The 141,673-nt window shown below is 46.4% G+C and overlaps 5 protein-coding genes across 13 annotated transcripts in view; 2 read left to right on the top strand and 3 right to left on the bottom strand.

The window, feature by feature from the left end:
• The window catches only part of LOC128333337 (uncharacterized), a 2,726-nt gene extending 668 nt beyond the window's left edge, over positions 1 to 2,058 (top strand). The window contains exons 3-7 of the mRNA XM_053268747.1: positions 45 to 164; positions 266 to 374; positions 698 to 760; positions 1,028 to 1,219; positions 1,514 to 2,058. Of these exons, the coding sequence (XP_053124722.1) occupies positions 45 to 164; positions 266 to 374; positions 698 to 760; positions 1,028 to 1,212 (477 nt within the window). The 3' untranslated portion in view covers positions 1,213 to 1,219; positions 1,514 to 2,058. The remainder of the gene's footprint in view (positions 1 to 44; positions 165 to 265; positions 375 to 697; positions 761 to 1,027; positions 1,220 to 1,513) is intronic.
• Positions 2,059 to 15,111: 13,053 nt separating this feature from the next.
• PNRC2 (proline rich nuclear receptor coactivator 2) lies at positions 15,112 to 22,290 on the top strand. The gene is made up of 3 exons (XM_053268395.1): positions 15,112 to 15,268; positions 18,417 to 18,625; positions 19,642 to 22,290. The coding sequence occupies exon 3, from the start codon at positions 19,660 to 19,662 to the stop codon at positions 20,074 to 20,076; it is 417 nt and encodes a 138-aa protein (XP_053124370.1). The 5' UTR covers positions 15,112 to 15,268; positions 18,417 to 18,625; positions 19,642 to 19,659; the 3' UTR covers positions 20,077 to 22,290.
• A 2,806-nt stretch (positions 22,291 to 25,096) lies between these two features.
• On the bottom strand, positions 25,097 to 36,571 carry SRSF10 (serine and arginine rich splicing factor 10). Of its 6 annotated transcripts, none has more exons than XM_053268220.1 (6): positions 36,314 to 36,571; positions 32,419 to 32,523; positions 30,773 to 30,876; positions 27,545 to 27,707; positions 27,206 to 27,256; positions 25,097 to 27,071 (listed from the first exon to the last, which is right to left on the bottom strand). In XM_053268220.1, the coding sequence occupies exons 1-6, from the start codon at positions 36,382 to 36,384 to the stop codon at positions 26,774 to 26,776; spliced, it is 792 nt and encodes a 263-aa protein (XP_053124195.1). In that variant the 5' UTR covers positions 36,385 to 36,571; the 3' UTR covers positions 25,097 to 26,773. The 6 variants fall into 6 exon arrangements, with proteins under 6 accessions (XP_053124195.1, XP_053124197.1, XP_053124194.1 ...); XM_053268222.1 differs by having other exon boundaries at positions 36,320 to 36,571; XM_053268219.1 differs by having other exon boundaries at positions 27,206 to 27,259; positions 36,314 to 36,569.
• A 4,414-nt stretch (positions 36,572 to 40,985) lies between these two features.
• Positions 40,986 to 48,097, bottom strand: LOC128332489 (fatty acid-binding protein, liver). Its single transcript, XM_053266803.1, has 4 exons — positions 47,939 to 48,097; positions 45,641 to 45,813; positions 43,375 to 43,464; positions 40,986 to 41,114 (listed from the first exon to the last, which is right to left on the bottom strand). The coding sequence occupies exons 1-4, from the start codon at positions 48,003 to 48,005 to the stop codon at positions 41,064 to 41,066; spliced, it is 381 nt and encodes a 126-aa protein (XP_053122778.1). The 5' UTR covers positions 48,006 to 48,097; the 3' UTR covers positions 40,986 to 41,063.
• Positions 48,098 to 52,961: 4,864 nt separating this feature from the next.
• MYOM3 (myomesin 3) lies at positions 52,962 to 140,021 on the bottom strand. Of its 4 annotated transcripts, XM_053268604.1 has the most exons (38): positions 139,884 to 140,021; positions 123,117 to 123,284; positions 120,261 to 120,335; positions 118,055 to 118,214; positions 114,738 to 114,895; positions 112,843 to 112,938; positions 111,556 to 111,644; positions 109,963 to 110,007; positions 107,062 to 107,202; positions 104,678 to 104,839; positions 103,258 to 103,399; positions 102,490 to 102,689; positions 101,883 to 101,939; positions 97,555 to 97,682; positions 96,339 to 96,522; positions 94,972 to 95,140; positions 94,459 to 94,580; positions 92,955 to 93,142; positions 92,071 to 92,197; positions 90,278 to 90,456; positions 86,700 to 86,814; positions 84,203 to 84,359; positions 82,548 to 82,657; positions 81,031 to 81,075; positions 78,266 to 78,402; positions 77,491 to 77,580; positions 76,929 to 77,073; positions 74,529 to 74,588; positions 71,087 to 71,154; positions 68,853 to 68,963; positions 67,635 to 67,722; positions 66,168 to 66,206; positions 65,683 to 65,788; positions 61,544 to 61,707; positions 59,890 to 59,926; positions 58,766 to 58,788; positions 57,901 to 57,956; positions 52,962 to 55,544 (listed from the first exon to the last, which is right to left on the bottom strand). In XM_053268604.1, the coding sequence occupies exons 2-38, from the start codon at positions 123,221 to 123,223 to the stop codon at positions 55,257 to 55,259; spliced, it is 4,368 nt and encodes a 1,455-aa protein (XP_053124579.1). In that variant the 5' UTR covers positions 123,224 to 123,284; positions 139,884 to 140,021; the 3' UTR covers positions 52,962 to 55,256. The 4 variants fall into 4 exon arrangements, with proteins under 4 accessions (XP_053124579.1, XP_053124580.1, XP_053124581.1 ...); XM_053268605.1 differs by lacking the exon at positions 77,491 to 77,580; XM_053268606.1 differs by lacking the exons at positions 118,055 to 118,214; positions 139,884 to 140,021 and having other exon boundaries at positions 123,117 to 123,174.
• Positions 140,022 to 141,673: the final 1,652 nt, after the last annotated feature.

Raw genomic sequence — 141,673 nt, 5'->3', positions numbered from 1 at the left:
CTTGGCAGCCTTTTTCACTCCCATTCCGGTCTTTCTTTTGGCAGGCTGCGAAGGACAATCTGAGCCTCCTGGCGGAAGCCCTCCTATGGCACCTGGAGGGCAAGCTGCTGGCGCGGGACTCTTACAGCCTGCAGGAGCTGCTCCACAAGATCGCCAAGCGTCTGGTAAGGGCAGCCCCTCCCTGTCCATCCCTCGGCTCAAATGGCTCAAGGACCTTTGGGCGATGCTTTGCTCACTCGGGATTTGTCTTTGCTCTTGATCCCAGATTCGGCAGCTCGGCACAGAGGACGCCGTGGAGATGGAGGCCACCAAGATCCTGGGCTTCTTCCGCAGCGAGCAGCCTTCAGTGAGGAGAATGGCTGCCCTGCTGATTGGTAAGCGAAACAAGACTTCTGGGTCTCCCTTAGTGGGTCGTCTTGGTGGGCAAAGGTTCATTCTCTTGGAAGGCACTGCCAGAAGGGTGTGGAGGGGCAGGAGCTGTTCCCTCCCCAGGAGGACTGGCCCAGTGAGCGTTAGCGAGGTCTCTTGGCTTAATTTCCTTCCAAGGTGACGTAAGAGTCCCTGGAGGAATGGCTCAATCTGTCAGTCCCAGAGGCAGCAGAGAGGGGAGGACTTCCTCTCCTGAATGATCGGAAGTGGGCTGTCCATGCGCAGGGTCCTGAACTGTGGTCCCATTTCCTTCCACCCTTGTTTTTAGGTCACCTGGTCCACAAAAAGGGCAGCATCCTCACTGAAGGGAACATAGAGACCTTCCATGCTGGTAAGTGCCGGTTTCTGGGTGGGAAGGGGAAGTTTCTGTGAGGGGAGAGGCCTAGATTTAGGGACCACAGAGCTGGAATGGGCCACCTGTCCCCTCAAATGGAAGGTCCCGCTTGCATCCTCAGGGATGCTCAGCAGTAGGGTTTCCCAGAGTGCAGGGGAGAAAGAGTCAGGACTTTTGCCCTCTTGGTGTGGAAATGGTGGGGCTTGGCCAAGGGTGGGGTGATCTCTTCATGCCATTTCTGAACCTTCTCCTTCATCCCTCCAGCGCTGGAGAGCTTGCTTGGCGACCATGACCCCGAGGTGGGGAGAGCTGCCTGCAAGACAGAGAAGATCGTGAAGAAGGCCTTTTCCCTCCACTCCCGGCACGGGCTGCGGGCTGCCGTTCGGCGCTTGTGGGAGGGCTGTAAGAAGAAGAGACACCCGCCAGAGTACGGTGATCTCTCCACCTGACCGACTGGTGAGCAGACCAAGGCAGGGCTTCACTTGAAGGGGCCCCGATGGTTAGGGAGGGGGCTGGGGCTGCAGGAAGGGTGGGCAGGAATCTGGGCAACCCTCCCTCGTGTTGGAATGCCAACTTCGGCCCTTGTGGCTGGTTGTACCAGTAGCCAAAGGGAAAGAGGAAATCTCTCTCTTCCCTCTGGGAAATGAGGACACGGATATTCTGCCAGGAGTCCCTGGTGCTGGGTGGTGTCATGGGGGAGAGTGTGAGAAGACCCCCCATCTCTGAACCAATGTCCTTCTCTCTTTCCAGGAACAACAGCCCCGTGCTCTCCCCTTGAAGATCAGCAGCTGAAGGGAGGTTCAGGAAAGACAGTGCAGCGCAGGGGCCTCCCAGAAGACCTCCTCCAACCGCGTGGACACAAGATCTGTCCACAAGAAGACATCCTGCAGGGAAGTGCAGTTCTGTCTGAGGAGTGAGGGGGAAGCAGGCTCCACTCCCCTGGCCCAAGGAAGCCCCGCCTCTGGGGTGCAGAAGCCCCTCCCCTTGCTTCTGCTGGCAGGCAGTGGGAGGAGGCTACAGGACCACCCTGCCCCCAAGTGGCCCTTTGGAACCATTCTTGGGCTTCCCTTGGGTCCGGAGAGGCTGTGTGGCCCCAGCAGGAGGGCAAGGTCACCGCCTCCCTCCATTACCACCAGCTGGCCAAGGAGCGCCCCCTCCTCCTTCCACCTTTCTCCCCTTCCCCAGCGGCCTGGCTTCCCCTGGCAGAGGAAGCCCCATCCAGGCATCCACCCCCTCCCCTGCCGAGGGTGTGCTCCTCCCCCCCTCCACTCCCGCAGCCACGCCTCACTCCCCCCTCCGCTCCCTCCTCCTTCCTCCTCAATCCGGTGCAGCAGCAGAGGAGCCTGGGAGACTCGGGGGGGGGGGCCCTGCAGCCCCAGTAGCGCCCCTAGTGCTACCCGGTGGCAGGCCAGAGAATCCTCCTCTTCCTCCTGCTCCATGCTGTGGCTGCACAGTGGGGAGCCCGAGGTCAAGCAGAATTCTCTGGCTTGCCCCCCCATCAGCCCCCAGCCCCCTGCCCGATCCCCGCTTGCTGGGCTGCCGGAGTGGAAAGGGAGGAGGAGCAGGGCAACTCCACTGACGCTGCTTTGTGCTTCTTGCAGGCATGTGCTGCTGCTGGGCGGCTGGAGGAGTCGATCCGCCCCAGAAGAGGAGACCAAGTGAACGTGCCTGCAAGGAGCGGGGGTGGGGTGGGGTTGGGGGCTGGCTGGGACTCCCCCCAATTTTGTTTGCCCTGCCATTCCCTTGTTCTGTGTGACCCTGGGCTTCCCTCCTTCCCTCCCTCCCTCCCCCTCCCTCCCAGGGGCAGAATGGGCTTTGCTGGTCGGCCTGTTGGGGGCCGAGTAGGAATTTTTGGCTTTCCAACAGATTGGCCGAGATGGAAAGTTTTTTTGCCTACTCCATTCTGTCCTGTTTTGTTTCCTTTAGTTAGAAAGTTAAGTGACGACTTGTAACCTATTTAGGTATATTAATAAAGTTGCCACTTTGTTAACAGCCAGTCATTTCTGAGTTCCTCTTTTCTTCTCATCTCCCTTGGAGCGTTTGTGCCCACAGACTCCCAAGCTCACCTCTTGGCTGAGGGAGACGCTGCTACACTGCTACAGGTCCATGCAAATGCCTCTTGCTTGGAAGCACTCACTCAGACAATTGGCTTGGATCACTCCAGAGGAGCCCCCTTGAGGTTTGCCGGCTATGAGGTTTGCTGAGCACAGGATCCTGGGAGCAAGCTGCACCTTCCAATCGAGTGCCCGGAAAGCACAGCCTTGGCAAGGCCTGGCAAGCTTACAAACCAACACTGACTGCCTCCAATACAGCCAAATATGAAATGTGATTCCATTCCAGTGATTAAAAAGTCCTGCCAAGTATGAAATGCCATTTGTGCAGGAACAAGGCCTTGACCTCCTCTTGTGCTCTTCAAATTTCTGTTTTGAATGCGTATTTGCTTCCTTCCTGTGCTCTGTAAGAAGAAGCTGGCAGGGATCAAGAGTTCAGTTTGGTCTGGTTGGGGAAAGTGTCCTGCTGTTTGGTTTTTGGAGGGAGGAGAGGGTTGGATTGGATTGGTTATTTTATTTTTTTAAATGGGGGGAACTCACATTTATTTTGATTGGTTGGTTTTTTGTTTTTCCCCAAATTCAATTTTTATTATTTTTAACAATATTAATATGTCATTGATTACGAATAGACAAAAGTGGACTTCCCGCACACATCTCTTCGTGAATCATCAGCTATAAAGTTTACCCTTGCTATAATAATAGTTCAGAACATAAATTTAAATCCTTACAAACACAGCTAATCTACCCAACCTCCAGTTTTTTACTAAATTTCGAACCCTGCTGTAAAGTCCATAGTAGGAAAATAGTTCTTTAGATACAACAAGAATGGTTTCCAATCTTCTTTGAAGCATTCCAAATTTTGGTCTCTTATTAGTGTTGTAAGTTTTGCCATCTCCGCATATTCCAAAAATTTTATCAGCCAATCTTCTTTTGAAGGCACTTCATTACTCTTCCATTTCTGTGCATATATAATTCTAGCCGCCGTCGAAGCGTACATAAAAAGCGTTGAATTAGTTGTTGAAATTGCACTTTCTATTATTCCCAGCAGGAAGGATTCTGGCCTCTTAGGAAATGTCATTTTAAATATTTTCTTTAACTCATTAAATATAATATCCCAAAATGCTTTAGCCTTCCCACAGGTCCACCACATATGAAATAAAGTGCCTTCAGACTGTCCACACTTCCAACATTTGTTTGATACATTTTTATACATCAATGCCAATTTTTTGGGTGTCAGATACCATCTATACATCATTTTGTAATAATTTTCTTTTAAAGCATAACATGCAGTAAATTTTAAATTGGTTGGTTTAGGAAAATTGGAGGGGGGGGGAAGAATAAAAGGAGGCTCGCCTGCAGCAGAAAGTTAGTGAAAGCTGGAGGAAGAGTTTAAAGTTGGCGCTAAAGCTGGAATTAGAGCTGACTAGGAGTAAGACCCTGAGGCTATTCACATGATAATCCTGGGATGCGGAGGGCAGGCAGGGGGGTAGGCAGAGTCCAACTCATCTTCCCCCCAGATGATTCCTGAGCTTTTCTTCAGGTATACTGCCATGCGCTCACATGATCCTCACTGCTCCCAGCAGTGTGGATCTCAGGAGGCTGGGATGACACATCCCAGCCTTTGGATATCCCACAATGCATAGTGTGTCGAGTGTGGTGCATTGGGGGATAGGAACATACGAAGCTGCCAGTCAGACCATTGGTCCATCTAGCTCAGTATTGCCTACACAGACTGGCAGCAGTTTCTCCAAGGTTGCAGGCAGGAATCTCTCTCAGTCCTATCTTGGAGATGCTGCCAGGGAGGGAACCTGGAACCTAGATGCTCTTCCCAGAGCGGCTCCATCCCCTGATAGGGAATCTCTTACAGTGCTCACACGTCTAATCTCCCATTCAAATGAAACCAAGGCAGACCCTGCTTAGCTAAGGGGGGAAGACATGCTTGCTACCACAAGACCAGCTCTCCTCTCCTCTGAGACGGGCACTCTAGGCACCCGTCTCTGTGTGCACTCAGGCAACAAGCAGCCTGAGCACCCATCTGATCCCAGTGCCAGGGTAAAGGGCACGCTCGCACCCTAAACTTTGTCTAAAGGCCGGGCTTCAAAGTGGGGTTAGGCGGGCCAGCAGCACCGTGATCCGTAGGGATGCCTGCGCTGCAGACGAGCAGCCTGGGTTAAACTGCTTCTTCTGGGAACTGTCTTCCTGAGAAACATAGCTAGAACAGTGAAGAGGGAAGCAGACACAGGAGAGATTTGACCCCCACCCCCACCCCGATCAGTTAAGAGCAGAGAGCTGGAAATTACTGAGCTGGAATTGCATCTGCTTTGCTCGCAGAAGGTCCCAGGTTCGATCCCTGTCATCTCCTAAATCTGCTTCCTTGCAATTTCAACCGATGGAATTTCTAATCCAATTTCTAATCCAGTCCTCGGGGGCAACAGAGAAAAGCTGCCTGTGACCTTGGAGAGCTGCTACCAGTCAGAATAGAAAATATTGTGCCAGAAAGTTCTGAGCTAGGCGGACCCAGGGTCTGACTTGGTATAAGGCAACTTCCTATGTTTCTACTGGGGGCAGGACCAGAGTTGTGAAGGCCTGGAAAGATGGTCTTCAAATACCCAGAAGATCATGGAAGGAGGAGGGAGGAGTTCAACAGATGCATCATGACATTTCACAACAGAAACGGAAGAGGATGTTATATCCATTGTGAAGCACTAAAAAGGACTGTAGAAATGATAAATTCTGAGTGTGTTTTCTCTTACGCAAACTACTTGCCATCCCTTGGCACATTATAGTTGCTGCACAAGGGTGTGGTCTGGTTTTGTTGCACATCTCGACTGTATGCTAGAAAGCTAACTCATCATTCTTAGGTCAGGGGTCCTCATATTTGGGTCTCCAGATGATACTGAACGACAACATCCCTGGCCACCATGGCCTTATAGAAGAAGGAACAGACTGGTTCTTTGTTGCTCCTGAGGGCTGGGCTACTAGAATCCATGGGTTGAAATGGCAAGGAAGCAGATTTAGGCTAGGCATTAGGAAGAATTTCTTAATTCTGCCTTTGTATGTAGTCCGGAAACTTCAGTTAGTTCAGAATGTGGCTGCCAGATTGGTCTCTGGGGCAACGCGGAGAGACCATATGATGCCTGTTTTGAAACAGTGACACTGGCTGCCAATATGTTTCCGGGCAAAATACAAAGTGCTGGTTATTACCTTTAAAGTCCTGAACGGCTTGGGTCCAAGATATCTTAGAGAGCACCTTCTTTTACATGATCCCCACTGCACGGTAAGGTCATCTGGGGAGGTCCGTCTCCAGTTGTCACCGGTTCGTTTGGTGACAACTCAGAGGCGGGCCTTCTCTGTAGCTGCTCCCGGACTATGGAATGCACTCCCAGAAGAAATTCGTAATCTTGATTCTTTGCTGACCTTCAAGAGAGCCCTTAAAACCCATCTGTTTGGCCTGGCCTTTCAGGGTTTTTAATCAGTTTTTAATTGTTTTAATGTTAACCTGGTTTTCAGGGTTTTAATTGTTTTGATAGTTTAATTGTTTTTTAAGTTGTTTTAAATTGGTATTTATATTTGTATCTCTGTTTTAATTGTTTTTAATGTTTTCTGTTTTAATTGTAAACCGCCCTGAGCCATTTCGGAAGGGCGGTATAAAAATCAAATCAAATCAAATAAATAAACAAATAATAAATTGTAAGAGCTGTTCGACAGTGAAGCAGTCTCCCTCATGCAGTGGTAGGCTTTCCTTTGCTGGAGGTTTTCAAACAGAGGCTGGACAGGCATCTGTCAGAGCTGCTGTAGCAGTTTCCTGCACGGAGTAGGGGACTGAAGAACTCTAAGGTACCTTCCAACTCTGACATTCTATGATCCTGTGATTCTATGGGAGTTGTACATAGGAACATAGGAAGCTGTCTTATACCAAGCCGGACCATTAGTCTGCTTAGCTCACTATTGTCTATACGTGTTGGAGATGGAGTTCCAGTGCATCGACCTTTTGCACCTAATGGCAACTAGGGGCATTGGGATCAGAGGGAGCTAGTCAGGGTCTCCTCACCTGTCCCTGCTTGCCTCTACTCTATGAACCCTGCTTTGACTCCTCAGGTACCTCCTGTGGTGAGTCAATCTTCTTTGTTTCCTCCTAGAGAGATGATGGAGACATATCCCCCTCTCTCTCCCTGATTGATTGATTGATTGATTGATTAAGTGCTGTCAAGTCTGTGTTGACTCTTAGCGACCACATAGATAGATTCTCGCCAGGATGATCTGTCTTCAACTTGGCCTTTAAGGTCTCTCAGTGGTGCATCCATTGCTGTTGTGATCAGGTCCATCCACCTTGCTGCTGGCCATTCTCTTCTCTTGCCTTCAGCTTTCCCCAGCATTATGGACTTCTCAAGGGAGCTGGGTTTTCGCATAATGTGTCCAAAGTATGATAGTTTGAGCCTGGTCATTTGTGCCTTGAGTGAAAATTCTGGATTGGTTTGTTCTGTGATCCATTTGTTTGTTTTCCTGGCTGTCCATGGTATCCTCAAAAGTCTTCTCCAGCATCAAAGTTCAAAAGTGTCAATGCTTTTTCTATCTTGCTTCTTAAAAATCCAGCTTTTGCATCCACAGAGTGTCATGGGGAAAACCATTGTCCAAACTATTCTAATCTCTGTAGGTATAGACATGTCATGGCATCTAAATATCTTTTCCAAGGCCTTCATTACAACTCTGCCAAGTGCTAGTTGAATAAATGATGATGATGATGATGATGATGATGATGATGATGATAATGATGATGATGCTTAGTACCGCAAGACCAGCTCTCCTTCTCAAACAACTTCTGGGAATCCAAATTTAAGAAGAATTTAAGAACGCGCCTGCCTTGGACGCTCTCTGTCCCGAAGCTTCCCACGTGGCCAGTTTGGTGCGTTAGCATCATTTTCGGAATTGTGGACCGCCTCCCCCTCTTCAGATTGCAGGTAAGATTTCAATCATCCATTCATTCATTCATTCATTTGATTTTTATATCCACCCTTCCAAAAATGGCTCAGGGCGGTTTACACAGAGGAATAATAAATAACTAAATAAGATGGATCCCTGTCCCCGAAGGGCTCACATTCTAAAAAGAAACATAAGACACACACCAGCAACAGTCACTGGAAGTACTGTGCTGGGAGTGGATAGGGCCAGTTACTCTCCCCCTGCTAAATAAAGAGAATCACCATGTTAAAAGGTGCCTCTTTGCCTAGTTAGCAGGGTATTGCTCATGCTCTTCCCCAGGGAAAAAACCCCACACATTTATTCTATGCAGAAACCACATGCTTTTTTAAAAACAAAAACAGGTTTTACCACAAGCAAGCATTGTGTAAGACTATATGTAAGACAAATCATGTGATATTTATTTAGACTGCCTTTCTGCCTTCCTACTGTCCACCACCCTCTTGCCATTTTAAGCAAATCCAGACTCACAGTTTCATCAACAATGTCCAGGTTTTCAGTTTTAAACATTTCCCCCCTCCGTTTCAAAACACTTAGGACTTCACTGTGAATATAGGAACTTAGGAACATCGGAAGCTGCTCTATATTGAGTCAGGCCCTTGGTCCATCTAGCTCAGTATTGTCTACACAGACTGGCAGCAGCTTTTCCAAGGTTACAGGCCAGGGTTTCGTATGCTTTGGTAGTTTGTTGGTTCAATAAAAAAATCTTGTCCTAAAAAATAAAATAAAAAATCTTGTCCTAAAATCTTGTCCTAAAATCTGGTGCCACGTGAGGTGGAGGAGGGTGGACAGGGTGGAGGAGGTGGGGGCAGAATGGGCTGCAGCTGCGTCTCTCTCTCTCTCCTTCTTCCTGTTCTGTTTCAGCTTTAACCTGAGCCCATTCTGAGGGTCATCGAAGGCACCCATAATTACGACTCTGTCTCTCTTGGATGCGTCTCTGATTTCCTTCTCCAGCTCCAGATCTCTCTCAAGATTTTGAGGAGGAGGGTGACAGCTTGTCCCTAATCGTAAAATTCTTTCCAGGCCTCGTTTTATCACCTGCAATGTTCCCATGGAGGAGTCTGACCCTCCCAGGAGGCTAGCTTTTCTAGGTCATAAGATTCTATCCCTTCTTTAACATGTAGTGCTACACCACCTCCAATGCACCCCTCTCTGTCCTTTCTGTAAAGTTTGCATCCAGGCACAACCATGTCCAATTGGTTCTTACTGTTCCACCAAGTTTCTATTTGCGTTATCTATGTTTTCTTTTGTGACCAAGCACTGCAGCTAACTCACTCATCTTGGCTTGATCCTGTAATTAGAGCTCGTTACAAAGTCAACTGGGTCTTTCTTTCTTTCTTTCTTTCTTTCTTTCTTTCTTTCTTTCTTTCTTTCTTTCTTTCTTTCCCTAACTCCACAGCACATGAGGACTGAAAGGTAGGTTATTTTTTAAGGGGAAAACATAAGGAATGCTGGCAAAAGCATATCAGCAAAAACACCCATTTGTCCACTTGGAACTTGGCAGAACGTGCTTTATTCAGACTTAGCTGGGGGAAGTCTAGGCACAAACATTGCTTGAAAAGAGCTGAGCTATTGAATTCTCACCTTTGGGTTTTAAGTATTTAAGTCTCCTGCCAACATTGCCAACTTACTTTCAGACTGGTTACTGCAGGAGGAGCTTCAGGAATAAAGTACTTCTGTACTGTCCTTGCTGCCAACTGGAGTGAATGACTGATGCTTGACAGTGAGATGGCAATGAGAACATTACAGACATTGTTTACTGCAGTAGTAAACTAATGTTGTTGATGAAGAGTACACACTCTCCAACATTGCTCCAATTAGAATTAGGGAGTCATTTGTATTCTTCTGTCCAAGGATCACTGTCTGAGTCCTGTCTTCTTCTTCTTCTTCTTCTTCTTCTTCTTCTTCTTCTTCTTCTTCTTCTTCTTCTTCTTCTTCTTCTTCTTCTTCTTCTTCTTCTTCTTCTTCTTCTTCTTCTTCTTCTTCTTCTTCTTCTTCTTCTTCTTCTTCTTCTTCTTCTTCACCACTACCACTACCACCAGCACCACCACACCACCACCACATGTATATACCACCACTTCTTAACAAAACTTCTCAAAGTGGTTTACATAGAAAAAGAAAAAAATAAGCAAAAAAGATGGGCCACACTGTTACACGTTGCTGAAGGTGATATGCCAGGCATTAGGAATGTACAGGGACATAGGAAGCTGGCTTACCGAGCTGGAACATTGGTCCATCTCGCTCAGTATTGTCCACCCAGACTGGCAATGGCTTCTCCAAGGATACAGGCAGGAATCTTTCTGAGCCCAATCTGGAGATGCCAGGGAGGGAACTTGAAATCTTCTGCTCTTCTCGGAGTGGCCCCATCCCCTAAGGGGAATGTCTTACAGTGCTCACAAATGTCTCCCGTTTAAATGCAAACCAGGGCAGATCCTGCTGAACAAAGGGAACAATTCATGCTTGCTACCACCAGACCATCTCTCCTCCCTCTCAACATCACACTGGCTTTCAACAACCAACCACACAGTTGCTATTAATGGCCATATTAGGTGTTGGGATGTTTTTGTGCTTAGATAGGTAGATCAGATATCACCTGATCTATCCAGATAGTCATTTATACTGCTGCTGCCAGCATTTGGATGGGAGACTATGAGGCTATTCCCATGATTGACAGAAAGCAAGCTAGAAGCTTAGCCTGCTTTCCATCAACCGTGAGAACCACTGGGCTCACGGGCAAGCAAGCGGTCCATTAACCTCATTATGTTTTTCGTGTGTCACCATGGTGCGTGGCGACACACGAGTAGACCCCTGACCAGGAGGCTGCAAGCAGCCTCCCGGCCTCGGGGGTCTCTCCAGGATACCCTATGCTCTCACGTGGGGCATCCTGGAACTTCCAGAGGCCAGCCGGCCCCCGATCCACACCACCCCTGCCAGTTCCATGATGAAGCCAGCAGTCATGTGGGCGGCCAATCCGGCCACCCAGGGCTCTGGGCAGGCTCGTCTGCGGGGAGGGTAGGCTAAGCCCACCCACCCCGCAGACTCGACAGAACAGAAGCTCTTCTCACGGATTGTGAGAAGAGCTTCTACAAGTGAGCACTGTAAGATATTTTAATGAGAGACTCACAATGCAAATAACAACAGCAATGATTGACTAGCCTGATTATTGAAGCCTATGGAGCAATTCTGTGAAGATCCGATGGCAAACTGATCTGGGAGATTTAATATCAGCAAAGTCCAACACTACACCATGCTGGCTCTGTGGGATGAGCTGAGTCTGGCCTGCACAATACAATGTTTCTCTTAATATAAATCTCTTAATATAAAGGTTGCAAATGAATGTATTATATATTTCAAATTATAATTTTAAACCAGACAGCGGAAGGAAGGGAGCTTTGGAGGAAATGTATGTTTGAAAGATGGTGGAACTACCAAGGGCTGGGGAACCCATAAGATCTTCATTTCTTTTTCCTCAGTAGGAGGAGATGTTTTCTTGGCTGTCGGCATATATTGTGGTTTATAGAGTGCTCACTGAGTGGGTTGGGGCACATTTTGCTGTTGTTGATGATGATGGTGTAGGAGAAAATAACTCAGCAGAAAATAACAGAAGTGCAAGTCAAGGCAGTCTATAATTTCCCTCTGGTAAGGCAGAAGTTGTCTGCCTGGTTTCCAATAAGCTTTCTTCAAAGATGCCGACTCACTATTTTCTTGCTTCATCCTTCAGTACCTTTGGAACTGGATGGCCTTTATCTACAGCCATTTTGTAAGACATATGTGCAATGACTAGAAATCGCATCTCTGATAACCCTGAGGGACTTTTCAAAAACGGAAGTGGAGATTCTATCAAGATTCCAGAGGCAGTAGTGCTTCTGGCAAAAGGGGCCTGTCTGTTGCCTGTAGTGAATGTGAAGCAGGTAATTAATAGGCTGGTTCACATGACCATTGAAATTGGTTAGGAGGAGGCGTGCAACCCTATTTTACATGATCGTCAAAACCCACACAAGTCCCTCCAGCTCAGGTTGCTCCTGGCAGGCCTACCCAGCTTTTTACTGAGGGTGGAGGAGAGAAGAGGTCTCCTCCTACCCTGTTTCCCTGGTCGTGTGAACACTCGCGCCTCTCCTACCCAGCTGTCGATACTCAGCAAGCCCTCCCCCCCACAGAAACCATAGAGAACTGTGCACACAATGGCCACTGTCAATGGATGTGCTAGCCTGCAAAGCACACTCTATGTTTCTGAAGCTGGAGCAACTCTAGCAGGGCTGTGTCCACCTCATGCTTCTTCATGGCCAATGGGAGGGCAGCCACGGAGGTCATGCTGTTTACATCTGCTGGCAGTGCAAAGCATGCTGGGAAGGCTGGGAAGCATGCTGAGAAGGATACCGGCCCTTGGAGGACTTCTATGGAACAATGGGGCTTGAAACTGCCTATTTCGCTGCCTGAGCCTTCGGCAGCCATGCACACGTGTTTGCTGGGTTTGCAGGCCTAAGCTGGGGTGCTGCTTATGTGCTACTGACAGGGTAGCAGGGTAGGAGTGGCGGATATATAAATCTAAGAATAACAGACTTTTCTCTTTCAAGAACTGGCAACCATGCTCACTGCCCAGAACACTGGAACCTGGGAACATCTTACCATTTGGGCAGAATATTGCCACCAGGTTTTTCCCAGATTTGTATGTCATCCTTGTATATAAGTCATGCTAATCTTTGTCTTGTTCCAGTTTTAATATGTGTCACCAAAGAAAGCACAAAACTCTGGTTTGCAATATCAGTATGCAATTATTTTAAATAAATAAAAAATTTACAATATTAGGCCTAAATCGTGTTACCGTAAAAAGCTGCCTGCAGCTGAGTCAGACCATTGAGCCATCTTGCTCAGTATCAGCTGCACTGGCTGGCAGCATCTTTCCAGTGTTTCAGTGGCCCCTGCTTGAAAAACAGTGGAGACCATTGATGTAGGAAATACATTATTTCAGTAGTTTTCAAATGTGGGTCCCCAGATGTTGTGGGATGACAACTCCCATCACCTCCAGCAGTGATGGAAGCTGTAATCCAACAACAACTGGGGACTAGAGATGTGTGAGCCGGCTCGCTTCGAGCCAGGCTTGACATCAAGCTGGCCTGGTTCGGGCGGATTCTTAGAACCCTGGTTGTAAGAATCTGGTTCAGATTTGAATCGAATTGGCCAAACCAGTTCCATGCACATCCCTTCTGGGGACCCAAGTTTGAGAACCCTTGCATTACTACATGCAACCTTCATGTTCCAAACCAACACTTTCCACTCTGCCCTACCTGGCCTCTACTGAAGAATTAAAGAGACACATAAGACTGCATGCTCCTTTGAAAACATGAATACAGTTTTCCCAGGGAGAATAAATCTTTTTGTCCTTGCTCTCCAAGCAAATAATGTGCTCTCAGCTGGTAACCAATCAAGCTCTGAACTGCAGCCATTTTTCATGGTAAGCCTTTTGAAAATGCCGATCTTCATGCCAAAGCTGAAATAAGGAGTACATGCACAAAGTATCAGGTTTCACCATGTTCTTCAAAACTATGCACATACCATGGAAAAACGTACACACACTTCACATAGCCTCAGGTGGATAACTGCTTACAAACATTCATATCAATCTTTTATATGCTTGTTGTTTTGGCTTACATTCAAAACAAAAATTAAGCCTAGCTGTTTCTCGTCTCCAAATGCCATTTATTTCCTTCAAACATTTATTCGGATATATTTATTATTAAGAAGTTTAGAATTCCTCAGTTCTGTGACACAGGGTAGAACAATAAAGATAAGAAACACTTCAATCATAGACATATTTTTTTAAAAGAAGAAACAGAAATTCATCAGCATTAAAAACAAAAACACCCCCTATGACATAGACATATTGAAACGGAATGTTAATATGTATTAAAATGAATGCATCATTCATAAATCATTGCAGTCTTGAGCAAAGAGAAACATTTTATTATGCTGCCGGAAATGTGATACTCAAACCTCTGCCCCATTCAGATCCGGTTTGGCATTATGTGCAAATGGGGCCTCTACTTACCCTCTTTAACTCAGGTTTGCTTCTTCGCTGCCTCCCCCAATTTTTTATTTCCCCGACATGCCCTTCTTCAGAAGAGGTGTTCAAATCAACAAGAGACAGGGTCTTTTCATTTGTGGCCCCTCAGCTCTGGAGTGCCCTCTCAGAACAACTTTGCCATGCTCCCTCCCTTAAGGCTTAAAAAAAGACATTAGCTGGGTCGTGTGCAGACCATCTGCACCTCTAGTTCTCTCCACTCCCTCCTTGGTTTCCCCTCAGTTCGCAGCCCCCCCCCGCCGCAGTTTTCATTCCCCGCCCGCCTGCTGCCACTTTCTTCCACCCCCACCCCACCGTTTTCTTCCTCCCCTCCCCTGCAAGCCTGTTCGCCGCTGACACCGCTTTCCTCTCCCCCTGCCAGCAGCTCGCTTGCGAACCCTTGCGAGATCTGCCACGCATGGGATTAGTGATGGGTACTATATATATATATATAGAGAGAGAGAGAGAGAGAGAGAGAGTACTAGCTGATCCGGTGCAGAGCATCTGCGCCCCTAGTTTGCCACGGCTGCTTTCTCTGCCCACCTCCCCGCCGCCGCTTTTTCGCCTGCCTGCCCCCACCACATTCATCCCCCATCTGCCATCTTCTTCTTTTGCGCTGCCCGCCTGTCCGCAAGCCGCCTCCCCCACCACCGTTTACTGGCTGCCCGCCTGCCTGCCGGTTGCCTTTCTTCAGCCGACCACCACCACCGCCATATTCTTTCTCTAGCCCGTCCCCTTTGCTATCGGCAGCTGCTCGCGAACTCTAGCGAGAGCTGCCACACATGTGATTAGCGAGGGGTATGCCTTAGAGAAATATATATAAAAATAGTTGATAATCTTAACACCCACCCACCTGTTTTTAAAAACTAGGCTTAAAAAAAAGAATCTTTCAACTATAGTCTGATGGCTTTTTGATTGGGTTTTTATTTTGAATTGGGCTTGTTTCAACTGATTTTACGCGTTGTTTTATTTGTTTTAAATGTTATCTTGCTTTTACGGGTTGCGAGCCACTCTCCGCAGTACTTTATAAATATAGGCACGGTACACATATATTTATAAATATTTACATACATATTAATATATAAATAAAGAGGCACAGCACACATACTTCAAACACAACAAAACCACGCAGGAACCAACTGCGCCAGCCTCGCCCCGCCCACCCCTCTCGCTCCTCACCCCTCGGTCTCCCCCTTCCCACCCTAGCAACAGGCGGACGCGCCTCCGATTGGCGGGCCTGTAGGATGCACCTCGCCCCCATTGGCTAGCCGGGCGAAAGGAGGCGGGGCTGTGCCGTGGTTGTTTTTGCCTCGCTGCTGCTGCTCTTTCGCTGGGGGAAAGTGGCCGCCATTTTGTGCGCGAGGCCGTCTGTGTGAGGAGGAGAGCGGAGCGGAGGAGCGGGCCAGGCTGCGCCTAGAGGTGAGGCGAAGGGGAGGCCTGGGCCTGTCCCTGGGAGGACAGCGCGTCGCTCCATTAAGAGAGCATAAGATAGCTTCCCCCGCGCCCTAGTTGTCCCCGTAAGGCCGTCTCCCTTTCCTCCATGTCGGCTTCGCTGAGGGCTTGCTGCTCCCAGGAAGGGGTGCCTAGGATGGGAGGGAGCCCCTTCCTGGAAGCAAAGATGGCGGCGTGGGGGGGGGAGGAGGAAGGGGGTCCGGGCTCTTGTTTCCTGGGGGGGGGGGGGTCAGTGTTCTTTCTAAACGGGTTCCCTGACGTTGTTGACTACAACTCCCAGAATCCCCGAGCAAAAGCCCCTTGTCGCTGGGGATTCTGGGAGTTGTAGTCCACAATAGCTGGGAATCCCTGTTAGAGGGAACACTGCTGGGGGGTGCGCGTGGGGGGGGGGGCAGGCGGCTCTCCTGATTAGGAGCAGGGCTGAGCGCCAGTGTGGCGTAGTGCTGACAGCAGGGGTGGGGACCCCAGCTGTTTTGGGACTACAGCTACCGTGACCCCTAGCCGCAGGGGTCCCTACTCGGGGCTGATGGGAGTTGGAGTTCAGCAACAGCGAGAGGGCAACGTCGGCCCAGCCCTGGGTTCGAGTCTTGGACCGGGGTGGAGAGTCCCCGGGTTCAATCTGCTCAGCCATGAAACTCACTGGGTGGCTCTGGGCCAGCCCCTTCTCTCTTAGCCTAACCTCCTAATAAACATTGACCATGGACGCTGATCGGGGCTCCATGTCTTCTATTTATATAGAATTGAATGGCTGTCTGTCTGTCCCCCTATACATTCCTGCACCCTTTGAGCTATGGGGACCAGACTTGGCAGAGTGGCTTCCTAGGACCCTACGAGTAACATCGGGTACTCGGGCACCCCGACAACTACCCCTCTAAGTTTTTACAAACTCTTATTATAAGCCCGAGCAATGCTGGGTACTTAAAACTAGTGTATGTATAAATAAGCAAGCACACAGTAGGGCTGGCTGAAGTCTTGAGCAACTCGGAGTAAAAGGGAGACTTGAAACCCAGCAGGGTGGGACAGTGAACAGGTCCGCCCTCCCTGAGTTTAGGAATTCTCGCCCCCAACCTCTTCCTTTCTCTCTGCTTAAGAACTGGGGAGGAGAAATCCCGGCCTGTAACGTTTGGCATTTGCAGATTTGTGAGTGGCTGGGAAGCGCAAGGGTGTAAAAAGTAAGTCTGCCCTTCGATAAGTAAGGGCATAGCTTTTTCCTCTCCCCCCTCCCATCCACAACCCACAGTGCGGCTTTAGTGATCCCATATATTAAAGGGAGGCCAAAATAATTCTGGAGAGAGAATTTTATTGTGACTTTTGGAGGTGTAGGAAGTGGCTGAAGAATACTCCCTAGTTTGGAACCCAGGAGTGATTACCCTCTGGTGATGTGGGGCAGAGAGAAGCACTCTTACCTCGAAGCGGCATCTAGTGGGCGACTGTGCGAAACAGGATGCTGGACTAGATGGGCCTTGGGCCTGATCCAGCAGAGTTGTTCTTATGAAGGGAAGAGAAGGGTGCAGCCTTCCTTTGGCTCAAGTGGTTTGTGTGTGTGGACTTTTTCTTCATTGAGGGCTATGGAAATTTGTACACCATGTTGTAAGTATGGGTTTTTTTCGTCTTAGCTTTGGAACGAGGAAGGAAAGTAGCACATCTGTGCCCTGGAAAGGATGGTACAATGACGGGGAAAGAGATCCTGAATTTCTATTGTTACTACACATTTATTCTGCCCTTTTCCCAAGGAACTCAGGGTGGGTCCCCTGAGCTCCCCCCTCCCATTTTGTAATTACAATAATCCTTTTAAAAAGATTAGGCTGAGAGACTCTGACTGGCCCAAGGTCCCCCTAAGTTTCATGGCTGAGTGGGAACTTGAACCTGGGTCTCTCCTCAAGTCCTAATCTTGATGCTTCAACCAGGGCGTTATGCAGGTTCTTGGTATGCTGTTAGTGTCCCAATGCTATATATAACTAGGTGCACATAAGCCCATTGATTTTGATGGGCTTGATCAGCCTAACATGAATAAAATTTGACTGTATGGGGATTTTAGTGGGGAGAGATCCTGTTGGGGATTTTTGGTGTGTTTTGTTTGAGGAAGTGGAAAATAATTATTTCCGTATAGTTTATGTTGGGAGGTGGAGAGAAGGGTGCACTATATCTGATGAGGAACTTCCCCGTTTGGGGTGGGGTCAGGGATGCTGATTTCTTGCTTATCTCTTGTGTGGTGTGTGTTTTTTTACTGTATCCTAAGAGCTTGGGGGATTCTCTTACTCATTAGCCTTTTAGGAATGAAATTGGTATAAACAGGTCAAATTGATTTGTGTTAATATGTGAGATTGAGTTGTCAGATACAGAATTTCTGTTGATTTCTGTTGGTGTTTTGAAGTATTGTAACAGACAGTGGGATGTTTAACATTTATCTGTTGGAATATTTTAAGTGAGATGTGAGATAAATATAAGAGAGGGAGGGTATCGTGTCAAGGCAGCAGCTCTTGCAAAATATTTTACATTAGCCCAATTCATTCTACTATTCTGGGTATTTTCTTTGTAACTCTCTGGTAATAGCTGCTTTTCCTTTCTGAAAATCTATAGAGAAAAGTACATTCTAGCCCCCAAAAGCTTATGTCACAACAAAGTGTAATTCTTAAAGTGCTGCAGACACTTTCTTGATTATGGCAGTTCAATGTGGCTATTTCTCTGGAATTTATGGAGATGGGCAGATTCACAAATTTAGGCTTTGCCCACTATTTGTGGTTGCCACCAATCACCTTTCTTCCTGCAGAGCCTTTTCTGGCACAGACTTAGGAGAGAAGCGGGTCTTGTCACTTGCACTGGGATGTGGAGATGGTAAAAAAACAGTGGGAGTCCTCTTCTACTTCTCAGAAAGGATTCTTGCTGTTTTTTACCTTCTCAGAAATGTTGGTGGAAATGAGAAAGCTTGTAAGAAGATATGTGTGCTGTGGGTGTCCTGCTTATCAGAGAGGGTGCCTGTATAAGTGTTTAACAGTACATATGTGTTTAAACTTGGGTGCCACTGTCGGTATACATATGTTAGAATAAAGGCATGAATGTGTCTGTTCATTACTTCTAAAAAGACAAACTGTTGTCTTTCAAACTTTTTTTTCAGAGCTGGGACTTCTATTCTTGAAGCCTGTGTGCCAAGAATCCGATGTTGGGCTCGGCTTCGTGGCTGAAAACAGCAAATCAGCCCATGAGAACTACCATTCCAAGCCAAAGGAAGGGGTCCAAAAGGAGTCAACATCTGTTCTTTCAGGTCTGGCAGCAGGAAAGGGAACAGGAAGTGGAGACTGTGGAATCTGAAAAGAAAACTGAAAGGTAAAGGGGACAATATTGGTGTAAAAACATGAGTGCTCTTAAATCTTTCCAGTTCAGACCTGGCTATTGAAACAATTTATTTCTCTCGACTTCCTTGAATCCTGAAAAATGTATCTTGGTGAGGAACTAGATTCCTTGCATAAAATACACTATCCTTATTAAACATTTCCTTTGTGGGGAACCAAGAAAATTAAACTATGATTAAAGTAATTAAGATGTGTACTGTGGATGTACTTTGAGGTTCATGAACTATGTTTAATGGCACAGCATCTGTGCATCTCATCTGCCTATTAAAATACCAGATTGGACTATTACTTCTGGTGTTAACTTGCAAAAACATCAAAATTGCAGTTAACTTTTAAATGTATTTCCTTCCCATAATGTATATCCTTCCTATCTGCTAGACATCATGGGTCTTTTAGATTTTTGAATTGGTAAAAGTAGCACTTAAATAGGACATAAAATGTTTAGAGAAATATATGGTGAGAAAGCTGTGTCATACAAAGAAATGTTACCCCTTCATTGTACTGGAAATAATACTTTTCCAGTTGTGGCGTCTGTTTTATGGACAAATTAGTTTGAATGAGACCTCTGTTACAGTGTCTCTAAGTGATTGGAGCACACATCCAATGGAATAGCCAACAACATTTCCACACAATAAAAAAGTGCATGTGAGAGAATCTGGGAATTGCCTTAAGCCTCCAGAACTTTTCTCCTGAACAGAGTTAGTGGTGTTGTCTAAAACTCCCTAGAGTGTTATCTCCGCTTTGCAAACTTAGTTTTCATTTTGTTTGGGGCAAATTTGACAAGATTCACCAAAACTGGCCATGAGGACCTGTAAAGCCACTTCAGTTGTTTTTCTTTCCAGTTTGCAGATGCACCATATTCTTTGTCATTGATGTTTTTTGCCAAGTAAGAATGTTTTATTCATGATGTAGACTCTCTCTTCAAGAAAGTACGTTGGTTTTCTGTTAACGGTTGCACTTCTTTCCCCTGCCCCTCTCTCTTCTGAGTAGGTGACACTTAAGTTGAAGATGGGGGGTGGAGAAAGATTCAACATTCCATCTACCCAGCCCAGAAATACTTCTAAGAACCACCAGCAATTGAACAACAGGAAAAAAGGCAAAGACCAGAACTCCCAGATTAAAAAAATGCACAAGAAGGAGAGAGGGCATGGATGCAGCCCATCATCTGTCGCGTGGCAAGCCATGCAGAATGGGGGGAAGAGCACAATGCACTTCCCAACTAACCAGACTTGGAATCCAACCTTACCCAACTCGCTTTTCATGTCTCAAGCCAACCAACACTATGCTGGAGCAAAATTCAGTGAGCCACCATCCCCAAGTGTTCTTCCTAAGCCGCCAAGCCACTGGGTGACCGTTTCGCTTAACCCTGCTGATAAAGAAATCATGACTTTTCAACTGAAGACTTTGCTTAAAGTCCAGGCTTGAGGTGCAACTCAACATCAGGAAAATGGCACTTCAATTTTAAGAGTTTCCAATTCTGCAGTGTAGGTCCGTGCTGGGTTCTAAATTGGAAAAAAAGGTACAACTTGTAGGATTGAGTTAGTTGTGCTTTCAAATTTGGTTGGATTTTGAATGATGGAGGAGGGACCGTCTTGAAAATAACACCATTACTCTTGGAGGGGGTTCAGTGCACTCAATCCATGTATGTGTGTTACTGATACACTGTTATAATCAATAGTAGCCTGAACCAGTTCCTGGCCACGGTCCGTGGTGCTTAAGCAGACCATTTAATTTCAATTGCGTGCACTTTTGGAACTGTGCTTGATAGAGCATGCTTTTTTCAGGGAAAACGAAATGCCAGCTGACCAAATTTTCAGCAGTTGCTAATGCAACACAATTGCAAAATAGAATTGATTCACCCATGTGCTGTGAAATACTGGAGTAAAGTTAGCAGCTTTCTGACTAACACTCAAACACACACAACTAAAATTGTTTTAAAGCGAGCCACTTAGAAGATGTATGTTCTGACTTTCTAAAGTTACATGTGAAATTCTTATCCATCCTTTGAACTGGTGGTTTGGGTGGGCAGGCAGGCATCCAATGCCTTGTGACCAAAATGTAAATGCTTCCATTAGAGAATTCATTCTGTACAGCACTTCGATAAAAATGGAAACATGGGCATGTAATTGACCTGTAGCTTTTTAGGCAAGCCTAGAAACTATTGCATTGAACACAAAGCAGCTATAAATGTGCCAACTCAAAGCATTTTTGCATTGCCAGGTGACTGCCAAAAAGCTTTAGTGTTCTGCCTCACAGTGGATTTCCCTGAGCTGTGTTTGAAACACATTCTGTATGTTTTGTATTTTTTTTTTCTGAAATAGTGCAGTTGAGGCCAGTCTGAAATTGGATAACCTGTCATGAACTTGTTTAAATGAGTTTAAGCAGGTGTAAAACATCCTTTATGTAGGGAAGAAAGAGCCATGTAAATAAATGTAAAACTTTGTAGCATATGTAAATTTATGCTGGGCTTTCCTGCCAGAATAAAGTATTTTTAGTACAAAACTGCTGAATGTAAAATGACCATGCTGAGCACATGGCATGACTTTAAAAAAAATCTTTAAAAAAACACAAACCTTTAAAAAGCACATGTCTGTGCCATTGCACTTGAGTATCAGTGAGGGTTTTTACCCATGAATGAATGGCTTTCTAATTTTTAAAGTTGATACAAAGAAGCTCTGATTTTAAATGTAAAAAAAAGTTGAGGGTGCAACCCCCTTTCTACTGAATGCAATAGCAGAACTCCCATTAATTTTAATGGAGTCAAATGATATTTTAAGGCTGCAGTCCTAGGCATACTTACTTGAAAGCAAGCCTCACAGACGGAATATGTTGTGGTGTAAGGCTTCAGTGCACTGCACAGCTAAGCATTCAAGTCTTCTTTTTTTTTTAAAATTGCACTGGGCCTGAAGCCTGAAACTGTGCTGGATTGTTGCTTCTGCTTTGAATGTATAAAGTAACTTCAGCAGAGACAAACCATTTCTACTGCTGTGGATAATAGTTTCTAATGCTGTATCTCTCCTGTAAAATGTGATGCTGTCAGTACATCATCATGTATCAGTGAAACTTGTTTTTGATTCCTGCTAATCATTTGGATTGGAAACTGTTCATTTGAACCTACTTGACTTCCCAGCAATGTTGTATGAGATCACGTCTTTAGAGAACCACTTCATGCCACAACATTGGAAACTATTTCTCAGCGTAGTCATCCTTCCAAACTGCAACACAATTTACTTCCATACAATTTTAAATCTTGTATGGGGTACCTTCCTAAAAAATTCTTCTGTGGTGATTGGGATTAAAAACCTTTCCCAACAGTAGTTAACAGCAAAAAGAAATACATTCAGTTGCCTATGAAAATCAACTGCAGTCTCAGGGGAGCCTGGCAGTACATCAGAGCACATTGTATTTTATACATTCAAAATGTTTTAGCAACTATCGAGAGAACTTGCAATTTTCCCAAATGAGATAGATTGGATATTTTGCTAAAGTATATTATGTCTTGTGTCCCAAACTTGCCCTTTTCAAGTCATTGTTGTATCCCAAATGTAATTTTGATCTTCTAAATTCCATACTTGAAGTACTACTTTGATATGAATTAGAAACTAAATTTGAATAAAAAATCCTTACCTTTCTCCCCCATTAATGTGTGTGGCTTATTGCTTTAGTAGGTGTACAAAAATTTTACCTGCACACATGATACTCTGCTTATTGGAAACAAGAGATACATAACCACACACTACCACTTGTGAGAACACTTCCTGGGATAACTGGTAGCATGCTGTGCATCCTGTAAACACTTAATTCAAGCTTCCTTTTTATTGCAGGGGGAGGGAGTAGCTATTAGATGGCATACCTGTGGTGATACTGTATTTAAACACAAAAGCAGTGTCTTGGCAGGGCTCTGGGTTGGGAGCTGTTGAAGCCCTGTTAACCATAACCAGCCCTGTTAAATAATCTTTGTGTTGTCCAGTGTTATTTGCCTAAGTTAGAGTTGGAAATCTAGCTGTTTGAGCAACTTTTTCTGATTTGAAATACAGAATGGTAGTCTGGCTGTAAGCCACCACGTATGTCAAATGTATGTTAAATGGGGCGCAGGGCATGACTTGGCAATATCTGTAGTTGCCTGTGTCTCCGCAAAACATGTCCCTGAAGAGCTTGCAGCCCTCAAAACATTTTCAGGAGGCACTAGGTTGCAGAGGGAAGGGACTATTTGCAAAAATTGCCTGTTGCATGTACCAGAGATGTAGCTTTTCCATGCAATTTACTCATTTGCATACAATTGTCAAAGTTTACTATGTCAGTTTTCCTGATGCCCTTAACAGGTAAGTTCATGCTGAACTATGTATTTAACTTCATTTTCCCCTCAGCACTTTCAAATAACCAAGTAGTTGAACTGAACAACTTCATTAGAAGAGAGAAATCAATAGCCACTTAATGTGGTTCAGATGTTATACTGAAATTCAAAACTTAAGTTTGAAGTACTCCAAGTCAAAACAAGTACACACTTTAGGGATAATTACCTGAAACAATTAGTTCCTATAGACAGACTGGGAAAACTTCAAAATTTTCAGATTTGCATCTGGTATGCACAGAATGCTTTTCAGCACATGCAATGTTAGTCTGAATTTCAGCCATATTGGCACTATAAGATACACCCACATGACAAGCAGAAATGGTTGAGTAACCAAAATGGAAGTCTGCTTAGGTACAGTCACCCCTCGCCAACCACTAGGGTTATGTTCCTGCAAAACCCTGTGGTTGGCAAATAAATGGTTGGTGAGACATAGGAATTAATGGGAAATGGGGTTAGGGGAACTGATTGCAAACACACCACAAAACAAAGGGGAAAAATGCTCATAAATCACCAAAAATCCCTTAATAACACCAAGAGGAATGAGCAGATTGAACCACTGGAAATGTTTTGAACCCCCAAGCATCACTCAAATGTACTTTAAATGGAAATGTCCTCAGGGTTCATTTCTGGCTGCCATTTTATAGCTCATTTGGTTTTTTAAAAGCATCCCCCCGCCCCGGCCAACAATCTTCCATGAGGAAATTGGGGAGGCATTCCTGCACAGCTGGAGACCTGTGGAGCTGCAATCTAACCCCATCCCATTTTTAATGGTCAAATAGCAGATGTTTCAAACTATCCCAGTTAGTCTACTAGTTGGATAGACTTGTTTCACCTTGTAACACTAAATAGGAATACAGATATTTGGTATTTGTATAATTTGTTCAGTACAAATTATCATCCAGTAAACCCCGTGAGCAAAGAAGCATCTTTTAAAGTGGTTATTTTATATATAGTAACTCGTCCTAATCAGCCCTAGCACAACATCCCTCCAGTGGCTGTAGCTGGTATCTATCTTATTTGTACACTGCCCAAAACTGCTCTCTGGGAGGTTTACAAAATAAAACAAAAATCAAAACAATTTAAAGCCACAAATTCTCATTAAAAAGCTTGGGTGAAAACATGTGTCTTTAAAGACCTTTTAAAAGCTGTCCGAGACAGGGAGGCTCTTATTTCAGCAGGGAGCACATTCCAAAGTCTCACACTGGCAACACAGAAAGCCTGTTGCTGAGTGGCCCCAGGTGAGCTGGTGGCAACTGCAGACAGAACTCTCCACATGATCTCAAAGGATGATGGGGCTCATAGTGAAGACATTTTCATAAATAACTTGCGCCAGTGTTTCCTCTCTCCGCCCCCCCCCTCCACCCGAAGGAATTTTGTTCTGGTTGGCAGTATCAAGGCAGAGGTGTGCGCACATGCATAGTGGGGTCCTCCTGATTCAACTCAAGTGGGATCTAAAATTAACTCAGTGGACATAAAAGAACTTGTTTGCACACATGCACATGCCATAGAGGGAACACTGCCCGGGGCCTAAGCTGTTTAGGGCTTTATAGGTTATATCCAGCACCTTGTATCTTGCCTGGAAACACACTGGTGTCCAGTGTAGTTCTTTTAATATAGGAGTAATATGGTCTCTTCAAGATGATCCAAAGACCAACCTGGCTGCTGCATTTTGCACCAACTAGTTTTCAGACTATGTAAAAAGGCAGCCTCCACACAGAATGCATTGCAGTAGTCAAGTCTGAAGGGTACCAGTATAAGTATTATTTTGAGGTCATTTATCTCAAGAATTGGACACCACTGGTATATCAGCCAAAGCGGATGGAAAGCACCTCTGCCACTGCCTCAACCCGAGACACTAGAGATAGGTTATTTCTTTTTAAATTGTGTGCCCTTTTCGGACAGGGAAGCATCTTTATTATTTTTTCCTATGTAAGAATTTGTTAACTTTGTTGAAAAGTAGTATATAAATATCCCACTCACCAGTAGTAGTAAAGTGATGTCTGATTGACATCTTTCTTTCAACCACAACCATGTATCCATTTTTACTATCATCAAAGTTTAGTTTTACGGACTATAATAATTTTACTGGAGTTATTTCCTTCACTTTTTTTTTAATTACAGCATATTTGCTAGATTTACAGCAAGCAGAGAATAAGGCGGGTTTTTCACCTTGATCAAAACATTGATGTTTTAAAGTAGTACACAATATTTTAAAAAGAACATATAAAAATACCTTTTTAGAAGCCTCTATAAGAAAGGAAATACAAAGTTTATTTCCACAACTTTCCTCTGACCAGAGCTGCACGCTAACGCTTACAATTTTACATACACTTTTTGCTTTTCAAACTATACATCAGGGGAAGTCTACAAAATTAAAGGAACGCAGATATAAATGATTGCATAGCAGAACATGAACAGAAGTTAGAAATACTATCAAATATACAAAGGTTCTAGAATCACCCGCTAAACACGTTCCACAGCCAGCATTTAAGAAGCCAGCTTTACCCTCCTGAATGGCCCTGTTAGAATAATCAAAACTTAAAGTAGTTTTCTATTGGAACAAAGATCTCATCAACAGGCAAATATCCTACTACAGCAGAAGTAGAGGGCCACTAAGGTGTTAAAGGCTGGCTTTCACATTTCAATAGAAAAGCTATGTTCGTAATACAACACAGTGCTCTCTCCAGAGAATACTTTTGAGATTATGCCATGGCAACTTTTCATATTCAGTTTAGATACTGTGTTACAACAGTACAGAAGCAAAGGATTCAGCTCTTTTTCACATACAGTGTGAACACACAATGTGATCTATTGCAACTGGAGGACTATCTATTTGGATGAGGAGGATTATAAAACAGATTTGCCAACCTAAGTAGGTTTTGAAGTGTAAACTCAAGTTGTCAGTTGCAATTAGAGACATGACTAGAATTAGGCAGGTTGTGTATTCATAAGTACCAATGGAGTCATTGGCATACGAGTTAGTTCTCATATATTGCATACACTAATCTGAGATGTTTTACTTGCATCTACCAAGCAAGAAATTCTATTTAAGATAAATTGCTCACTACAGCTTAAGATACATCATACTGTATACAAATTATACACATTTACCTAATTATTTAAATGGAACTTTTTTCATTTCTAAGAATTAAAATATTAGTCAGGGAGAAGTACCTGAAGTCTTGACAAGAACCATATAAGCCCTCATGGATAATTTCTGTCCTTTCCCCCCATTACCAGCACTGTCACTTCAAATGTGATATTTGAACCTCAGTATCACTTGCCCCAGGAGCCAGCTATCTTGACATGTGGAGACAATGAACACAAATCCCCTTTCTTACTAGGAATTTGGGATTACTAGTTTGTCTTTTGCACCAGTCATTCTTGCATTATAGCTGCCCAGTTCTCCAGCTGTACAGCAGGGAATATTAGGCAATTTAAATATACATGGAACTGGTAGGAACAACATGTTTGTGGAAGAGATCAGGACAATGCTGTAAACTATGGTCATAATCAAGATACTATCAATATTTGAAGCATAAAAATGCAAGTCTTTTACAAAAATATACAGACACCACAAGAACCTCAATAGCTGCCCATGACATTTAACAAAGTGGACTTTTTGTATAACATTCTCAATATTATGGTTTAATTGTAATAATTGCCTGCTACAGGGAGAACTGATAAAAAGTTATTTTAAGCAGTGTTGCAATGTCATAACTCAACTGTGTAACTGAATGATACATGCCTAAAAAACAAGGTACGTTATTAGTGGCCACTGGACTTGGGACTAGCCCATGACCTGGATCTGGATTTTGATCTAGATCTAGATTGTGATCTTGACTGAGATTTGGATCTAGCTGGTTCTTTTTTCCTCGGTTCTTTTTCATATCTCGAGCTGGACTTATATTGTGTCTTAGAATCCGTTTTAGAGGTGCCTCTAGATTTAGTGCGAGATGCAGACCTAGAACGTGATTTAGCCTTCATTTCTTTTTTGGGTGGTGACTTAGATCGCGATCTTGAATTGGACTTTGACCTTGAAAAAGATCGGTTACGGTGTTTGAACCTATCAGAAAGAGGAAGATAATACATTTGAATATGGACAAGTTGCTAGGAGTTGTGTATCTCACATTAAAATGGCTTATTGCTGCAGGCACAGACTGGTCCGACTTTGAATTTGTGAGATAAAAGAATGTTTACCTATCATTATCTGAACGACTTCTGCTACGGCGACGTCTTCCAGCAGGTCTACTGCTAAAAAGGTACATCAGAAAAAGTAAACAGTGGCATATACCTTTAGAATTACCCATACACACCCAACTAATTTAAGTTCCTTGAGCGGTGCATTTTGTTTTTCATTTTTCTTCAATGATGCAAAAACTATTTCAGACAATGCTTGCTTTGATGGTGCATGCAAGGTATTACAAATTCCATGCATGTTATTACAAAAGTGACTTGCATCTAGAGGCTTCAAACAGTCAATATGATCTGTCTTCTCCATTACACAGCAGTATAGGTCAAGCCAAATACTACACTTACTTTCTAGGGCTATAAGATCTGCGATAGTTGTAGTCAAAGGAACGGCTTCTTGACCTTCTCCTTTCATAACTGCGGCTTCTAGAACGCCGGTATCTGTCATAGTCATCATAATGGGAAGAGCTGTACACATTTCTTCCTTCCTTGGCTTTCATTTGATTTGGTGCTGCAATAAGTTGAACAATGATCCTTATTACAACATAACTTTTCAGTTGGCTTCTTAAAAGGTATACCTTCCATAATTATAGTTCATGAACAGTTCTGGGAAAGGCACACAGTCTTGTTACCAATCAATAGCAAATGTCTTATTATAGTCATCTCAGCTATTTAATAGGGATGTGCAAACTTTTTGAATTTGAAGAATGCCCTTCAAATGAAGGGCCTATCTCGTGCTTGGAACGCAACAACCCAAGTTGGAATGTTTTGAGTATTCTGGCCTGTGAGAGGTACCTTTAACTATCATTACTTGGTTACTGTATTATTATAGAATAATAATAATAATAGTAGTAATAGTAATACTGCTCAGCCCCACCCTGCTGGTGGGCATCTCACTCCAAGAGCACCACTTATGGTGGTGCTCTTCTGGCCTCTGTGCACACCATGAGAACTGGCTTGTCCGGTTGTTCCGACAGAACGTTCTGAGGATGTGTGTTCTGTTCGAAGCTTGGAACAGAACGCAAATCCTGTTCCATGCACATCCCTACTTTTTAAGTGGCAGATTTTATATTGAAATTCTTGAGATAAGTTTGGAAATTCCTAGGCAGCTGGGGACCATCTCACCTAATCCTTTAGGCATTCTTACAATCTGCTGCAACTTTCTGGTTTGCCATTAATCTATACTAGTTTACGAGTAAGGCACATAGTAAAGATATATTAATCTATACCTGGCTTCCCACTTGCAAGTCCAATTTTAATTTCAACCAAGGAGACATTACTGCATAATCTATGTATATACACTTAGGTCATACCTGGCATAGGGATATGCACAGAACTGGCTAGCTTGGTTCCGAGTCTGAACCGGATTGGGACAGTTTGGGTCCGGCGCACCCTCGAACACGCCCGATTGGGGGGGGGGTGTTTCCCACAGACCAAAAAGTGTAAAAAAAGGTTTGTCTCACGGAGGCTACCTCCTCCCGACTCCATTACGCACCCATTATCATGCACTATTCAGGCAGTCTCCGGCCCTTTCCCCCAGGGTGGCAGCCATTTTGGAGGCTGCCACGCATGAGCAAATGGTCCTTGCGTGCACTGTTCCCTCTGAGGTGTGCACATGTGCGTGCACTGACAAGTTTTTGGATGTCCGCTCAGTTCATTTTAGATTTCGCTCATATCAGGAAAGCCCCATTCTGAATGCAGGTGCGCACACACTGGCTTGATACTGTGGCCCAGAACAAAACTCATTCCACACAGAGATTAAAAAAATTAGAGGGACCACTGCTTGCGTGGCCTTGAAATTATTTATTTATTTATTTAAAAGATCCTTTTTGGTCTGCGAACCACCCAAACGGCCAGGGGAGGTTCGGTCCAGAGTTGAGCCGAACCGGGGGTGGTTCGCTCAACCCCAAACTGTTGAACCAAACCAGCTCAAAGTCAAACCAGTTTGGTTCCAAACCTATTTGCACACCCCTAATGTGGCAAGACCAATGAAAATGTGGGGTGGGGGTTTCATAGACAAACTGGTGGACCCATGGAAAGAGATTTAGCCACCAAGGAAAGGCCTAGCGGCGTGCAAGGAAGAGCCGAACTGGGGCGGGGGGGAAGGAAAGGCTGAGTGAGGGGGGCCTTCTGTTGCCCCACCAAGTCTCTGGGGTGGGGAAGGTCGAGTGAGGGAGTGGAAAGGCCGAGTGCACTAGCACTAATGCACAGATGCTCTGTGTGGGTTCAGCTTGTATATATTATTAATGCACAAACATGTCAGTTTTAAAAATAATCTTAACATTTTCTGAAACAACCACCCCCAAATAAACATTCTTCAGAAAAATTATGTGAGTTTGCTTTGCTTTGTTTATTCTGCATATCCGGTTTGGTTTTAAAACGACATACTTCTGGACCAGACTGAAGTGCAGATGAGAGGGGAGTACAGTAGTGGAAGGAAACAGATTTTCTTTAATATGGGAGGAAAGCTGATCTTGTGGTAGCAAGCATGAACTATCACTTTGCTAAGCAGAGTTTGCCCTGGTTTGCATTGGAATGGGAGACTATGTGTGTGCAACTCTGTAAGATAAGAAGTGGTGTCGCTCTGAGAAAAGCACCTGCAGGCTTGTGTGAAGACGGTTCCAAATTCCCTCCTTGGTATCTCCAAGATAGGGCTGAGAGACTCCTACCTGCAATCTTTGAGAAGCTACCACCAGTCTCTGTAGACCAGGCCTGCACAACATAAGTCACAGGGGCCAGATATAGCCAGTGGGGACTTTTTTTTCCTGGCCCCATGAGTGGCCCAAAGTTTTGGGGAGCATGAAGTGGTGCAAAATGCTGCTTTGCCCCATGGCCCTGGTGGGGGGTGAGCCCTCTTTCAAAGTAATCTTTGCAAGCTTTGAAAGTGCATGAAAAGCTGGAAGTCTGCTAGCAGCCTCCTCTTCATGCTGTAGATCAGGGATTCTCAACGTTGGGTCCCCAGATGTTATTGGACTACAACTCCCATAATTCCCAGCCCCAGTGGCCTTTGGTTGGGGATTGGGGACTCAATGTTGAGAATCCCTGCTATAGATAACTAATAATTCCTTTCATTCGTATGAATTAGTAGTAATTATTTCATTTATATTTAATAATTAATGTTAATGTAATCATGGATGTGCTGAATATTTACTTTGGCCCCCACACACTAGGTCATGGGTGGTTCCAGCCATGTGTAGACAATCCCGATCTAAATGGACCATGGTCTGACTCAGAATAAGGTAGTTTCCTATATCCCTATAATAGCCCAGATCTAGGGGACAGCAGTCCAGGTAGAATTCCAAAGATTCGTGCTAAAGAAAGAAGCTCTGCTTTTGGCTATCAGTTTTCTGGATCACTATCTAGACACTATCTTGGTTTCCAAGACATTCCCTTTGCCCCCAACCACACATTTACAACCCCCCAAATACTAAGCTGCAGGACACAAAGCAGATTTTGTAGTCGTGCGAAGAAGCCTTTCAACACACTTCAGAGAAACCTGTGTATTGTCTTGCAAAACCCTGTTTCCTAATGAAGAATTAGACTGCTTTCACACAAGTGCAAAGACAATACACTTACTTTTCCGATCTCCTTGAGCAAACTGGATTTCTATTTGGCGGCCACAAATCCATTTCCGGTCCAAATTATGAAGGGCGTCTTCGGCATCACGGACATCTTCAAATGTGCTAGATGTTAAGGTACTTGGGAATTTGAGGTATTTACAGCTACACAGTTAGCAAGCTTTGGTTTTCCCAAAATGTCATCACACACCCTTGTTTACCAACTTTTCCTTTTTTGGCATGTTCTATGGCATAACAAAAATTAGCTGACATTAACAATTAGTCTATGCAGCACACTGAGATGTAAGGCAAATTTCAATTAAAGGTCTATTCTTAATGAATGCCAGATTTCTCTCTCTCTCTCTCTCTCTCTCTCTCTCACACACACACACACACACACCAATCACTTTTATTAAGGTATCAAAAATCTTGCACTTGGCTGATGAAACTATTACTACAGTCAAGGTTTCCTAGACTTTTCCATTGTTGGTTTAAAATTAAGCCAGTATAGAATTACACCCAATATTATGATAAAGGCACACACTAAAAAATTAAGCTTGGAACAGATGCCACATAACTCATGGTACTAACTCATATTCTGTAATTCCAAGTGTCTATGCACTTACTATATGCCTATGCACGAACTCCTAAGCAGGTGCCAAATTTCACCCAGTTACAAATATGCTAATCTCAAATCAGGAGCGACTGCATTTCATTGAAAACCACAATTTCAAAAGATACCATGAATATTAAGCAAAATTACAGGGCCAATGACTAGACTAAACCATAAAGATGGAGTTGTTAACCACTTACACAAGCAGCAAGAGGACAGCTCTTATTCTGTAGGATACATCAGGTATGGCTCCTTTAATCTTGGCCACCATTCAACTTCATCTTGACCTTTAACTCTTTAAGTGCTTGTCAGAAGGACTTGTCATGAGATGCTTGGTCAAAAATGACAGATGGCTTTATCTTTATACTTTGAAAAACAACCTTTTCCCCCATTTGCAGATAAAGCGAAGCTTTGTCTCCCATTATGGCTTGTCCTTCTTCCAGCTTTTCTTTATCTTTTCTTTTCCCAAACTTTCCCTTCTCTTCAAGCCTGATCCTTAAGAGGTCTTTGGCTTGTCTACTTAATTCTTGAACTCTACTCTAAAGGTTCTTTCATGCTTTCTCTTTGGGGTCGCCATTACTGTACAGCTTTACACTCTGAGGCAACAACAGAGGACAGCAAATTAGGGGACAATAATTAGGCAAGACTTTTCACCTCATTTTATACAAATTTGCTTTTGATTAAATTATTCTAGTTTCCATGAAGTTAAGCAATAAATATCAGCCACATTTTGCTAAGCACAAGAACAAGTTTATCATCAATGCCAACTATATTAAAATGCAAACAGACTTTGGAGGCAGCAGCAAATGCCATTTGAATATATTAAAAGCACAAGTCTGAAACACATTTTACTGTGCTTGATCATTTAAATTTTAATAAGATATGAAAATTTCTAAAATATTAGTCTGTGGAGGAAATGAATACACCACAATATGACATTACATACAACACAGAAGAAAACAGCTTTTTCATTTAGGTTTGTTACCTCATACACATACTTGAATTTCAAACGTCAACACCCCTCACTAATCAGCCATCTGAAGAAAGGATATTGAACATAAGCAAATCCTCTTGGACGGCGAGTGTAGAAATCCAGGGGAACATACACATCAACTATCGGACCATAACGACCAAATTCACGACGCAAGTCTTCAGACCTGAAACAGAACACTTAACATTTGTATGTCTTCTCTAATTAAAAAGTGAGAAGTCTATGTAAACAGTGGCCCACTATTAGAAACTAAGGCTGTAATTCTATGCTCACTTATCTGGGAAATGTTCCCAGTGAATACAATGGCATTTATTTCTGAGTAAATATACATAGGATTGCACTGTAAACGTGTTTCTTAGCATTTTGTGGCAACTACAGGTGTCCCTCGTTCTGTTCCCACCAATTTCCACAGATAACAAAACCGCAGATGAGACTGTAAATCAATGGCAATTGGGGGTTAAGTCCTGGAGGGCGGGAGGAATAAAAAGGAAGAAATTGGAGAAATAACATACTGTGCCATGCTCTACAGGTCTCCAGCGGTCCAGCAATGCCTCCAAATCTGCCATTATTACTATTACTATTATTATTTTTAAAGAAAGCCACAAAATGGCTGTTCAGCAAAATGGCGGCCGGAAATGACCTTGGAGGTCATTTCCGGCCACCTAGGAACAGTGGATAGGCGAAATTTAATCCTTTGGTATCCACGTATGAAGTCAGGTCTCCACTGCCCGACCATGGATACCTGAAACCCCGGGGTGCCTGGACCATGGATAACAAGGGCCACCTGTAGCTGAAAATTGAATAAAACTCATTTGGTACAATGAAACCCATTGATATTAATGAAACCCATTTTGATACAAATAGGTTTAACATCAGAATGTGAAAATTTTGTCCCATGTTTAGTACTTTAAACAAGCTTTAAAACCATCATGTTACCCTCAAGAATTTAGGGATCAAAATGCCACTTATAAGCACATAGACATAGAAACACAAACAAGCATTACACTAGAGCTAGCTGTAACATAGTGACTAAAATGACTGATGAACCAGGAAGTCCTCAGTTTAAGTCTTGCCTCCTACCATAAACTGGTTTCATGCAAGCCACTCAACATACATGAAGTACTTTTAATCAAGCACCGTGACATAAACGTGAAGTATTGTATGCAACATAAAAATTAAGGACAACCCCTTCAGTTTTCCCTTTTCATATGACATGACTTCCCTTTACTATTCCTTGGAAACAATCCCCAGGAAAGAAAAGTAACTGAGTTCAAGGGCCAGAATTCCAGCTTCTCTGTTACTACAGTACAGGTGGACCTCATTACTCGCGGATTCCATATCCGCGGTTTCATGTATCCGCAGCCGGGGAAATGACACCCGACCTCAGCATACACTCAGACATTGGGGTGTATTGACTTCACATATCCGCGGGTGGCCAGAAATGAGCGTGGGGGGCTGGTATTTCCAATTTTTTGGACATTTTGGGGCACAATGCAACTTGGGGGGAGCAGCAGAGAAAGGTAAGGAGCTCCCCTCCACGAATCGGCTGGTTTGGGGGCATTTTCAGTTAAAAATGGCCGATGGGGAACATAACCCCCTGTAGCTTCCAGTGGCATCTGGTGGGCCACTGTGTGAAACAAGATGCTGTACTAGATGGGCCTTGTGCCTGATCCAGCAGGGCTGTTCTTATGATCCCATAAGGATCTATGTTTCCTTATTCACGGTTTCCATATCCGCAGTGCAGCCCGGGAACGGAACTCCTGCGAATAAGAAGGTCCACTTGTACATATACTCAAAACCGTAATTGGGAAACCCGCGGTTGCCGAGGGATGACTGTAAACATATACAATTGCTGGACTAGATTGCTTTTCAGCACTAAGTTAATCAGGAAGAAATGAAACCAAATGCAAATAAAGGCAGAATGCAAAGAGGACATTCTGCCTTTATTCAGCCTGAAGCTTTAAATATTTTTTATACAACTATTAACTGAGAAAAACAAGTTGTCCTGGTAAGAACTAATCTACCTACATTTCTTTCACCATAATCTTAATTGATAATTACGATCCTCACAAGCTAGCCCACCTTCACCCTTAAACGTTCACACATCTGCCAGCCTGAATTGGGGTGAATGACATCACAAAATACACTGTTGGTGTCCCTATGTGTCACTCACTACAACTGTAGCAAATTTGGTTCAAATTGGTTAGGCAGTTCACAAATTAGCTCACTTGTGCCTCAACCATTAATGCATCCACCATCTTGAACTGGGATGGATGAAATCATCACAAACTATGCCATTGAGGTGTCCCTTCAACTGTTCCAAATTTGGGTCAGTTAGGTGGTTCACAAGTTAGCCCACTTGCACCTCATTCACGCATCTGCTATCTTGGTTGAGGTGTCCTTGCAACTGTATCCAATTTGGTTCATTTTGATCCAGGCATTGCAAAGTTGATAGGGACAAACGAACAGAATGCTGGGTAATCTCACAAGTTTACTTTCCTTAAGGAAAGTAAGCTAAAAACCATACGTTTTAAACGTGTTGACTGGATCTAAACAGTCAAAATGGGGGGGGGGGCAGGCATCACTTTTAAGTATCAAAGATACATCATATAGTGGCTACTGCACTGTGAGAGGAAGGAATACATTTACGGTGGTGGTGGTAGTGAATTAGGCATATACCACACTTATGGGTCCCCACCACCACCACCGAATTGCCATGCTTATTCTATAGCTTGCTTTCCCCAGCTCAGGCCTAAATTGTGCTTCGATAAAGATTCTCGTCTGAGCAAAGCAGACCTATACTTTCATGAATGCTACTCAGTGCAATATCTTATAATTGTACACGTCACAGCCTATTTTAAGTGTGGTCTAATTTCCTGCCATGTATACAGCAGTCAGAAAATCATTGCACAAATAAGCATTTCCAAGTTTTCCTGCCCCGAGATTTGACTCCAAGGAGAACACTGCAAAAGAATATATGGAAGAAACTACTTGGGAAAACTGATGTGGATTGTACCATAGCTCCTAGTATAAGAAATACAAGTAAATTTAAGAAAAAGTGACTGGATAAGAACTACTTTAGACCAAGTAATTTCCAGAAGCCCCCAGAATCTCACAATATGAACACCTGGGAAATGAGGAATGGGATAAGGGACCTAACAAAATAGAAGAGAACCACACAACTAAACAAACAGAAAAGGAAATAAAAGTAGGTGTGGACTGGAGAGAGTCAACTTAGGGATGCAAGATGAAGGAACGCATCCTTTAGAAGGCTGGCTGGGCTAGTTTTAAGCATTTTGCAGGTAAACACAATTGCGGGGGATTTCACTCTTTCGATGCACTTTTGGGGCTCCTCGCGGTTTTGTTTTTTTAAACGACACACGTGCGCTGGCCAAGAGCCCGCTTCCTCCCCGCGCGCGCGCTCGCTCGGAACTCCCACCCGGCTCCGAGGAGCTTACTTGCAGGCACGAGTGGCTCGTCGACGTCCTAAGAGGAGTCAGCGGGGCGCCAAAGGGGTTGGCCCCGCCCTCCCCGAGAGAGCGCCACATGCTGCCTGCAGGCCGGCCGCTCGTCAGGTCGAGTTGCTGCGGTTAACCGCAGAGCTCTAACCGACGAGCGGCCAGCCTGCAGGCGGGATAGCTCTGGGGCAGGGGATAGAGAGAGAGAGGAGCCGCCCGAGCTGCCTCCGTGAGCGCCTTAGGACGAGCCATGAGTCCGCTTCCAGGGCCAGCGAGCTCTGGAGGAAGCGCGTGCTCGAATGCGATAGAACTAAAAGGACGCCATCCTCGTCCCCCGCCGCCCGTGACCGAACGGAGGAGCAGAGGGGGCTTCGGCCGCCCCTCCCCCCGACGCGCGCGCCCAGGCCGCCCCTCCCCCACCACCCTGCTGCCGCGTCCCCCGCGCGACGGCGCCATCCGGGCCTCCGAGGAGCCTTCCCCTCCCCCCGCCTCACTTACACACACCTGGTGTCGTCGGCCACGTTCCGCACGAAGAGCGAGGTGTTGGGGGGCCTCAAATACCGAGACATGGCGCTCGCAGGAGGCGGCTCTGGGGCGCAGGCGAGGCGAGGCCCGGTCGGCGGCAGCAGAGCGACAGGCAGAGCAGCTCGCCTCAGCCAGCCCAACCGCCGTGTGGCGACCTCGCGCGAGACTTGGGATTGCGGGGGGGAGTCCCCGGCGAGACGTCGAACGTTCACAATGGGCCGAGAAAGAGGCGGGCGCGCATGCGCCTGGGGAGCGATCCGTCGGAGCTGCGGCTTAGTACGCAGGCGGCGCAGCTGCTGACGCTCACTTTTCGCGCTTTTTTCTTTTCTTTCTTCTCCCTTTTCGCTTCCCGCCTCCCACCCTCGGCTGTTGCCCAAGCGGCGGTAGATGTGCGCATGCGTAGCACCCGGCGACCGCTTGCGGTCTTCCTTTTATGCTCTTTATTATCCCGCGTTTAGCGGGTTGGTGGCGTCGGTCCTCCCCCCACCCGGTCATGGGAAAGGGGCGTGTGTGTGTATTTGCTATTGGGAAATAAGTCGAGTTTGATTTCCCAACCATTTTCTTTAAAAGGGAGGTGCTATGCAATAATTTAAAAATAAAAATGGGTGCTTCGTATTTTCACCATTATTTCTCTCTGCTTTCCCAATTGCGTTCCAGAGAGAAATGCATCCTGCCTGGGCTCAAAAAAGACGCTTTTACACATATAGGTTCACAAAAAGTACGCACAAAACACGTTTGCCTCAGAAGAAAGACTCTTCTGCCCCTTCTCAGAGAAGGGCCCAGGGCAGATCGAGTGGCTCGTGGTGGTTTATCTGTTTAGGAAGAAGTTACAACCACCTTAACGTCTCAGGGGGCTGCAGCAGCAGCTAACAAAATGAAATCAGTAACCAAACAATGAAACGGTACAAAGCAAATATAAAGCTGCAGAGCAATCAACCGAGTGGGCAAAAAGTTACTTCTCAAAGTGTCTTTATATTAAACGGGGAGAGCAACTGGCCCTATCCAACCCCAGCACAGCACCCTTCCAGTGGCTGTTGCTAGTGTCAACCGTGTGCTACTGTGTGCCTTTTGGGGACAGGGAACCTTCTCCTTTTTCTATGTAAACTGCATTGCAAACTTCTTTGTTTATAAGTGGTATATAAATAATAGTAGTAACCAGCAGTGGCTTGTCCTAAAGAGCTGGGGCTGGGACACCAAAGGAGACCAGTCTGGTGTCTCCTCTCTCTCCTGCTCTGCCCAAGAGCCACGCTGCCTGCAGGCTGGCCCTTCATCGAGTAGAGCTGTGCAGTTAACCATGCAGCTGTACCTGATGAGTGGCCAGCCTGCAGGCAGTGTGGGGGAGAGAGGAGCCACCCAAGCTGCTTCCTAATGGCACTGTCTGGTTCCTTAGGACAAGCCGCTTCTGGTAGTCGCAGTAGTAGTAGTAGTAGTAGTAGTAGTAGTAGTAATAGAGATAAAAACCAAGGGCATTTAACCCTTCAGTCTGGAAGGTTGTTTAAAGAAAACCGACTTTACCAGATGCGGCTGGCCACACCAGGAGCACCTGCCTTTGCTTGGACAAAGCCATGGAGGACAGGGCTATCAGTGGCTACTATTCTGGTGGCTATAGGCCACCTCCAGCCCCAGAGGCAAGATGCCTCTGAATACCAGTTGCAGGGGAGCAATGGTTGGAGCAGGGGCACACCTTCATCTCTTCTTCTGGTGGGCCACTGTGTGTAACAGGATACTGGACTACATAGGCCTTGGGCCTGATCCAGCAGGGCTGTTCTTATGTGCTTATGGTGCTGGGGGATAGTACACATTTGTCAGAATCAGACATACTGATGCACAGGCCTAATATCAGTTTGATTATAAATAATGCACATCTTGAGGGGGTATTCTGTGGCAAAGGTATTCGGGGCCCGCTTTTTAGAGCATGTAGTAATATAGGATAAGTTTTGATTACTCAAAGCGCTCCTCAAGTAAGACTGAACATAAGAACAGCCCTGCTGGATCAGGCCCAAGAAGGCCCATCTAGTCCAGCATCCTGTTTCGCACAGTGGCCCACCAGATGCCTTTGGGGAGCCCACAGGCAAGAGGTACGTGCATGCCCTCTCTCCTGCTGTTGCTCCCCCGCAACTGGTACTCAGAGGCATCCTCAGAGGCTGGAGGTGCCCCACAGCCCTCCGACTAGTAGCTGTTGATAGACCTCTCCTCCATGAAGTGATCCAAACCCTCCTTAAAGCCATCCAGGTTGTTGGCTGTCACCACATCTTGTAGCAGAGAATTTGTATGAAAAAGTACTTCCATTTGTTGGTCCTAGATTTCCCAGCAATCAATTTCATGGGATGACCTCTGGTTCTAGTGTTATGTGAGAGGGAGGAGAATTTCTCTCTATCCACTTTCTCTGCACCATGCATGATTTTATAGACCTCTATCATGTCTCCGCACAGTCATCTTTTTTCTAAACTAAAAAGCCCCAGACGCTGCAGCCTTGCCTCATAAGAAAGGTGCTCTAGGTCCCTGATCATCTTGGTTGCCCTCTTCTGCACCTTTTCCAGCTCTACAATGTTCAGTTCTACAATGTCCTTGTCAGCTTAGATGTCTGACAACGAGATGGAGGCATCACAAGTTTCTGCAGGTGTTTATGTTTCTGAAATAGGATGCTGCGTGGGCTTGACTTCTTCTTCAAGCCCTTCAATTTTCTGGTCCAGAGAGGCATGGCAGATGTGCAGAGATTCCTTGACTTTTGAGAGCCAGTAGTTGGAGTCAATGGTATAGCCACCGTTGGACAAGGGGGGACAGATGTCCCTAGGCCACCAGGATTGAGAAGGCCACCATGATGCCCCCTCGCCCAAGGTGTGGCCCCTGGCCTGCTCCCAGACAGTGCTTCATTGGCCAGCTAGGTCCTTTCTTTCTCTCCTTCATTCCCAGTGAGGGAGAGAAAGCACCCAGCTGAAAAACGAAGCCCTACTGGGAAGGAGTGGGAGAGGGCCTGCACGTCCTCCCTTCTCAGTGCTGGCCACGCCACTTGCATCTGACATTGATGCAAAGGGCATGGCCTTCATATGTGAACAGCAGTGGTGGGGCACTGACATCAGCCTGCTTCTGGGGCACTGCCAAGCCCCCTACAGCCCTGGTTGGAGTGTCAGTCAGACTAGGAGACCCCAGATCAAATCCCTGCTCAAGCATGACACTCACTGGGTGGCCTTGGGGTGGCCACTCTCTTTCAGCCTAACCTAAACAAGTTTCTTGTGACAATAAAATGCGGAGCAAGGGGGTCATGTCTGCCCCCGTGAGATTCTTGGAAGAAAGGATAGAATGGAATAAATAAAATCAGAAGATGTGGAAAGGGCTCCTTTTCGGCAAAAGTCTGAAAATGACTGTTTTTCACAGAGAAGTGTGAGTAAAACTGTCACTATGTGGAGAACGATGGGGAGAGGATTGTAATCTTGTATGTTAAAAAATAGCAAAGTTTGTCTCAGCTTGTGTTGTCCAGTGTTTCCCAACCGCCCCTCTCTGCGCACAGCACACTTGGATTGGGGTGGGGGGGAATTGGGCACACTGCCTGCCAGGAGCCTTAATTTTTTCTGGTGGCAAAACCGCCACATATCCATCCATCCACTCATTTTCTCTCCTGGTGCATTATGGGGAGTGTCAGCTGCAAAAGTTTAAACCGTTTGCAATTGCAGCTGACTCGCTCCTTTATGCCCGGGGAGAGGGCACATTATGGAGCAAGTCAGCTCCAAACGTGGGAAGTTTTAAGAGACACACAAAAGTGTCATTTTTGCAGCTGACACACTCCTTTATGCATCAGGTACATTATGGGGCGAGTCGGCTGCAAAAGTGGGGAATTTCCTCACTCTTGCAGCTGCCTCAGTGCGAGTCAGCATGGAATACCAGCAAGTGTTCCGTGGCACACACATGGTTGGGAGGGGAAACGCTGATCTAGACACAAAAAAGGCTTTTCAACTTTTTCTTTTCTTTTGCAAGGACCAGTATTTTGAGTACCGTGGGCACCACTTTTGTGAGTGCCACTGCCACCATAGATGACTGCTATGTGCTGGAGTGTGGGACTTGTTGTCATATAGTTGTTCCAGCAGTCAGACAATGCTCCAGTTGCTATTAACTCCTGATCGCTCTGCACACTCCTTCCCACTTTTCCCAATCTGTGCCTCAAGGTTTCTTTTCACATCCATCCACCCATCCATCCATTATATTTGTACATCGCCCCAAACATATGTCTCTGATATATCATAACATAAATCAGATTAAATCAAAAATTAAAACATTAAAACAATTTAAAACCACAATTCTAGTTAAAAAGCTTGTGTGAATAAATTATCTTTAAAAACTTTTTTAAAGTTTTAAAAAGTTTACAAATTTTTTTAAAACTTTTAAAAACGTCTTAACACTTTTTAAAAGATGAAGAGGCTCTTATTTCAGCAGGGAGCACATTGCAGAGTCTCAGGGTGGCAACAGAGAAGGCCCGTCCCAAGTAGTCACCAGATGAGTCGGTGGCAACTGCAGACGAACCTCTCTGGATGCTCTCAATGGGCAATGAGGCTCATAGTGAAGAAGATGTTCTCTTAAATACCCTGGGCCTAAGCTGTGGCAGCAAAGCACACAACAGCTGTGGCAGCAAAGCACACAACACAAACCATGATCGTGATGGAAAATGCAGTTTATTTGCCCAATATAAAAACAATTTACTACAAAACATGGTCTTCTTTAGCATTTCGTTCTAAACCTTTCTGCTTCTTCTGGTGAAACTTGCTGAGCCAGATGTAATGGTCTGTGAAGGATAAGTTGAAACACTGAATCGCCTTGTCACTAACCGATCTAAAAGTTTTCTAAGCAACATGAATCACACCATACCACAGACGAGAGCAAATAACAACTTATCGATTGGCATGGTCACGGAAGCCTGTGGAGCAATTGGTAAGCGAATGATAAACTAATCTAGGGCAGGAGTGTAGGAAACCAGTGGTGGTGTGCATGCAACCTGCCACAGCCAGCCCCTGCGCACCCTAGCTATGACCCTTGTGTCTGATGTCAAATGGGAACACATCTCTCTGCCTTTAGAGAGGAGAGCTGGTGTTGTGGTAGCAAGCATGACTTGTCCCCTTAGCTAAGCAGGGTCCACCCTGGTTGCATATGAATGGGGGACTAGAAGTGTGAGCAATGTAAGATATTCCCCTCAGGGGATGGAGCCACTCTGGGAAAAGCATCTAGGTTCCAAGTTCCCTCCCTGGCAGCATCTCCAAGATAGGGCAGAGAGAGATTCCTGCCTGCAACCTTGGAGAAGCCGCTGCCAGTCTGTGAAGACAATACTGAACTAGATGGACCAATGGTCTGACTCAGTAGTATTTGGCAGCTTCCTATGTTCTTATGAAAGGCGCTCCCAGCCAGTCTGGAAACTCAGCGCTTGCTAAAGTACCTTGCAAATGGGGCTGTGTGACCCTGTTTTCACATATGGCCCGCCTCCTGCATCAGATGTCAGATGCAGGGGGTGTGGTTGGATGGAGCAGTTCCACAGGGAGTGGCGGCCGGGTTCTTTGGACCCATTCGCACAATGGTGTCTTCGCCCCTGATCTGCGCCCCTGATCTGGGGGATTTGACCACAAAAACACCCCAAGGGATACAGTATGCAACAGAACAAGGGATTCAGTATGTAGTATGTAAGAGGGAGGAGAGCTGGTCTGGTGGTAGCAAGCATGAATTGTTCCTTTTGCTAAACAGGGTCCACCCAGGTTTGCATTTGAATGGGAGACTATGTGTGAGCATCACAAGATCCCTTAAGGCAGGCACCCCCAAACTGCGGCCCTCCAGATGTTGCTGAACTACAACTCCCAGCATCCCTAGACACAATTTTTTGTGGCTGGGTATGCTGGAATTTGTAGTTCAGCAACATCTGAAGGGCCGCAGTTTGGGGATGCCTGCCTTAGGAGATGGGGCTGCTCTGGGAAGAACACCTTGTATGCTTTCATGCAGTAGGTTCCAAGTTCCCTTCCCACCCTGGCAGCTCCCGATAGACACTACTATCCCGCAATCTTGGAGAAGCCGCTGCTAGTCAGTGTAGAACAGGCCTGCTCAACTTTGCCCCCCCCAGCTGTTTTTGGACTGCAATTCCCACAATCCCTAGCTACAGTGGCCAGTAGCCAGGGATTATGGGAGTTGTAGGCCAACATCTGCAGGCGGGCCGAAGTTGAGCAGGCCTGGTGTAGACAATACTGAGCTATATGAACCAAGGCTCTGACGTGGTAAGGGCCTTACTGTAAGGCAGCTCCCTATGTTCCAGGGTTCCTCAGATGTTGTTTGACTACAACTCCCATCATCTCCAGCCTTTGGCCATTGTGGATGGGGTGACAGGAGTTGTAGTCCAACAACATCTAAGGACACAAGGTTGTCCTCAGATAACTCCTGACTTACAGCATTCCTTGCCTAACCATGTATTCCAGGCCTGCTGAACTTTGGCCCTCCTACAGATGTTGGCCCACAACTCCCATAATCCCTGGTTATTGGCCACAGTGGCTGGGGATTATGGGAATTGTAGTTTTTTTCCTCATTAGCCTCTCTGGAGGTTCTGTAAACCCACATGGCAAGATATAAATGCCCAAATAATAACCATCAATGAATAAAAAGTTACATGTGCAATGAACAGCCCCCTGCATATCTGAGAATGGGAACTCCATGGGTAAAGGGCATTGTTAGGCTTCGGAGAGAGAAAAAAGAGAGTCAGTGTGGTGTAGTGGTTAGAGTGCTGGACTAGGACCGGGGAGACCCGAGTTCAAATTCCCATTCAGCCATGAAACTAGCTGGGTGACTCTGGGCCAGTCACTTCTCTCTCAGCCTAACCTACTTCACAGGGTTGTTGTGAAAGAGAAACTCAAGTATGTATGCAGTACACTGCTCTGGGCTTCTTGGAGGAAGAGCAGGATATAAATGTAAAAATAGTAATAATAATATAATAATAAGGACCCAGAGCTTCTTTTGGAGAAATTAACCCGTCCTCCATACTTTTTTTCATCATGAATATGTTAGTGTTTACTCACCTCTACCATTTCGTTGCCAACTATTTCCTGCTCATGGACAAATTTGTCTGCTTTGGCTACCAGCTTCCCATCAACCAGGTTCACTGTGCACTGGGGAAAAAAAGTTATTGAATAAAGATTGAGCAGTGGTGTGGATCTAGAGAGCTGGCCAACAAAAACTAGGGTTTTGCTGGTCAGAAGGAAAGCAAAATGCACCGTAAACCCGTTTTGAAAGGAACAGATACGACCCGGGCCCATTTAAATGCCTAGAAGCTTCTCCATCGGATGTAATCAGACATGGGTTGCAGCAGCCTCTTAAGAACCGCCCCAAGCAGGAATTCTCAAACTTGGGTTCTCAGACTTGGGTGTTGGATTACAACTCCCATCATCCCATTTGGCTACCGTGGCTGAGGATGATGGGAGTTACAGTCAAGAACATGGGGAATCCCTGACATCAAGAATTACGATTCCCAATTCCAGACCCAGAGTCTTGGCTTTAAGACCTCCAAAGCAAAGGGATCTCATGCACCAGTGATTCCTTCCACCATGGACGCTGGAACGTCCATTAACCTGCCTTTTCAGGGTTTGATCCTGGCAAGACTGTCAAGAATTCGGAGGTGGAAGCAGCCCAACCCTAAAGCTGTAATATTAGGTGGCAGACCTTAGGGCTATACTCACGACCGACCGGGAATAGGGTAGGAGGAGGAGAAGCAGAAGCTTCCAACCCTAAATTGTGGAATGCTCTCCCTGCTGAGATACGATCCTCCCCATCTCTGGCAATTTTTTAAAAAACACCTGAGAACCAATCTCTTCGCCCAAGCTTTCTCAGCTTTTAAAATTTATTAGGTTTTAATCTCTGGTTTATTTTTAAATTGTTAAATTGTTTTAAGTTTTTGTAAATGTTTTTAACTTATTAAAAACTGCCCAGAGATGAAAGTTTGGGGTGGTGTACAAATTTGATTATTATTATTATTATTAATAATAATAATAATAATAATAATAATAATAATAATTTGGGATACATACGTGCTGCAGTTTAGCCATTGTGAGAGTCCTACAAGCAAGGAAGGAGGGGGAAATGATGGTCTGTGAACTGGGTATGGAGGCAGGAGGCATGGGGACCAGTGTCCCCTCTAACAGGGACTCCCAGATGTTGTTGACTACAACTCCCATAATCCCCAAACAAAAGCTGTTGCAGCTGGGGATTCTGGGACTTGTAGTCAACTACATCTGGGAGTCCATGTTAGAGGGAACACTGATGGGGGGGGGGGAGTGCTTTCCCTCCCCCCTCATTCTGGAGCTGGGTATAAATTCTGGGTCCACTGCTGCCCCCCATCTCTGTACCCAGCTCACAGATGACCCTTTCCCTCTCCTCCTACGTTGCTTGTAGAATTCTCATGTTGGCCAATTGGGTTCCCGTACTAGGGTCGGAGGCTTTTTCTACCCCAATGGTTCCCAACCTGGGTCCCTCCCAATGCTGCTGAACTACAACTCCCAGTATCCCCCAGCCACAATAAATCATAGCTGGGGATGCTGGGAGTTGTAGTTCGGCAACATGGAGAGGACCCCAGCAGCGTGCCCTCTAATTTTTTTCATCTCTGTGCGGAATGAGTTTTGTTCTGGGTGGCAGCATCAAGGCAGTGTGTGCATACCTGCATTCAGAATGGGGCCTTCCTGATTCAACCTGAGCGGGATCTAAAATTAACTGAGCGGACATCCAAAAACTTGTGTGCTCATGAGCATGCCTTAGAGGGAACAATGGACCCCAGATGGAGAACCACTTTTCTACTCTAATGTTGATCGTGAGAACGGCCCTACTGGGTGCCATTAGGAGCAGAAACAGACAACTGGATTCAAATCCACCAAGAAATTCTCCTGCAATCTAAGCCCAGGTTAAATGAACGGGAGCTATAGAAGAATTTCCGGGTGGATTACGCACTGAATTAAATTCATGGGTGTATATTCATGGGTGTCGCTTTGGTTTTCCACATCATGCACCAAAATGTCTTAGGCTGTTCTGACACGAAATCGGTGTTGCAGGTTTTAAAGAAGTGCCCTCATAGTGACTTTCCACCCAAGCAGGACTGTAGTTTTGGAGACATCTGGAAACTTCTGAAAGAGAATGCTGGGCTAAGCTGTACTTTCCAGGGATCTTTGCGAGGAAGCCAGGGCCGTGATCTCCCGTTTGACATGATCTCCAGTTTGTTTCGCAGACATGCTAGGAGGAACGCCAAGCTGTTAAGCAAAGAGGCAGCCCCTGCTGCTAACCTGCAAAGGTGTCAGTTACCTTGACTTTTTTACCATCCATGGTGGACATTTCTGCTTCTTTCCCAAGCATAAATGTATTTGTGACGGATTTGTTGGGGGTTTTGGAGGTGATAACAAAAGTGTTCCCAGTTTGCTTGATTTCAATGGTGGGCTTAATGCCTTTGGCGGCTTGGATGATGTCTTCTGGTAAGGCTGGAAGAAAGAGGGAGAGAGAGAGAGAGAATTAGGCCGCCTTTGGACATAACGTGAGACATTATGTCTCACAACAACAACAAATATTTATATACCGCTTTTCAACAAAAGTTTCCAAAGTGGTTTACATAGAAAAACAATTTATATATTTATTTCTCCTAGGTGTACCTGTCGCTAATCCCATGCGTGGCAGCTCTCGTGAGAGTTCGTGAGCAGCTGCCGATTAGCGACAAGGATGGGCGAGAAAATAGGGATGCTGGACGCCGGCAGGAGCAGGTCCAGCCTCCAGGAGCAGGCGGCAGTGGGCTGCCCAGCTGGCAGGAGCAGGCAATGGAGGACCAGCCCATCCACTGGGAATTGGCGGGTGGGCGGAAGAAGGTGGCAGGCTGGCTTTCTGGCTGGCCTGCCAGCCAGAAAGTGCTGGGTTGAGGGGGACGAGAAGAAGCAGGCCGGCTGATTGGCTGGTCCATCAGCCAAAAGCTGCCAGGGAGGCGGGGGAGAAGTGAGCCGGCCAGGCAGCAGAGGTGCAGATGCTCTGTGCCCAGCTCAGCTAGTAAAGGAATAAATAAGATGGCTCCCTGTCCCCAAAGGGTTCACAATCTAAAAAGAAAGACAAGAAAGACACCCGCAACAGTTACTGGAGGTACTGTGCTGGGGGTGGACAGGGCCAGTTACTCTCCCCCTGCTAAATAAAGAGAATCGCCACGTTAAAAAGGGGCCTCTTTGCCCAGTTAGCAGGGGTACTCAAGCATGGCAGAGGTCTGAGTTTGTGGTCGTCCATGAGGTCTATAGACCATGAGATCTATCATGCCTCATGAGTGGAAACATCCAATGGGACAAAGGCAATGAGCCTGAGAGCCCTGTGTGATGACAGACCATGCAATGGATGCTTATTCCCTTCTCCCAAGGACTGCTCTCCAGGGGTGTAGCTATAATTGAGCTCCCTGTTACAGGGGACTCTGCCCTCCAGCTTCCCTGCCGGCATGATGGCACCTGTCCTCCAGCCCATACTATGTTAGACAGACCAGTTAAAGAATGAGGAGGACGTCTTCCTTCTTCCCCAGGAGACTTCTTGAGGATACTCCCAAGAGTTAGACCGGGCACCCCAACCTTGAGTCCCCATCTGTTGTTGGACTACAGCTCCCATCATCCCCAGCCACAATGGCCTGGAAAGTTGGCCTTGTGGTAGCAAGTGTGAATTGTCCCCTTTGCTAAGCAGGGTCCACCTTGGTTTACATTTGGATGGGTTACTGTATGTAAGTATTGCAACCCCTTATGGGATGGGGCCATCGCTCAGTGTAAGAGCATCTGCATGCCTGCATGTAAAACCTCCCAGGTTCACTCCCTGGCAGCATCTCCAGGGCGCTTTCCAGATAAGCTGCGCAACAGCAGCAAAATGCTTCAGTTCAGGCACATCGCTTTCAAAGCGTAAACAGCAGGGGGAGCAGTCTCACGGAAACTAACAAGCTGAAACAATCTCCGACAGCTTTTTAAAAGTCTTTAAAGACTCATCTGTTCACCCAGGCTTTTAATTAATATTGTTTTAATGGTTTTAATGCTGTTTTAAAATATTGTTTAAAAAATTTTAAATTATCGTAATGTTTTAAACTTTTTGTTTTTGTTTTAACTAATGTTTTACTTTCTGTTTATATTTTGTTGTAAACTGGCCAGAGACGTACATTTTGGGTGGTATAAAATATGTTAAATAAAATAAATAAATAAATGAATGAATATTTTTTAAAAACCAGCAACTTTTTTACGACGTCCTAGCTCTATATCGCAGCGATTAGATTCAAAACAAGGCATTGGAAATGTGAACGGCACCCTGCTGTCCACATAGGGACTGTGGTGTCACGATGAAGGAGTGTGGAAGCACACTTCAGAGATTTGTTGTAACCCAGTTGCAGGATCTAATCTGGAAAGCACCCAGGTAGTGCTGGGGGAGACTCCTGCCTGAAACCCCAGAGAACAGCTGCCAGTCAGTGTAGACAAAACTGAGCTAGATGGACCAAGGGTCTGACTCAGTATAAGGCAGCTTTCTAGGTTCCTATGAAAGGAATTGTGGGGACCCAAAGTTGGGAATCAAGGATTGAAACCATTATCACAAGAGCAATGAGCGGCTTACCAATAGATTTCAGGAACTCTTCATACTTCTCTTGCGCATAGACTTGCCATGTGCCATTGAAAGCCATTTTGGAAACCAGGAACAGAAAGTGCTGGAGAGAAGAGAGGACAGCGGCGTCTCCTAATAGAATGGATGCTATTTATAAAAAGCATCCCGTCCAGACTCGAGTGGCAAATGAGTAAACCACGAACTAACAATCATTAATCTAAAATTTGTTCTTTGTAGAAATAACCTCCCGTTCATTGTGTTTTAGAGAAAGCCTTGATGGATTCTTCATTGGAACATTCATTACTAAATGAATCAAGAAGTTCACGGGTCAGTATTAACTACTGCAAAAAAGAATAAAGTATTTAACTGAGATGTTTTACTATTGAAGACTGCACTTAAAAAAAACAACTACGTGAGCACTGTAAGATATTCCCCTTAAGGGATGGGGCCGCTCTGGGAAGAGCACCTGCCTGTTTGCATGCATCTGGGAATCCCAGATGTTGCTGACTACAGCTCCCAGAATCATAGGAACATAGGAAGCTGCCATCTGCTGAGTCAGACCATAGGTCCATCGAGCTCTGTAGTGTCTATCCAAACCGGCAGTGGCTTCTTCAAGGTTGCAGGCAGGAGTCTCTCTCAGCCCTATCTTAGAGATACTGCTAGGGAGGGAACTTGGAACCTAGATGCTCTTCCCAGAGCAGTTCCATCCCCAAAGGGGAATCTCTTCCAGTGCTCACACATCAAGTCTCCCATTCAGATGCAGCCAGGGCAGACCCTGCTTAGCTATGGGGACAAGTCATGCTTGCTACCACAAGACCAGCTCTCCTCTCCCAAGCAAAAGCCACTGCAGCTGGGGATTCTAGGAGTTGTAGTCAACAACATCTGGGAATCCCTGTTGGAAACCTTGGAGAAGCCACTGCCAGTCTGTGTAGACAATACTGAGCTAGATGGACCAAGGGTCTGACTCGGTAGAAGGCCGCATCCGCTGGTCCTAAGGTCCTACAATGCAATATGTACGGCTAGAAATGTTGTGCAAGGGAGGTCAGACCCAGTAAGGTACATACAGTGCTTGAATTAAGCAACATGGCAGTAAATATGTCTCCACTGTACACAGACCCTGCCAAAGTTAACAAACGATGACTGACCCTAGACTTAGAGTGATGAGTCATCTCTATGCTATGGCCCTGGGCCAGTGAGGTTTGAACATCAGAGAAGCTTACAGGTCCCTGGCTGTCCAGGGTTTCAGTAACTGTCTTGGGATCTTCTGCATGCAGAATGGATGTTCTTCTGCTGAACTTGGGCCCCATCTCCCAAAACTCATAGGAACATAGAAGCTGCTGCCTACTGAGTCAGATCCATGGTCCATTTAGCTCAGCATTGTCTGCACTGACTGGCAGTGACTCTCCAAGGTTTCGAGTCTCTCCCAGCTCTACCTGAGATACCAGAGATTGAATCTGGGACCTTCTGCGTGCAAAGCAGATGCTCTGCTACTGAGCTACTGTCCTCTCCTTTCCACCCTCCCTCCTGCTGGTCAGGCTTTTATATAGCCACTCACCAGGTTGCCTGTGGTGAGCCGAGAGCACATCCAAGCAACCAGGTAGCAAAGTTTTTGTAGCTGGTTCCTTTCCCATTATTTTTGTAGGCCTATGTTGTGCCACCAATGACCAATATTTGTGGGAAGGAGCGAAACCAGCCCTCAAACTTTTTTGTGAGCTGGAAATAAATGCAGCCCCTTGCAGGGATATGAAAAATGGTTTTTTGCCATGCGACCCCATGGCATCTGCCTGAGACAGCGGCACTGAAGATTTCTTCCCTCTCTTCCAACCTAGCTTTTAACTTGCACACAATAAAAAAACAGAACCACACCCAGCTCCAAAGTTTATGAACATGAGAGAACCTGCGAAGAAGGTATTGACACTAGCCAGTAGGCTCCTGCACATCTGGCTTTGTCCTGGTCCTCTTGTTAAAACCTGTTTTGAGAGTTCATCAGGAGGCTTTTCAGACTGCAGCCAGTTTTCCTGCAGGTTTAACCAGGAGGATTTACTGTGAGTTTGGGGAATAACGGATACTCCGATGCAGGGGCGTAGCTAGGGGAGAGAGGGCCCGTGTTCATCCCTCTCTCTGGTGGCCCCCCAGAGTGAGGGAGATAATGAAGAAAAAAGGGAGGGATGGAGCAGGGGGGGCCTCAGGAGCTGGGGGCCCGTGTTCTTTGAACCCTTTTGCTCAATTATAGCTACACCCCTGCTCCGATGCAATAAGAGGATTTTTTTTTTAAACCTGGACATAAATTGGGCTAGGTTCCAATATGGAAGGAAAAATCTGAATCATGTGCGAAGTGCTCTCTGAAATATTGCATGGAGTTTGGGGTAAATCTGGCCAATATGTGAACATCCACCCACCCTCTTAGGGGAGGATTGCTGGTCTTGTGGTAGCAAGCATGACTTGTCCCCTTAGCTAAGCAGGGTCTGCCCTGGTTTCAAATGAATGGGAGACTAGAAGTGTGAGCACTGGAAGATATTCCCCTCAGGGGATGCAGCCACTCTGGGAAGAGCAGAAGTTTTCAAGTTCCCTCCCTGGCTTCTCCAAGATAGGGCTGAGAGAGATTCCTGCCTGCAACCTTGGAGAAGCTGCTGCCAGTCTGTGAAGACAATACTGAGCTAGATAGATCAATGGTCTGACTCAGTATATGGCAGTTTCCTATGTTCCTATGTTCTCTGAACGTAAAATCGCACTAAAGTAGCCCTGAAAAGTTTCAGGTAGGGCTGGGAGAGGCTCCTGCTTGATACCTTGGAGAGCCACTGCCAATCAATGTTGACAACACTGAGCTAGATGGACCAAGGGTCTGACTCGGTAGAAGGCAGCTTCCTCTGTGCCTTAAAGGAGCAGCTCCAGTTCAAGGCATTTAGCAGCATCAAGGCATAGCAGTTCACCCATTTTCTAGGTTGTAACCCTGGAAAGGTTCATGGGCTCTGAAGCAATTTTGCTCAGCTCTATCACGGTGACCTCTCCTTGCTTGCACTGACCTTGGGCAGCTAAACTTTAAGCTGATGTGCCAAGCAGTACTATTGGCAGGGAAAGGGATGTAGGAGTTGCAGGGTAACCACAACCACTTCAGTGCACAAAATTCAGGAAACTATTTCAGGGTTCTAAAGAGTCCAGTTTTTCATTTTTAAATCGTGGATGGACTCAATGACGGCAGCAATGGATGCACCACTGAGAGAAGGCCAAGTGGAAGACAGATCATCCTGGAGAGAATCTACTTATGTGGTCACTAAGAGCAGGGGCGTAACTACAATAGGGCAAGGGGAGACAGTTGTCTGGGGGCCCACTGCCTTGGCCCCCCCAGAGGCAAATCACATGCCTGACTGCCCCAGCTGCGGTGCGCCCAGGCTTCCTTCAGTTGTATTCATCCTCCGAAATTGATGTGAGTACCATTTAGGATGATGTTCTATTGTAGCACATAGTGGGGAGAGAGAGAGAGAGAGAGAGAATTTTACTTGAGTAAGGGGGGGCCCACTTTAAAATCTTGTCTCTGGGCCCACTCCAACCTTGCTATGCCCCTGGCTAAGAGTTGACGCCAACTTGATGGCAATCAATCAATCAATCAATTTTATTCTAGTCCTCATTGTAATGAAAGAATATTGCAAGACAGGAGTCCTGTTGAGACACACGAGTTGCATACTGGGCTTAACTCTGCAAACCCAGAAGACACACGATGATGGCTGGCAAGGGTTCCTCCAGTGCTGAAATTGGCAACTGTAAGTCCTGCTCCTCCGTGGAAGGTCCTCCAAGGGCATGCATGCCTTCCCAGCATGCTTTGTGCTGCCAGCAGACTGAAAAAGCTTCATGACATCAGCAGCTGCCCTTCCATTGGCCATGAAGGAGCAGGCGGTGGAGGCAGCCCTATCAAGGCTGCTCCAGCTTCGAGATCATAGAGTGTGCTCCGTGGGCTAGCACGTTCATTGATGGCAGTCACTGTATGCACAGCTTGTGGGAGAGGGTGTGCTGGGTGCCAGTGGCTGGCTAGAGGAGGCACACGGGTTCTCATAACTGGAGAATCTGTGTAGGAGGGCAGGAGAGATGGTCCAGTGGTAGCAAGCATGGATTGTCCCCCTTTGCTAAGCAGGGTCTGCCCTGGTTTTCATTTGAATGGGAGACTGCATGTGTGAGCAGTGTAAGATATTCTCCTTAGGGGAAGGGGCCGCTCTGGGAAGAGCATCTAGGTTCTAAGTTCTCTTCCTGGCGGCATCTCCAGCTGGGCTGAGAGAGACTCCTGCTTGCAACCTTGGAGAAGCTGCTGCCAGTTTGTGTAGACTATACTGAGTGAGATGGACCAAGGGTCTGACTCAGTAGAAGGCAGCTTCCTATGTTCCTATGAGGGCTCTCCTCTCCTCCACCCTCAGTAAAAAAAAGCTGGGTACCCCTGCTGGAAGCAATTTGGGCTGGAGGGGAAATCATGCAAATCGGGGTATCCCACCTCTGTCCTAGGTCAGTTTTAACAGTTGTGTGATCCAGCCTTTTATGTTGTATCTGCATTCAGATGTTAGTGTCACACATTTTTGTGTGAATGATTGTATGTGTGTTCACTTTGAAAATGAACTTGGGTGGAGGTGTCCCGGAAGGTAGGATACCGATAGGAAGTGTACTTCAGTACCTATGTCCAGCACAGCTTGTCAATGTACCTGCACACAGAGCTGTACCTGTGTACACTGTGATATACACTGTGTACATCACTTTACACTTGCCAATATTAACACGCTTTTGCCATTTTGTCATCAGCCCATCCAGTTTGTAGAGATACTTTTGGAGCTCCTCACAATCTGTTTTGGATTTCACGACCCAAAATAATTTGGTATCATCTGCAAATGTGGCAGCCTCGCTGCTTACCTCAACTTTTAGATCATTTATGAATATATTAAAAAGCATAATGTGCATAAGGCTATGGTGTCTCCCTTATTCAGGTCTATAGATGTGCCATGGTGGCAGCGATTGGCCTTTAGCATATAAATGCACATTGCATAATCCAACACGATCATCACATTTCACTGTTTATTCAGCATGCATAATGTATGTGGCATAACATGGACCACAAAAAAAGCAAAGTACAGCTCCTTAGGAAATACATTAATCAACATCCAGGCAAGCTTCCTTCCTGCAGAATTGGCTGGGCTTGATTATTTGTCTCAGGTCACTAAATGGAAGAGTTACTCATATGAAATGAATCAGGGTGGTTCCAGGGACAGAGAGACCCAGGTTCGAGTCTCTGCTCAGGCACAGAGGTTGCTGAATGACCTTTGCCCAATCACTATAGCCCCTGGTCAGACAGGAAGGCTGTTCTTATGAACCGGAGAAGCTCCCTGGAGGGGGTAAGTACTTTTTTTTTTTTTAACTGATTCACAAACACCACCCCGCAGAATCGAACCAAACCCTGGGAGGGTGGTGGTGGTTTTGATGGAGAAAAAACCTGAACTGGCCTGGTCCTGTTCTGACTGGAACCAAACCGGGCCAGTCAGTTTTGTGTACACCCCTAATACTTAATTGTTTGCTCCCTAAAAATTGGGAGCGTGCTCAGCTCCCAAACCTGTTTTCGGTTGTGTGAACAGCCTCATTTTCTTTTCTCTTTCTGTTCTCTAAACTACCTTTCCTTTTCTCTCTGTTTGCATGGGCTGCACAGCACTTGACAACGCGCCAACCCAGATTTAACATGGCCCGCAGGACTTTCATCTCAACTCACTTCACCTCAAACCCAATACTGTTTTACCACAGCCATATGACTTTAAAAAAAAAAAAAAAGCAACCATGGTGAATTCAACCTGAGTTGAGATCTTGCCAATGGATTTATCATGTGATCTCCCAGTTCATGGATAGGCCTGGTCTTGTGAATGCTCCGATGCATATCCAAGCTGTGACTCACTGTGCTCTGAAAGATTTCCAAGAAGTGGAATGTGGTGAAGCACAATCTGGATGCCTGCTGGTGCTTTCACAAGCTTGGTTCACTATGCCAAAATCCATTGGGAAAAGTCAGATGCTTCTGAACAACAGATGCTGAGGACAGAAGAGTGAAGTAGATGGATCTCCACTGCCCCTAGGTCTTCCATACTGAGTCCGAGAGCATTGTCTAAAGGCACACACAATACAACCACTTTGCTAGTGCTAAGGAGGTCTTGGTGTGGTTAGTGCCTGGATGGGAGACCCATGTATATACAACCTTTGGGGGTGAAGCTATAACTCAGTAGTAGAGCATCTGCTTTGTATGCGGAAGGTCCCAGGCTCAACACCTGCCACCATCTCCAGGTAGGGCTGAGGGAATCTCCTGCCTGAAACCTTGGAGAATTGCTGCCAGTTAGTGTTGACAATACTGAGCTAGATAGACCAATGGTCTGACTTGGAAGAAGGCAGCGACCTATGTTCCCATATGAATTACCTCTTCCCTGTCCTTTGTTGTATTGCTCTTTTAAAAATCTCGTGCTAGGAAATTTTGACATGATACCAACTCAACAAGAGATATAGCATGAGCTTACACGCAGAAGGTTAAGAACATTGGAGAAGCTGCTGCCAGTCTGTGTAGACAGTCCTGAGCTAGAAGGACCGATGGATGGTCTGACTCAATATATGGCAGCTTCCTATGTTCCTGACATAAGAACAGCCCTGCTGGATCAGGTCCAAGGCCTATCTAGTCCAGCATCCTGTTTCCCACAGTGGCCCACCAGATGCCTCTGGGGAGCCCACAAGCAGGAGTTGAGGGCATGCCCTCTCTCCTGCTGTTGCTCGGCTCCCCTGCAACTGGTATTGAGAGGCATTGTGCCTCTAAGGCTGGAGGTGGTCTCTAGCCACCAGACTAGTAGCCATAGGTTCCAAGTTCCCTCCCTGGCAGCATCTCCAAGATAGGGCTGAGAGAGGCTCCTGCCTGCAACCCTGGAGAAGCCGCTGCCAGTCTGGGTTGATAGTACTGAGCTAGATGGACCCATGGTCTGACTCGGTAGAAGGAAGCTTCCCATGAGGCTGAGGAATTATTTCTCTCCTGTGTTTAATTTCTAAAACGAGAGGTGTTGGGGTCTAGCTAGTCTGCCCTAGGAACACAAATGCCAGCTGTGTGAGAGCTGGTGGAGGTTGTCTAGTGCAGGGATTCTCAACGTTGGGTGCCCAGTTGTTATTGGACTTCAACTCCCATAATCCCCAGCCCCAGTGGCCCTTGGTTGGGGATTATGGGAGTTGAAGTCCAACAACATCTGGGGACCCAACGTTGAGAACTCCTAATCTAGTGGTTAGGGGGAGAAACACTTGATACATGTTGAACATAAAGCTCTGGGATGGAACCAGGGTCCTGGGACTATGGCCTGCCTGGAATTAAGGCTTTCTCTTCCCTCAGCTCCTTTGGCTCTTCTCCGTGCTTGTACACGCTGACGGTAACCCTGCCTGTTTCAGAGCCCCACTTGTTCTTGACGTGGATGCTGAACTTCCCCGAGTCCTCGCTGCTGACGTCCTCGATGGTGATGGTGATGACTGTCCCTTTCACTTCCATCTTGTACCGGTCTTTGAATGTGATGACCTTCTCGTTCTTATACCAAGTGATTTCTGGGTAGGGATCTCCAGATATGATGCATGTCAAGCACAGGGTCTGTTTTCAAAACAAACGGATATTTAAACATTGCATTAGGTGCAGGGATCCAGGATTGACAGAAGGCGACAACACAGAGAAGAAAGGTCTTTTCAGGGGAACACAAGTCCGCATTCCAAAGTTATATCAGTTTTGTAATGTAAGTTTCTCCCTCTCCCCGGCGTCCTGCCAAACCTCTTGGGGGTTCCACCAAAGATTCTCACCCTCAAAGTCCCTTTTCTGATGGCAGTTCTGATGGCAGTCCTGCAAGCAGGCTTTCAGAGATTGATGCCTTGTCTGTGAAACCAGATCTTTGTATTTTCCAAAGTGGCAGTCATCCTTCACCCTGACCTCCCTGCCCCCACCTGAATCCCTGTTGGAGGGGAGGAGTTTGACTAACCCCAATTATAACGGAGTCAGTGTGAGCAGTAAAAGTTGAGCCTATTAAAGGGTAGCTTGAGATAGTTGTTTAAGATCCAAAAGGAAGTACAGGCAAACCTTGTTATATGTGGAACCGCTATTTGCGGTTTTGCATATCCGGGGATGTCAAATAGATACCCTTATTCCGCCTTATTCGTGGACACAAAGGGGTTAGAACCCACATACCTGCACTTCCTAGAAGGCTGGAAATGACCGTGGAGGTAATTTCCGGCAACCATTTTGTCCGCAGGAGCCATTTTGAGGCTCATTACGTCAAGAATGTTTTTTTTTTAAGAAATGGGAAAATCTGCAACTTTTGGGGACCATTTGGGACTTTTGGGGGGCATTGCTGCATACCAGGAGATCTGTGGAGAATGGTAAGGGACTTACCCATTTTCACATTTTTGGGGCGATTGGGGGGGTTGAGTCTGGGAACCTTCCCCCAGTGTTCCCAAAGACTCAATGTCTCATTATTCGTGGTTTCGTTACCTGCGGTACTCTGCAGGAATGGAATCCCACGGATAATTAGGGTCACCTTTAAGCTTTATTGGGGAAGTTACATTTTTGGATAGAAAACCTGTGTGCCTGAGCTTTCTGTCTTCATAGTATAGAGGAGAGAGGGAGAGAGAGAGGGAGAGAGGGAGAGAGAGAGGGAGAGGTTGAGGTTGCATGGCTAATGGAGTCTGAAGCAGAGAGTCTGGGAGCAAGAAGGGCAAAGTGATAAGCCCCAAGAATATCAGTCTACCAATCAGAGAAAGCCATATCAGACAGAGAGACAAGAAGAGGGAAAACCAAGAGGAAGACCCTTCCTCACTGACTCGACTACTAATGCCCCTAGTGGTCACTAGGATAAAAGATGCCAAAAGTCAATGCTGCTGGAGTTTCTTCTCCAACATCCTTAAGAATAACTTGGCTTTCCACAGGGTCCAAGAGTAGATTTTTTCCATATTTTGTTTCCCTCACCCATCTGCTCCTAAAGAATGAGCATGGCTTTCTGCCTGCAGGCTGGCCCTTGGTCAGGCAGAGTGGCACGGTTAACTGCCGGCTCTATCTGACGAAGGGCCAGCCTGCAGGCAAGGTGGGAGAGAGGAACCACCCTTGCTGCCTCCTGTGGCATCCCCCTGGCCCTTAAGGACAAGCTGCTACTGCTTACAGCTTGGGGCCAGGGTACCTATCGGATCACATTCTCCCACAGCATACAAATCTGCCCGGTCCCTCCAGTCACTGCCTCAGGCCTTGCGCACAACCCAGCAAATTCACTGAGCATTGATCGGCAGGGATGAGAGGCAGGGCCTTTTCAGTTGTGGCCCCCTCGGCTCAGGAATGTCCTCAAAGAAGAGCATCGCCATGCTCCTCCCTTCGGGTTTTTAAAAAAAGATCTTAAAACTCATTTGTTTAGAGAGGCTTTTAAATGTACTTTAGTACAGTCTGATGGGTTTTAAAAAAATTTAACTGGGTCTGTTTTAAGTGATTGGTTTTATACTGTATAGGGTTTTGCCTGTTTTGCTGTGTTATGTTTAATTGTATACTATTTCATTGTTTCTTTGTAGTGAGCCGTGTTGCACTAGAGGGGGCAGGATATAAATATTACAAACAAACACTCATCCTCAAATGGAGAAGCCCTGGATGGTATTCCAGCTCACTCATTAGTGGGGCAGCTGCTTCTACAGCCATCTGCCATAAAGCCCCACTTAAAGGCATTTGTAGGGCCACCTCTAGGGCTTTATTTCGAATGTCTTCCTGGTCCCAGAGGCATCCTAATCCTTTACCCAGCACGGTCCATCTGTGGTCCTCCTGCAGATGCTGGCCTACAACTCCCATCATTCCCGACCATTTGGCAGTGTGGCTAGGGATGATGGGAGCTGTAGTGCAAAAACCGATGGAGGGCTGAAGTTGTGCTGCTCTGCCCAACGCATCTAGGAATGTAATGCTACCCACAAGAGACCAACAGGGTTACCTTATTCTCCATGATGGTGGCAACATCTGGAAGGCCACGGACAACTTTCGCTCGGTCTGGAAAAGAAAGCAGAGGGTGTTATTTTTATTTATTTTATTTTATTCTATTCAATTTCTATACCGCCCTTCCAAAAATGGCTCAGGGCAGGTTACACAGAGAAATAATAAATAAATTATTATTTATTTTGTTATCTCGCTTTATTCAATTTTCATCCCATCTTTTGGCTCCAACATATCTATGTTGACTTGGCTCATGTATGAATACTGTTATGGCCGCCTTTGGTTAGGCTGTTTGCTGCTTTATTTAAGGATAAGATTTCAGCAACGGGAGGAAATGATAAGAAATGCTCCTCTTCCAATAGCTGCAAATCTCAGTCCAGCTTTTGGAATACAAAACCTATCAAAGCTCAGGACCACAGGAAGTTGTTTTATACTGAGTCCTGCCTGTGCAGGAGCCTGAAATTTGGAGGCAGGCAGGGCCGAGGAAGGGAGCTCTTCGCCCTCCCTCCCTCCCGGCTCCTCCCTCCTGGATAGTTAGAGACCTGCAGCCTCTGCAGTGAGTGCTCTAGAGACTCGCTCTAGAGACTCTAGAGTCAGTCTGCCGCTGCCCTGTCACGCTGCTCACCAGCATGCCGCCTGCCCGCCCACCCCAGCCAGCCAGCCAGCCAGCCAACCCTGGCCCTGCCCCAGTCCAGACCAATCAAACATTTGTTTGTTTATTTAGCAAATTTATTCATTTAGCAGATTTATTGACCACCTGACTTCCTTAGACTCGAGGCAGTTTACATAAATAAAAACAACAACAACAACAGCGAAGAGAAGGGACAAAGGAAGACAATATGAAACATGCACTTCTGTATACTCACGCTCCTCCACAATAGCTGCTTGCCTGAAAAATGAAAAGTAAAATAAAAATCAGCTCAGTGTTTTTACTGCTTCAACTGGTATCTAATGCTCAGTACAAAGGAAACAATCCTGAATCCCTCTACAATTCGTCCATTGCATGGTGTTATCCTATTTCACCTTCACGACAACCCTATAAGGTAGGGCAGCTCAAGAGTGAGTGTCTTGCCCAAAGCCTTTTTGGTGCTAGTTGTTTTAGATCGTGAGCCCTTTAGGTTCAGGCAGAATCTGGTATCTGAAGAGCGAATCTGCTTCGCAGCAGATTTGCAGATGTTTAATTTGAGGGATTAAATGGATCATTCGCATAGGGTCGACTCCTCTCCGTAATCCCTGGCAGCAGGGGCGTAGCTAGGTGAGGGGGGCCTCGTGTTCATCCCTCTCCGACAGCCCCCCAGAGTGAGGGAGATAGTGAAGAAAATAGGGAGGGATGGATCTGGAGGGCCCTCAGGAGCTGGGGGCCTGTGTTCTTTGAACCTTTTCGCTCAATTATGGCTACACCCCTGCCTGGCAGATCTTTTTTCTGTGTGTTCCCACGGCTTGCTCCAGGTTTTTCCTCCAACCAATCACATCGCAGAGGAGGAGGTGAGAGAGCTTTTTTTTTTTTTTTTTTGGTTATTTAAAAAAAACACACATATTTTTATACCACCCAAAACTTACGCCTCTGGGTGGTTTACAACAAAAACAGAAAAGTTAAAACATTAGTTAAAACAGATAAATGACAAGAGAGAAATTAAAACATTGGTTAAAATAAACGACAGGAAAAAGTTAAAACGTTTTAAAACCTTAAAACAATGTTCCTTACTATTAAAATGGTATTTTAAACTATTAAAATGGTATTTTAAACTATTAAAATGGTATTTAATTAAAAGCCCGGGTGAAAAAATGTGTCTTTAAAGATTTTTGAAAAATTGTCAGAGATGGGGAGGCTCTTATTTCAGCAGGGAGAGCGTTCCAAAGCATGGGGGCAGCAACTCAGAAGGCCCGTCCCCGAGTAACCACCAGATGAACATGGCAACTGCAGACGGACCTCTCCTGATTATCTCAATAGTTTGACAGTGCTATGGAAGTAAGAGCAGCAGAAACTCACTTGAGCCTTTGGTGTTCAGCCAGGGCATCATCGAAAGCTACAGAAAACAAAAAGGGATTTGCAATGAATGAGCTGGGACTTCCTCTGTGGTTGACATAGGGACACAGCAACTGGCAGAACAGTTGCTCTGAACCTTACAAACAAGGGCCAACATGACACACAGCAGGACAGTGCCACTGTGCACTGCAGTGGGGCTGTTGTGGACTCATAAGGATGTTGTGGACCCTTGCAGATGCTGAGCAATTGCGCAAGCAGTGCTGGGATGTCGCGGAGGGGTGTGACTGCATTAGTGGCAAGGAGCAATTCCGAGGCGAACGGAATCAGACATGTTGCTACTTTTTCAGTGACTGTAGCCATATGCAGATTTCCCAGTTGATATTATATATACCCACTGGTAAGAGAATGTCTCCTACTGTAAGGCTGCATTTTTACAAAAGTATGATAGATAGTATTAGAAATGTGCAAAATAGATCGGTAATAGAATCAGAAACAACAATTCTGATTCTGTTACCGCCTCTTAAAAGCGATGTAATAAAAAAATGTGCATATATTTAAATCAAGTATTGTATACAAATATGCAATTCTCTTTTCTCTCTCCTTGCAAGTGGTACATCCCAGTGGTGTAGCCAGGTTGCAGGTGGCCGAGGTGCAAAATCCAGAGCGCACCCCTTCTTCTAGTGGTTTTGTATTGTATTTCGTATTTCCTCCCCCCTCCTCCCTTGTTTTGGGCTGTTATGATTGAATGTGTTCTGTGTTTTAATTTCATGTTTTAATGTGTTGTAAGCTGCCCAGAGAACAATTTGTTACGGGGCAGCTAACAAAGTTTTTATTATTAATTATCTCTCTCTGTTTCTCTTAGGCATATCCATCACTAATCCCATGCATGGCAGCTCTTGTGAGAGTTCACGAGCAGCTGCCGGATAGCAATGGGGACGGGCGGGTGTGGGGAAAGAAAGTGCTGGCCAGGAGAACAGCCGAGCAGGCGACAGAGAGCCTCCGTCTCCGGCCCGCCTGCTCGGCGAAATGCAAGGACAGCATTGATGGCAGCCGGTGGGTGGGCAGGAGAAAATGGTGGCGGCGGCAGGTGGGTGAAACTAGAGGCACAGATGCTCTGCGCCTGGCCCAGATGCTCTGCGCCTGGCCCAGCTAGTTGTTGTTGTTGTTACTACTACTAGTAGTAGTTGTTATCATCATCATCATCATCATCTCCCTTCTCCCTGACCTTTGTTTGTTTCCCATCACACCATTTGAGGAGCTGGCATAGCAAATACCTGCTGACCCCTCCAAATGGGGTCTTGCCTGTGGACCCCCGAAATGGCTCTGCATGTACACATCCCCCAGCCAGCACAGAGTTGGGACAAGCACAGTGGTGGTGGTGGTGGAGCACCAAGGCGGGGTTACGTATCATAGGGGATGAGGTTGGTGGCAGGCATGGCCCTCCGCAGCCCCAGGCGACCTGGGTTCCATGCAGGCACTCGCCCAATGGTGGGGACGCCCTGGTACAGCCACAACACCTGACCACATGGGGTGGAGATATGGCGGCCATTCCCTGAGATCTAAGGAGGGTGTTGGTAAGGAGATGAGGGTACATTTTGAACAAGAAGCTGCCTAACAAACTCCTCTCGAAGAAGAGAGCTGCATGCCTGCTTCTTACCTTTGCCAGACAAGTCAGCTGTGAGTTTGCGTGGCTCTTTCCCATCAAACAACTCCAAGGTGTATTTGCCTTTGTCCGACTCTTTGGGATCCAGAATGTGGAGCCAAACCTGGTCCATGGTTGTCCCCGTTTTCCGCCGGTCCCCGCCTTCCACGCGCTTGTCACTGAATATGCAGAATTGTGTTAGATGACCATTCTATTCACATGCTTTTAATGCCCATTGAGTGAGGTCCAGTGTTCCCTCTAACTTTAAAAAAAAATCTGTGAACAGAATGTGTTTTGTTCTGGGCGGCAGTATCGAGGCAGTGTGCACGCACATGCCTTCAGAGTGGGGCCTTCCTGATTCAACTTGGGTTGGATCTAAAATTAACTGAGTAGACACCAAAAAACTTGTGTGTGCAAGTGCATGCACATCGCCTTGGAGGGCACACTCGGGAGGGCCCTGAGGCTGGAGTTCCGGAATCCAGCAGTTTGTAATGGACTTGCTATTATAAACCGCTGGTACGCTTCACTGGGGTGGTCAACTGACTGGAGACATTGTCATCAATCAACCATCTGCCTTTTTGAGCAGCAAGATACCCACAACTGAATTTTGGAGGAACTGTGAAATAACATCCAAACTGTTCTCAGTTTTACAGCTAAGTGACACTTAAATTCAGAGGTGATGTGGTTTTGAAGCACAAGTGGCAGCTGAATTGTGTTTCACATTTTCCGTATCAGAAAACTGGATACAAAACCTGGAAAGGTGGGGTGATCACCTCTGCTTGACATGTGGTAGGTCCCAGAGGCCATTCCGGGCACCTTTGCTTAAAGCAAACCTGGGTCTCCAGATATTGTTTCCCATCATCCTTGGCCACAAGATATTGTTGAGTCCAACAACATCTGGAGACTCAAGTTTGAGAAACTTGCACATATCATGAAAGCTTTTGTCCTGGGACTGAAGGCAGTTTTTGGATGGGGGCTAGGGTTGCCAACATCCCATTGCCTGAATACGGAACACAAGTGTGTGTGTGGGTGTCTGTCTTGGGGGTGGGGTCATGTGTGGGTGGGGTCATCCTAGAAGCCTGAGTAGCAATGTATTTGTAAAAACAACAACAAAACAAGCCCCATGATTTCACAAAGCTTCTTGTTCACACAGACCATCCCACGTAGACACAGAGCAAATGTCAGGTCAAAAATTAAGAGAGTAGGGTGCCATCCACATTTCCCATGCCGTTTCAGATTTAATCGCTGCGATAGATTGCTAGGACATCATATATCCGGCGTTAAAAAGTCGCTGTTTTTTCGGATTGTTAGTTTCCGCGAGACTGCTCCCCCTGCTGTTTACATTTTGAACGTGACTTGCCTGAACGGAGGCATTTTGCTGCTGTTGAGCAGCTAGCTGGAAAGTGCCATAGTAAGTTTGGAGTGAAAAAGAGCCCCTGCCCCCTAGACCCCCACGTTCTTCTCTCCTCTCACCCCTGCGTCTTTGCTGCAGAAGAATTGTAAGGACATGGTGAACAACTAAAGATGCTCAGTGTACCCTTTCTCTGGCTTCTGTGCAAATAATATCACACACTCCCCACACACAAGAGCAAAGAGAGCTGTTGCCCAGCCAATGGCTCCCCCAGGCGCCCCCTGGAAAGTTGCCCTACTTGTTCAGAGCTCAGAGGGGTTAGATTATTTATATACCCCACCTGTAGAGGAGGAAGTGCACAAGCAAGAAGAGCACTGCTAATTAATATTGTCTGGAGATATGGAGTTAAAGTTCTGAGTCAAGTCTTTGTTTAGGAAATAGATCAGAGAGAGAGAGAGAAGCCAAGTGCCCAGCTGCTTACTACATTTGGAGGGGTGAGGGAGGAAGACAGAAGTCTGTCTCTCAGGTAGGGATTCTAGGGAATCAGGGTAGAGAAAGCACAGACAGAGAGGGAATTCCCTTGCTCACGATCTCCACCCCTAATGCCCTTAATGGTCAATAGCGTTGCTAGGTGAGTTGATGCCACCAGGGCGTTTTCCAGACTATGAGATTTGCCACACTGAAAGTGTTGCAAAGTGTTACAGAATGAGGCAGCGGTCTGAAACCGCGAGCGCAGCGATTCTCCGGCAGTATTATATGCAACATGACAAGGTTTTGCCGGTCCATATTGCCCATCACTGCAGTGGTTTTCCCAGGCAGGGAGCTTCCATATTCCACCACAGAAACGCATCCACTGGCCCCTCCTCAATTTTGGGGCAATGGGGTTGCAGAGGGAGAGGGGGATCGCTGACGCAACGGAAGTTAAAGAAAAAATTCTCGGCGCACTTGTGCAAATCTGCCAGCAGGGGGAGCGCCATTCCAAAACAATGCCTTTTGTCATTGCAGGCTAGCACAATACAAACAAAGATAATTTTTTTAAAAATCCAGTGGTGGAGGAGGTGAAGGGGAGAGTGAGAGTGAGCAATTTGAAGACGTGTGGGGGCGGGGGAGAAGCACAGAGGAGAAACTGCATTGTCATTAAGGGACAGCCCAACGGAAAAGATTAGGGACAGTTGCCATTTGGAAATTCGGCTCATTTAAAAGTTCTAAAAGAGGGACACACAGTCCCTTTTCAACAAATCCCATTCCTCTACTAAATAACAGCAGATGCTTTCGGGATCAGGAGCTGAAAGCATCGGTGAATAGGCTTGCACCTTTGCACAAAAACCCATGTATATAAATGTTAAAAAAAATTAAGGAAGGATTAGGAGAGGGGCAGCAAGAGCAAAAAATGGGGAGGTGGAAGGGAGACTATTCCCCCTCGCCGCCATAAGCAGCACCCACTGCCTCCCCTGCCTCCAGTGGTAGTAGAAGGGAAGGGGGACTATCGTCCTCCACACTGTATGCAGCGCCCGCCACCTTCCCCTCACCTGTCACGAGAGCTAAACATTTGAAGAGGCAGGGAGGGGTCAGGGAGGGTGAGGAGAGGGGCAGCAAGGCAACTATTCCCCCTTGCCATGGTAAGCAGCGCCTGCCGCCTACCCCTCCTCCAGCAGGGGTGGAAGGGAAGGGAGACTATCGCCCTCCCCACCATATGCAGATGACTCCCCTCCTTCCCGTCATGAGAGTTAAACATTTGGAGAGGCAGGAAGAATAAGAAAAAACCATTTAAAAAAGAAATAGAAAAAAACTGTCCATACTGCTACATGCTGCAACTCATGATCAAGCCTCCCTACTACGGAAAAGTACAGCTACTTTCCTGCAATGAATTTACAACGTTGTAGGGCAAAATCACTTCATTATAATTTGAATCCACACATGGGAAATGTGAATGGCACCCTTCTGACAACACAGCAACACCGAGGTGGAGACATGGGCAATATGGACAGGCACTTAGCGGACGCGCTGCGAGTACATTGCAGCGTGTAATCTGGAAAGCAGCCAGGAGCTTTCCTAGGCAGCAGGCTTTACCATTGGTTTACTGAGAGTTCGAAGTTGTCCCCCCAAACCGATGCAAAACGTGGATTTTTTTACCCCGGATATAAATTGGGCTACACTCAAACACACAATGAAAACCCCAAATTGTCTGTGAAGTGATTCCCAATAGCTCGCTGGGACTTTGGGGTAAAATTGGCCGCTATGTGAATGCACACCCTCCATTCTAGAGGAGATACAAACTAAAAGCTGGGTGTGAAAAACTTCCTGGAGGCTTTTCAAATAGCAGGCATTACCGTGGGTTTACCGCGAGGCTTTACTGCAAGTTCGGAGCATAATCAATACTCCGATGCAAAAAGAGAGTTTTTTTAACCCCGGACATATATCAGGCTAGGTCCCAATATGGAGGGGAAAACCCAAATCGTATGTGAAGGGCTCTCTGAAATATCACACGGACTTCGGAGTAAACTGGCCGATATGTGAACGCACATACCCACACTCTCAAAGTAAAGTCACGGTAAAGACGCCATCTGAAAAAGCTCCAGGAGCTGTATCTCCAACAATATAAAGCCTACATTTGCTACAGCAGGCCTCCTTCTGCTTTCTGTCCTGTATCAGCAAGTGATTCCTGTCCCATTAAAAAGTTTGGTGTGTGTGTGTGTGTGTGTGTGTGCGTGTGTGCACCACTTATGAATTCTTCCCCCACCACACATTTGCAAGCATGCATTTCTTTTTCATGAAACTTCGGAAATACTCTGGAAAGACATACTTGTGATACCAAGTTGCCTTCATGGCGTCTGTGTAGTACTTCACTTCACTGTAGATCTTGATGCCTTCTGCAGTAGGCTGGATTTTCAAAGGTGATGCGGATAAAACTGAACAGAAAATTTGTGGGTGGGGTGGGGTGGGGTGGGGTAGGGGGAGAAATGGATTTCAGAAAGATGATCAGGGTTCCTCTTTCTGTACTTCTAAGTTTTGAAAAGTAGGAGCCCTGGTGGATCAGACCAAAGCTCCATCTAATCCAAGTCTCCAGATAATGTTGGACTACAGTTCCCATCACCTCCAGCCAGGATGGACTACAACCCCCATCACCCCAAGCTTTTGGCCATTGTGGCTGGGGATGATGGGAGTTGTAGTCCAACACCTGGAGACTTGTGGTTGGGAACCCCTGCTTTAGAGAATGAGGATCATCTCTGTTTGCATCTTTACTGGATTACTGTCGCTATAATGTGGGCACAGGAGGAATCAACTTACCACTGATCCTGGCAAGTTCCTTGAGGATGTCATCGAATGCTGGAAAATACAATCAAAAGAAATCTTCAGGTAGTAAGAAAAACTTAGAAAGATAAATTGACATTTAATAGGCTACAGGTGAAACTCGGAAAATTAGAATATCGTGCAAAAGTCCATTAATTTCAGTAATGCAAATTAAAAGGTGAAACTGATATATGAGACAGACGCATTACATGCAAAGCGAGATAAGTCAAGCCTTAATTTGTTATAATTGTGATGATCATGGCGTACAGCTCATGAAAACCCCAAATCCACAACCCCAGAAAATTAGAATATTACATGGAACCAAGAAGACAAGGATTGTAGAATAGAACAATATCGGACCTCTGAAAAGTATAAGCATGCATATGTATTCAGTACTTGGTTTGGGCCCCTTTTGCAGCAATTACTGCCTCAATGTGGCGTGGCATGGATGCTATCAGCCTGTGGCACTGATGAGGTGTTATGGAAGACCAGGATGCTTCATTAGCGGCCTTCAGCTCTTTGGTCTCATGTCTCTCATCCTTCTCTTGGCAATGCCCCATAGATTCTCTATGGGGTTCAGGTCAGGCGAGTTTGCTGGCCAATCAAGCACAGTACACTGTATACTTTTCAGAGGTCCGATATTGTTCTATTCTACAATCCTTGTCTTCTTGGTTCCATGTAATATTCTAATTTTCTGGGATTGTGGATTTGGGGTTTTCATGAGCTGTACGCCATGATCATCACAATTATAACAAATTAAGGCTTGACTTATCTCGCTTTGCATGTAATGCGTCTGTCTCATATATCAGTTTCACCTTTTAATTTGCATTACTGAAATTAATGGACTTTTGCACGATATTCTAATTTTCCGAGTTTCACCTGTATATCTTTCCCCATATTTACAATAAAAACATTTCATATTGAGGATCGTTCACATGATTGGTACCTGAGTAGGAGAAGCATACTGTTGAAGTTTGGGAACTGTGCATGTGCCTGTTTTGTGATCATGCATGAGTGTCATTCGTCGTATTTGTCAAGGTAGGAAGTCTGAAAGTTACTAGAGCTGTTCTCACCACTCATGTTAAGTGGGTAGGACAAGGATCCTACCCACCTTCGAGAGCTGTTCATGCTCCCAATTTTTGGCCATATGTGAAAATCTAGATTGGAGGTGGGGGAAGTGATTGTGTGTGAGGCGGCTGCAGGCTCCGACAGTGTCATCTTACCCAGCACTTTAACCCAGAATACTACCAAAGTTGGAGAAAATCTCATTGGATCCATTGCCTGCCTTCCACACGATCACTTCCTGCAATCTCCGACTTAGGTTGTGGCTCACACATGAGGAAGAATCAAGAGCATGCACACCTCCCAAAGGTGAGTAGGATGCTTGACCCACACAGTGGATGGTTGTGAGAACAGTCCTGCTGATCTTTGTGAATGCTGCCCAACAAATTAAGAGAATCATACCTTCTTTAGTCAGGTCAAGTTGAGTTGTATCTTGCCCCCGGTCATCAGAAACCACGGCTTTGTAGATTCCCTTATCTGCTTTGGTAATCTAGCAAAACATATTTACCAAGTGGAAAATGTAACAGTCCCTCTTAATCATCATCATCATCTACTTCTCACTCCTCACACTTTGGCCATTGTGGCTGGGGATGATGGGAATTGTAGTCCAACAACATCTGGGGAGCCAAATTTGAGAACCCCTGGCTTAGCTCATGAAACTCACTGGATGATTATTTATGGGCTGATTCCTCTCAGCCTAACCTACCTCACAGGACTGTTGTGAGGATAAAGGAAGGCAATCCTACCCACGAATGCAGCCCTGAGGAACTTGGATGAAGGGTGGGTTATATATGTGAGGAATAAGTAACTTGTTAACAAATAGAATCCTTGCATCCTGAATCCTCTCAGTTAGTCTATGAGTGCTACCTATTTCTTTACAAGTACATTAGCATGGCTAATTTGACTGACATGGCTAATGAGAGCCAGCATGGTGTAGTGGTTAGAGTGCTGGACTAGGACCAGGGAGACCTGAGTTCAAATCCCCATTCAGCCATGAGACTTGCTGGGTGACTCTGGGCCAGTCACTTCTCTCTCAGCCTAACCTACTTCACAGGGTTGTTGTGAGGAGAAACCTAAGTATATAGGACATCGCTCTGGGCTCCTTGGAGGAAGAGCGAGATATAAAATGTAAAATGATGATGATGATGATGATGATGATGATGATGATGATGATAAAATTCTGGCATCCCAGGTCCTTGGGAAGGACTCGATTTCTGGATAAAACAAACCAGTCAATAACACCTGTCTGACTGTGTAAACAAGAAATAATAATAAAATATAAGAACATGTTAAGAACAGAATAGACTAGAAACTCTATTAATTGGAAATGGCCGGGCGGCCCTTCCATGAGGCAAGATGAGGCAGTCTTCTCAGGCAGCAGATTTCTGGGATGCCAGCAAGACAGCAAGATGCCCTCCAGCCCCCTCCTTTAACAAGGGGTGGCGGGGGTGGGGGTGGGGGTGCAGAAGGGGGGCAAACAATGGCACCCTCTCTGAGGAGCACAGAGATTTGAACTCCCACTGGAAATGAGACTTCATTCCATGGCAACCCCTGCCCCGATTTTAAGCCTGCCCTGGCCTGAACATTCCTGGTCCAGGGAGCTAACTGTGTGCCTCTTACCTTCTTGAGGGGCAGGAGTCCAGCGCCCGTCTTTGAGTCATACTGGCCATCTGAGCGGGATTTATTATCGAAGAACCATTTAAAGGTGCTCTCCTTCTTCATGTTTGCTGCCTGTTGGAAGCAAATTGTGGGGGATTCACAAGAATGCAGATGGGGGAAGGAAGCAAGGCAAGTTTGGGGAACCCCTCTTTCCCCTGGGACAGCATCCTTACTGCCAGACTTCTCAGAGAGTTCCACTGCTGGGTAACTCTGAGCAATAGCTTCCTAGACATTGAAAGCAGAATTGACAGTGGGAAAAATCTCCTTTGGCTAATCAAACCACGAGGGTAGAGAATTTGTCATGTTTATTAATCAAAATGTCGGGCAGGTTCTCACGACCAGAAGCTGGGTCGGAGGAATGTCCCATCCAGCCACGCTCCAAGCCCCAGTCATGCTGCTGGGAAATGATCGTGTGTCGGCAACAATCGAGGGAGGAGGAGGGGGATGTGATCAAGGAAGTTCTCACGACCAAAGTTTCTGGGAGACAACCTGCCGCCCCCCACACAGAGCCTGAAGAGGGCTCTGCTGCCTGTGTGCCCAGACAAGCGGCGGGGCAGTGAGACAAGCATAGGAACATAGGAAACTGCCATATACTGAGTCAGACCATTGGTCTATCTAGCTCAGTATTGTCTTCACAGACTGGCAGCGGCTTCCCCAAGGTTGCAGGTAGGAATCTCTCTCAGCCCTCTCTTGGAGATGCTGCCAGGGAGGGAACTTGGAACCTTCTGCTCTTCCCAGAGCGGCTTCATCCCCTGAGGGGAATCTCTTGCAGTGCTCACACATCAAGTCTCCCATTCATACGCAACCAGGGCAGACCCTGCTTAGCTATGGGGACAAGTCAGGCTTGCTACCACAAGACCAGCTCTCGTCTCCCAGGAGCAGGAGGAGAGGGGGAAGAAAGCCGGGCCGCCAGACATTTCACAAGCAGTGTGGTGCACTGGCATATCTCCCTGCTGCCGGGATGCTCCTTTCCCCAGTCTGTATGAATAAGATGGCTGCCAGCAGCCCAGGAAGAGCTGCTGGCAGTCTGAGTATCTACATGACTAATCCCCTGCTAACTAAGCCAAGAGGCACCTTTTAAAAGTGGCGATTCTCTTCATTTAGCAAGTGGGGAGCAACTGGACCTCTCCATCCCCAGCACAGCATGCCTCCAGTGGCTGTTGCCAGTGTCTGTCTTATGTTTCTTTTTTTGATGGTGAGCCCTTTGGAGACAGGGAGCCATTTTTATTGATTGATTTATATTTATGTAAACCGCTTGAGGAACTTTGGTTGAAAAGCGGAATATAAATATTTGTTGCCGTTGTCATCATCGTCGTGGACCAGGGAGTGAGGCAGGAGGCATGCACGCATCCTCCTATATCAATTTTCACCCAGGTTTAAAAGCAGGGCCCCCTGGGGATGGGAACAACCACGGGATCGGGAACAACCACAGAGCCCAACACGGCCAGCCCTTCCTGGGGTTGTCCTCTCCTACCCCTGTAGGGCTAGTCATATGGACGACCTCTTTGTGAGCTAGCCACGATCTAGGTAGGATGGCATGGGACATGTTTTTCCTCCTCCCTCCCTGAGGTGGGCTGGGTGCAGGATGTGGGTTGCCCTCCATTGTCTGACCCAGATCATGGCTGGCACATGATCACTTCCTCCCTCTCCTTCCACTAGGGATGTGCATGGAACCGGTTCAGAGGCCCTTTATGGGCCTCCGAACCGGTTCGAAGAACTGGCAGTTCCACCAGTTCGAAGGCGATGGGGGTCTCCCTTTAAGAGCGGGTGCCCTCCTCTTCCGGTTATGACCGGAAGTTGCTGACGTGCCTGCACATGCCTCCTTCAAACCGCCCCGCTGCGGTTCCGTGCACATCCCTACCTCCTCCTCCCCCTTCTCTCGATATTTTCCCACACACCCCCATTTCTCGGGAGCACGCACAGGGCTTGGAACCTGGCTGGATGCTGCTCCTTCTCAGCTTCTGGCTGTAAGAACAAGTCTGCTAAGTGCTTATGATAGCCGTGGCCAACCTGATGCTCTCCAGTTGTTGTTGGACTACAACACCTATTGCCCCAGCTGCAATTTATTGCAGCTGGGGATGATGGGAGTTGTAGTCCAACAACTGCTGGAGGGTCTCAGGTTGGCCTTATTCGCTGTATTATTTAGCACCATTTCCCCCTTTCCTTTCCAAAGGCACAAAATGTGTCGGATTTACCTTGCAAGTCAGTAGGACTTCGCAGTCCTCCGTGACCTTCCACTGCAGCTGTTCAATAAAGTGAGGACCTGTCAAGAGGAAAGAAGTGAAATCTCCACCCAATTCCTATGGTTTAGCTTGTAATAGCTCCACCTAGTGGCCAGTCACATCCAAACACCCTTTGAAGGAGCTTGTCATAAGCAGAGCTGCTCAACTTTGGGCATCCTGCAGCTGTTGGCCTACAACTCCCATAATCCTCGGCGCTTGGGCACTGTGGCTGGGGATTATGGGAGTTGTAGTCCACAAACATCTGGGGGCCCAAAGTTCAGCAGGCCTGGCATAGAGCAACTTAACAGCTCTGCCTGGCTAGTCTACACATTCCTTTTCGTTTCTTCTCTCCTAGCTAGAAGCATGAAGGAACTGGGTCTCATGTAGCTCAGGAGAGGCAGAGATCCTGGGAAAAGAGTGGGACAGAATACCTCCCCTGAGCATCTGAGGATCTCGCCTCCTTCACTCTGCTTTGTACTGAACTTCCCCTCTGTGACGAACTAGCATTGGAGGGGCTAATGCTCTGGACCATCATGCAAATGTGGTTGGAACCTTGCTGAGCTGCCTGTCCAAAGAATCCATTAGTGGGAGGTGGCGTGGAGAGAGAGAGGAAACCAGGGAGGAAGAGTTAGTTGGGGGTTTGGGTTTGGGTTTGGGTTTGGACAGGGTTAGTCTCAAAGAGGAGAAGTTCTGTGACTCAAAGTATAGACTGTCTGAAACAAGGGCCGGGGTTTTGTGAAAGTGCTTGGTTTGGACTTGGAGTACCTCGTAACAAAGGAAAGTGGAACCTTGCAACACCAGCAAGTACAATACCCTACACAGCCTTGTAGAGATAAAGAAAACCTCAGAAACATCTGTTTCTACCATGTTTGCCCCAATAGAAGACTCTGGGGCTATTCTGACGATCGGGGAAAATCGGGCTAGGAAAGCCTAGCCCGGTTTTTCCTGATCGTCAGAACCACCGGGCTCGGCTGTGAGCCCGGTGGTTCTAGAGCGGGTAACTCGCTCAAGAACCCCTGCCCCCGAACCAAGTTTGCAGAGCGAGCGCTCCGCAAACCTGGTTTTAATTATCGTGAGTAGCCGCAGCGCGGCTTCGCGCTGCGCCTACTCACGAGGAGACCCCCAGAGGGGAGGCGAAAAGCCGCCTCCCAGCTCTGGGGGTCTCACCAGCATGCCCTGCGCACTTGCGCAGGGCATGTTGGAGCTTGCGGGGGCCAATCGGCCCCCGCTCCCCCTAACCCCCGCTGGCTCCATCTCGGAGCTGGCAATCGTGTGGGCGGCCAATCCAGCCGCCCAAGGCTCCCTCCCCGCTCATGAGTGGAGAGAGCGGGCTTAGCCCGCTCTTCCTGCTCACTGCAACAAACCGGGTCTCACAGATCGTGAGACCCGGTCCTCTGAATTTAAGACGACCCCCATAAAAACAGAGGTCAAATACAAGTTATATTATTATTACATGTATATCCCACTCTTCCTCCAAGGAGCCCAGAGCGGTGTACTACATACTTAAGTTTCTCTTTCACAACAACCCTGTGAAGTAGGTTAGGCTGAGAGAGAAGAAGTGACTGGCCCAGAGTCACCCAGCTAGTTTCATGGCTGAATGGGGATTTGAACTCGGGTCTCCCCGGTCCTAGTCCAGCACTCTAACCACTATACCATGAAGTTATATCTGTATTTGCCCAAAAGGAACTAGAGTTGCCATGCCCCCTGAATTCCGGGTTTCACCCGGATTTTAAGCATCTCACCCAGATTGCTTAGCCCACCCAGATTCGCCCAGATTTATTTATTTATTTATTTATTAAATTTAAGCTCTAGCCCTTGTAGAAGTGGAGTTATGGAGCAAAACGTGCAGTCTCTATTCTGTTTAAAAAACATTTTCAAGCCAATTTACATAATATGCAAATTAGACACCCGATTTAGAAAGCCAGAATATGGCAACCCTAAAAAGGAAGAGGACTTTGAATTTAAACATCTTAATTTCTAACATCAAAGAACTTGGAAAAAACCTAGTCTTGGATTCATGTAGAATGCGGTAATACATTTTATTCTTATTTGTTTTGAACCTCTGGTCTGTGTGAATTCTGTCGCTTCCCTACTCAGGCCAAACAAAGCTATGTTTATCAACACAGTGAGAGTCTGAAATGATTCTAAGTATAACAGAAGCTTTATAGTTTATTTTTTCTGGTGGAAGCACAGATACAAGTTTAGTAAAGCTTATGGAAACTCCTATCAGATCAATAATTCTCAAAACGCAGCATACTAAACCACCCTAAGCCCTGAGTGTAATCTTTAATTTGGCCACTTTGCCGCTTACGCCTAACCAGAGGTGTCTTTATTTTATTTTATTTTATTTTATTTTATTTTATTTTATTTATATACCGCCCTTCCAAAAACTGTCCAGGGTGGTTTCCAGCAAAATAAAAACAATTAACACAAATTAACAATTAAAATCAAAACTAAATTAATTAAACAATTAAAATAATTAACATTAAACTAATTTAAAGCCAACATTAAAATTTTAAAACCATAAATCTAATTAAAAGCCTGGGTGAATAAATGTGTTTTCAGTGCCTTTAAAAAAGTTGCCCAAGAGTTGCCACCCCACTAGGGGGTGGACCATTGGGCACGGACTCCCAATGAATGGCTCAGAGCCCCAAATCCCATCAGCCCCCTCCCTCCCCCACGAGCTCTTCCAGAAAGGGAGTTCAGCAGTAGAGGCACCTGCACAGAGCAGGGGCGGGAGCTCCTGGCCTCACCTGGCTCTCTGCTGCTTCTACCGTCATCATCTGTGCTGTTTTATAATATCAGAGACGGCGTAATTATTCTTGGGAGGTGGGGTTATGATTGAGTTTAATGATCAAAGGGTGAGCCATGGGTCCGGGTCCCAGATCTAGCAACACCCCCTGCCCCTAACTCCAGATCATTTATGAGCAAGTCGAAATGCACCAGTCCTGATGCAGATCAACACTGAGATCATCTATAAAGTACTGCTAAAGCCACCTAATGGTGCAGTGGGGAAATGACTTGACTAGCAAGCCAGAGGTTGCTGGTTTGAATCCCTGCTGGTATGTTTCCCAGACTATGGGAAGAAACACCTATATCAGGCAGAAGTGATATAGGAAGATGCTGAAAGGCATCATCTCATCCTGCGCGGGAGGAGGCCATGGCCAGCCCCTTCTACTGAAGACAACCACAGGGCTCTGTGGTCACCAAGAGTCGACACTGACTCGACAGCACACTTTACCTTTACCGTTAAAAACTCCCTCACCTTCTACCTGGTCACACTTTGCCCCATTTTAAAAAGCACCCTGGGTCATAACTTTGCTTCCTCACCTCCCTGGCCCAGAAGCTCAACATACATCATGGAAAAGCCCTTTCACAGCACAAGGCACAGCCTCTGACCTCGAAGACATCTTACCGTGCTTTCTCTGCCATTCTTTCTTTTTGGCGTCAGCCTCTGTTTTAAGTTTATCAAAATCTGGAAGAACAAACAGTGTTGGATCAGCACGTGATGGCGGGAAAATATAAGGTGATTCAAGGACAACAGTGTTATACTTCAACATAGTAAGTGGACAAGTAATTTCCATAAATATACTGGCCTACTGTATTTTCCAGTGGGGTTCTCAACCCCAGATCATGAAAGTGGACTGCATGGCGAGAAAGGGCAAAGGTGTACTTGCCTTCAGATGATTTCCAATTTTTGTTTCAAAACTCAGAGCCAAGTCACATGGTGGGGAGGAGAGCTGGTATTGTGCTAGTGAGCATGAATTGTCCCCTTTGCTAAGCAGGCTCCACCTTGGCTTGCATTGGGATGGGAGACTGTATGTAAGTGCTGTAAGATATTCCCCTTGGGTGTGGGGCCATAGCTAAGAGATAGAGCATCTGCTTTCCTTGCAGAAGGTCCCAGGTTCAATCCCTGCCAGCATCTCCAGGTAGGGCTGGGAAAGATGCCTGCTTGAAGCCTTGGAGAGCTGCTGCCAGTCAGTGTAGACAATAATGAGCTAGATGGACCAAGGGTCTGGCTCGTTATAAAGCAGCTTCTTGTGTTTCTTCCACCCTCCTCCAACTCTCTCTCTCTCTCTCTCTCATTCTCTCTCTCTCTGGCTGGGGCCTATTGTGTGTGCAAACGCCCCAAGCCACACACCCTGCATCTGACATCAGACGCAAGGGGGGAAGCGCAATCTACCTAACGCCCCCCCGCATCCACATTGCCCCCCTTTAGTTTTTTTTAAAAAAAGATTCCTTGCCCCGTGTCTGGGGGGCTGCCTTGCTGCTGCTGCCCCTGCCCCACCACTGCCCTGCCACCCGGCTGATATTTCTCATCTTCACCGCTGGCAGGTGAGGGGTGAGCCGAGTGTAGCAGGCCACCCCCGGGGCAGCAGCGGTCACTGTGGCTGGTGGGCCTCTCCGGCGTGCCTGTGCCGTTTGAGTGTGGATGGCGCAAGCCTGGGTGGTGAAGATGAGAAATACTGGCAGGACGGCGGGCAGCGGTGGCACAGCAGCAGTGGTGGGACAGCCCCCCCCAGATCACTGGGAGGCCCCCCAGGAGGCAGGCCTCTGCTTGTGGGCCCCTAGTGGGCCCCCTGACCCGCCGGGGCCAGGAACATTTGCCCCCACCTCCATGCCCAATGGACGCTATGCCTAGGAACCTGCTTTTGGAGCTGACTCCAAGAGAGTCAGCACGGCACACCAGTAAGTGTCCTCTGTGGCACACCTGTTTGGAAATGCTGGTCTAGAGCATCTTTGTGAAGGCACTCTAGGCCAGCACTCCACTAACCTCAGTAGGAAGCAGAAGGAAGTAGACTGAGATCACAGAGTGCTGGCCTGGAGTGTATCTGGGTGCTTTCCAGATAAGACCCTGCAATGGGTCACGGCGGATCTCGGAAGTGTGCTTCCATACTTCCTGTGTTGTGACACCACAGCCCCTACGCTGACAGCAGGGTGCCGTTCACATTTCCCATGCCTGGTTTCGGATTTAACCGCTGCAATTTATTGATAAAATGTTGTATGTCCAGCATAAAAAGGTTGCTGTTTTTTCGGGTTGTTAGTTTTCATGAGACTGCTCCCCCTGCTGGGCGCTTTGCTATTTACGTGCTGAATGCAATTTGCCTGAACGGAAGCATTTTGCCGCTGTTGAGAGGCTAAACCGGAAAGCGCCCTGGGGATGCTTTAGGTAAGCACTCTGTTGGCCTCAACTGACTTCCTTCTGCTCCCTTTCCCAGCCAGCTAGAGCAGCAGCAGAGGAAGAGGCTGGGGAATGTGGCTAGCCACGGGGAGATGTATTGGGACCTGGCACTGGATTAGCAGAAGTCATCAGTCCGCTGCCTCTGTTAACTTGCCACTGGAGGGGATTGACTCAGTGAGTTAGCCTAATGGGCAGGATGCCCCTGATCAGATAAATGTCAAATCATTCAGAAGTGGCACTTAGCTGGAACTTAGGACCTACCACCATAAGCAATAGTGCTGTGCAGTCACATTGGACCAGATACGTCGGAACCAATCTGCTGCCCTCTGAGGTCAGATACCAGCAGGGAGCCCCAAGGAACCACTCCCGCCCCCAACTGAGCTCTCTGCTGTCACATCTGAGCTCTGCTGGAGTTCTGACATTCTTGCCAGACCCAAGTTGAACAGCCAGTGTGGCACCTTAATTTGGGTCTGACAAAAATGTCAGATTTCCAATAACCTCACCCAGCCGTTTTGGTGGGCCACCTTGACGCTTCCGACCATTTCTCTGTGGGACTGGATCAGAGCTGACATTTTTTAAGGCTGCACAGGCCTAAGAAGTGGCTCTGCCTGCCGCTCCCAGTTCTCAACGTACCATCCCCAACCAGAGCCAACGTAAACTGGTTTTCAGCTTTGCCGTCTTTCAGCTGGGCTGTGTATGTGCCCTTGTCATCTTCACAGAAGTCTTGGATGATCAATTCCACAAGGCCGTTTGCTCGGTCAAAATTGATCTTATGTGTCTATTGGGAGAGAGAAAGAAGAGCAAATTACTACCCAGATTAGGAGACAGGTTATGAAACCTTTCTCCCTAATATGATTGGTTAGTTGCTGTTAAGAATATCACGTAAACACAGCCCTGCTGGATTAGGACCAAGGCCTTTTTAGTCCAGCACCCTGTTTCCCACCATGATATCTCTGAGAAGCCCACATGCAAGAAGTGAGGGTGTGCCCTCTCTCCTGCTGTTACTCCCCTGCATCTGGTATTTAGAGGCCTCTTGCCTCTTGCCCTGAAACCGGCCCAATCTGCCTCATTTGGGAGGAAGGCGGGTCCGGGTAAGGTGCTCTTTCGCGGCCTTCTCTCTGAGTTTCTCCTGGGAGATATTCAGACATGGCTTCATGCTGCAGGGTAAATGTTGAGCGAAGCCACTTTGAATTACACTTGTGGCACTGAGAGAAGCAGCCCTTTCCCTCTGCTCTTGGGTTTTGTTTTGGTGCAGGTTAACATCGCATGCCTCCATGTTTTCCTTCTAGCCAGTGGGCGGATGGAGAGAGAGAGAGAGAGAGAGAGAGAGAGAGAGAGAGAGAGATTTTCTAAAGCCTATATCTGCATTCCTAAAATAGTGCATCCCTCTTATCATGTTAATGATTCTATGTCAGTGCCTCTCCCTATTTGCTCCGGCGTTTTCAGAAAAACTCGCTTAAAACCAGCATTTTAAAATCCCAGAAATACATCGAGATAAGCTAGAATTCGCATCACAAAGCCCGATTTGTGTGTGGAGTGGGTTCAAGGATTTCGAAGGGACTTTGCAGTAGGTTTGGCTGGCGTGTGAATGCACACACTCTCTTCCAGAGGATATTTGGGGTAACAGCCCTGTCTGTAAAGCCTCCTGCCTCCAACGCGCCTGTCGCCAATGTGCCCGCCCCAAGCCCCAGACTTCATATAGTTTGGGAGCCGGGAGGAGTTCTCACCACTGTCCCTGCTCTGCCATTGTGCACCAGCCAGCCACCACCTGGTGGTGGTGACCATCACCTGGTAAGCGCACCAGGAAGCTGCCACCTGTGGCCAAGTCAAGACCTACCCCTAGGTGGGCTCCCACCCCCGGGGCCCCCCTCGGTGTCCCGATTTCGGCCAATGCAATGTTGGCAACCCTAATTTGAGGGTACCACTAAAAGGCAGCAACAAGTGGTTGCTGAGCCTGGTGGGAAACTCACCGGGGTACTGGTGAGCTCCTTCCCATTGAAGATCAAGTGCAGCTCCGCCTCTGGGGAGAGCTTCTCCACCTCCAGCCACAGCCTCACGTCTCCCTTCTCCAGAACATCGATGTTCCACCCAGATATCAGCTCGATCACTGGAGGGAGCAGAAGAACCATCTTCTGTATTAATAACATTGGGAACAGGGGCCGTCTTCTTTATTATTTATTTATTTTTCTGTGCAGACTGCTTTGAGAACTTTTGTTGAGAAGTGGGGTGTAAATATTTGTTGGAAGAGGAGGAGGAGGAAGAGGAGGAGGAGAAGGAGAAGGAGGAAGGTGTGACAGGCTCTATATGAGGCTGAGAACAGGCTGAGCAATGTTGAAGGCTGTCCGGAGGGAAGATCTGAGGTGGCCACTTTGCAGTCCCCACAGGTTGGCCAGTCTCCGCCCCCTACCCGCCGCCCCCTACCCACCGCCCCCTACCCCCTGCCTGCCTAACTTTGCCACGCCACACCACGCAGTCTAATGACACAACCGCACCAGCACCAGCACGCTGCCCCATCCCCGCGAGAACAAGCACTGGTGTGGCAATGTCATTAGACCGTGCTAGTGTGGCCCAACCAAGGGAAGCAGGTCTCCCCTGGCAGGGGGTGGGCAGCCAGGTGGCTAGTGGGGCTCTGAAGGCAGGCAGTGGTGTGTGGCCCCATGCCTATCCCAGCAAGCATCCCACCAAGGGGGTGGGGCTGGGGCTGGGCGGGGGTGTCAGGCGGCCTCCGGGTATCGGCAGCCTGTGTGCACCAGCTCCACTTGACCCTATCATAGTTGCGTGTCTGGCTGCAAACACTCTGCTCAGAGCCACATTCGAGGGGCCGATGTTGATTGTACTTGTGTGGCTCCCTCCTCAGGCAGGGGACATAGTTCAGGGGCAGCGTGTGTGATTTTGTCAGGACTCCGAGGCCCCCACCTGGACTCTGACCAAGAGACCCTCAAACGGGGGAGGGGGGAGGAGGAACACATCCTGATTGAGACCCCCCTGCCCTGACAAAAGCCCCCTAGGTCCAGCAGATGCTGAGCAGCCAGAGCTTGTTGCCCCAGAACCCCCTGCCTCACCCCTGGGGACCCAGCAGCAGAGGCGACAATGTGCTAGGGCCAAGTTCCAGCTCCAGAGGAGAGGGGCTCTCTTGATTGTTCAGGCCTCCTTTTGCACGGGAAGAGGGGGCGGTCAGCTTTGGATCAGGGCCAGCCTCAAATCCAGTAAAGGATGGGGCTCCTCAGGGCAAAGCTATAATTGAACGAAAGGGTTCAAAGAACCCGGCTCCTTAGGGCCCTCTAGCTCTACCCTCCCTATTTCCTTCATTATCTCCCTCACTCTGGGGGGCCGCCCGAGAGAGGGATGAACACGGGCCCCCTTTCCCTTAGCTACGGCCCTATATATCCCCTTCATTTGGAAGTAGCTTTGGGTGGGTCAACAGCACCTTAACTGCCTTGCTGGACCTGAACAGGAACAGCTTTGCATGCAGAAGATCTCAGGTTCAGTCCCCAATATGTCCCATAAAAGGATTTCAAGTACTATCATTGGGCAAAACCACTGCTCAAGACCCAGAAGAATTGCCTGAGTAGGCAATTCTGGGCTATATGGACCCATGATATGACTTGATATAAGGCAGAGTTCACAAGTCTTTCCCCCTGAGCATCAGGAACTTCCAATGGCTCTTCTTTGTGTGCATGGGGCAATTCCAAGGGTAATGGAATTGCCCCATACAGTCACTTATTCATTGACTGTAGCCATAAGCAAATGTCCAAGCTGATATACCACTGGCAATAGAACATCTCCTACTATAATGTTATATTTTTTATACAATTCTTAAATATTATAGATAGTGTCTGAAATGCACAAAATATATCAGTAACAGAATCAGAATTTTTGGACATCGCTTCTGATTCCATTACTTATGTATTTTGCACATTTCAGACACTATCTATACTATTTAAGGTTTTGTAAAAATATGGCCTTATAGTAGGAGATGTTCTCTTGCCAGTGGGTACATATAGTATGAACTTGGAGATTTGCTTATGACTACAGTTATTGAAAAAGTGGTAACATGCCTGATTCCGTTACCCTTGGAATTGCCCATTGGAGACTTTGCGATGTGTGTCTTCTTCACAGATCTCCCAGCTGAGCATGGGGGAACAAGCAGACTTCCAGAGTTAGCCTTTAAAAGCAGCATGAGTATGGGGCACAAGGGGGGGGGGTAATCTTGGGGGTGGGGCCACCCTAGGGGTAATCAGAAGTCTGAGTAGCAATGCATTTGTAAGAACAACAAAGCAGCACAAGCCCCATGATTTCACAAAGCTTCTTGTTCACACAGACCATCCCACTTAGACATAGAGCAAGTGTTGGGTGAAAAATTAAGAGGGGTCTGTGGGTCTATTTGCATTTGATAAGTAAACAATTAGCAATTTGCAAGATGTCAATAAACCCAGGCAACTGCTCTGGCAAGTTTGCAGAGCAACTGGGGCTCCTTCTTTTGTGAACTTTGTTGTTTCTTTCATACTATAATATGGATTTCACCCCATAATATGGATATTATAATACTATAATATGGATTTCACTTCAAAGGGCTCAATGCAAATGCATTCAGGGATCAGGGAGAGCCCCAGGTTCAGAATAAGGGGGCGGGGGGGAGTGGTCTCCTATGGGACAAGAGATTTTTGCCCCAGATACAGGACTTCCCATATAATATGGGACTTTTGGGAACGCTATGCATCACTAATAAACTTACAGGGGTTTCGGATCTCGTGGCTGATCTTTCGCAGTTCGTCCAGTTCTGAAAAGTGCAAAGAAACAAGAACAGGCCTTAGACTGGGAAAGATGGAACCAAGAGAAAGGTCCACCATTCCTTTCCTGCACAGCGCAATTCCCGTCAGGCTTCAAAGTCTAGGAAGGCCTTGGCAAAATACTCTTTGTGCTCTTAATATCCTCTTAAATACCTCAAGCCTGAGCTGTTTAGGGCTTAGGTTATGTTATAACCAGCACCTTGTACTTTGCCCGGAAGTACATATTGGCAGGTAGCCAGTGCCATTCTTCTAGTATAGGAGCGATGCCGTCTCTTTGAGATGATCTGGAGACCAACCTGGCTGCCACATTTTGCACCAATTGGAGTTTCCAGACTACAGACAAAGCCAGCCCCACACAGAGTACAAATTTAGGGGTTTAGGATGGTCTAATGTTACTCTGAGTGTAGAAGTGCAGAAGAGGGAGAAAGAAGCTAATCTCATGGACAACATATTTTCAGGGACAAATGAGATATCACACAAGAAGTGTCCAACTGGCATTCTGTGCTTGCTTTCTTTTCATAAATGGCAGCTGGATCAGGCCCTGCCCCAAGGATTGCAATCATGGCATGGGGGAAGGGACTTTTAACCCTATCCCCACGATATCCAGGGACAGATTAAGCTAGTGTGGGGCCTGTAGCATATGTTATAAAGGGGCCCTAAATTTTTTTTAAAATGCACATAAATATTAAAACATAAATTATTTACTTGCATAGTAAAGTAATTCAATTTTTTCATTTTCTATATTTTGGAGTATGGGAGACCAAGCCACAAACTCACACTTACTACAACAGCAGTGAACATTTATAAACCGTTTTTCAATCAAAATTCTCAAAGTGGTTTATGTAGAAAAATAAAGCGTGGATAGATGATTCTCTGTCTCCAAAGGGCTCACACTCTAAAAAGAAAAATATGGTAGGCACCAGCAACAGCCACTGGACAAATGCTGTGCTGGGCCTTCTCTTAAAAGGCACATTTAGCAAAAAAGGGATCTTTTATCTAACATGGACCACATAAAACAGGTAAAGTTTTAACTTTAATTCACAATTGGAGGCTGGGCATGTGGGGCCCTCGAAAATGGCCATAGCAAATGCTACATTTTCTACTACGTTTTCTATCCACCATAGATCATATCATGGTCCAGATCTGTGGGGACTCGAACTCCCTGTAACAGGGATGTCCAGATTTTGTTGACTACAGCTCCCATAATCCCCAGCCAAATGTCATTGCAGCTGGGGATGATGGGAGGAGTTGTAGTCACCAATGTCAGGGAATCTGTTATAAGGAAAGCTGGAAGGGAGCCAGATCTGGCCGCAGTTTATAGAATTAGGCACAGAAACACCAATTGGGTGTTACTTGCAACATCTAATTTGATCCTCAAACCCAGCAGCTGCAGAGAAATTCACATCAGACCCCTCAAACATGTACAAATAGCACAATCATTTTTATAAGGATGGATTTTTACCTTCTTGGGTTAATATATGACTGGCAGAAATATCATCATCGGTGTCAGTTACTTCTACTGAATATGTTCCCAGATCCCTTTCAGTGGCATATTTCAGGATGAGCTTGGATCTTAAAAGAAAGAAATAAAAACACACAAATGTAAGCATATCTACACTACAGATTTAAATGAATTTAATATTAAACATTTAATAGGTCTGTGTATGCTGCAGTTCCACTGGAAGAGAAAAATCTCAGAATATGGGCACACAATTCAGTTTCCTAAGAACTTCTGCTTTCATTTTTTAAAGCACTTTTCTAGTCTTTAAGGATGCAAAAATATGCTTGGAAGTATGTGGCCAATACCTGCTGAAATCTCAGAAAGCAGACAGGCGGCTGAATAAAATCCAGTAGTTAGGAGGCAGGGCTACATTGGACCTGACTAACAACATCAGAATTATGGAAAGTGAACATTGCAGAATACATTATGCAAAATATTATGCAAGTGTGTTCAGTTTCCATAATTTATGCAGGTTGTTTCTCAATTCAGGTTTTGCATTGCCTGGCTTAGAATTGTAATTTTTTTAGAAAATTAAAATTCTAGGACAGGTAATCCAAAACTGGTATCAAGAAAAGCCAAATCCTGCAATTTGGTGGTTCCCAACCCAATCCACAAGCAGCCCAGGGAGGAAGGGGCTGTTACAGATCTCTAGCAGAGAGGTTTCAGTACTTTCATTTCTTGGTGGGGTAAAACCAATAAAAGTCTGTGCCTGCATTTTCCTCCAATGCCACAGTTTCATCAGAACCCTTTTTCTGTGAATATTAAGTTGGGTAGGTATTTCCCTAGTAACCCCTTCCCATCTCAGTTTCCAAGTTCTCTGTCTGTGTTCTTTATTTTGGCTGCTTGTAGAACAGTGGATTATATCTAAAATAGCACAACAGTTATTTCAGGTGTCTGAACGCTTCAGGCTATGGGGACATTGGAGATCGGCTCCTGGCTGGCTATACTCACACGCCGTCTGAAACTATGTGCACCAGTTGCTGCCATCTGCCTAATTCGTAACCAGAGTTGTTGAAGCATATCCTCAAAATGCACCTCTTTGGTTGGCAGCACTGCTGTAATTTTGATTTGGTACCAGAACTAACAACTTTGCAAGTGTATACTGAAGTTTCGGAGAGTGTTGTATTTTGGAGTCACATTGGTACAACCTCTAAAAAAAAATGTTGCAAACACACTTATTTTGAAGTGAAGGGCCTTGTTCATTCAGTGGTATGAATCTAACATAGGAACATAGGAAGCGGCCATATCCTGAGTCAGACCATTGGTCTCTCTAGCTCAGTATTGTCTTCACAGACTGGCAGCGGCTTCTCCAAGGCTGCAGGCAGAAATCTCTCTCAGCCCTCTCTTGGAGATGCTGCCAGGGAGGGAACTTGGAACCTAGTAAAGAATGTTTTATCTTTGTTTTTATATGGTTGTAAAGCGCCCAGAGACGTAGGTTTTAGGCAGTATAAAAATAGGTTAAATAAATAAATAAATAAATAAATAAATAAATAAATAAGAAAGAAAACAAATGGTGGCTGGGCATGGTGCCCCTTGGGTGGCCTGTTTGCAGAGCACGTGGTCGCTCCGTCCTGAGGCAACCCTAGCTTTGATTCAAGTTCACACTGCAAGCTTACTTGTCCTCTTTGTCCTCAGTCTGGACCCTGTCGGGATTTGGTGGCCCTTCGTAGTCTTTGGACCAGATAAATTCCGAGGTGTCGACCACTTCAGGAGCCTCAAAGGCCATATAGATGGACCCTTCTTCGTCCACCCCAACTTCAATTTCTTTGGTGCCTGAAAGAGAGAGTGTGAGGGCGGGGGGTCTTCTTTAAAAAACGAAGAGGAAAACAGCCACCTTCTTTTTGCAAGGTAATGCAGGACTTTAAGACCCGTGAGCAAAAGTCAGAAAAAGAAACATTTCGTACACGAGCCAACAAGGGTGGTTGGTACTGCCTGGGGGCTTTTCAGATCTCGAGTTTACCATTAGGCTTTACTGCGAATTCGGGGCATAACAGATACTCTGGCGCAAAAAGAGGATTTTTTTTTTACCTCGGTAATAAATTGGGCTAGGTTCCAGTATGGAGGGGAAAACCCGCATTGTGTGTGAAATGCTCTCTGAAATATTGCAGACTTCTAGGGTAAATCTGGCCAATATGTGAACGCACACCCAACCTCCCAAAGTAAAGTTGCTGTAAAGTCACCGTCTGAAAAAGCTTCTGGGGGTACAAATGCTCATTGTGATTTGTGACAATGTCTCTTCACCCCAAGAGATGGAAAAGAGGTGAGATGAGAGCATTGCAAGTCTTACAGTTCTCAGTGTGTTCTCTCGCTTTTATTGTCCTGGCCCTCGGGCCTGCTGCGGCCAAATGTGTTTTGAAAGCTTTTTGAAGTTTTTAAAACAAAAGAAGTATTCTTTAATTTTATCAATGTTGTCAGAGGAATGAACATTAAAATTGGGAGGAATGCCCTCCAAAATTACTCCATGGGGAGAGCACAAGAGTTTGCTTATTGTTACTAGGGATGTGCACGGACCAGTCCGGAGCCCATTCTAAGGGCCTCCGGACCAGTCCGGACCTGGGGCCGGTTCAGCGGTTCGACGCCGGTGGGGGGTGGTGGACCTTTAAGGGTGGGGGAGGGTGTACATACCCCTCCCACCGCTTTCCCCCCTTCAGCGCTCCCAGTTTGGTAAGCATTTGGGGCAGCAGGGTACCGTCCTGCTGCTCCTTCCCCTGTTCCTCATCAAAAGGCTTCAAAAGCCTCACTGCTAATGTGCACATCGCGCCCGTGCGACACGTCCTGCGCCGCATGCGTCCGCATGTTGGGTGTGCGTGCGTGCGTGATGTGCGCTTGCACACAACGCGCTGATGTGACGTGTGCGACGTGCGCATGCGCAGTGAGGCTTTTGAAGCCTTTTGATGAGGAACGGAGGAAGGGGTGGCAGGAATGTACCCTGCTGCCCCAAATGCTTACCAAAATGGGAGCGATGGAGGGGGAAAGTGGCAAGAGGGGTAAGTACACCCTCCCCCGCCCTTAAAGAGCCTCCCTTCCCAGTGCTGGACCATGGAGGTGCGGTTCTGTGCACACCACAAATTGTTACCCTGCCCTAACCGTGACCCTAATCCTTTGCTCTGTGCAAAAATGACTGCAATTTTATTCTGATCTTTTGCAGATAGGGATAAAGAAGGGGGGAGAACCCATTGGCCTGGGTTTTGATCAGGCTATCCATTTTATCATACTACGCCTCCTAGACACAGAACTCCAAGAGGAATGTGCACGCTTGTCAAGGGGACTGTATATATAGGCGCTCAGAGTTTTAATTCCAAACCGGCCGATTACTTAGACCACATTCTCTTATCCAAATTCAGGAGAGCCCTGACCCTTGCCAGATTAAATGTTCTCCCTACTGCGGTCTTGGAGGGAAAATACAATAGAATACCTTATGCAATGTGCTGCTGCCCCTGCGGCTCAGGGGATATAGAGACAACTGCTCATGTAATCCTTTACTGCCAATTCTACAGGGAGAGTCGTTATAACCTTATTTTACCCCTCATAAAGAAATATACTGGCCACTCTGATCTTTTTTTATTTGGAATATCTGCTGTCAAATTTCAAACCTGAGATTTCTATTAATGTGGCCGAGTTTTGTTTTATTGCTTGCAAATTGCATAAAGCTTCTACTATTAACTCTAATTTTTTGTAAAACTTATTATGCAAACTGTAATGATTGGTCAACGACCGTAATAAACTTCTACTACTAAGATAAAGAAGGGGGTTAACACTGGGATAGCTGTCAATGAATCAATGCTATTCCCCAATCTCTAGAGGGGTAGATGTTGCCATCAGTCACTATTAGCATTTGTCCCCTAAGATGATAGTGATGCCCAGAATTGTGGGGACTAGGTCATGAACTAATTGAAAGGAACTGAAACAGTGTTCCCTCTAACAGGGATTCCCAGATGTTGTTGACGACAACTCCCATAATCCCCAGCCAAAGGCCATTGCACCCGGGGATGCTGGGAGTTGTAGTGAACAACATCTGGAAATCCCTGTTAGAGGGAACAGTGAACAGAAATGTTGAGGAGGAGCAAAGGTGGTGGCATCAGTGGTGGGGTAGGGAGATGGGTGGCTTCATACCTGGTTTGGTTTTCACTACCACTGGATCGGATGGAAGAGATGGGGGGCCAACCCCTGCCTTGTTCACTGCTCGCACTTGGAAAATGTAGCACTTCCCTGTCTCCAGATCAGACAGCTGTTGGGGAAAGTATAATCATAAGGAGCAGGTAACAGGATGGCCTCTGGGTATCACAGTGGAAGCTACGGCACCGCCTAGAGATGTACATATCAGGCGGTATAGAAACACGATAGATAGATAGATGATAGATAGATAGATAGATAGATAGATAGATAGATGGAAGGTTGTAAAGTAATTTTTCAAATCAAATTTGGAAAACACACACACCAGCTCTGACGAATGGCCAGCCTTCAGGCAGCACAGGAGAGAGGAGCCATCTTAGCACCCCCCTGGCTCCTTAGGACAAGCTGCTAATTCTTTATTGTGCTATACTGCACTATTTATTTATTTATTTATTTATTTATTTATTTATTTATCTATCTATCACATTTTTTATACTGCCCAAAATGCGAGTTCTCTGGGCAGTTTACGAGACAATAAGAACCAATAAAAAGAATCAATAAAAAGGTTAGCACATTAAAATTTAAAATGTTAAAACTATTAAAACACAATTAAAACACAGTTAAAACAATGTCTAATTAAAAGTCTGGGTGAACAGATGCCTCTTGACTGCCTTTTTAAAAGTTGTAAGAGATGGGGAAGCTCTTATTTCTGCAGGGAGCATGTTCCAAAGCCTTGGGGCAGCAATGCTATAGAAGTGTGCAGAGCGGCTTGAAATCGAGCCAGTTCGAAGGCTCTACCTCGGACTGAACTGGGTCTGGTTCAGTCTGAGGTAGAGCCAAACCACCTGGGCCCAGTTTGAGGGTGGCGGACTTCCCAAAGTTGAAGTACTCACTGTGGGCGCCGGCAGCGCCGGCTGCAAGAGGGGCTGTGGCAGCTCTCCTCCCCCCGACGGCCTTCCCCTTAGACTCCTGGGCTGCATTTTGCCCATCTAGGGCCTGACTCAGACCTCTGTGAGTACATGGGGGCCATTTTTTAAAACCTCTGTGTGGTTACACAAATGGCCTCCATGCATGCGCGGAGGCCCACGATGGGCCCCAAACAGGCAAAAGGCAGCTCAGGGGGAGGCCGGCAGGGGGAGGGGGAGCCGCTGCAGCCCCTCTTGCAGCCAGTGAGTACTTCAATTCACTAATGGTTACACTTAGGGAAGCCCCCCAGCGCCCGCAAAGTCAAACCAGGCCTGAACCAGTTTGAATTCCAGCCACGCTGGACCCCGGTCTGGAGTGGGGCAAAACCGAACCGGTTCGGTTCGAATCCAGTTCAGATTCGAACTGGGGAAAAACGGTTTTGTGCACACACACCCCACCTCTCACCATGTTATTACAAAAACCTCAGCAATTTCTTAAAAGGAATGTGCTTGTCGTGGTGTTTCCTTTCCTATATTGAAGCAGGGATTGGCATCCTTGCAGAAGCGGTGTGCCAAGTCATCGGGGGTGGCTTGAGGGGGAGTGCCACAACAAAGAGGCTGGCATCCCTGCCTTGCTAGCTGCACCCCACCCACTGTATCAGCTGGCCTGTGATGCTGCCCACCCAGGGCTGGTTCTAGAAATTTTGAGACCTACTGCAAAATAAGGTTTGAGGCCCCCAGCTAATTTCCTTTGGGCTAAAGAGTGGGGATGTTATTGGCACCTTGATCCCTCGGCTGCTTCTCTGCCTGGCAGCAATCTAGAACAAAAGAAAGGCAACTAACAGCAGCCTCCCAGCAACGTCTCCTTTCCTCATTTTTATTTGCCTCATTTTCATGGCTGGGGTCATCCAATGAAGCTGATTGGCAACAGGTTGAGGGTGGAGAAAAGGAAGGACTGTCTTTCACACGGTGCATCATTAATCTTAGGAATTCGGTGCACAGAACATACACTTTGCATTCAAAAGGTCCCAAGTTCAATTTTTAGCTGCAAGATTCTCGGGCAGCAGAGCTGTGGGGTGGGGGAGCTAAGCTTTTTGTGCTGCTGCCAGCCGGGGTAGACAATTTTGGTGCCCAGACTGCCCCTGGTGGGACGGACTCCCCCTTCCCTGCACGAGGCCCACCCCAAACCTACTTTGGGGGGCTTCCTGCGCCCACCCTGCTGCACTGAACACTCCTTTAAAATTTTTTTCCAGCCACCGTGTGGCCGAGGGGTGGCTTCTGGGAGGTGCCAGCAGTCTTCCTTCCCACACACCCCCCGCCAGTGATGGCAGCAATGACCAGAGAGCGACGCTGGGCCTGCCATTCGGCCCAGCGTCTTTAGCGAACTGAGAGGCGTGCCTGCGCAGTTGTGAGAGCTTGTCGCAAGCCTGTGACATCACGGGCTTGTGATGAGCTCCCACAACTGTGCAGGCGTGCCCCGCAGTCCGTTAAAGACGCTGGGCCGAATGGCAGGCCCAGCGTCGCTTTCGGTTCACCGCTGCCGATGGGGGATGGGGGGAGAAAGACTGGGGGACTGCTGTGGGCGGCACAGCCTACCGTGGCAATGGAGGGAGGGAGCGCCTGGAGGCTTCCCGCCCCAGGTGGTGAGGACTGTGTCAGATCCCCATGGCCTGGTCCTAAGAGTGACTCTGCTGGCAGTTGGGCCACGTCCTCTGGATTTGTGGACATAGGAACATAGGAAGCTGCCATTTACTGAGTCAGACCGTTGGTCTCTCTAGCTCAGTATTGTCTTCACAGACTGGCAGCAGCTTCTCCAAGGGTGCAGGCAGGAATCTCTCTCAGCCCTATCTTGGAGATGCTGCCAGGGAGGGAACTTGGAACCTTCTGCTCTTCCCAGAGCGACCCCATCATCCCCTAAGGGGAAGATCTGATGGTGCTCACACTTCTAGTCCCCCTTTCCTAGCCAGCCAGGGCAGACCCTGCTTAGCAAAGGGGACAAGTCGTGCTGGCTTCCACCAGACCAGCTCTCTTCCGAAGCTTCCCTCATTGAAGCAGCTTAGAAGACTAGAGGGCTCGTAATAGAGCGGAACCCAATTTTCAGTGTGAACATAGGAAGCTGCCATATACTGAGTCAGACCATTGGTCCATCTAGCGCAGTATTGTCTTCACAGACTGGCAGCAGCTTCTCCAAGGTTGCAGGGAGAAATCTCTCTCAGCCCTATCTTGGAGAAGCCAGGGAGGGGAATTGGAACCTAGATGCTCTTCCCAGAGCGGCTCCATCCCCTAAGTACCCAGGTCTCATAGGAACATAAGAGGCTGCCTTCTACTGAGTTAGACCTCTGGTCCATCCAGATCAGTATTGTCTACACAGACTGGCAGCGGCTTCTCCAAGGTTACAGGCAGGAGTCTCTCTCACCTACCTTGGAGATGTCAGGGAGGGAACTAGAATCTTCTGCATTCAAGCAGGCAGGTGCTCTTCCCAGAGTGGCCTCGTCCCTTAAGGGGATACCTTACAGTGCTCACATTTCTAGTCTCCCATTCATTTGCAACCAGGGCAGACCCTGCTTAGCTAAGGGGCTAATCATGCTTGCCACCACAAGACCAGCTCCAGTTGGCCTCGGTAGCAACAGCTGCAATGTGAAATCCAGCAGGGCAAGGACATGCACCAGAGACCTTCATGTGGGTGCTGGATATTGGCTGCTTATTCAGTTGCTCCCATGTGTCCGATCCTTCCTCACAGGCATCCACGTAGTAACCCGTGACAGGGCCTGCTCCAGTATACAAGGGTGGCTCCCAGTGAAGCATCAGGGATGTGTCTCTCACTTCAGTGCATCTCACATCATAGGGAGGGCCTGTATAAAGGGCAGATGGGGTTTCAAAGCACATACAACCCACACGGATACAAGAGAGGCAATACACCAACAGGCCCCCCGTTGTCATGGTTGGCCCTTTTTGCTCCCCAGAAGTGCCCTCCCTGCTTTGCTAGATATGAGAGACAGAAGGAGCTGTCTCACAGGGACCCAAATCAGTGGTCCAGGACCAGAGGTGCACCTAGGTAATTTTGGAGCCTGGACCTAAAGGCCTTTGGAGGCCCCCACTCCCCTGCAAATTAAGCATCATCATGCTTCGCCGGGTGACCACACCACCCAGGACAGACTAAAGAGGATTTGGGGGGCTCCAGGGGCTGTGGAGACCCTGGTCTTCGGCCCCGAAGTCCAGGGGTAAGAACGCCTCTGTCCAGAACTGTCTGATATGGCAGTGGTTCTCCAGCGCTTCTGGCAGAGGCCTTTCCCAGTTCTGCAACTTGAGATCATCGAACTGTACCTAGCAGGGACTGAACCGGCGACTTTCTGCATACAAAGCCCACTCTACCGACTCCCACTCCCACTCCCACTCACTGCTGGCTTCAGCAGCCCCCACCCCCTGCTAGCCTCCACTGGTCTCCTTTTGCTGACAGCCCGTGCCCAGAAGAATGGTCACTTAATTGTTGATCTGCTCCTGAATGTACTTAAAGAGTGTGGCAGACACTCAGTGCTAACTCAGAAGGGAAGGAAACTGAAGTGTGGAGGTGATGTAGTGACCCTTAGTACCCAGGTCTCATAGGGACATAGGAGGCTGCCTTCTACTGAGTCAGACCACTGGTCCACCCAGCTCAGTGTTGTCTACACAGACTGGAAGTGGCTTCTTCAAGGTCACAGGCAGGAATCTCTCTCACCTACCTTGGAGATGCCAAGGAGGGAACTGGAATCTTCTGCATTCAAGCAGGCAGGTGCTCTTCCCAGAGTGGCCTCGTCCCTTAAGGGGATACCTTACAGTGCTCACACATGTAGCCTCCCATTCAAATGCAAACCAGAGTGGACCCTGCTTAGCAAAGGGGGGCAATCCATGCTTGCTACCACAAGATCAGCCGTCCTCCCTCAAAAGAAAGCAGACGTTTTCCCTCCTCCATGGCCCAAGCTGCCTCCCAGGACTATTTCTGTCTTGTCCCGCCCTTTCTAGCATCAATTTTAAAAAGAAGAGAGGACTTCTCCCCTTCTTTTGCCACTTGCTGCTTCAAATGCCCAGGTGGTCCTGGGAAGCTAATATCCTTTCCATCTGCCACCTAATGGTGCAGCGGGGAAATGACTAACAAGCCAGAGGTTGCTGGTTCGAATCTCCGCCAGTATGTTTCCCAGATTATGGGTTTCCCAGACTATGGGAAACACCTATATAGGGAAACACCTATATAAGGCAGCAGTGATATAGAAAGGTGCTGAAAGGCATCATCTCAAACTGCGCTGGAGATGGCAATGGTAAATCCCTCCTGTATTCTACAAAAGATAACCACACGGCTCTGTGGAGTCGACACTGACTCAATGGCACACTTTACCTTTACTGCAGCAATAGCGCTGCCCCTTGCAAATGGTAGCCCTAGAGAACAGCCTAGGCTTCCCCCTACTTAGTCCTGGCCTGCCTGTGACATTTACCTGGCTCCGGCATGGTCCACTCCTCACACTTGAAAATGTCGCTGGGTTCCGATACCTTCCCAACACCAACCACGTTCATGGCATAACCCCGGAACTCATAGAAGTGCCCTTGGTCCAGGCCGGTGACCTACAGAATCAAAAGAGATTTTAGGGCATATTCCAAAACCATGCTTGAAAAGCACTGCATCCTGTTCTGGGGGAAGATGTATTGCCTTGCAAGCTGTACCTTTCTAATGCAAAACTGAAGCGAGACCCCAGAAACATAGCCATCAGTGCTGCAATGGAAGTCTATACTTTGGATGTGACTGCCACAAAGGTCTAACTGATCAGTTAGGAGCAATTCCAAGAATACCAGAATCAGGCACATTGCCGCTTTTTCCATGACCGTAGCCCTAAGCAAATTTTCAAGCTGATATTATATATGCCCACTAGCAAAAGAACATCTCCCACTGGCCGTATTTTTACAAAACACTTAAGTATTATAGATAGTGTCTGCAATGTGCAAAATACTTCGGTAACGGAATCAGAAGCGATGCCCAAAAATTCTGATTCAGTTGCCAACATATTTTGCAGACACTATATATATATAATAGCTTTGTAAAAATGTGACCTTATAGTAGGAGATGTTGTCTTGCCAATGGTTTTATATTAACAGCTTGAAAATTTTCTTATGGCTACAGTCATGGAAAAAGTGGTAACGTTCCTGATTCCGTTGCCCTTGGAATTGCCCTAAGGGCCGGAGTAGTAGTAAGGGGGAGCCTCTAAAGCAGCCTCTTGTTGTTTTATAGCCAGAGGCTGACAACAGTCCAGTCTGAAAGGGGAAAGATTTTGGACCTTCTCTGTGCTCCTTCCTTGGGGTCAAAATGCAGCACAAGCATCCATACCGTGTAAACACGTTGGCCAATAGGCTTAATGTTGACCTCATGCCAGTTGATCTCTGACACATCATGTTGATCTAGGAAATAGCCCAAGATTGTTGTGCCTCCTTTGCGTTTGGGAGGCTTCCAACCTATGCTCATGTTGTCCTTTCCGCAGCTCAGGAGGGCAAAGTCCCGTGGGGCTGATGGGCAAGCTAAGTGAGAAAGAAATGAAATGAAGGTTCAATGAAGGACCAGGATCTAATCAGCATGCCACTTCTCTAATCATCATGCAGCTTTAGTTGTGGTTATTTTGTGTGGCAGTGGGTTGGGCGACATCTTACATTCACACAGTGCATAATTCACCATGGAACTCATTGTCACAAGATGTGGTGATGGCCACTAACTTACAGTGGATTAAAGGGGGATGAGTCAAATTTGCGGAGGAGGAGGAGAGTATCGGTGGCTATTAGCTAAATGGAACCTCCATGTTTAGAGGCAGGATAACACTGAATATTGGTTGCCAGAGGGCAGCAAGAGGGGAAAGATATTATCCAAGTCCTGCTTGTGGGCTTTCTGGAGACATCTGTCTGGGCACAGGGAAACAAGGGAGCAGGATGCTGGATAAGGATGTGCACAAACCACGGTTTGAACATAGTTCAGAAGCGGGGCCCAGGAGCTTTAAGAAACAGGAGAGCAAGTCCTTACCTGCTTTCCACTGCCCCATGCAATGTCCTGCTAGGCAGCACAGGTCCCAAGTATCACCACACAGCACCAGCACACACATGGCGTCCGTATATGCACAGGCACCATTTGCATGGTCAGCATAGTGTGGTCAGCATGGTGCTGCACTGGGACTCTTGGGACCCATGGCACCCAAGCAGGAAGCTGCAAGGGGCAGTGGAGAGCAGGTAAGGACTTGCTCTCCTCTTTCTTAAATCTCCTGGGCTCCGCTCCCGAAATGTGCTCGGACCATGGTTCGTGCACATCCCTAATGCAGGACAAGGGGGGTCAATCTTAGATGGTTATTTTAACTTCAACACAAATTATGATGGGAGATTTTATGATGTTTAAATGCATGTAAAATACTATTTTATTCTGACTTGAGAAAGACACAGCTTTTTCATGGATTGTCAGCAGATGGTGCTACAACATGATGCAATATGTTCAAATGTCATGCAGACACCCCATAAAATCTCCTGTCGGAATTTGTGTCAAAGATGGGACAAATTGCCATCTGGATAAAACCTCATGCTGGTTGCTGACCGAAATAAAAGAGATTGATTGATTGATAAAACCTCAATGGACCGTAGGTGTGATCCAACAGAGCTCTTCTGGTTAACAGAGAGGACAGGGCAACTCAACTGCTACCCTCCAGCTATTCTTGGACTGCAGATATTGGCCTACAGCTCCTAGCATCCCCAGCCATAGTGGGCAATAGTCAGGGATGATGGGAGTTGTAGGCCAACATCTGCAGAAGAAGGGCCGAAGTTGCGTAGCCCTGTGATAGGCTGCCTTACTTAGTACTTACATATAGCCTGCCTCACCCGGGTGGCATCTGATTCAGGGGAGCTGTCACCCACACCTGCTTCATTGACACATTTCACACAGAAGATATACTCCTTGCCAGTTTTGAGCCCAGGAACGGTGAACCTAAACCAACCAATGAGATACTGTATTTACCTGAATCCAAGACTAGGTTTTTTCCAAGTTCTCCGATATTAGAAATTGAGGGGCTGACTTAAATTCAGAGTGCTGTCCCTTTGGGGTAGATACAGGTATAACTTGTATTTAGTCTCTGTTTCTAAGGGGGTCATCTTAAATTCAGGGTCATCTTCTATTTGGGTAAATATGGCACCCCATCTCTGCATTAAGTGCAGGTAGCAAGGGTGTAAAGAGAGGTGTTTTCAGCAGTGAGCCCCACATTATGGAATTTGCCCCCCTCCCTCCACCCTGTTTCAGAAACATGTCATGCTTCAGCCTGCCAACTCAAAGCAGGTTCCTCCGAGAGGCAGAGAGCCAAGGTCCACCTTGGGTTACTCACTCATTGCACTTGACGGGCTTATTGTTGACGGTTTGCCATTCGTCTGTCCCAACCTCCCGGCAATAGATGTAATAGCCAAGAGGCTCCTCCTTCGGCTTGCTCCACTGCACAACCACAGATGTGTTGGTGTCTCGGAAGGCCAGAACCTGATCTGGAGGTGGGAGAGGAGCTAAAGGAAAGTGGGTGGGGGAACAGGAGGACAGCATAAGAACAAGGGTAATTTGCAGACCATTGTAGTTGGTTTTGGGTTCAGCCAATGGCCATGTCAAAAAACAATGAGGTCATGCACACAGTCAAAAACTGTGTTCTATCTGGGTTTGGGAGCTGTGTGTGTTCCCAAATTTCGGTTGCGTGGAAGCAAGGTTAGAGGGAAACCTGGGTCGAAGTGACCTAACCCTGGGTAGCATTTCCTCCTCCCTTGCTTCCACACAATCCCTTCTACCCACGTTGACCTCCTCCCTTGCTTCCACAAAACTTGAGGTGACCTCAAAAATTGAATGACCTCAATATGTATTTCCTACTTTTCTGCTTTGTCTCCTCCATTTTATGAGCAAAGTGCAGAAGTTAGTTGCTGGAGGGGAGAGAGAGGACGTGTGCAAGTAAGACTGGCTGCCTGCCTCCAGCTGGCATGTCACTGCTTGCTGTAGCAGGCAGCAGACTTCCAGGGCTGGCCGTGGAGGTGTCGCTGGCTGTGCTGGCTGGCTGGCTCTCCTTCTCTTGAATGTGCAGGTGCGAGGGAGAACCAGCCAGCCGGCCCAGCCAGAGAGACTGATGTCAATCCTGGGTGTCCAACGATGTCTGCTACAGCAAGCAACAATATGCGAGCTGGAGGCAGACATCAGGCATCACAGAGGTCAGTCTTCTTAACAATGCAAGTGCCATCAAAATGATTTCACGTGCCACGTTTGACAACCACGCCATAGGTTGCTAACTCTGGTGTAAGGCCTGATGATTTATGCAAGGCCAAACTGAAATAAATAAATAAATAGACAAATAAATAATAAACTCACTTTATTTTTATGCAATTAAAAATAAATTGCCTAGTTTCAGTTTCAGTTCAGTTTATTATGATCATTGATCAAATATACAGATCTCAGACCACACACACACACACACACACACTACATCTGTGGTTTAGTTTTTAAGTTTTTAAACTTTTGGATGTTTTTAAACTTTCAATTACGCATTAAAGAAGGTCATTGAAAAAAGCTTTGAAGTGTGGAAATGCGTATCTAACCGCCCTTATACCATCTTATACACACACACAAAAACTAAACATCGGTGTATTTATCAGAAAGAAATAAGTTTAACATAAAACACATTAGATTTATTTGGGTATCTGTTCTTATCAGTTAAAAAAAAATCACCTATTTTATCCCCAGACGAGATGGGCTCACTAGGCAAGGAAGGTTCGCTCACTCCATACTTGTTCACAGATCGCACTTGGAAGCAGTAGGACTTCCCTTTGTCCAGATCAAAGAGAGCAAACCTCGTGCAATTCACTGGAGTGTCCAGATTTGCCATCTGCCAGCTGTCAGTGCCTGCTATTGACTGAGAAAGAAAAGATGCCACAATGTAAAACTGGTAGGGTGCATTCTCCATGGTGGAACGGGCACAAATGGTGCAGGTCTGAATTAATGGCAAGTTTGCCTTTCCTGTTTTGACCTTTCCCCAATGGCTCAAGCACCCCAGCAACGACACTAGGGTGCAATCCACACCTCTCGCCACAGCACAGCTCTTCAGGGGCAGCTTTGCATGGGTTCTTCAGTGTCAATGTACAACAGTTTCAAGAAGGTGTCCTGGCAGTGATCTTCACTATTATTGAAGCAGAGGCCACTTGGGTGAAACACCTTCAAAGGGAGAGCCGTTTCCAACTGTGCTGACATCCACACAGTTAGGGTTGCCATATTCAAGCTTCCCAAATCCGGGTGGCCTATTTTGCATATTATGCTAATGATGCAGCAACTAATTTGCATGCTATTTCTTTATTTATTTGACAGATGTGTATACTTCCCCCTCCTCCTCTGCCCTTCCATGTGACTGGATCCTGAGTAAAATCTGGGCAATCTGGGCAGCGCATTTGAAACCTGTGTAAATCTGGGTGGAATTTAGCAGCTGGGTGGAAGAACTAAAATCCGGGAGCTACCCTAAATTCCGGGGGACGTGGCAACTCTACACACAGTGCTGTGCTTTTCTCAGTGCTGGGAAGGCTCTTTAAGATGGATGGAGCCCCCTCTTAAGAGCTCTAGGAGGAAAGTGCTGGGAAGGGCTGCCCTTCCCAGAATTCTATGCACTCATTCCAAGATGGTGCAGGGGCTCAAGAGGTGTCCGTTTCCCTAAACAAACACGCCCCCTCCTGGTCACTGTGCAAAGTGTAGCACTGGACAGTGGAAGTGGTCATCTCTGCAAGGCACCAGGAGACTATGCAGCGTATTCAGCTCTGGCCAAAGCCTCACACAGGCCCAATAAACAATTAGTCGAGGAGCTGCACTTAGGGTTGATGGGGGCCACCACTGGTTGCTGGGCCTTACAATGAAGAACACTGGTCTTTGGATTAATATATTATCTTGATTAGTTCCTTACCTTTTCTACGTAATAACTCAGCGGCTCCTTGCCTCTGGGGTCTGGTTCATCCCAAGAGAGGATGACATAATCTTCCCTGACCTCACTAGCATGAACATTGGTGGGTGGCAAAGGGATTTTGATCTTGGCTGTAAACAAATAAAAATAAAAACACACACACACACACCAACACTGTAGAATTAGAAGACTGGTGTGGACTAGAAAACCATTGGCTAGGACAGGGATTCTTAGACCAAATTGCTAAAAATTTATACCATTTCATCAACACCCCCCACCCTGCAACAAACAAAACCCAAGTTCAAATGCCCACAAGGAACACATATCCGTTATCCAAAATTGAAAATCAGGAATAAATAATAATTCAGGCTAGTGCAAGGGGGGAAAAATTGTCCTTCTAATATTTGTCCTTCTGATGTAGAATATTCTTTTTGGCAACTCTTTCTGTGCAAAGAATCACTATTCTTGAAGTAATGATATGTTTCATACACTGGGGATGCACCCCCAAAGAACATGAATAGCCTTACAAGGCATTGAAAAGGCTGCAAAGTCCTGTTAACAAACTTATGGATTTCAGACCAAAATGGAAAAATAACAGGACAAGACCAAATCATGTGTGTGTTAAGGGACTAGAACTTAAGGTCCCAATTAGCTGTCCCAAAGCTAATTGGGACAGACAAAAGAAAGTATTTCTGCATAAAAAGTTAAAGTGTGTCATCAAGTCGATGTTGACTCCTGGCGACCACAGAGCCCTATGGTTGTCTTTGGTAGAATACAGGAGGGGGTTACCATTGCCATCTCCAGTGCAGAATGAGAGAATGCCTTTCAGCATCTTCCTATATCGCTAGGGATGTGCAAACCGGTTCGAATTTGAACCGATTCGAATTTGAACTGGTTCAGTTTGATGGTTTGAATTCAAACCGAACTTGGCATTGGGTTCGACCTGCCGGTTGAAATTTGAACCGAATTGAGCCTGATTTGTTTCAAACTGGTGCAAACCAGTTAGAACTGGTTTGAGCCTCCAAACTGGGTTGGGTGGTAGGCACCCATGGGTGCCAACTACCACCCAAACCCCAAAGCAATCAGACCCTCCTATGATGTTTAATGATTTTTTGAAATTTTTATCATTATTGCCCATTATTCCCTATGTGGAGTACCTAGAGGCAAAAAACTGGGGTGGGTGGTAGGCACCCAGGGGTGCCTACCACCCACAGAACAGCAAAGCAATCAGAGACTCCTGCAATTATTTGTGAATTTTTGAAGTTTTTTCATTTTTAATTCCTCCCATAGGGAATAATGGGGATTCCAGCAAATGTATCGCTTCACGTCGGGGGAAAAGGAATGGCCCAAAGTGGAGTGTGGTGAGTGGTAGTGCCCAATGGGGGCAAGGAAGCTACCAGAATTAGTTCAAAGGAATTGGTCAAAGGTATGATTTTTGGAGATTTGTTGAAGTTTATGTGTCTCTAAGGTCTTTCCCATAGGGAATAATGGAGGTTTCAGGCTCAGGTGGTTCTGAAAAGGAATGGGAGAATTCACCACTGAGGATCGGTTGATCCAAGGCAATTAGCCATCAAAGGTAAATGGAACCTCTAAGTCTTGAGGCACACTACTTCTGAATCCCAGCTGGAGCTTTCCCACACAGGGCTGTTACTACGAATGCCCGCCGGAAGGCAGTGAGTGCATTCACACATCAGCCAGATTTAACTGGAAGTCCATGTGAGATCTTTGGAAGCACTCAACACACAAATTGGGCTTTCCCTTCTGAATCTCCCCTCATCCCGATTTATGCCCGAGTTTTTAAAATCCCGTATTTTACTGAAGTTTTCTGGCAAATCTGCAGCAAAGTATTGGTGTCAGTCTTTACATTTACATGATAAGAGCAAGTCGCTCCTATGGAATGCAAAAACGAAGCTGCCTAGCAGCCTTGCCTTCGACCCAGAGGCAAAGAGTGGGAAAACCAGTTTTCAGGCTTTTTGCTCTTTGAAGGTTTTTGGAGCGGGGAGATCCGGGAAGAGGGTTTGCAGTCTTTTGCGGAAAATGAGTGTGCAATCCAAGCTGGGATGGGGGCTGTAAAAGCAGAGGCGGAAAAAAGCTGGGGACTTCTGTGTGTACACGTACTTTATTTATTTATTTATTTATTTGACATTTTATATCCCGCTCTTCCTCCAAGGAGCCCAGAGCACTGTACTACATCAACCCTGTGAAGCAGGTGAGGCTGAGAGAGAAGTGACTGGCCCAGAGTCACCCAGCAAGTCTCATGGCTGAATGGGGATTTGAACTCGGGTCTCCCCGGTCCTAGTCCGGCACTCTAACCACTACACCACGCTGGCTTTGTGACAAGGTGGGGTGGGGACAAGGCTGATGGCTAATTGGCAGTCTGATCCACAAACCAATTAAGCGGAAGTGTCTCTGTGTGTGTGGACTTCAACAGAGCCAGATCACAGAGGGTGCTTTAATTACTAAACCCTTGGGGGAAAGGGAGGCATTTAGTCCCACCTCCTCTAGGAAGCTATTAGCCACAAGGAAAACACAGAAGCGGGCCGTGTGTGAACCTGCACAAAAGGAAACTCACTGTAGGGAGGGGAGGGGCTGCTTCCCTGATGCTGCAAGATTCATTCGAGGTGGCTTCTCTCATCGGATACTCCGAGAGTTGGAGGCCCTGCGAGGGAAAGCTCCAGCAGGAGAGAAAAGAGTAGAGAAGAGCTTCATGCCCTGCCTGTGGGCTCCCTTGAAATATCTAGGGGACTAGTGAAAGGAAAAAATATACTAGACTGGATGGGCCTTTGGCCTGATGCAGCAAGGATGTTATCATGACATGCGATGAAGTACATCTGTAGACGAGCCATCATCGAACAGGTACCACCACAGACAAAACTTCCATATTGGCTCATAATGCAACATATTTCAAAGGAGACAGTCCACACATGGCACCTGAGACTCATCACGGGCACAGTTTTGATCAGTGGTGGCCAACTCGAGGCTCTCCAGCTGTTTTGGTTCTACAGCCCCCATCATTTCCCCAGCCACAAGGGCCATGGTGGCTACCGATGATAGGAACTGTAGCCCCAAACCAGCTGGAAAGCATTAGGTTGGCTGCCCCTGAGAAGTGGTGATGGCCACCCATCTAGATGGCTTTAAAAGGGGATTAGACAAATCCAAAGAGGAGAGGGCTATCAATGGCTACTAGCCTGAGATATACATACCAGGCAGTATAAAAATACGATCTATCTATCTATCAATCTATCTATCCATCCCCTGCTAACTGGGCAAAGAGACACCTTTTACCGTGGTGATTCTCTTTATTTAGCAGAGGGAGAGTAACTGGCCCCATCCACCCCCAGCACAGTACTTCCAGTGACTGTTGCTGGTGTGTGTCTTATGTTTCTTTTTAGAATGTGAGCCCTTTCGGGACAGGGAGCCATCTTATTTGTTTGTTATTTCTCTTTGTAAACCACCCTGAGCCATTATTGGAAGGGCGGAATAGAAATTGAATTATTATTATTAATATTATTATCTCCATCAGGATCAGAGGGGACATGCCCCTGAACTCGAGGTGCTAGGGAACATCAACGGAAGGGGGTGGTTGCCCTCTTTCCTCCACTTTGGGGCTTCCTGGATACACCTCGCTGCGTGAGGCAGGATGCTGGACTAGATGGGCCATTAGCTTGATCCAGCAGGGCTTTGCCTTATACAGTTATACAGCGGCACACCTAGGCCAAAGTGATGCCCAGACCGCCCCGCCACAAGGCCCCCCCTTGCCGCGAGGCCCCCTGAATTGGGGGGGTTCCTGTCACCACCCCGTGCGCCCTCTCCACCACTGCCCTGCGGCAGTGCCCTGCGAAAAGTTACCTTCCTTTAGCGTGGCCGGGGGAGGGGGAGGTGAGCCGAGCAGGCCTCTCCCACCCCATGGCAGTGGTGGCAGGAGCAGCCACTGGGTGCTGCGGGCCTGTCTGGCCCAGAGGTCCTTGCAAACCGCTGCCAGGGGGTAGAGGGAGGCTTGCTTGGCTCACTCCCCACCCCTCAGCTGTGCTAAAGGAAGGTAACCTTTCATGGGGTGGCGTGGTAGAGCAGTGGCAGGGTGGGCGTGCAGGGTGGTGGCAGAAGTCCCCCCCCATCCATTGAAGCCCCCTGGACCTTGGGGGCCACAGGCCGGGTCCTCAAGGTCCGGTGGGTAGAGCACCTCTGATGTTAAAAGGGGTGTATATGTTTAGTGGGTGTGCCCATTTAAAACTTCCATTTGGAACATAAGAAAGTATGTTTGGGGACAGTGTCCCTTCTAAACTCCTAGGGATAAAAGGATGAGTGACCTGGCAAAGCACGTGTGTACTTACGCTCCAGTTCATCTTTGGAAACGGTAATTGTCCTAAAGCCATCGTCATAAGGGATGTCTAACGGAGCAGAGAGAGAACGGAAAATATAGGTTAAGCCCTGTTAACTGGCCACCCCTGCTAACTGGGCAAAGAGAGCTTTCCACCAAATCATATTGCAAACAAAATGTCAAAGGGAATTAAAATGTTTGTGTTCAGGTGAAAAATCTGAAAAATGATCGTGGGGTAGCCGGGAGCTGGGTCGGATGGCTTTTCGTCCACCCTCGATGAAATGCCGGGGCACAATGTGAGTTGGCCCCGTCTGTCTTACCCAGCTCCTGGCTTCCACACGATCACTCTCCCCAGCAAACCAACCACCAATCAGGAATGTGCATGGCTCTCTTACCCTGGCTGAGCACTCCTCTGACCCTGACTTTGATCGTGAAAATGGACCCCGTGTGTTGTGAATACTGCAATGGGCTTATTGATGGCTTGCAATTGTCTTGGAACTTCCTTAAAGTTTTAGATAGGTGAGATAATGAGAGAGAGAAAGAGGGAGGGAGAGAGGGAGAGAGAGGAAGGAAGGAAGGAAGGAAGGAAGGAAGGAAGGAAGGAAGGAAGGAAGACGTACTTATCAATCTTTTGTTTTCATTGGGGTCTATCATAGTCACTGGGTCACTGGCCTTCGATGGGTTACTGATGCCTGCACGGTTGATAGCTTTTACTCGGAACTGGTATGTCTTTCCTTCCGTGAGGCCCAAAATTGGGGTTCTGCAGGTTTTCACAGGCCTGTCATTGCATGGCTGCCACTCATCTGTGCCCACCTCACATCTAAAACAAACAAACAAACAAACAAACAAACAAACAAACAAACAAACAAACAAACAAAGGAACATAGGAAGCTGCCTTATACCGAGTCTGACCCTTGGTCTAGCTAGCTCAGTATTATCTACACTGACTGGTGGTGACTCTCCAAGGTTTTAGGCAGGAGTCTCTCCCAGCCTGGAGATACCAGGGAGTGCCCCAGGGACCTTCTGCATGCAAGGAGATACTCTACCACTGAGTTACAGCCCCACCCCCTAAGGGGAATATCTTACTGCAGACATCGTGCTCACACATAGTCACCCATCCAAATACAGAACAGGGTGGACCCTGCTTAGAAAAGGGGGCAATTCATGCTCACTACCACAAGACCAGCACTCTTCCCTGAATGTTGTTAGACAACAACACCCATCACCCACAGCCACAAAGGTCCTTTGGCCATTGTGGCTTGAGATGATGGGCACTGTAGTCCAACAAAATCTGAGGTCCAGGTTTGGCAGCCCCTGCGATACAGTTTTGGAGCAAAATGATCTGGAGAGGAAGAGAAGAAGGGTTGAGTGACGTCTTGAGTACAAACCTTTCAATATAGTAGCCAAGGACTGGACTTCCACCATTATCACTGGGGGTTACCCAGGAAAGGACGAGGCTGTCTTTGTTCACATCATGGCACTGCACGCTGAGGGGCGAACCAGGAGCTCCAGGGGTTTCAGCTGCAGCATCTAGAAGCAACATGAAGCGACACTGAGAATGTTTAATCACCATCGGGGTGATCCAGGGATGGGTTGGCTCTGAGCATATAGAAGTTGGCTAACCTCCTCCGGTCCATCTCTCCTGCCAGGGGGTGCCACAGGAGGCTCCTCTCTCTCCTGCACTGCCTGCAGGCTGGCCATTCATCAGGAAGAGCTGCACAGCAATGTGGCTCACAATTTATTTTGGCCGGCGGAGATGGGAGTTGTCGTTCAGCAACATCTGGAGAGCCATACGTTGCTTTCCCCTGCATACATTGCTTTCCCATATGCAAACCTGCCTCCTTTGACCCTCAGCCCCTGGGCCAGCCAGTGCCATTCATTCATTCATTCATTCATTCATTCATTCATAAACTTAATTCCATTGCAAAGCCAGGCTGGCATTCTCAATGGCTGCTCACAGCCGTGGAAGCTCTTCTCCCCACAGGGCCACAAATGTACAAGGCGCCCTTTGAACATTTCTGCATAGGAATCATTTTTCTGTGTTTTTGTGTTCTCACTGAACTGGGGTCATGCTTCAAAGACAACCACATGGGTAAGGGCGGATTGTGTAGGTCCAACTATGGAATCGGGATTTGACACCTCACACCAGGAAAGGGGTTCCAGTTCAAGGGGGGAAATATCACCTGATCCATTGCCAGCTACTACCCATTGAAGAGTGACTCTCCAACTTAGGAACATAGGAAGCTGCTTTATACTGAGTCAGACTCTTGGTCCATCTAGCTCAGTATCGACCTACACTGACTGGCAACGGCTCTCCCAGATTACAGGCAGAGGTCTCTCCCAGCCCTGCCTGGAGATGCTGTCGGGAAATGAACCTGGGACCGGCTGCATTCTAGCATGCAGATATTCTTCCACTAAGCTCTAGCCCCATCCCTTAAGAGGAATATCTTACAGTGCTCACATGTGGTCTCCCATCCAAATGCAAATCAAGGTGAACCCTGCTTAGCAAAGGGCAGACTCCATGCTTGCTACCACAAGATCAGCTCTCCTCTTCTCTCCAGTAATCTTTAAAGGCTCCTAAATACTTGTGCTGGAAATGACGTAAAGTGTTCTATGTCATCTGTCTTTTGGTGGGTTTCTATAAGGTAGGATGAGGGTGTTTTAATCATGGAAATGGGTGTTATTATGGTAGCATATTATTATCCACACTATGCCTTTGGGATGGGTTGCAAATCCATCCATCCATCCATCCATCCATCCATCCATCCTGCTATCACCAAAGAAATAACAGGAAAGGATTGTACCCACCCCTAACAAATACATAGGCTCTTTGTTCATTGTATCCATCCAGGTTCGGGATGCGGACACTGTAGAATCCTTCGTCCTCTTTGTAAGCACAGGACACTGTCAGAGAAGCTTCCCGGTCCCCACATTTTATTTGCCGACGGTCCGAATCTTTCAGCAATTCACCTGGAGCACAAGACAAAGATAGCCACTTAAGGCTTGTGGCTTCCCACGTGGGCAACATTTCAGAATCAGAATTTGAAATTATGTTCAGGTTTTGCTTTCAAAATCCAACTTGGAGAGATACTTAAAAAACAAGAACACCACTTAATCTTCTTGGTGAATAAACTTTAGTATCTCCCCCCGCCCCACCCCTAAGAATCCCCAGTTTTGGCCTATATTGGGAAAAGTGATGGAAACTGAAATCAGGAGAGTATAAATTCAAATGTTGGCAAGCAAATCCAAAGCAGGAGAACGCATTTAAAATGGAGTTTGTTGTTACCAAGACAATGGGAGACCAAAGAAGAGTTGTAGCAGTTGAGGCAAAAGAGATAAGCTGGCCTGCATCAAATTTTCTGCCAACAGGATAGAGAGGAAGGGTTGTATTTTTAGCTTATGAGATCATCCAACATTCCATGTGTGTGTGTTTCCATCCATGTGCCTGTGTGTGTGTGTGTGCCCACCCCCATCAACTCCGCAATATCTGGACCAATATGAATCAAATCAGGTACAGTTGTAGGGACACATGCAGTGTTCCCTCTAACAGGGATTCCCAGATGTTGTTGACCACAACTCCGGATCCCCAGCTGCAATGGCTTTTGCTTGGGGATTATGGGAGTTGTAGTCAACAACATCTGGGAATCCCTGTTAGAGGGAACACTGGATACGTGGGGACACCTCATCCACCCTGATTCAAGATGGCAGATGCATAAACGTTTGAGGCACAAGTGGCCTAACTTATGGACCATCTAGCCAATTTGAACCAAATTTGGTACAGTTGTAGTGAGTTACACATAGGGACACCTCAGTGGCATAGTTTGTAGTTATGTCATCCACCCTGATCCAAGATGGCAGACACATGAATATTTTAGGTGCAAGAGAGCTAACTTGTAAACCGCCTAACCAATTTGAATCAAATTTGTTACAGTTGTAGTGAGTGACATCCAGGAACACCTCAACAGCATGGTTTGTGATGATGTCACCTACTCAGAGGTGCACCTAGGTAATTTTGGAGCCTGGACCGAAAGGCTTTTGGAGGGCCCCCTCACTCACACAAACAGCATTTTAAATACATTTTTTTTAACATGACCAGGACAGACTATAAAGGATTTGGAGGCCCCCAGGAGGTGTGGAGGCTGTGGTAAGAGCACCTCTGCATCTACTCCAATTCAAGATGGTGGACGTGAGAACATTATTTGAGGTGCAAATGGCCTAACTTGTGGACCATCTAACCAATGTGAACCAAATTTGGTACAGTTGTAAGGACACTTAGGGACCCCTCAAACACATAGTTTGTGATGGTGTCATCCATCCCAATTCAAGATGGCAGATGCATGGACGTTTGAGGTGCAAGTGGGCTAACTTGTGAACTGCCTAACCAATCTGGACCAAATTTAGTCTGGTTGTAGGGCTCGTGAAAGGAAAATAGGCAGATTAGTTCTTACTAGAACAACTTGTAATATTGTAAAGGGAGAAGCAACAAAATTTTGTCATGGATTAAATACAGGAGGCAAGGGAGAGTCAAAGAGAAAACTGAGGCTGCGTGCTTGATCTACAGGCTGGATGGTAACACTAGCCCGCTTCAGACATTAAATAAAAGACACCGGATGCAAGTATGGTAGAACAGCTAAAATGAGCTGAAAGTCCTGACCTGTTCCCATCATCAAGCCCCTCACAGGTGCTGCTCACAGATAACATCTTCTTCAATCATGAAAACACTCTTCAGATGAATGCTGGTGTATCTGTGAGTGATGCCTGAGAGTGGGTGAGTAATTTGGCTTTTCGGAAACAATTGTTTTTTAGGAAACTTGGCTTTTAGCTGTATTCTCCTGTTGCAGGAGGGTTGCGCAAACTATTTATGTTTTCAAAACGATCCTGCCAATCCAAAGCATTTTACTGCTGAACAGTATATAATCTGGAAAGTGCTCAGGTTAAATGTGGTTTAACTACAGCAGTTTGACCAGGATTGCCCAGGAAATCTGTGTTCTCACATTTAGCTATGTTGGGGTGGGCAATCTTGGTTAACTCTTTAACTAGGATTGTCATGTTTGTGAGAATGCAGCCACAGTTGGGCAGCAACAGTTATTCGACAGACATAACAACAATGTGTATCCCGAGGATCAAATGCTCCTTGTCTCTGAAACTTAATAAATGGTGGTCATTGTTGATCTTTTGTGATGACTACAAACCGTCTCTAAACCAGCGGATGTCTCGTTGGTGTTCTTGCAAGTCTGAAGTAAAAGTGCAGAAGAGTGTGAAAGGTTCCTTCTCTCTGGAGAAGACGGGCTTCAAAGTGAAGGCAAAGTCCGCCTCCAAGTCTCTGAGGGACCCTGAGGAACAAGATGAAGTTGAGTAAGAACATAGACAGAAATGTGCCTTGTCAAAGCAGACCCAAAGGTTCATCTTCTTTAGCATTCTGTCACTACCAGCTCTTGGGGGAAGCTCACAAAACAGCATATTGTGGAGGCAATGATTTCCTGCTTGTTCCCAGCTTCTAGTAGTCTACTGCTTGTTTTTCTTTGGAACAGTAGTCCTATTCACATGTTAGGGTCATTCATTCACACAACCGTTAGTCCCAGGACTGGGGAGGGTGGGAGGGAAGGCAGAATCGGTCCTACCTTCCCCCCACATGACTGTAGTATTCATTCAGCTGCGCTGCTCACGGGCCCACACAATCCATACGGCCGATCCAGAAATCCCATAATGCACCGCGAGAGAAGTGCTGTGCTTTGTGGGATTTCCCCGCTGCTGGGCACTCTTGCCACCCGGCTCTATGGCAGTCGGTTGCAGAGGCAGTCTGAGCATTCACACAACTGGAGAGTGGGCTTGTGCCCTTCGACCTCACTATTAGCCCGAGTACAAAACCCAGGCTATCCTGATGCATGTATCCTCTACATGCACTTATTTTGTTCCATACCAGTACAATCTGCCCACTGGTACAGTTATTCATATGTTGTGTTTAACGCATCTACAATAGGGCCTATTCTATCTGTATCCTGCATTCGACGGGGCTTAGATGCAGGTTCACTTTTACACAGCAACACAGGAAGCTGCCATATACTGGGGCTATTCGTACGATCACAAAAATCAGGCTAGGAAAATCCTAGCCCGATTTTTGTGATCGTAAGAACCACCAGGCTTGCAGCCAAGCCCGGTGGTTCTGGAGTGGCTAACCCGCTTCTGTAGCCAACCCCTTAGCCCGGGTTTGTGGAGCAAGCGCTCCACAAACCCAGGCTACTTGTGAGCAGACCCCCGGCCAGGAGGCTTAAAAGCAGCCTCCCGGCTCGGGGGTCTCCTCAGTATGCCCTGAGTGCTCGCGCAGGGCATACTGGGGCTTCTGGGGGCCACACGGCCCCGATCTCCCCAGCCCCCGCTGGCTCCGTCTCGGAGCTGGCCATCGTGTGGGCGGTCGATCCGGCCGTCCAGGGCTCCCTGCCTACTCGTGAGCGGGGAGAGCGGGCTTAGCCTCACTATTAGCCCGGGTACATAGTGAAAGCCTTCAGCTTCCTTGTGGTGAGGCTACCTTGTGTAGCAGAAATCATTTTACTTACATAAATATGTCCCTGAGGGTTGCACAGCCTTCAGGAACATATTTCTGCCAGCAAATATATTTGCAATGAAGGGAAAGATGTGAAATTGCTCCCACTTCTCCCTCCGCACCCACTCGGCTGCATGAGAAGCCTTCACCACAAGGGCACTGAAGACCTTTTGAAAGCATGCAACCCTTCTTCCTCCCATTAGTGAAGCACCCATCAGTGCTTCACAGAATGCCGGCCAATATGCTGTATATGCGTACAGATGTCTGTACACTGGCACAGTACATGTCTGTGTGTGAATGACCAAGTGTGTTCACTTTAAAAGAGCAGTTCCTGAAGGCTGTGCAACCCTCAGGGACATATTTATGTAAGTAAAATGGTTTCTGCTACACAAGGTAGCCTCACCACAAGGAAGCTGAAGGCTTCCACTCAACTACTGCTGCACAGGGGCAATATGTGTACAAAAACCCCTCAATTTCCCAGACCCTGGTTTTCTGTATTTCTGTATTAAGAGTGCAAGAGAACTCTTAACCTCAGCTAAAAGCCGGGGTCATTAAGGGGGTTAGGCGGGAGGGGAGTGGAGGGATCCACGAGTATCCCAGCACTTCTCACGAGCAGCCTAATCCTGCTTGGAGCAGCCCAGGCAGGGTTAGGCTGGTCATGAGAAAAGTCTCACAGTCTTTGTTTTATAGCTGTTTCCCTCACACACACATGGAAATCTTATGTGGAAAGGGTTATTCAGCAACCACTCCATTTTCTCCTTCTTCTTCCCCTCCCTTCTCCTCTCTGACTCCTTCCTCACATTCTCTACAGGATCCCCAATGGCACAAACTTCTCAATAACACAACGCAAAATATTATTAGATTGAATAAAACAATGTTGGTTCCCATTCGCCCTCGGGGGATTCTCATTGTCACTCATAACTCACATTTTGGGTCAGGATTCTATGAAAAACCCACACACCAGGAATAACATAATAATAATAATAATAATAATCTTTATTACGGTCATTGACCAGCACAAGTTGTAAAACAGTAATACTATACAGTAAATGCAATATAAGGAAAGTGTTGCAGTATTACGGAGATTAAAATTGATGTAGCATTAAGACTGAGGGGGAGGGAATCTAAAAATACAAAATTTTAAAACATGATATAAAACACAAACAGAATAGATAAAATGCATGTAAGCTAAAAAGGACTCAGCCAAACACTTTGTTTCAGTCAAAAAGCAGTATAAAATCAGAACAAATTTAAAAGAGGGGATAATCAGCATTCTATGGGGTCCTGCTCAGCACAGAGTCACTGAAAATGCTAGTAAAATACTAGTGAAATAGATTAAAATAAAAGGGCAGCTTATTCCTGCTTATTTAACAATTACAACTCCAAACACAGCTCAGCTCCCAACCTGGGAGGAGATATACAATTCAGGGGCTCTATAAAGTGTTAGCATTGAATTAGCTACTTTTAAGCTGGCAATACCTATCCCCACATGCCCAGCTACAACATAATAAAACAGAAAAACACACACACACTACCACAAGCATGTACTTACTTTTATAGATCTCTGAGTCAAATCCAGATTCCTTCCCATAGTACTCTGCAAAATACAAAAGGAGAATTGATGCGCTACCATATTTACCTGAATAGAAAACATCTCTGAATTTAAGATGATCCCCTTTTAAAATACAGGTTAAATACAGGTTATACCGTCAGTGGCACACCTGGGTCAAAAATCGGCCTGGACCTAGAGGGCTTCGGAGCCCCCCGCCAGCCGCGAGGCCCCCCCTTAATTTTTTTTACACTGCGCTCCGCTAACTCGGGTTTCCAGATCGTGTGCTGCCACGGCGTGGCTCCATGCCATGGCAACACACGAGGAGACTCCCGGGCTCGGGGGTCTCTTCAGGATGCCCCGTGCGCTCGTGCGGGGCATCCTGGAACTTACGGGGGCCACAAAGCCCTCAATCCCTGCAGCCCCCGCCGCCTCCATGCTTGGGATGGATAGGACCAGTTGCTCTCCCCCGGCTAAATCTTAGAGAACCACCGCTTAGAGAATCACTTAGAGAATCACCAAAGGTACCTCTTTGCTCAATTAGCAGGGTCTCACGCATACCTCGGCTCCCCGCCCACCTAACCCCCTTAACAAACCTGGCTTTTAGCGGAGTAAAGGGTGCTCTTGCATCTGAGCGTGGAATGATGGGGGTTGTGGTCCCAGATGCTTTTGGACTACAACCCCCATCATCCCCTACCACAATGGCCTTCAGCTATGGGGGAAGGGGATGATGGGTGTAATGGTCCCACAGCAACTGGGGAGCCAGGTTTGAGAGCCTCTGTAGTAAAGGGTTTCTTGGCTCCCAACGGACTCTGTCCACTTTGGCCCTTCCGACCTGGAAGGGCAATAAAGACTTCTGGTTAAGAGGGGACTTTGACAGGGCACAACAGAATCTGATTTCTGGCTCATGTATGGTGTCTGTTTATTGCTCAGCTTAGCTACAGCGTAGTGGACACACAGCAGGGAAGACAGTGGCCTGGTTCACTCAGTCATCCAAAGCTAGGTCTAATGTGAGTTGCCAACATGGGCATAGCTGTGTGAACCCATACCAAGGTGATTTATAGTCTGGGGTTCCCACTTTGGCATGGGTTCACACAATCATGCATATACTGGTAACTCACATTAAGGCTAGATTCAAATGATTGTGCAAATGAGGCCAGTGCTTTGCGTAACTGCAAGCATGCCATGAGTCGCAGAAGTAAACGTCAAGCCAGTTTCAGGCTCCAACAAGATTTTGAGATGCGGATCTCTCTCTCTCTCTCTCTCTCTCTCTCTCTCTCTCTCTCTCTCTCTCTCTCTCACACACACACACACACACACACACACACACACACACACACACACAACTCACAATGCACCCTGACCCTGTTGGCTAAATCTTAAATCACACAGCTTTGTTATTACAAGGCGTTACCAATTACCATAACAGCAGATTTGGCCCTTGGGGCCAAATTTCCACTTCCTGCTTTATTGCTGGAAACTTCATGTTCCTGTATGATTCTTCCCAGTTAGGAAGCCACAAGGTGGATTCCTTACACACCCATAAAACATATCATATCAGGAAGAACAGAAAAGGAAAGCAAGTCTCCGACTTACTTCTGACAAGCACCGTCGCAAAGGAGTAGGCCTCGCCATATGGATTTTTCACTACCACGCTGTATTCAGCAGAATCGTCCAAGGAACATCTGAAAAGTAAAGGTTGTTCCAAAGATGTGGCTTTGAGAAGGCTCAAAAAGGCCCCAGCTATACTTTTGTCCTGGTTAGGCAGCTTGGAGCCACCTATTGGTGCAGCAGGGAAATGACTTGCCTAGCGAGCAAGAGGTTGCTGGTTCAAATCCCCACTGGTATGTTTCCTAGACTATAGGAAACAGCTATATCATGCAGCAGCGATACAGGAAGATGCTGAAAGGCATCATCTGATACTGCATGGGAAGAGGCAATGGTCAACCCCTCCTGTATGCTACCAAAGGCAACCACAGGGTTCTGTGGGCGCCAGGAGTCGACAGCACACTTTACCTTTACTGTTTTGGTATACGATTGTGTTTGTGTGTGTGTTCAAAGTACAAACAGCACTGGTCATTTGTTTAAGGGAGTTAGTCTCTTCAAGGGAAAAGAAATCCACCTGGTTACTCCATCTGTATAAATTACATGTCTGTCCCACTGTTGTTAGGGGGTTTGAAAATTGCAGCGTGTACACCACAACACCCACCAGTATACCGTATTTACCTGAATAAAAGTTGACTCTGAATGTAAGATGACCCCCTTAAAAATGGAGGTTTGATACCTAATGGCGTGGTAGGGAAATGACTTGATTGACAAGCCAGAGGTTTGACTTATTTATCAACATGGCCACCAGCTCCCAGGAATTGCAGAAGTCGCAGTGAACACTCACACAATCAAAGGCTGAGGCAGGACAGAGAGTGGGGTGGCCCTGTCCTACCTCGGTTTAAGGCTGGGTACATAAGCGAGGCTACCCAGTTGAGCAGGCACAGGGTAGGAGAGGTTCCCGCCTCTGTACCCAGGTAAACCCTCTCCTATCCTCAAAAGGCTGGTCATGAGAATGACCTCAAATTGTGCACAGTGTATACAGGTTCAGATCTGTACACAGGTACAGTTATTCACATATTATGTTGAAAACAGTTTCCTATCTGCACCATGCATTTGAAGGACCTGTACCCAGCTTCGCTTTTAACATGAACACAGGTACAGTCATTTGCACAAACACATGTACCTGGGTACTGGCATCTGAACACAACATAATGTGTGAATACAGCCTAGGTGTTTTCTTAATGCCTCAGCTGTTGTAACGGTGAAACTTTCCATTTTCATATTAAAGATAGATCACAGTTCGACTCTTTGTTGTCTGTTAAGCAAGTGGGTTACCTGCGGATGTCCAAGGTGAGCATTCCAAACTCGTTCTTAATCTTATACTTCCCGGCTGGAGCAACACGAAGATCAATTGGAACTCCGTTTTTGTACCTGGTCAGGTGCAAATTAACAAACCTGATCTGTGGTGACCTCTTCAGCTATGAACACAATTGCAGCAAGAGCCTGTCCGGCTTGGACAGGCTAGATGCTGTCCATACACACCACACACACACACACACACACTGTTGCTGCTTTGGAGGAGCAGAGAGGACCCCGGAGTAGGGGTGCCAACACTCCATTGCACAAATAAGGGACAAGAGAGGGGGAGTTTACAGGAATAATCGGGAGCCTGAGTAGCAGTGCTGTATGTGATTTAGACACTTTTAACTTAAAGTAGTTGCAACTTAGATAGCAAGGCAAAACTAGGCAAAACCGGGCTAATGAAGCCACGCCAGTCTTGGCCATGCGTGAGAACCACTGGGAAAGCCTTTAACTCTAAGTGCAGCTGCCTGACTAATTGTTTATTGGGCCTGTGTGAAGCTTCAGCCAATGCGGAATACTCTGCACAGTCTCTCTTACGGAGGTGACCATTCCCACTGTGCAGTGCTGCACTGTGCCCAGTGCTGGGGGTTCCTTTAAGGCAGGCCTGCTCAACTTCGGCCCTCCTGCAGATGTTGGCCTACAGTTCCCATAATCCCTGGCTACTGGCTGCTGTGGCTGAGAATTATGGGAGTTGTAGTCCAAAAACAGCTGGGGGGGCCTAAGTTGAGCAGGCCTGCTTTAAGGGAAACTGAGACCTCTTGAGCCCCTGCACCATGTGGGAAGTTGTGCACAGAGTGCTGGGAAGTGTAGTCCTTCCTTGCACTTTCCTTCTAGAGCTCTTAGGAGAGGGCTCCGCCTTTCTTAAAGAGCTCTCCCAGCACCAAGAAAGTGTATTTACCCCAATACAAGAGGACTCTGAATGTAAGACGAGCCTCTTTTAGACAGAGGTTAAATACAGGTTATACCTTTATTTACCCGAAGGGAACAGAACTCTGAATTGAAGATGAGCCCCTGATTTCAGGCATGAAATATTTTTTGGGGGGGAAAACATCTGGTCTTGGATTCAGGAAAATACAGTATTGTGTACTGGAAAATAGCTCTCATATTGAAGATGTTTTGTCAAAGTGGACCTTGCTTGAAAAACAGTGGGTTTTTATCATGGTGAAATGTTCAGACATGTATCCATTCCACTCCCTCTCAATTACAGCTAGACATAGTACAGTCCAGCAAGAGCTTTAACACTTGATTCTTTTGATTCTGTAAACTGGCCTTGAGGTCCAGGGTTCTGCTGTGCAGCAGCTCCAAAAGAGTCAAGAGTTTCATCGCCGCTCAGTGGCGCATTTAGGCATGGACCACAGGGCGGAGGTCTGTGGCCTCCTGTCTCCTGCCCCCCTCCATGGTCTGGGGGGCATCCCCAGAGCCCCACTGCTCCGCCACTGCTGCCCACCCCTTGCCACGCACATCGCAGGATGCAATGCTCCATACTCCAACTGCGCATGCGTGCAGGCTGGGGCGGCCGGTCTGCGCAGGCTAAGGAAGTTCTCCTGTGCCTGGTGCCGCTGGGGTTTGTGCGGCCTGCTCCGCTCTGTTAAACCCCCCCCCCCATAGTGAAGAGGGGAAAATAGCAGTGGCGAGGGGGAAGTAGTGGCAGCATGGGGGGCAGGCAGCAGCGGTGGGGCAGTGGTGGGGCAGTGGTGGCAGCAGATCAGCTGTGGGGCTAGCCGGCCGCCAAAGAGGTATTTTTTAATAAAAAATTAAGAGGGCCCTTACAGCAGGGGATGGGGGCAGGCTCGCAGAGGAGGGACCTCCAAAGTCCTCTGGCCTCAGGTCTGGGTGCCCAAAATACCTGGGTGTCACTGCTCACTTACCAGGTCACCTCTGGTAGAGGGGAAGCGAGAATGGTGCATTCCAGTTTGACACTCATTCTTTCCCAGACTGCATGAGCTCGGAGTGGGATCCAGAACATGGGCGGACGGCAGGACAGCAGTTCCATGACCTCCTTTTCCAGTTGTGCCTTTGCGACAGCCTAGGACCAGGACCACAGACAGTTTCAAAAGTTTTTATCTTGCTAGGCTATTAATACATCTGCAGAGATAGAACAGGCCACTCTTCACACCCTTCTGTTTTTGGCCGCAAAAGAAGCAGGACAAGAGGCCACTGCAGACTTCTGCAGGAGGCTTTTCAGACAGCAAGTTTTTCCACGGCTTTACCACAAGGCTTTACCATAAGTTCGATACATAATGGATACTCTGACACAAAAAGAGGATATTTTTGCCCTGGACATAAATCGGGCTAGGTTCCAATATGGAGGGGAAAACCTGAATCGTGTGCGAAGTGCTCTCTGAAATATCACATACACTTCAGGGTAAATCTGGCCAATATGTGAATGCACACCCACCCTCCCAAAGTAAAGTTGCAGTAAAGTCACCGTCTGGAAAAGCTCCAGTTGAGTGGCTTTATGGCCTGTAAAGACAGCCCAAGATATATTCTCCTTAGGAGCTTAAAGCAAACCATGGCCCTGCCTCCCCCATGGCTCTTAGCTTCTGCCTCTGCTTTCTTCCCCTTCAGTGTGGGTAGGGTAATACAGCATGCCCACTGATTGCCCCTTAATCAATCATTTCCGGTTCCCCACGTGGGGGAGGGGCTTTAATTACTGTTTCCCTCTCACTTCTTTTTGTTGATGTTGTTGAAAAATAGCACAAGAAGCACCGAACAGGAAGCAATGAGAGGTAGAAGCCGCAATGAGGAAGCTTCTAATTAAAAGCACAGTACATAGGAAGCTGCCATATACTGAGTCAGACCATTGGTCCATCTAGCTCAGTATTGTCGACACAGACTGGCAGCGGCTTTTCCAAGGTTCCTGCAGGCAGGAATCTCTCTCAGCCCTATCTTGGAGATGCTGCCAGGGAGGGAACTTGGAACCTAGATGCTTTTCCCAGAGCGGCTCCATCCCCCCGATGGGAATATCTTACAGTGCTCACATGTGGTCTCCCATTCAAAGGCAACCAGGGCAGACCCTACTTAGCTACGGGGACAAGTCATGCTTGCTGCCACAAGACCAGCTCTTGTCCCTTCTCACTCTTAGGGACTAACTTACTTACATCCTGCCTGGCCACTTCTTCTTCTTCCTTCTTCCCTTTCTTCTCCCTTGCAAGCAACATGCAAGCTCCTCTCTCCCTGCACCATGTGTGCAGAGGTACATCCATGTGCATCCAGCTAGCTAGCTAGATTAGAGATTCTGTCTCTCCACTTTACTATCTAGAATGGAGTTCACCAATAAAGACTACTTATATTGATTTGAAACTATGAACTGGCTCCAAGTTTCTTTTATTCTCAGCATACATGCATGCCTAGGCAGACTCCACTGTGTTTTGCCTCTGTGCACTCTGCTGCAATAGAAGGGTATCTCTTACCAGAGAGAATTCCCAACACAATTAAGGGGCAGTCAATGGACATGCTGTACATTCCCTACCCACACTGAACGGGAAGCAACTTGAGGCATAAGCTGAGAGCCATGGGAGAAATGGACATGGTTTGCTTTCAATTCCTAAGGCAAATGTTCCTTGGGCTGCCTTTATGGGCCATAAATTCACTGGACTGCAGAGGTCTACAATGGCCTCCTGTCCTGCTTCTTTTGCAGCCGAAAACAGAAGGGTGTGGAGCCATTTAGATGTGCCTATTGCTGGTTGCAGCCACATCAAGGCAAAACCCTGTTTTCGTGAAATAGCAGTGAAGGGTCAAAGCTGTGATGAGGTGCGGAAGCAATGAAAGCAGGTCATGAATATTTTACCGGTACTGAAAGGGATACAGACCTCTGCATTTGATTGATTGATTGATTTCTATACCGCCCTTCCAAAAATGGCTCAGGGCAGTTTACACAGAAGAAGAATAAATAAATAAATAAGATGGATCCCTGTCCCCAAAGTGCTCACAATCTAAAAAGAAACCTAAGATAGACACCAGCAACAGTCACTGGAGGTACTGTGCTGGGGGTGGATAGGGCCCATTGATCCCAACAGAGCAGACTCGGTGGCCTTTCTGCTCCAGGAAGTGTGCAGAAGTTTCAGGTGTTGCATTGATGCACATTGCTCCTGGGAAGGAGTACCTGTCATGTATGCTGAGTCAGGCATCCATTCCTTCCTGAAGTTGCAGCCTTGGGGCCACGTCATGTGGTGCAAGGTACAACTCTGGACCAGCCCAAAGAAGCCTGATTAATGCGGGTAAAAGGTTGTGCTGGAATTCCATCATGTTCTCTCGACATTCCACAACTGGCTCATGTCTATTTGCTGAACTTTATACATAATTGGAGGGAAGGAAAAGCATATATACTCCACTGGTGTTGAGCTGTATTCAAAGCAACCCACTTAAGACATTTAGAGGGTGATTCCAAGGGTAACGGGATCAGGCATTTTACCACTTTTTAAATTACTTCAACCATAAGCAAATTTTAAAGTTGATACTGTATATACCCTCTGGTCAGAGAACTTCCATGAAGAGAACAGGACAGGCCATATTTTAATCAAACTCTTAAATATTATAGAAAGTGTCTGAAACGTGCAAAATAATGGAATCCATGGTAATGGAATCAGAATTTTTGGACATCATTTCTGATTCCATTTCTGATGTATTTTGTACATTTCAGATGGGCTATTTGAAAAATTTCTGAACATCCCATATGAAGAAAGAACTTGTCCCTGTGGCTCTCATGAAACTGAGGCAACTGAGCACATATTAAACTGCAAATTATATCAATGGAACTGGAGTATTTTTTATAACTCATTTGTTGTCATTTTTACCAGGGTGTTCGGAATTGTTTTATGTAACGTACTTGTTGGCAAACCAAAAACCAGACATCACGTTTGCAGTGTCTAATTTTGTGCTGCTCTTTGTAAAATAAGACGTAATCTATCTAACAAGGAGTCGAGTGTAAGGCAGCTTGTTGGACTGTATTGTGGATCATGAATTTATGTATTACAATTGGTTATAGACCAAATAGAATTTATTCATTCATTCTCATTTCAGACACTGATGCAAAAATATGGCCTTCTAGTAGGAGATGTTCCCTTGCCAGTGGGAATATAACGTATTAACTTGAAAAAATTGTTTATGGCTACAGTCATTGACAAAGTGGTAACATGCCTGATTCCGTTACCCTTGGCATAGCCCCAGAAATGTTTCTTCTCACCTTTCTCCGTAGGGCCTTCTTGTCAGCCCTCACACGCAGAAATCGACAGTGTTTAATAACCTCTTTCTCCAGCTTTTCCATTTCATTTCCAAACCAAACTCGCTTCTGTCCCCTTTTCTCGAGCTCCAGAATGGTAGCCTCCTGCCTCATCTTTGCTTCCCTGGGAACATAAGTGTAAAACATAGCACCCCATTTTTCAATCCAGGACTCAAGCAGTATCTTCACGAGCTAGCTTTATCCTGTTTTTTTGTTTTTTTTAAAATTCCTCTTTTAATGTCTTGTTGCTCCAGGATATTCTTGCATGTGCTGCTCTGTCAGACTGGATACACAAAAATATCCACATGTGTGCAAGACTTTCAGACCTCCAGCCTTTTAACTGAAGTGGAGGCTATTTAACTGTGGAGAAGGTGGCTGGTTCGAATCCCTGTGGGTACTATATCGAGCAGCAGCGATTCATTCATTCATTATTCATTCATTCATTTATTCGATTTCTATACCGCCCTTCCAAAAATGGCTCAGGGCAGTTTACACAGAGAAATAATAAATAAATAAGATGGATCCCTGTCCCCAAAGGGCTCACAATATAAAAGAAACATCAGATAGACACCAGCAACAGTCACTGGAGGTACTGTGCTGGGGGTATATAGGGCCAGTCACTCTCCCCCTGCTAAATAAAGAGAATCACCACGTTACAAGGTGCCTCCTTGCCAAGTTAAAAGGTGCCTCTTTGCCAAGATATAGGAAGATGCTGAAAGGCATCATCTCATACTGCACAGGAGGAAGCAATGGTAAACCCATCCTGTATTCTACCAAAAGAAAACTACAGGGCTCTGTGGTTGCCAAGAGTCGAAATCGACTTGACGACACACCTTACCTAGATGTAATGGCATCAGGCGGAAACTTTTCTTTGCAAGAAGGTATGAGAGGGCTTCAGCCGCCATGATCTTCCTCACCATTATCTGCTCACAAATAAAAGCCCAAACTTGCCACTTCACACAGGCCGTCCCCAGACAGCGATTTTACTTTGGAAGGGAAGGTATGTGTTCGCATATCGTCCAGCTTTACATCAGAGCCCCTGTGAGCTATCAGGGAGCACTCCATACATGATTCGTGTTTTTCATTGCACATTGGAGCTTAGCCTGATTTATGTCCGGAGTAAAAAATGCCACTGTTTGTAATTGTATCTTTTGGGGAGCAAATTCGAAATATCCAATATGCCCTGTAGCTCGCAGTACTTCACACCCCTCTTCATCCCGTGGTAAAACCTGCTGTCTGGGAAAGGCCATGGTGGCATGGGCTAATGTAGTGCTGGTGGGGAGATCATGAGATCTTACTCATGAGTAGATCTGTTCCTAAGAGTGCCAGCTTGCTGCTAAGAATGGCAAGCTGGTGGAGTACTTTCTTCAAAGTAGATCTGCTTGTGGTATGGGAGATCTGCAGATCTGCTAGCAAATCTGTTAGTCTGCTGCTTGGAATGGAGAGCAAAGGCTTTTAAATATTTTATCTGCTGTTTATATCTGGTAAGATTCTTGGTGTTTAGCTTTTAGTGATAACTTTTAATTTCTTTTTCTTTTTTAAAAAAATTGTCATTTTAATTGTGGTTTTAGCCTGGTCTTTTAATCTTTAAAAATATGTATTATTTTTTAAAATTGTTCCATTTTTCCTAATGTTGTAAGCTGCCCTTAGCAGTAGTGAACTGGAGGGGCAGGGTATAAATATTTTAAAATAAATAAATAGATAGATAAATAAGGCTAGAAGTGTGCAGGCATGGACCACCACCCCTAATATATCCCCCCCCGGGGCGGTTTCCCCCTTGTTCAGAGATAGACAGATAGGAAAATTTGGAAACAGTGAAAAAACCTCTTATGAAACATTTCCTTTCTTAGAATGAGCCTAAAATGAGCAGATCAACTTGTAAGAGCCCCAGTCTGAGGGGACCATATTGATTGCTATATCTGTCCAGGTTTGTAGGAACAGGATTTCAATATTCCCAAATATGTGGAGTTCAGGCCATTAGGTCAAGATCTTTGGCAGAAACCAGAGCAAAAACAGAAAATCAGAAAAAGATTGCCATATTATCTGCAGACTGCAGCAGTGCAGGCAGATTTTATACAAATTTACGCAGACAGTTGCGTTATCAAATTGACCCTAATTTAACTCCTGATGTTTTTAGATGTTTAGAACAATAATAACTTACTAAACATACCATGATACTTCGGATGTCAAGGCAAGTGCAGATGCTATGGACAAATCCAAAGGTGTAAAACCCTCTTCTTCCTCACTGTTGTATATGAGTGTCGTTGAGATTGAGTTGTGGGATAAAAATGAAAGAAGGAAACCATAGTAAATTCACACTGTAAAACACCAGAGTGTGGAGAGCTATATAAAATGAGGCCTGTTTGTAAATTGTAAACAAAGAATTCTGCATGGATAAGCTACTCCCACTGTAAATCTGTAACAAAACAACGTATGTCAGCAAAACAACCACAAAAAGACATTTCTTTGGAACACACTCCATATTAAAACAAGAGGTTCTCCATCTCTGGTTGCTTTTTAAAAGACTCTTATGACACACCTGTTTTCTCAGGCATTTACAATTAATGTTAAGCCGTTTAACTGTTTTTATTCTGTGAAATTGTTTAAATTGTTTTAAATGTTTTTATTCTGTTTTATATTTGTTGTATTATGAATTATGTACAATGCCTAGAGTCACATATATCAGGCGATATATAAATATGACAAACAAACAACAAACAACAACAACAAATATTTATATACGGCTTTTCAACAAAAGTTTCCAAATCGGTTTATATAGAGAAATAACAAATAAATAAATACAATGGATCCCTGTCCCTGAAGGGCTCACGATCTAAAAAGAAACATAAGATAGACACCAGCAACCAAACTCGATTGCCACCAAACAAACAAAGTAACTGAATCATCGGGTTGGGGGGTATTTAAGGCCTGGTTAGGTGAGCTCGGTGGAGTGGGTCTCTCATAGGAACATAGGAAGCTGCCATATACTGAGTTAGACTATAGGTCTATCTAGCTCAGTATTGTCTACACAGACTGGCAGCAGCTTCTCCAAGGTTGCAGGCAGGAGTCTCTCTCAGCCCTGTCTTGGAGATGCCAGGGAGGGAACTTAAAACCTTCTGCTCTTCCCAGAGCGGCTCCATCCCCTGAGGGGAATATCTTACAGTGCTCACATTTCTAGTCTCCCATTCAAATGCAACCAGGGCAGACCCTGCTTAGCTAAGTGGACAAGTCATGCTTGCTACCACAAGACCAGCTCTGCCCTCCAGGTTTCACGATCCTACAGCAGCCCCAACTTGAGGGAGTTGTGGTCATCTATTGTTAGTCTATTCCCCTCTCCAGATGCGAGGTTAGGTAGTATCAGAATTTCAAGTGTTTGTACCTGCGATAGGAGATACCTACGAGATAGGATAGGGATTCTGTTGGTGTACCAACCACCCTGCAGCGCCTCAGTCTCTCTGCCTGAGCTGGCGGGGGTGATCTCAGAGGTGCCATTGGATTCCCCTAGGCTTATTGTATTGGGGGACGTCAATGTCCATTGTCCACGCCAAGGCCACCCTAGTAGGAGCGGCTCAGGACTTCATGGCCGCCATGACAACCATGGGCCTATCACAACTAATATCGTATCTTACTCATGTGGTGGGACATACACTGGATCTTGTTTTTGCCCACCAGGAACTGAATGAACTGCAGTTGAGGGAGTTTGATATAACTCCTTTATCGTGGACATTTGTTCGGGCTTTTACCCCTTAGGGAGCTCCCGAGTCTCTCAGCTCTCCTCCTTCTGTTTGTCTTTTTTATGGTGTGAATTGATAAGCTGGCGATGCAATTTGCATATTTAAGACAACTCCCAAGTACTCCTTTAAGACCTTCAAATTTATTGCGTAAAAACAGATGACAAAACCTTATTAAAACGTTGTTTAAAATGTTGTTAAAAACATAGTAAAAACAAATGTTTTGGTGTCAAATGCCAGCCTCAGTGTTGTAACAGGAACAACACTGAGGCTGGCGTTTGACTCCGAAACATTTGTTTTTACTATGCTTTTAACAACACTTTAAACAATGTTTTTATAAGGTTTTGTCATCTGTTTTCACGCAATAAATTTGAAGGTCTTAAAGGAGGTTTTTTATGGTGGATGTTTTTCGATGTTTTATGGTTTTTACTGTTTAACTGATTTTAAGGTTTTTAATGTGATTTTTAATGAAGTTTTATTGAATTTTAAAGTTTGTAAACCACCTTGGGATGCCTTATGAAAGGCGGTATAAAAACTGGATAATAAATAAAAAATAAATTGGTCCATCTAGCTCAGTATTATCTACATAGATTGGCAGCAGCTTCTCCAAGATTGTAGTCAGGAGTGTCGCTCAGCCCTATCTGGAGAACCTGCAAGGGAGGGAACTTGGAACCTTCTGCACAGAAACACGCAGGTGCTCTTCCCAGAGTGGCCCCATCCCATCAGAGGACCTTCTTACAGTGCTCACATATGTAGAGGTCATGCAAGATAAGAGGAAACCCTGGGCAGAAGTGATTGTGGGGAAGCAAGGTAGGAGGATATGCTAGCCAGGTTTTCCTCCTATCTTGCTTCCACACAACCAAAAACTGGGAGCACACACAGCTTCCAATCCCGGGTAGAACACAGTTTTTTAATTGTGTGAATGACCTCATAGTATGATGTGAGGACTGCCTAGATGGTCATCCTTGCAGGAATTAATTAATTAATTAATTAATTAATTAATTTTTATACTATCCAATCCAAAGGCTCTGGGCAGTGCACAACAAGTAAAAACCAAAAACAAACACCAGTTAAAACAAACTGCTTAATACCATATACTCTACCAGCTTGATAGAGTTGTCCTCTGATGTTGATGCTGCAATACCATTATGAATGCTGACAAAGCCAGACAATTTTGTGAATGTCCAACAACATTCACCAGCATTGCTCTGAGTTTCTATGCACTCTCAGCATTGATCCCCAAATGTTTTGATTCTACCCAAAGCCTCTGCCCTTTCATTAATGCCTTCACTCACCTGGTCCTGAACTTGGTCTTCCTTGTTGCAGAGGTCATTTGCAAATTTTGGTGTCTCTCTTCCTTCTGCTCCTCTTCCCTGTGATGGAACAAGGTTCGGGTTTCCATGCTGGGTACTTCAGAAGAATCTTATCTGCCCGAATGGATAATGTCAAGGATTCAAGAAGTCCTGTTTTCAAACACAGCAAAAATAAGTTGGGTTATAACCTTTTTATGCATGGAAAGGTATCCTCACTGACTGCCACGAAGAAAAGGCATCACTTAGGGAAATTCTGGAGCTCAGTGGAAAAGCATCTGCTTTGCTGCCGAAAGTCCCAGATTTAATCCTTGACCAGCATCTCCTGGAAGGGCTGGGAAATACCCACCTGAAACCTTGGAGAGCTGCTGCCAGTCAGTGTAGACAATACTGAGCTAGCTACTTCAGTCAGCATTGGCAACCTTTGCCAACACTGGCTGAAGGATGTGGTGAGAGCCACCAGTTTGGATGGCTTTAAAAGAGGCTTAGACAAATTCATGGTCTATCAATGGCTACTAATCCAGTGGCTGTGGGCCATCTCCAGCCTCAGAGGCAAGATGTCTCTGAATACCAGTTACAGGGGAGCAGCAGCAGGAAAGAGGGCATGCCTTCATCTCTTGCCTTTGGGCTTCTCAGGAGCATTTAGTGGGCCATGGTGTGAATCAGGATGCAGGACTAGATAGGCATTGGGCCTGGTCCAGGAGGGCTGTTCTCATGTTCTTAATGATCTGACTCAGTAGGAGAAACCTGCCAAAGCTTGAGCACCTTTGAACTACAATAGAGATGGCATTCCAGCTGCCATTTTCTTTACCTAAAAGCAGGTGCAGCGGAGGCAGGAGAGGGGGCAATCGGATCAAAGTTGTGGCACAGGAGGAGTGGGCTTAAGCCTTTCCCCCTGATGTATTTGAATCCACAAAAGGTGATAATTGTGTACGTGTTTAGGTACATGTGTTTAACTTAACAGAAACTCAGAGTCTTGTAATGATCAAGTGATGTCTTAGTTAGGAGACAGAAGTCTGTGATTCATGCTGATATGGCATAGCCTGTTTAATCATTGTTGTGTGGCCAGTATTTGTGCAAACTGTGTAAACTGTATACTAAAAGGTATAAAAACTTATGGAAATTGTAACTTAGGGTCCCAGCTTGGTGAGAACCTGTTGGCACCCTCTGTCTGCAGCAGAGCAAAATAAAGCCTTGGAAATGTTTCTCCTGTGTCAGGTTACTCTTATAATAAGAGCCCTGACAAGAACCCAGAAAGGTGCATTTAGGCACATCACCCCCTGCTGATGTCTCAACTTAAATCACCTTCTGAAGTTGCTAGTAGCCATAGAAGGGGAGGTACTTCCGATACCTGTCTCTTCCATAATCTCTGACTAACAGCAACCTCAAGGGAGCATGAGTTCCCTCAGGGGGAGAGTGTGGTGGGGAAAAGGGGTAAAAAGCCCTCCTGCTGTGCCACAACCCTGATCCAATTTGCCCCACCCTCTGTGGATGCTTTAGCTAAAGAAAAAGATGTTAGGAGTTTCAATCGCAGATCTTTCATGTTGTGTCTAGTTCAGCCCATTGGAACGCATTCCCCCTAGAATTTTTTTGCCAGGGTTAAACAACTGTGAATTGATGGAAGTTTTCAGAGCATACTTATTTTGTCCAAATGTATTCAAAAGTGTAGTTTTTGGAATGGAAACTCACTGGGAGCCTTAAAGGTGGGGGAGGCTGAAAATCTGAATTAGTAGAAAGGCTAACTAATTCATGGCATCTAAGTATATAATAATAGTAAAGATGATGATGATGATGATGATGATGATGAAGACCATAAGAAGAGTTAAAAAGTTAATCAGGATTAATGAGCTCTGTGGCACTGATGATGAGAACCCAGAAATTCAGGGCAATCCTGGCCAAACCACTCTGGTTATCTATCCTGATTAAATGCTGCTTAAGTGGAGCTGTTTGACCAGGAATGCCCTGAAATTCTGAGTTCTTACAGTCAGCTCCAAAGGACTCAGTAATCCTGATTAACCTTTTAACCAGGACCCTTGTGACTGTGTGAACCCAGCCACAGTGGCCACCAGGCACCAGACATCATCAGCTCTGCAGGGCTCACGAATCCTGATTGTGAGTCCACAATCAGGAGTGAATCCAGATGAAGGCATGGCCCTCGCCTGTTATTGCACCCCCTGCAACTGGTATTTGGAGTTGCCTCTGAACCTGGAGGTAGCCTACAGCCACCCAGACACTAAAATTCCCAGGCTTGCATTCAAGAGTTGCCTAGAGGCAGTAGCAGCGTATCCTTACAACCCAAGGCAGGTAGCAAAGGAGGAGCAGCAGCCGCCTCTGCTTCACAATGGTAGCTCGGGTTGTTGCTCTCTCTCCTCCCCCGCCAGAGAGTTAACCCCACAACTCTACCTGGCAAGTGGCCAGCCTGTAGGCAGCATGGCTCTCAGGTAGGGGAGGGAGAGAGAGGAACAACCCAAGCTGTCAGGAAGCAGAGGCAGCTGCGCCTCCTTTGCCCCCACCCCTGGCATGTTAGGACAAGCTGCTACTGCCTGGAGTTGGATGTCAATTCCCAAAGACTTAGGCCAGTTCTGGATGGTTAGCAATTTAATGATGATGATGACGATGACGATGACAACGATGTTAATAATAGCCGTAGCAGCATGTATTTATGACAAATGCAACAAATATTTATATACTGCTTTTCAATAAGAAGTTCCCAAAGCGATTTACATAGATATAAACAAATAAATAAAACTAGCTGGGCTGGGCACAGAGCATCTGAGCCTCTAGTTCTCCCCCCACCGCCTGCCCACTGCCGCCTGCCTGCCCACTGCTGCCTGCCCACTGCCGCCATTTTCTTTCCATGCCTGCCCACTCACTCACCAGCCGCCAGTGTTTTCTGCCCCCGTCTGCCGCTGTTTTGTTTCCCGCCTCACCCGCAAGCCTGTCCTCCGCTGCTGATTTCCTCCTTCTGGCAACTCGCTCACAAACTCTCGTGAGAGTTGCCACACATGAGATTAGTGACGGGTACGCCATACACACACACACACACACACACACACACACACACAGCTCCCTGTCCCCAAAGGGCTCACAATCTAAAAAAAGAAACAAAAGACAAGACACCAGCAACAGCCACTGGAGGGATGCTGTGCGGGGGATGGATAGGGCCAGTTGCTCGCCCCCCACTCAATAAAGAGAATCACCACTTTAAAAAGGTGCCCCTTTGCTCAGTTAGCAAGGGACCAAAGAGTTTGACCAAAGAGTTGCCTTCTGTGGTTGCCTCTCTCTTTACCAATCTACAAGAGAGTGACCAAAATACCTGCAAAAGCAGAGTTAGGCAGCCAATCACCTTTCTCGGGGAGCAAAGAGGGAGATGCACCATGCAGAGACCGTTGGCTGACATCCACGTCAAGCCATCGGCTGCCCAAAGAGCTTGGCTGCTATGTCATCCACCCTCCCTTTGGGGAATAGCAGCAGCTCCTTTTAGCTACTGCCCAAATACTTGGGGATTAAATGCGACCAACTTTCCTCTTCCTGTCCAAAGAATGTATAGAACCCAGCAGCCCTGTCCCAATGATCCTCATATAGATAAGGGAGCATCTGCTGGAGGGAGCGTAAACAATCCAGTGTAGGGGTGCCAGGTTTCCTGTGGCTCAGTCCCAGAAATTTGGGGTGGGGGAGAGTAGAGTGGGGTGGGGTGAGCTCAGGAATGGAACATAGGAACAAAGGAAGCTGCCTAGGACACACAGTCAAGGGACTCACAAGCAGACACCAGCAGCGAAGCAAGATCCAGAGATGATAATCCCACAACTGCAGCCAAAGAGAATTTTCCAGGCAAGAGGCTTGGCTTAAATAGGTTTGAAACTCCCTCCTTTGGGTGCCCCCACCTTTGCACTCCCCCACCGGCCATTAGGGTGCCAGCTCTCAAACAGTGGCGCAGCCAACAGCCTACCAGAGCGCAAGACTCAATCTGGCCAATCAAAGGATCAATAGCCCATCCAATGCAATGCCTGAAAAACAGCCTCAGAAAATGGAGGCCAGGAGCAAAAGTTGAAAAAAAGGAGCCACAAAATGGAGGACACACAATTCAATCAATACAGACCCTATAGAGCCCTATGGCACATCCGAACTGGTTCGGGTTCGGTTCGAAAAGAGCCCGGTCTGATTCGAATTCGAACCGTTGAACCAGGCCGGTTCGAATTTGAACCGGTTCGCACATCCCTACTGCCTATACTGAGTCAGACCCTTGGTCCATCTAGCTCAGTGTTGTCTTCCCCAGGGATTCCCAACAGGAGGTACTAGTACCCCTAGGGTACTTAAAGGGCTCTCAGGGGGTACTCAGAACCCTCCTGCTTCCCAAGGCTCAAGCTAGGGATGTGCAGACCAGCTCAAGGTTGAGCTGGTTTGCCATTAAACCGGGCTGGCTCGAGGGCTTGCCCAAGTAGGGGTGTGCACTGACCAATTTTTATGGTCCAGTCCAATTCGGACCGGACTGTGGACATTGGTCTGTGTGCAACCTTAGTTCCAAGTTCCCTCCTTGGCATCTCCAAATAGGGCTGTGAGGGAGTCCTACTTGTAACCTCGGAGAAGAATTAATAAGATAGATAATTCATTTTCAAAAAATTGTTGGAAATGTAATCACCAACCAGGGTCATTTTTCCATATGTGGTGGACTTTTAATTAGGCTCAATTGTATTGGAAGCAAATTCACGAGAAAATTGAACAAATTTTAGAGATTAAATTTCCTTTTTTACCAGAAATCTTTCTTTTAAGTATGACAAAACCTTATATTCCTTCTAAATGTAATAAGCTGTTATATATGATTAATGCAGCCAGGATTTTATATGCCCATAATTGGCGTGTTTCTGAAGTTCCCTCTTTAAATGATTGGTTTTTTGGAATTATGGGATTATGCCTCAATTTCTAAAGTTTCCGCTTATATGAATGAAGTCTCAACTGAGTCATTTATGTCAACTTGGGATCCCTTTATAAACTTTAATATCCGACAAGGACATCATTTGTTCCCATCGTCTGGATTTGATTTGTGAAGCTCTAAGTACCCAGCTTTATGCAACCAAGTGTTGATCAGGCGTAATCAAATGTTGATCATTGCTGCCGAATTTTCTTAGAACTGTTAATATACTCAGAATGTTTTCTTTCTTTCTAGTACTTGCTTAAAGAAATATCATGACACTGTTTTTCTTTTCTTTTGCTTTATGTTTCAATAAAATTGGAAAAAAATGAGAGAGAGAGAGAGAGAGAGAGAGAGAGAGAGAGAAGCCACTACCAGTCTGTGCAGACAATACTTAGCTAGATAGACTAATGGTCTAACTTAGCATAAGGCAGCTTTCTATGTCCCTATGTTCCATTGCAGAACATAGGTGGTATTGGAATTAGCAGTCCAGAATAGATCATGTGACACAAGGAGCCAATAGGATCCTGTCTATCAAACTGCTGCTTGATATCAAACCTCTGCCCTGGGTCTGGTTCCATTATCTGAGCCCAGGACCATCATGCTTGATTTCAGACTGAGCTTCTCCCAGGCATTTGTCTCGATGCTACTTGCTGCAAACACTTATAACATTATCTGAACTGACTTTCTACTCTAACCAAGTAGTAAATCAGAGAAAGCCCCCTTCACACTTCCCTAATGCACTCATATCCTTCTCACAGCTATTAAACAGTATTTTGAATTCAAGAAAAACCATCGTCTTTCTGTTCTCTGGGGTTTCCTAACCCTTCTCATGTCATAGGGCGAAATTGCTCCTTACCAGTCCAAGAGTGATGGGAACATATGCCTTGTTAAGTCTGAGTATTTGGTGTTCACTGAAACAGTTTAACACGGTCTATTTAAAAACCCGTTACTTGCATTCGAGGGTAAACAGTTTATTAAAAGTATTAGCCTCAGATGTTCTAATTAAAATAGAGAATATGTCTTCCAAACAGATTATGACAACTAAAAACTCAACAAAAATCATGAGAAAAGTTATTTCTGAGATGCTTGCCTGAATAAGATTGCAAGATCTTGGTGTATGACTTGAAATTCCCTGCTATTTACCTCCTTTTCAGCATTGCTTAGACCAGGGCATGGTAATAGTTGTGGGGTCCCAAATGTGGGACCCTAAACATTATTGTTGGACGACAACTTCCATCATCCCCAGCCACAAGCGCCAAAGCCCCCTGGCTTAGACAAGGCGGCTGTTTTGACAATCAGCCAAAAGCAGAACAACAACAACAACCAAAAGGACTTGAACACCATCTCGACACCTTGGACATCAATAAAATGACAACACATCAACTACAGAAGGCCACACTACTCAGGAGGATCTCTATATATAATCCTCCTGGGTACGCCTTTAGAATGTGCATCCTGGCGCCCAGCTGCTGCTGCTGCTGCTGCTGATGATTTGATTTCTAGACCACCCTTCCAAAATGGCTCAGGGCAGTTTACACAGAGAAAAAAACAAGCAAATAAGATGGACCCCGGTCCCCAAAGGGCTCACATTCTAAAAAGAAACATAAGTATACACCAGCAACAGTCACTGGAGGTCCTGTGCTGGGGGTGGATAGGGCCAGTTACTCTCCCCCTGCAAAATAAAGAGAATCACCATGGTAAAAGTTGCCTCTTTTTTCCAGTTAGCAGTTAGATTGGCTGGGTGGCGGTGAGGACGGGCCGTGCCAAAAAACAGGAGTGGTCAGGTTGCGGTGAGCTAGTGGGTTGCGGTGGCGAGGCAGCGGCGGGCCTGGCTGTGGCAGTGGCAAGCCCGGCTGTGGCAGCAGCAGTTTCAGGCCCGGTGGCAGTGGTGAGGTGGCGGCGGGGTGAGGAGGTGGCTGGGCCGCCAGGAAGAGGATATGGCCCAGGTGGAGATGGGCCGGCTTTAAAGCCGGCCAGAAACCATGGGTGGGGAGTGGGGGGGGGAATAACCCAGGTGGGAAATGCCGGCCCCAAATACCACTCAGATGTTCTGTGAGGGGTCGGCTAGTATCTTTAATTTTTCTTTAGTTACCCTAGACCCTTGGAAAGGGCCGGATAATTAAGGTACCAAATCCAGTCAATAACATCTGGTAGATAAATAGTAATAGTAATAATAGTAATAGTAATAAACAAAACTTTATTTGTTAGCTGCCCCAGAATAAATTGTTCTCTGGGCGACTCACAACAGAGGATTAAAACATACAATAAAAACACATAACAAATTAAATCATCACAGACAAAAAAGGTGAAAAGAAAATACAAAATACAATACAAAGCATTCATTTTAAAAGCATTCATTTAATTCATTTTAAAGTTAGTTAAAAATCAGATCAAATCTTGCTAAGAAAGCCAAGCCTGGTCTCGGCTGATAATCAGAACTGCTGGGAGCCATGCAGCAGCAAACCAGCCGGGCGGCAAACCTGCCTCTGGAACCTGCCATTAAGATAAGGTTAAGGGAGCAAACACTCCGTTAGTCCCATTATTTTGATCATCTGCCAGCTCCGGTTGCGGGGTTCCTGGCTGCCATCAGAGGAATCCCCATAATGCCCTGCACACTCGCACAGTGCATTATGGGAATTCCGGGGGCCTCCCCACCCCAAAACCTCCCTGCTGCAGGCAGCAGCCAGCAATAGTCTAGGCGGGCGATTCGCCCACCCAGCAAAGCAACAGAGATCCTCTGCAGGCAAGGTAAGCTTTTGGGGGCTTCCTCCCCTGCCCCTTCATGCCCTTTCTCACAGATCATGAGAAAGGGCTCAATGTCTCTTTTTTCATTCACTGAATCTCTGAGAGAAGCCGTGGGGTTGTGCCCATTAGCCACACACCCCATACCTCTTGGCCGTGTTGGGCATCGGTGCATTCAACATTGGCCTGCACAGGGCAGCAGTGAATGCAGGGAACATCCCTCCATACAGTCTGGATTTCTGCTACGCCAACAAACACCATTGGAGATGGGACCATAGCTCACTGTTAGAGCATCTGCTATGCATGCAGAAGGTCTCAGATTCAGTCCCTGGTAGCATCCCCTGGCACACAGCAGGCTTTCCCGCAAGTTTACTGGGAGGCTTTACTGAGAATTCGGAGTTGTCCCAAAAAACTGACACCAATTGTGGATTTTTTTTTACCCCAGATATAAATTGGGCTACACTGTAACATGCAGTGAAAAACCCAAACTGTGTGTGAACTGCTCCCCAATAACTCACAGGGACTTCGGGTAAATCTGGCCGATATGTGAACAAACCCCCTCCATTTCGGAGGAGATGCAAGTCAAAGGGCTTTAAAAGCCCTGTGTGAAAAACTTTCTCTGGAATGGAGGTGTGCATTCACATATCTGTCATGAATCTGTTAGCTCGGCTAACCCAACAGGATTTTATAACCCCCTTCAGCACTCCCCGTGAGAGTAACCAGAAAGCAGCAGCGAAACCAAATGAAGGAAAATAAAAGGCTCACAAAGCAATTAGTCAATGGATTAAGTCCCCTGAACTGAAACTAGGTACCCCACTCTAACACTAACTGAGTAATAAGTGGAAGGAAAAGACAAAACAAGGAATGAAACAAGCGAAGAACACAGAACAAGGAATTAAGGGAACAATGCAGGAAAGTACAGACAAGACAAACTGGGACACAGAAATGGTTGAAATTCAAGAGCACACTATCTGCAGCCAACGAAGTTGCAAACAACATCAGAGCAAAGAGAGACTGTTGAATATAAAGGGCTCAAGAGAACCAGCAGCCAATCAGGCTTCCCTGAGTCAGCACTTTGGCTTTCTTTCTTGGGATCTCCTACACCTGCGTGACTCCCACTGAGCCTGCCTCTTGAGACATCGTCTCAAGACAGGTGAAATCCCAGGCTCTTCCCCATCAGAGATCATGTCTGGTACCTGTTGCAAATCCTCAGCTCCAGAGTCTGGTTTCTCTGACAAATCCTGTGGCTGTGCCTCTAAGCCCTCACTAGTTGGTAGGTCGTCCTGCTCTGACTCTTCTGAGTCAGAAGTCTGAGCCATGACAATATCATAAATGCATCTCTGAGGGAAGGTAGGATGCCTCCTAGTCTTAAGGAGACAATTATTAGACCGCTTCTAAAGAAGCATACGTTGGATCCCTAGGAGCTGAGTAATTACAGGCCTGTCTCCAACCTTCTGTGGCTGGGCAAGATAATTGAGAGGGTGGTGGTCTCCCAGCTCCAGACAGTCTTGGAGGAAACGGATTATCTAGACCCATTTCAAATTGGCTTCCAGGCTGGCTATGGGGTGGAGACTGCCTTGGTCGGTCTGATGGATGGTCTTCAACTGGCAATTGACAGAGGAAGTGTGATTCTGTTGGTCCTTTTGGACCTCTCGGCGGCTTTTGATACTATTGACCATAGTATCTTTCTGGAGTGTCTGAGGGGGTTGGGGGTGGGAGGCATTGCTTTGCAGTGGTTCCGCTCCAACCTCTTGGGCAGATTCCAGATGGTGTCCCTTGGAGACTGCTGTTCTTCAAAATCTGAACTTTTGTATGGTGTCCCTCAGGGCTCCGTATTGTCTCCGATGTTGTTTAACATCTACATGAAACTGCTGGGAGAGATCATCAGGAGATTTGGTGCAGGGTGCTATCAGTATGCTGATGACACCCAAATCTATTTCTCCATGTCACCATCATCAGGAGAGGGCATAACCTCCCTAAATGCCTGCCTGGAGTCGGTAATGGGCTGGATGAGGGATAACAAACTGAGACTGAATCCAGATAAGATGGAGGTACTCATTGTGCGGGGTTGGAACTCGAGAGAGTATTTTGATCTGCCAGTTCTGGATGGAGTCACACTTCCCCAGAAGGAACAGGTACGCAGTCTAGGGGTGCTTCTGGATCCAAGTCTCTCCTTGGTGTCCCGGGTTGAGACAGTGGCCAGAAGTGCCTTCTATCAGCTTCGGCTGATACGCCAACTGCGTCCATTTCTTGAGTTAGACGACTTCAAAACAGTGGTACATCTGCTGGTAACCTCCAGACTGGATTACTGTAATGCGCTCTATGTGGGGCTGCCCTTGTACGTAGTCCGGAAACGACAGTTGGTCCAGAATGCGGCAGCCAGGCTGGTCTCTGGGTCATCTAGGAGAGACCATATTACTCCTGTATTGAAGGAGTTACACTGGCTGCCAATATGTTTCCGGGCAAAATACAAGGTGTTGGTCATAACCTATAAAGCCCTAAACAGCTTAGGCCCTGGGTTTTTAAGAGAATGTCTTCTTCATAATGAACCCCGCCGCCCATTGAGATCATCAGGAGAGGTCCATCTGCATTTGCCACCAGTTCGTCTGGTGGCTACTCTGGGATGGGCCTTCTCAGTTGCTGCCCCGAGGTTTTGGAATGTGCTCCCTAGTGAAATAAGAGCCTCCGCATCTCTGACATCCTTCAAAAAGTCCTTAAAGACACATTTCTTCACCCAGACTTTTAACTGATATTGTTTTGATTGTTTTGAATATTGTTTTTAGAATATTATTTTAAAATTTTAAATTGTGTTTTAAATTTCTTGCTTTTAAATTTTTGTTTTGTTTGTGTTTTTAATTAATGTTTTACTTTTTAATCTTGTCATAACCCTCCCAGAGACATAAGTTTTGGGGGGTGTAAAAATATGATAAAAATAAATAAAATAAATAAATAAATATAGGCCAGATGTGTTCCCTGTGAGCTATCAGGGAACACTTCACACTCAATTTGTTTTTTTCATCATGCATTCGTGTGTAGCCAGATTTATATCCGGGGTAAAAAAAATCCACTTTTTGCATCGGGTTTTTTTTGGTGGCAAATTCAAACTTGCAGTAAAGCTTCGCAGAACATCCACAGTAAAGCCTGCTGTCTAGGAAAGCTCCTGGTAAGGCTGGGAAGGACTCCTGTCTGAGACCTTGGAGAAGCCACTTGCCAGTCAGTGTAGATCAGGGGTTCCCACCAGGGGTGTAGCTAGGGGAGAGGGGCCCCGTGTTTGCCCTTCTCCCTGGTGGCCCCTTGAAGTGAGGGAGATAATGAAGAAAAACAGGGAGGGGTGGAGATGGGGGGGCTCAGGAGCTGGGGGGCCTGGGTTTGTTGAACCCATCTACTCAATTATAGTGACACCTCTGGTTCCCACTCTTTTTAAACGAGTGTACCCCTTCTGTTGCAAACATTCAGCTCAGGTACACCCTAGGGCAAGCCTGCTTAACTTTGGCCCCCCAGCTGTTTTTGGACTACAACTCCCATAATTCCCAGCCACAGTGGCCAATAGCCAGGGATTGTGGGAGTTGTAGACCAGCATCTGCAGGAAGGCCAAAGTTAAGCAGGCCTGAGTGTGTGTGTGTGTCCGTGTTCTCAGAAATTGTCTCATTGATTTCAATAAGACTGCTTATGAGTAACTTAATCTGGATGTAAGCCAATGGGTGGTGTAGCCTGTCTCATAAATGAAATGTTTAAATTTGTGTTTGTGCACATATGTATCGTACGTGAACACATATATTTAAGGGATTATTACAGAGACAGGTTACTGCAGCCACAGGTCCACATCCACACTAACTTATTTATAAGCAGTCTTATTGAAATGAATGGGACAAGTTTACTAGGAGTACTGAGTGCTAATTATCTGAAGCCTGCCACTGAGCTTCAGCATGTAGCAATAGCAATAGCACTTACATTTATATACCGCTCTATAGCCGGAGCTCTCTAAGCGGTTTACAATGATTTAGCATATTGCCCCCAACATTCTGGGTACTCATGTTACCGACCTCGGAAGGATGGAAGGCTGAGTCAACCTTGAGCCCCTGGTCAGGATCGAACTTGTAACCTTCTGGTTACAGGGCGGCAGTTTTACCCTGCGCCACCAGGGGCTCTATGTAGCCAGACAATCAGGGACAGAGGAGGAAGGTCTTCACCTTTCTCCCTCCCCTTCTACAGTGGACACCCTGCTGAGGACACATCGGCTTCAAGCCCACGATCCTCACATGGGGAACAAACAGGGCAGCTAGAGCGAGGGGGGTGCACGAAACCGGTTTGCCCAGTTCCATTTGCAGGGAATCCTTGGAACCTTCTGCATGCAAGCATGCAGATGTTCTCCCCAGAGCAGCCCCACCCCCTAAGGGGAATACCTTAGGAACATAGGAAGCTGCCTTATACCAAGTCAGACCATGGGTCCATCTAGCTCAGTATTGTCTACACCGACTGGTAGCGGCTTCTCCAAGGTTTCAGGCAGGAGTCTCTCTCAGCCCTATCTTGGAGATGCTGCCAGGGAGGGAACTTAGAACCTTCTGCTTTTCCCAGAGCAGCTCCATCCCCTATGGAGGAATATCTTACAATGCTCACGCATGTAGTCTCCCATTCATATGCAACCAGGGCAGACCCTGCTTAGCAAAGGGGACCATTTGTGCTTACTACCACCAGACCAGCTCTTCCCCCAGTGGTGATGCTGTAGTGTAGCAGATAGCCTGTCAGCTGTTCCTTCTATTTGCAAACCACCCATGACACTGCAGAGAGTAAGACACTTAGTTTCAGGCAGGGCTGGACACTGAACTATATCTAAAAGACAACAAGAAGACAGGCAGGTGTTGCAGTTGTGGTGTGATACTCTCTTTGCAACCCAGCCTATCAAAGTTTCTGTACCAGAGGTTGGTTCGAGACAGTCTTCAAGGGCAGCCAAAAGTAGGCACATTACAGTCGTCATTCAAGAGATGGGATGGGACTGCTTGAAATCTCTTTCAGCATTGAGAAACACTACTAATTTTAGGCTGTGATCTTAACCATGCATACTGTATTTACCTGAATAGAACATAGGAGCATAGGAGGCTGGTGTATACAGAGTCAGACCATTGGTCTATCTAGCTCAGTATTGTCTACACAGACTGGCAGCGGCTTCTCCAAGGTTGCAGGCAGGAATCTCTCTCAGCCCTGTCTTGGGGAAGCCAGGAGGGAACTTGGGGCCAAGATGCTCTTCCCAGAGCAGCTCCATCCCCTAAGGAGAATATCTTACAGTGCTCACACATCTAGTCTCCCATTCAAATGCAACCAGGGCAGACTCTGCTTAGCTAAGGGGACAAGTCATGCTTGCTACCACAAGACCAGCTCTCTTCTTCTAATAGAAGACTTCTAATGACTTCTAATAGAAGGCAACTCTGAGTGTAAGACAATACTTTAAAAGATAGTGGCTAAATACAGATCATACCTATATTTACCCAAAATAAAGAATAATCTGAATCTAAGATGGATACCTCCTCCCCCTGCAATATTTAAAAGCAAAAAAAACTCGGGGTTGCAGGTGGGACCTTGTCTTAGATTTGGGTAAAGATGGAATGAGTGAGTCAAAGGAAAGGAGTAAGTCCTGTTGACAAGCTCTGCAAGAAAAAGAACTTTCGTAATCTTGAAGGATCTACTGTACTCTGGTGCACATGCTAGATGCTTAAGCAAGGAATGTCTGGAAGGTGAGAACATAGAGTCTGCTTCACTGTCCTGTAGGACAGGTCACCGAATGTTCTGCCTTTGCCCACAGCCAACCTCTCTCTTTTAAAAAACAAAGATCCCTGGAGAACTGGAGTCCAATTTCATCAGTCCTATTTGGGCATCCAAATATTATTCCAATATTATTTATTTATATTCCAATATTATTCCAAATATTATTTAGATTGTGAGCCCTTTGGGGACAGGGATCCATCTTATTTGGATTTTGGCATCTTATTATTGGAATTTTAAAGAAACTTCTGAAAACACATCTCTTCAACCAAGCTTTCTCAGCTTTCTAATACTTGTTTTTAAATGGTTTTGGCTATTTAATTGGTGTTTAAAACATCATAAAACACCAATTAAATAGCCAAAATCCAAAATCAATTAACAATTAAGACAGAAATTATAAAACTACATAAAATAATAATTAACAATTAAAACATCATAAATTGTTAATTATTATTTTATGTAGTTTTATAATTTCTGTCTTAATTGTTAATTGATTTTAATGGTGTTTTAATGTAAACTGCTCTGAGTCTTTTGGAAGGGCGGTATAAATTTTCTAATAATAAATAAATAAATAAATAAATATTTATTTATTTATTTATTTACTTATTATTTCTCTATGTACCCTAACCCTGAGCCATTTTTGGAAGGGCGGTATAGAAATCAAATCAAATCAAATCAATCAATCGATAATTCCATATTGAGCCCTTCATATCTCCAGGATTGCTGCCAAGAGTCACCTAGAGAGGGATACAGATTCCTGGTGACTCCTGGCAAATCCTGGAGGATAGGGATCTACATTTCCAAAAATGGGATTTCAACTCTTGCCTCCCTAGGTGTCTTTTCTAGGCCTCCTCAAACCCTGCAAGACTATTCCTTCTCCCTTGCTGTCTATGCTGCTGGTTTTTCCTCTCTGCATTTTGCACCACATACAAAGAACCTATTATTTGGCCTTCGAGGAAACAGTCCTCTCCCCGCCCCCCCCCCGCCCCGGAAGTTTTGACCCTCACTCCCAAAGCTGTTTTAATGCAATCTACTTTATGTTGGTCAAAGACCGTAATAAAGATTGATCGATTGACCCTTGCTCTGCTTAGAAAACAGAGGGAGGCCCAAATAAAAAGTTACTCAACAGTCCTACGCAGCAGTTACTCTAAACGACCACTGAATTTCAATAGGGCTGATCAGGAGTAATTTAATCTGGATGTCAGAATTGTTTTGAGGTTTTTCACAACAAAGACTAGTGAGGTAGGAGAACAGCCCTGGGCCTGATCCACCATTATTAGCTTGGCAGCTCCATAGCTATGCTGGCTCCAATCCAGATAGTTACATGCAAATCCCTTTGAAATTAATGGCACTAATTGGTGCTGACTAACCCAGATCCCATTCATTTGACAATTACTTTTCTCTGGATTTGGACCAATAAATGTGTGAGTGGAACTTTCCATGCAGAAGGGGAGAAATCTGTTCTTTCTTCTTCTTTTCCTCAATTACAGCTGCTCCCCCCAGCCCCATATAACGCACAGGGAGGGAGTGATTTTGTCAGGGGGAAAACAACAAGGAATGCAAAGGAAAGTTATTGTGGTGAGAGAGAAGTAAGCTATCCGTATACTGTTGGACTTTAAAAAAACTTTTATAGGGTTGATGTGTGGACAGGCACACATAGTTTTACATACTAAAAAAAGCACTTGCTTTAAAATTATTTCTTAATAGCCCTTTCAAAACTGTTCTGGACATGGGAGGAGGGAAATGTGTTATTTATGGGTACTGTTAAGTAGGTGCCCCATGACAAAGATGCATATTACTACTGTGGCAGCCAGGCCTTGCTTCCAAACGCCAGTTTCAGTTTTTCCAGGGTACATAGGAACATAGGAACCTGCCATATACTGAGGCAGACCACTGGTCCATCTAACTCAGTATTGTCTACCCAGACTGGTAGTGGCTTTTACAAGGTTGCAGGCAGGAATCTCTCTCAGCCCTATCTTGGAGAAGCCAAGGAGGGAACTTGAAACCATCTGCTCTTCCCAGAGTGGCTCCATCCCTTAAAGGGAATATCTCACACTGCTCACACATCAAGTCTCCTATTCATATGCAACCAGGGCAGACCCTGCTTAGCTAAGGGGACAAGTCACGCTTTCTTCCACAAGACCAGCTCTCCTATAGTACTGGAAGTACTATAAAAACCTGTAAAACCGGTTGATCAAGAAACCCACAGTGGGGCCCAAAATACGAACACCTGTACTGTGGGCAATTACAGCTCTGCATTACACTTCCCCTAAGGGGAATATCTTACAGTGCTCACATGTAGTCTCCCTTCCAAATGCAAAGCAAAGCAGACACTCTTAGCAAAGGGGATGATGATTCATGCTTGCTCCCACAAGACCAGCTCTCCTCCTCAAATTGAGAACCGCTGAAGGTGGGATTTGAACCCTGGATGTGCAGATCACAATGGATTAGCAGTCCATCATCTTAGCTACTCAACCACCTCCTCTTATCTATGCAGATTCCTCCCCATTTGAGAAGCCCCCCCCTTTTACTGGATTCCTCTTCCACCAAACCCAATAACCCATATTGTAAGTTCTCAACATGTATTTTTTTCTCCTCCCAGAAGTGTATTTTCTCTCACCACAAAAAAATTTAAGGTGTGTGTGTAGTGGAGTTACTCCTGTAGTTTCCCCTCTGTCTGCACCCCCATTCGGACACAACACCATACCCTGGTCCGGCATTCCCTCAATAAGCAGTGAGGAACCTCGAATCGTGTGCTCCCTTCTCCCCTGGCATGCAAGAATTTCCTCCTTAAACTCCTAGTTGGAGGCCAAGTACTGGTTGCCATTTTCCCCAGACCAGCAAACCAGGATTTACTCCTGTCTTGGGATACTGGGTCAGAAAGAGGGAGAGATGTGACTCTGCTTTGCCGTTCTATCTGAACCATGGCCATGCCTCTAGGCTGGTTTTAATAATGAATCATATTGGAATAGTGAAGCCTTCTCGTCAGGATAACCAGCAATCATCTATGAGTTTTGATCTAAATAAAATCTGAGGCTTAAGATACAAGAATGAGGTGTTGTTTTTCTGTTCAAGGACGGAAAGGGGCTCTATTTCTTCTCCATATTAAATACAATTAATTAAATTTAAATAAATTAATTTAATTGATTAAACTAATTTTAATAGTTAATTTAATAACAATGAAATTCAGTTACAAACAGAGCAGGCTGTCTTGAAAACATGCTATCTCAAATGAAAAGGCGGCAAGAAAACAATACAAACCCCTCATGCAATAGAAAAATCATCAGCAATCTTTAAAGCAAGATACAAGGGTTTTTTTTGGGTGGGGGGCACTTACATACCTTGATTTAACAACCTGAGGAAGAAACAATCTTCTAGATGCTTATGTTGTTAATTTATAGCCCAGGACATGGAAGGAATCAGGCTGGTGAGGGTGCCAGTCCTGCAGAAAGATGAAGGACAAAGGAGAGATACCGTTTCCCCGGCCTGATGGCATTAAGAATGACTGTCCCCACAAGAATGCGTCCAAGGGTAAACTGCCCACCCTGCAGCCTTAAATATAACATTATCTCATGTCATTTCAATGACAATGGAGAGAACCATCCAGGATTTATGATCAGCCAGCAGCATTCTGCACGGGCAAACGGAGTCAATTTTTCTAGGTCAGGAGTATGAGTGCCATTGTTAAATTGTCACAAGAAAAGAAAGCTGCTGTCAGAAGTTGTGGGCCTAGAATCCATCTGGGTCCACGTATGTTTTGCACAAGTGCCCATATGCAGATGCTGGATCGGTGCCTTTCTTGAGGCCAATGCACACAAACCTGGACTGGGAGTAACGTGGTCACATCTGTCAGAGGGAATTCCTGAACACAGCCTTCAGGGCAGGGTTTCTCAATGTGTGGGTCCCCAGATGTTATTGGACTTCAATTCCCATAATCCCCAGCCCCAGTGGCCTTTGGTTGGGAATTATGGGAGTTGAAATCCAATTACATCTGAGGACCCACACGCTGAGAATACCTGCTTCAGGGTGTGTGTGTGAGAGAGAGAGAGAGAGAGCGAGAGAGAGCAAATGTTTAAACCCTTCTTTTTAAACTGGATTGGAATGGTGGAGCTTGATGATTTATTTATTTTTTGCACATTTCCCATCATAGCAGTCTTTGCATGGCAGGGAGCGGAGAGGGTTTCACAACAGTAAACAACCCATACTCCTCCAGATGTTGCTGAACTACAGTTCCCATCATCCCCAGCCACAATGGATTATAGCTGTGGATGATGGGAGTTGTAGTTCAGCAACACCTGGAGGACCACCGTAGGCTTCACACCTAAGCCCACTTCCATCCTCACTAGCTCTAGAGATCATCCAGATGAGGGAAGGGGTTTACTGAGCCATAGAGAGAGAACCCACCTAGCCAGTCGGCAGTACTGAGCCAGAGAGAAGGTAAGAATAAGAGTGTTCAGACATTGCCTGGAGAGAAGCACTGGAAACACCAGTACGCTTTGTTAAAGGAATCTTCCAGCTTCAAATTCTTGGGAGTTATTTGCACATGGCTTCATGCTGCGGGGTAAATGTTGAGCGAAGCCACTTCGAATTACACTTGCGGCATTGAGGGAAGCAGCCCTTCCCCTCTGCTCTTGGGTTTTGCTTTGATGCAGATTCACATGGCATGCCTCTGTGTTGTCCTTGTAGCCAATGTGGCGGCAGGTGGGCGGGGGAGAGCTTTCTAAAGAGCTATATCTGCATTTCTTAAGAGAGTACCCCTCTTATCATGCGAATAATCATATGTCAGTGCCTCTCCCAATTTGCTCTGGCATTTTCAGAAAATGTCGCTTAAAACCTGCAATTTAACAACCAGGAAATACACCGAGATAAGCCAGAATTCTCAAGACAAAGCCCGACTTGTGTGTGAAGTGGGTCCAAGGATCTCAAAGGGACTACGGGGTAGGTTTGGTTGGTGTGTGGATGCACACACTCTCTTCCGGAGGAGATTTGGGGTAACAGCCCTGTCTGTAAAGCCCCCTGGAGATTTTGTGTCCAGGATGACACTTTCCCTACATCCTGGACAGGATGTCTTTTTCCTGGACTGTGTCCAGGTCAATACTGGACATGTGGTAACCCTAATGGGGACATTGTG

Source organism: Hemicordylus capensis, chromosome 7, assembly GCF_027244095.1.
Source record: "Hemicordylus capensis ecotype Gifberg chromosome 7, rHemCap1.1.pri, whole genome shotgun sequence".
NCBI lineage: Eukaryota > Metazoa > Chordata > Lepidosauria > Squamata > Cordylidae > Hemicordylus > Hemicordylus capensis.
Note: the sequence above shows the minus strand (reverse complement) of the source record. Positions and strands in the feature narration are given on the sequence as shown.

What these genes read in the sequence shown, in the direction of transcription:
- PNRC2 (XM_053268395.1), top strand. Translation starts at nt 19,660, where the DNA reads ATGGGGGGTGGAGAAAGATTCAACATTCCATCTACCCAGCCCAGAAAT.
- SRSF10 (XM_053268219.1), bottom strand. Translation starts at nt 36,384, where the DNA reads ATGTCTCGGTATTTGAGGCCCCCCAACACCTCGCTCTTCGTGCGGAAC. An exon ending in AGATCTTATAGCCCTAGAAA is followed by an intron (nt 27,260 to 27,544) that starts GTAAGTGTAGTA and finishes GTACCTTTTTAG; the next exon opens with CAGTAGACCTGCTGGAAGAC. An exon ending in AGTCGTTCAGATAATGATAG is followed by an intron (nt 27,072 to 27,205) that starts GTAAACATTCTT and finishes TCTTTCTGATAG; the next exon opens with GTTCAAACACCGTAACCGAT.
- LOC128332489 (XM_053266803.1), bottom strand. Translation starts at nt 48,005, where the DNA reads ATGGCTTTCAATGGCACATGGCAAGTCTATGCGCAAGAGAAGTATGAA. An exon ending in AGAGTTCCTGAAATCTATTG is followed by an intron (nt 45,814 to 47,938) that starts GTAAGCCGCTCA and finishes TCTTTCTTCCAG; the next exon opens with CCTTACCAGAAGACATCATC. An exon ending in TTGGCAACGAAATGGTAGAG is followed by an intron (nt 41,115 to 43,374) that starts GTGAGTAAACAC and finishes TATCCTTCACAG; the next exon opens with ACCATTACATCTGGCTCAGC.
- MYOM3 (XM_053268604.1), bottom strand. Translation starts at nt 123,223, where the DNA reads ATGGAAACCCGAACCTTGTTCCATCACAGGGAAGAGGAGCAGAAGGAA. An exon ending in AGAAGGCCCTACGGAGAAAG is followed by an intron (nt 114,896 to 118,054) that starts GTGAGAAGAAAC and finishes TCCTGGTCCTAG; the next exon opens with GCTGTCGCAAAGGCACAACT. An exon ending in AGCAGCTATTGTGGAGGAGC is followed by an intron (nt 57,957 to 58,765) that starts GTGAGTATACAG and finishes TTTCTTTTCCAG; the next exon opens with ACCGAGCGAAAGTTGTCCGT.